This window comes from Bos taurus, chromosome 19 (genome assembly GCF_002263795.3).
Source record: "Bos taurus isolate L1 Dominette 01449 registration number 42190680 breed Hereford chromosome 19, ARS-UCD2.0, whole genome shotgun sequence".
NCBI lineage: Eukaryota > Metazoa > Chordata > Mammalia > Artiodactyla > Bovidae > Bos > Bos taurus.
In genome coordinates, this window is record NC_037346.1 from 39,843,596 (window position 1) to 39,963,638 (window position 120,043).

General features: G+C 41.5%; 2 protein-coding genes, 1 non-coding gene and 1 pseudogene across 8 annotated transcripts; 3 read left to right on the plus strand and 1 right to left on the minus strand.

The window, feature by feature from the left end:
* Positions 1-244: 244 nt before the first annotated feature.
* Positions 245-24,216, minus strand: MED1 (mediator complex subunit 1). 3 transcript variants are annotated; one of them, NM_001205876.1, is made up of 17 exons: positions 23,983-24,191; positions 21,834-21,940; positions 19,251-19,329; positions 18,036-18,090; positions 17,799-17,931; positions 17,067-17,095; positions 15,043-15,114; positions 14,485-14,559; positions 13,923-13,996; positions 13,243-13,332; positions 12,165-12,276; positions 11,516-11,640; positions 11,150-11,268; positions 10,136-10,337; positions 8,333-8,428; positions 8,103-8,208; positions 3,117-6,620 (listed from the first exon to the last, which is right to left on the minus strand). In NM_001205876.1, exons 1-17 carry the CDS (start codon positions 24,005-24,007, stop codon positions 3,392-3,394), a joined length of 4,728 nt encoding a protein of 1,575 aa, NP_001192805.1. In that variant the 5' UTR covers positions 24,008-24,191; the 3' UTR covers positions 3,117-3,391. The 3 variants fall into 3 exon arrangements, with proteins under 3 accessions (XP_059734041.1, XP_059734042.1, NP_001192805.1); XM_059878058.1 differs by lacking the exon at positions 21,834-21,940 and having other exon boundaries at positions 245-6,620; positions 23,983-24,216; XM_059878059.1 differs by lacking the exons at positions 17,799-17,931; positions 21,834-21,940; positions 23,983-24,191 and having other exon boundaries at positions 245-6,620; positions 19,251-19,270.
* A 144-nt stretch (positions 24,217-24,360) lies between these two features.
* On the plus strand, positions 24,361-24,434 carry MIR2342 (microRNA mir-2342). The gene has a single exon (NR_031283.1). It is a non-coding gene; the product is annotated as a microRNA mir-2342 (primary transcript).
* Positions 24,435-35,674: 11,240 nt separating this feature from the next.
* On the plus strand, positions 35,675-75,830 carry CDK12 (cyclin dependent kinase 12). Of its 4 annotated transcripts, none has more exons than XM_005220718.5 (14): positions 35,675-37,300; positions 41,929-42,813; positions 49,003-49,179; positions 50,080-50,219; positions 50,765-50,935; positions 54,058-54,247; positions 59,726-59,782; positions 60,160-60,261; positions 65,727-65,804; positions 66,788-66,904; positions 67,279-67,410; positions 68,783-68,994; positions 69,924-70,376; positions 74,244-75,828. In XM_005220718.5, exons 1-14 carry the CDS (start codon positions 36,255-36,257, stop codon positions 74,927-74,929), a joined length of 4,446 nt encoding a protein of 1,481 aa, XP_005220775.1. In that variant the 5' UTR covers positions 35,675-36,254; the 3' UTR covers positions 74,930-75,828. The 4 variants fall into 4 exon arrangements, with proteins under 4 accessions (XP_005220775.1, XP_005220774.1, XP_024835724.1 ...); XM_005220717.5 differs by having other exon boundaries at positions 41,932-42,813; positions 74,217-75,828; XM_024979956.2 differs by having other exon boundaries at positions 41,932-42,813.
* Positions 75,831-86,201: 10,371 nt separating this feature from the next.
* On the plus strand, positions 86,202-101,262 carry LOC132343067 (large ribosomal subunit protein eL19-like; annotated as a pseudogene).
* The last annotated feature ends 18,781 nt before the right edge of the window (positions 101,263-120,043 follow it).

Here is a 120,043-nt window from a genome sequence, read left to right on the forward strand (position 1 = left end):
CAAGAACTACTGATGAATTTGGTGACAGAGGCCTGCAAAAGATAGTAAAAGTGGCTTGAGCAAGATAAATCAGATGAAAACTTCCACAGGTTTTTCTCTAATTTCAATTATCCTTTCCAGTTAACCCATTATCAAGTACTACTCAGATTTTTTTACTTTGTTAAAATTTTTTTGATTGGATTTTTAAAAAGCTGAATAAACAAAAAGTATTCAAAAGTTAAAAATGTATTACACATACACATGGTGCTTTTTATCAAAGAAATTTATTTGCATGTAAATAAACACATTTTTGTAATGTTTTGGGGAAAAAAATCCCACAGATTTTTATCTACTTTCAAAAAAATGAAAAACCCCAAAGTATTTACAGAACGGCCATATGCACAGAAAATCAAATTTGAAAGTTTTTTTAGAAAAGACCCTCCCCAACTGCTCCTGATGTACATTTTTAAAACACAAAATTTACAGCTCAGTTTTTCTACAACTGAGCATGTTTCCCAACCTAGCTTCTGAGATGTTAGGTACTTCCTACCCCTCAAAAAAACTTAAGGGTAGAAATAAAGAGGGAGGGAGATTTAGGGATAAAAGGTTAAAAAAATGAGACTGCCAAGGGATTGTGAATGAGTTTCCTATACTGGAATCTGCTTTAAGTGACTCAACTGGATACTATGACTCACTGGCTCCCTGGAAGGCTTCTTTTCAGAATTCATGATAGTGCTGCCCTGTATTTTCAGACCTAGGCCTTAAGGAAAATCCTTCCAAGAGCCACCAACCTCAAGCCTAGTTTTGGCAATTATATCATTTCATTTCACGCCTCCCCCCATACTTTTTAAAATAAACTGATTTTTTGAACCTGGAATCTTCATGTACATCAGAGCAGGTTTTGACCAAGAACCCCTAACATGAAGCCAAAAGACAGAAGAGGAATCAGGTCAAACTAAGAATACATAAGACACCAGCAGCAGAAGATAGGTAGAAGTTGACTTCATGTCCTTGTCGTCTTTTGAAACAGAAGAATGAGTACACCTAGACAGGAGGGAGGTGTCCCAGGCTTGGTTTATTCTGCCTCTTCTCCTCCACCCTGTGGAGAAATGCAGTGCTCCCTGGTTCTCAGGCAGGGTGAAGCAGTTTAGCCCCGGCTCCCTGTTAAGCAAGTTCAGATGCTGGGTCAGTGTGTGGGGTGTGCCCATCGACAATTCAGGGGCTTATCCTTCATCCAGATCCTAACTCGGAATTCTTTGATCTGGGATGAAGACAGAAAGAGAGAAAAAGCTTCCCAGTTTACTCATTTTGGTATTTGTTGGCTCTACTTGGGGGAGCTGAGCCCCTGATATTATGCAGTACATTCCCCATACTTTCCCCACCCAAACTTAAAAACCATTTTAACTTTTTTTTTTTTTCCTGCAGAAACCAATGGGATAAGATTCAAAACTAGGTGAGAAACTTGTGAGAAATCCAACCTGGTTGTATGTCTGAGAGGCTGCTACTGTATCAGCATCACAAGATAAAGCACTCTGGTATCACCTTGCCCATGTCCTCCTTAGTGTCACCCAAGACATTTGACTCTGATACGGTAACCGATAACTTTTCTTGCTCCACTTTGCAATGTTTCGTTTCCTACTTCTTATTACCTTGGGACACAAAAGTGGCAGAGTTGTTGAGAGCTGATGACCAGAAAAGGGAGAACACTAAAGGAAATCAGAGACAGTCAGGAAAGAAAGCCAAAGCTGATTTTCCAACTCTATGCTAACTCCAACCTGCAGAAAGAGCTGAATATAGAAATCTTCTTCAGTATCTGATGAAGTCACTCCATTTATCACACACACACACACACACACACACACACAAATGAATCACCTGGCTTTTTTTTTTTTTTTTAATCCAGAAGAGTTGTGCTGGGGATCGTGCCCCATCCTGCTGATACAGATCCTGAATGGAATCATCAGGAATGGCACAGTGCAGGTGTCAAAATCAAAGTAAGGCCGCAGAATTTTGAGAGGACCCTCCAAATACTGAGAACTTGTGTTGCACTCAAATGGTCTCCTGGATTTCTATATGTATGAGAAGGGCTTCTTATTGATGTCCCCCAGAATCCAGACTCAGACCTGTTCTTCCAAAAAGGTCCAATTGTGTTGCTACATAGTAGCAAGGGTTTATCTTCATGCCCACCTAGCATTCCAGGCCCCCATTACTTCAAGTGAGCTTGAAAACGGTTTTAAGTGAACTATGGCTGCAAATTTTTTACTGTTTTATCTAAGGGAGCATACAGTGGAGTGATTAAAGTCTGGACTCCTTATCCTTGTGATGAAGGGAAACAAGGAGCCCAGTTCTCAGGAATGGCATCAGTTCTCCTACAAACAAAATGCTGGGATATGGACTTTTGGCACATTGTAGAAATAGGAGAACTATGAATTCTGTAATGGTTTTCATGCCACTGGGTCAGGGAGGCTATCCCACTTTTAAACTTTACTGAATCTGAAAACATGTTTACATCCCAAAAAGCCAGCCAAGCTTTCTTTAAAGGAAAAAACTATAAATCAATACCTCCACAGAAAGGTAACTCCTAATATTCCTATGATGTCTGAACCCTATGAAAAACCTCCTATAACAAAAACACCATTTTGGTTTTCAACTTGACTCCAAAGGTGGGCTCTGACTGATCTGCTTCAGCTTGATACTACATTACCAGCATAAGCCACAAGCTCCCTACCACCAAATAAGCCTCCTCCTTGCCTCCCATCATTTTGAACCCTGAACCTCATAGAATAGAAAAAAACACTGTATAAAAGCAAACAGATAAAGGGTTAAAATATTACAAATAAATAGCTAAAATCATCTTCCCTCCCCAATCACTCCTCTAAGAAACAGACACCAAACATTACTTAAGTGTCCAAAATGACCCAAGTCCTTCATTTGCCCCTGCCTCAAATGGACAACTACCCAAAGGTGAACAACCTTCATGCAAATGCATCAAGGAATGTATTGCTTTTTCATTTCTGCCCAGCCCTTCAAATACATGCACTAAAATGAGTTTAAAACATGGCCTAAAAATGGAAAAAGGGAGAAAAAATATATATGAATATTTCCCACAAAACTGTTTCCCACCCTTCCCTCTCCCTAAGCCCTTCCCACCCCCTCCCTTTCATAAGCAAATATTTTAAAACTTTTTTTTTTTTCTGGCAAAGGAACAAATGATTTGTGGTAACCAGAATCAAACCCTATGGTCTCTTTAGTAGGGTCCGGCTATGCCTTTCAAAATTCATCCCACTTGGTGTCAAAGCCATGCCATTTAAGATTCTTAAACACAAAATCAGACCTGTCTGACTCACTCCTTATGATGATTTGCCTATACACTTAGTTCTTCTCTGGCCATATTTTTGCTTTAAATAGGTTCCTAGTTGCCAATCAGGGCCACATCCATAAGATCGTCATCTTCCTCCCCAATCATAAAGTCAGGGCTGAGCCTTGAGGGCCTGTCTGTAGATAAGATTGTGTTACTTGTCATAGACAAGGACTGGTCTGAAGAGATGGGTGATTTAGACCAACTCTCTGGCTTGATGCTATGAGATTTTTTCTTGTCTCGGTCTTTGTCCCGGTCCCTATCTTTGTCCTTTACTTTCTTCTTTTCTTTTTTGTGCTTCTTATGCTTCTCTGTGCTGTATTCTGGAAGAGGTCGGATGCCATCATCTGAGCTAGGACTGTTCTGATAAGATTTCTCTGCTATGGAGGAGCCTGACTCACTTTCACTGTCCAGATTCTGGGGGGTATATGCTGGTGACTTACTATGGCTGGGAGAGCCACGCTCATGCTTTGGAGTGGAACCACTGATGAGTGGAGAGCCATAGTTTTTGGAAGAGGCCATCTGAGGCCTGAGCCCTTCTCCACCACCTTCCCCAGGTTTCTGCAAAGTCACTTTGGCTTTAATGCTGGGGGATCCCCCATCATGCTTGCTGATGATAATTTTTGCCACACCCGTGCTCCCCACATTTTTAGACTCTGAGGTCTTCTTAGATGAATCCACTGAGCCCCCCGAGGTGGAAACCTTTGATTTGTCTTTATCACTTTTCTCACGCTTGCCCTGGAACTCTCCTCCAGACATGTTATGTTTGGAGGACACAGGATGGCTAGAATTTGTGCTCACCCCCATTTGGCCGTCCATTGGGTCTTCACCCCCAGGGCCACTGGTGACAACCCCATGCTTCAGTTTATCTATGACAGCTGTTAAAGACGGCTTCTTATTTCTGCTGGGAGATTTCCCTTTGGAACTCCCATGCTGGTTCTGAGAGGATGACATGGAAGAGCCACTTGAGGAAAAGGAAGAGGAAGATGCTGTACAAGAGTTAGATGATGGGGGAGTTTTCTGAGACAATGAGCCTGAGGATCCTAACCCTGAAGATGACTTCATGCCGGTGCTTGAACTAGTTCCAGACATGTGAGAACCACCAGAACCTGAACTGATAGGGGACTTGGCTTTAGAGGATGGGGGAGTCCCAGGAACAGGCTTCATTGGAGAGGCAAGCTTATCAGAGCCTCCAGGTGGCCTCGAATGGGAAGGGGATATGTTTGGTTTACTTAAAGAAGGATTCATAAGTGATGATGGCTTCCCTTGAGGTTTCATCTTGGTGCTGCTGGAGCCACTGCTCAGTCCATGCTTGGTAATAGGAGAGGAGCCTGGCTTTCCCCCAGACTGGGATGAATTTTTGGATTGGCTAGATCCAGAAGACCCCTGGCTAGAATATATACTGCTACTTAACTTAGAACTTGATGAACCTTCTGATTTACTGCTTTTCATCTTGCCTGAGTTGGAAGCAGAAGATAAGGAAGAATGGCTATGGTGGCTTTTACTTCCTGAGGAAGACACAGAACCACTGCTGGTATACTGACTGTGAGAAGAGGGCTTGCCCACCATCACAGTTCCCTTAGGAATCTGAATAGTAATTTTGGGAATGGGTGGTGTGGCAACACCTGGGGGAGTCTGAGATCTTCCTGAACTGCCTGGAGATTTGGATCCACCTGTACTAGTAGGTGGGGTGAAAGGTCGGTTAGAACTGTGAGATGGAGACTTTCCCTCAGTGTCTGCCTTCTTCCGCTTTGGAGGCTTATCTTTGCTTTTGCCATCATTAGAAGGGGTTCGACTGCGCTTCCCTGGTTTGCTGTCTAATCCTGTCCCTGACAGACTACTATTACTGGCACCATTGCCTTCCTTTACTCTCTTTTGAGTCTTTTCTTTCCCTAAGTCCCCAGTGGTCAATAAAGGACTCTGGCTACCACTGTGATGCTCCATAAGATCTGTAGGACCCAAAGCCTTACCAGCCACTGCTATAATACTGAAATCAACCGTGTCAGCTTGGCTATTGCCTTTAAACTTAGTCTCCCCATTATCACCTCCAAGCATTGGCACCCCCAAAGTATTTAGTGCCTGAGATGCAAATCCTTTGAAATCATCATTATCTCCACTTTGGCTGCTTTCATCAAAATATTCTTCTCCAAAACCACTTTGGCTCTGGCTGTTCAACAAATCAGGATTGAAATCTACTCCATCAGGAAAAAAATGATTGGTAGGTGAGTCACTACTGGGGCTGCCAGCAGCATCTGCAATAAGGTCAGCTGGATCAGTGTATGGATTTTCATTATTATTGGCTTGAAAGACATCAGGGTCAAAGAGGGCACTCTGAGAATGCCCAGAGCTTGAAGAATCTCGAACAGGGGTGCCAATGGGTGGACAATCGTCACTAGTGCTGGGAAGCTTAGAAGCTTCTTCTGCAATGTCTGAAAGGATATCAGTTACATCTGGGCCAATGCTGTCTGAACTGGATAGTCGGACCATCCTTTGAATACTGGGTTGGGGGTGAGGTACTGGTTGCGGGTAAGTTGTTGGGGGAGTACTACACTGGCTTGGAGCTGGAGTGATGTGTGGCGTATCCAGCGTGTCAGCTGTCATGTTGACATCAAAGATAGGGTTTTGTGAGTCAACATCCATTGAAAATAGCTCCCTCTGAAAGTCATCTTCAGTCTGGTGCTTTGGTTTGTCAGGTGGTAATCTTGATGACTTCTTCTTCTTTGTCTTGTTGCTTCCCGAGCACATTTCCATCCGGGGTGAGCCGGAAGAGGAGTTCTGCCTTTCTAAAGGGCTGCTTCCATAAAGGGTTGAGAAATCCTGGGCAGGATTATCTTTAAGAAGGTTCATGAGCATCGGGTGGTTCTTGGTGTTGCCGGCCATCGAAGAGACAGGTGGCGGCGTGTGATGAGGAGGGGTCGGACTCGAGCCAATGGTAGACCCCCCGTTCCCTGTGATTTGCAACAAACTGGTAAGAATTGGGTTCTGAGATACCTTGCTGAAGTCCTCCCCATGGCCCACCGACTCATGCCGATCTTTGATGCTCATGCTCATATTAAACAAGGTGGTAATGGGACCCCCCGGAAAGGTGTTGGTTGGTGTAGTGGTACCACTCATTGGGTTGTTGCCTGTGGTCATGCCATACCCTGGGCTGCTAGCCGGGGGCAGGTTCTTTTTCACCATGTCTTCAACTGTCTCTGCAATGAGGGACAGTGCTGGAGTGTCGGCCTGAATGGTTTCAGCTTTCCTCCGAATAGCCCTCATCGTCACAGGAATCGACATACATCTGTAAAATAAGATGGAAAAAAACGAACAATGCATTAGCTGCTACTTAAACCAATTTTTCATTTGAGATAAAGGCTTTACTTTTGCCTTAAGTAAAGATGTGCAATAAATAGTTTTCAGGTAAGGCAGAGGACCTGTAAGGCAGGAGCAGTTCTGTAAAATGCCAGAGCTTTGGATATACCCATTCTAAAAAGAATCTGGAGGAAGACTTCCCTGATGGTCCAGTGGCTAAGACTCCATACTCCCAATGCAGGATGCCTGATTTTGATCCCTGGTAAGGAACTAGATCCCACATGCCACAAAAAAAGATTCGCATGCCACAACTAAGAGCTGGCACAGCCAAATAAATATTTTATATGAATGAATGAATAAAAAGAATCTGGAAGGAATTCCCTGGTAGTCTAATGGTTAGGACTCCAAGCTTTCACTGCTGAGGGCCCAGGTTCAATCCTTGGATGGGGAACTGATATCCTGCAAGCCACATAGAGGAGCCAAAAAAAAAAAAATCTGGACCAGGAGGCAATCATCAACCTCCTTTGACATGCCACCAAAAACAAACCAATCCTAAACAGATGTCCAAATAATTAGATACCATACTGAACTAAAATAAAACTGGTAATAATGACCTCAGTAAGAAAATGCCCTCCTTTGGGGACTTCACATGTGATTAATGGTGTAATTGTATATACAATTTATCTTAATTGATGAACCACTAGAAAAATCTCTTGACCCATCAAATTCTATACTTAAATAGCTTAAATCACCCCAAAGCTATCTGTGAAAAGTACTACCACTGGCAGGAAATCCTTTTTATTTTAAAGCAAAGCACTTTTTATGTTACAGATAAATTTATGTTTATAAACATGTTTGAAAACAATTTGCTCTACACTATGTCAACAACCTTTCTTAAAAGACCAGATAGTAATATATTGACTTTTTAAGATTATATGGTTTCTGTCCAGCTACTCTGCCATCTTAGCTCAAAAGCTACCATAAACAATATGTAAAGGAACAGACATGTGTTCATTTACAGGCATGTCTTATGTGTCAATAAAATTTATTTTTATTTACTAAACAGACCACTCGTACCTGCTCTAAAAAATCTTGAAATTACATATTAATGCTTCCAGGAAGCTGAATGGCTAAAGTATCTTCCCACATACTGCTGTTTGACATATTACATGTGTTTTTTACAAAAATGACACAGAGGAAAAGTGAAAAAAAGATCTACATTTTTTTCAGCTCTCTCCCTCATAAAAGAGCCCTAACACTGGGTCTGAAGTTACCTACTTTACTTCCTATTACTCTTATGAGATTTATAAAATCAAAAACTCATATTGCTTCTAGATCCAAAAGCAGAGAAGTGTGAATTCAAAGCAGTGACTAAATGCCTTCCTCCTAAATTTCTAATTCATTTATTACTGAAAACAGCATTCTTTATACACCTCTTAATGGTACTCTGATGAAAAAGGGCCAGTGCTACCTTTGAACAACTTTGGCAATGAAGTCATCTGTGCAGATGAGTGCATCTGACAGCCCCTTGTAGAGTTTACAGCTCACATGTGTTGAGTCCTGCACATCCATTACCACTGAAAAATAAAACATATAGGAGGTGTTTAGGATGGATTTGGCTTCAGTTTCTGACTTTTCAAGAAGAGATAAAAGGACCAAACTGCTACCCTGAGAGAGGTGCTAACCACCCACATAACTCACCACACACCAGGGAGTCATTCACAGGGTGCTGAAAAGACACGCTGAAACGAGACTCTGAGAGGGGACACACTTCAAATTGGAGAAGCCCTGGAGAATCTAAAAGGCAAAGAAAAGGATCATAAAATAATCAACTAGATAAAAAGACTTAAGATGTGTAAATAGTAATAATTATGAAATCCTTTCTCTCCCTCACTGGAAACTAAATCCCATATATTTTTTTAAAAACATGAAACCCACTGGCACTCACAGATGATTGAAGAAATCAGATTCCCAAGAATCTACCAGTTTATGTTATAAATACTCTAAAACAAAGTAAACTTCAGTTTTTTTAAATGAAGATATTTAATCCCTAAATTGATAAAGTCCTTGGCAGATATAAACATCCTGCCTTGAAAATCAATTCTGAAAATAAATGTGGCCAAGAGGAGTTTCTCATTCTATTTGATAAGCATCAGAATCACTGTCATAAACTCTGCTTTCTACTAGTATACAGCTGTTAGCTATACATTCCATAGTTTGGTAAACATGGACGTAGGGAATACAATCTAAAATGATATATTTATGCCAAATACACTTAACATATAACTATCATCGTTGGTTTCTAAGCCAAACATGCTGAAAGCCCAGAGACAAGAATTATATACTTTCTTGGGGAAAAGTATGTATCTCTGTAGGACTAACTTCATAACTATCTCACAAAAACTCATTTTTAAATGCTCTAAAGCTATGTGGATAATCTCCTAGGATTGAGATACATGAAACAGAAGGGTCATAAGGATACTTGCACATGTTCTGTGTCATTACTTCAACTTTCTAAAATTTTTCGTTTCTGGAACAATTCTTACTCCCATAAAATATATGTCCTGATTTACCTTCTGGGTTTCTTCTTGCCTACCATTTGAATGGCACAGTTCTATCACTGAAATGTTTACAACTAATGTAAAAAATTAACTATGATTAACTAGAGCAGCCAAAATTCATATCAAGATTTCTAAGAGCAAACTGTGTGAAAAACATCAGCATTCCAGAATCCTGGGAGAGAAAGAAAAGGGCACAGGTCTCATCTGTTTTTAAGCTATATGATAAAATTCTCCAAAGAAGGTGGAGAAAATATACTCAGGATTAAAACGTGAGAAGCACTGCCTAACAACCTAAAATTCAGGTGTCAAGAACTCTCTTCCTACAAAATCTCAAATTATACCTTATATATCTGCTGCAAGATTCAGGGCCCTAGGTACCCAATTACACCACTGCATGCAGAAAAACAGTAAGCCCATTGCAAAAAAACTCAGTAGTTTCCATATGCCAATATACAGATTGCTTCCATCAAAATTATCCACAGAGCTTAAACTAGATTCCCAACTCCTCCCACAGAAATTCTAATTAAGTTCATTTGGTATGGAAACCAAATATTTGTAGTTTTAGAAGCTCCACAGGTGATATGATGAGCCACCAAATTAGAGAACTACTAGAGTAATCAGTCGGAGAAAGCAATGGCACCCCACTCCAGTACTCTTGCTTGGAAAATCCCATGGGCAGAGGAGCCTGGTAGGCTGCAGTCCATGGGGTCACTAAAAGTCGAACACGACTCAGCAACTTCACTTTCACTTTTCACTTTCATGCATTGGAGAAGGAAATGGCAACCCACTCCAGTGTTCTTGCCTGGAGAATCCCAGGGACGGGGGAGCCTGGTGGGCCGCCGTCTATGGGGTCACACAGGGTCAGACACGACTGAAGTGACTTAGCAGTAGCAGAGTAATCAGTACCATTTACCGGTAAATACAGCAAAAGGAAAGGCAGTACCTTCCTTCAGAATAGTTCTTTTGACACAGCTTCCTATTAGGGTGTTATAGGCCACTTGGTGTCTGATCAGATTCAGGATAAGAGGAACCCGGCCAGGGTGCTGAAAGGTGATTTTGCTAACAAGGGTTCCCTGTAGACTTCTACCATCTGGAAGAGGAGCATCCTTGTTGAGGAAATAGCAGTGCTGTTGACCTGGAAGAGCCTGGGCAAAAAGAACAAAGGGAACAAATGCTATTTACTCAGCCACTGTACTCCAACCACAAACTATCCTGAAAAAAAAAAAACAAAAAACACCCTACTCCTCAAAAATCAGCAATTTCTTGCCACTCACTCACTTGGCTGAAAAGACCCCTTTTTTCTAAATGTTCTGCCAGTGGTTTCCTAACCTAGCTAACATAAAAATTACCTCAGAAATCTGTATAAAAGGGGTCCCTGAACAGTAAGTGCAAAATTTTTATTTTTTAATAACACCCTATGGGACGGGGGAGCCTGGTGGGCTGCCGTCTATGGGGTCACACAGGGTCAGACACAACCGAAGTGACTTAGCAGTAGCAGTATACAGTTATAATGGAGCCAGAATTGAGGAACTGTTACTTTAGACTATTGTCAAACATTCAAATAAATTCAAGTTCAGATGTGGTTTAAAAACCGTCCTTAATTCACTCATTCCAGTACTTTCTTCTCTGTAAGTACTCTGTAGATCAGAAGTTCACAGCACTTGAAAGGATTAAACAGCAAGAATTCTTAATACCTACTTATAAGCTTATAAAAGTTTAGAATACCATTAAGAGACTTTCATTTGAAATTTCAACAATTCAATGTACATTTTTCCTAACTTGGAAGTTATGTTCTTTTTCAGTACATTTCAAAGATATCTGTAATTTCCTGCCTGAGAAAACAGGACATGATCTGGTAAGCCAAAAGAATGTCTTCTGATTTCAGATATCCTATAAAAGGAAGATTCTGATCTTGGGTCCAACCATAATCTACAACAATCCATAACGCCTTACTTACAGCATAAAATCGCATGTTGTGATTCAAAGGTAAGGGGTCAGGATCCTTTGACAGTTCAAATTGAGTGATCAGTTCATAGAGGGGTACATAAGTTGGCTGAGTTTCAAACAATGGAATTCCTGGAAGAGCAAAGATCAATATAATCACAGTAAGATGAAAATGTTGACAGCTCAGTTTTCCCTTCATTCACCCATTTATTCAAGAAGTACTTACCAATAAGCACTGACTAGTTCAAAACACCATGATATCTATACCTATCACTAGTTTTTTGAGGTCAAGACTGAAAGAGGGCTAAGATAATGTGAATTTGAAGTTTGCTTTTACTTTTATAACAATTATTAGCTTCTGATGCTGCTTAAAACTCACCTGTGCAGTTCTGAATTTTCTGAACAAATGCTCTAGATACTGGAAGTGGCTGGGGAAATTTCAAGAAGAAACAAGCAGGAAGATCAACACTGTTGGCACTGGTAACTAAGGAGAAGGAGGGAGTCCTTCAAAAAAAAAAGTAGAGGATTGGGATTCTGAATTGATGTAAAAATGAAAAGTTCTCAACACTCAGACACGTTTGTATCATATAAACACATACAAAGACTATCAAACTTCACTCTTTGAACTTCCTTCCCCCAATTCCAAAATATCCTATTTGTTAACCCTAAAGTATCTTATCGAACATCTATCCTGAAACACGTTCTCTAGTTATTAATATTACTCCAACATAGCTCCAGATCAACATAAAGTCCCATAAGAAAATCCCATAGAGCAATCACTAAACCACTAAGCCAGTGGAAGTAGCACGGTTCTCTTCTTTCTCTCTCATGATAAAACTGTGTTCTATGAGCAGACTTCAAAGAGGAGCATGCAAATACCGAAAAGAGAAATCAAATGGATAAAACAAAAAGCCCACCCCTAGGAAGTCAAGTGTGGGAAGAGCCAAGTCAAAGTAATACTTGTTTCTTATTGGGCTTAAAGTTGAAAAAAAATGGACTTTGCTACCCTAGAATTATATTTCACTTACCATTTGTTGTCAACTGGATGTGATCCCATAATTAATGGTGCAATTGGGAGTTTATACATAGCAGATGTTCCTTCGATTGTCACTGATGCATTCATGCCCAAAGATCGAGGAACTGGGAAAAAGAAAAAAAATGGTATTCTCCAGAGTAACACAAATTATAAGGATCTTAACATTAAAAAAAAAACAAAAAGCTAGCTTCTGTGTAATTTGTCAGCCCTAATTATCAGATTCTATACCTATATAACTTAGAAATGCTACAAGTACCTTTCTAACAAACCAATAATTCTGTTAGTAAATAATACAAAATATAGGAAACAATGCAGTCTAAGGAAAAAAAATTTTAAAGACCGATTACCAATATTAACTTATTTTCTCCAACTTCAGAATGCATTTAAACAGAATTATGACTACAGACAGTCAATGATTGAAGTTAAAAAGGGGAGCAAAATGAGGTATTAGGCCATTTTTCATTAGGTTTTAGTCTATTAAAGTGCAAATACAGGAATTCCCTGGCAGTCCGTGGTTAGAACCCTGTGCCTTCACTCCCAAGGGCATGGGGTTCCATCTCCGGTCAAAGAACTAAGATCCAGCAAGCCATGTAGTGCACCCAAAAAAAGTGCAAATACAAAGTAAGATCCATTATTTTAGTTCTTTAGTAAGTTGGTTAACTTCTTTACCATTAAAGTAATGATTAAAGCAAATTTCAAGTCAGATCATTTATATTTTCTCATTCACTCATTTACTCATTCAAAAGGATCAATTAAGCCTTTATTATTATGTATGTATATCCTATGGACAAGGAGCCTGGCAGGCTACAGTCCATTGGGTCGCAAAAGAGCTGAGCATGACTGAGCAACTAGATGACAACAAACGTATATATACATATGTATATATGTATGAATGTGTATGTATGTATCAGAAGCAAACTCTGGTAGAAATGGAAAACTTTGATAGGGATGGCATATTTACTTGTGAGTAGCAAACCAGAAAGTACAGGCAGGTCTGGGCATTCAAATTTTTTAAAATATTTTTTAAACACTGAGCAAAACCTTTAGTTACTTTATAGTGAAAGTCTTACCATTATTCTCATGCAAAATGATAGGGGATGTTGTCTTATCATCCAGCAGGTCAGAAGGAGAGGCATAATACTTCAAGTTCATTAAATGACCTATGAAAAATAAAACATCACTACTTTATCAGGTAACTTACAAATAAAGAAAAATATTCCCTTCCTATAAACCTATATACAAGAAAATAGTTTAAAATATGAGAACTCATGATCCAAAGCAGCTTGTGAAATACGACAGAAGCGTAAGTATTATTTCTAGCAGCAACAATTTACTTCACAATTAAAAAATATGAAAACTAGGGGAGGGCAAGTATTGACACCTTAGAAACCACTAAAAAATACACAAATGAGAGGGGTAAATTTGGAGTCTGGGATTGGCAGAGACAAACTATTATACAACAGTGTCCTACTGTATAGCACAGGGAACTACGTTCAGTATCTTATAATAAACTATTATGAAAAAGAATAGGAAAAAGAATAAAAGTATATACAACTGAATCAGTTTACCATATACCAGAAACTAACACAACATTGAAAATCAACTACATTTCAATTAAACAAAAAGAAAACCATCACAAATGACTAGTAATTTTCACCTTCTGCTTATAAAACCAAGATGAAATTTTAAGTAGTAATCTTTCAACTAAAAATTAGGTTTTTTCCTAAACAAGCAAAATAGCATCACATACCCCCACTTCTTGGAGTGAGATAGCCAACACTTCCATGAAGAATCTTGTCCAAGGGACCAGCATTGGTTGCTTTCCTGCAAGACAAATGATCTATGTTTATTTACATTTAAGCCCTGAAGGTATTAGTATATAATGTCATAGTGAGTTCAGCCCTTACACATCTTTTAATTCTATCCTAATGACTCTATCTTGGGCATTTAACAATTATATTTCACCCTCAAGGTGAAGGGATAATTTCTAAGAATATACCAGTGTGTAATATGGTGAACAAAAATTACAACTATAATATTATTTATCAGAAGGGAGGCCAGGTTTCACAAGTCTTCTCATAAAACCTATGGAATACCAACCAACAACTTAGGGATACTGATATTCAGAAAATGGAATGCAATCATTTGGGAAGTGAAAGGATATGGACAAGATGTACAGTACAGGTAAAATACAGATGCATAGTAACATGCATCTATAATACATATTTTTTAAATAACAGAAGCCTAGTAACCTATAGACAAAAAACTTTAAGAACAAGGTCAAAGAGAATTGATACTTTAGCCAGTCTTACCAATACATAACTGCCATTTTAGATAGATCCTGTTCTAAGGATTGGAGAGCCAAGTACATTTTAGTCTTCAGTTTGCTGGAAAGTAAACAGAACAAGAATTAGTTAACGAATATACATATACACAAACACTGAAAGCCTAGAGAGCAAATCTACCTTGGAAGCAACTTAGATATCTATTTAAAAAAAAAAAATTAAAAAACAAAATCATTAGTGATCTACCAAAGCTAGTTTTTATCTCTACTTAAAAGACCAAGCAAGTAAGCAGAATCCCAATTAGGTTAAAAATATAAAACCAGTCCCATGACAATTTCTTTCAGCCTAGAAATCAATATGCTGAAGATACCTCAAGGATTATAATCTACCTTCTAGCACTATAATCATTAATGCAGATACTGTTTATTTAAAATACCTTTAAAGGACATTAATTAGCTGAGTTATAGACTGTCAGAATGAATAGAAATTACAAATGAGCTAGGGCAGAAGACTTGGCAAATTTCTAAGTACAAAATGATTTATAGATTTATACTAATTTTTCAAACAAAAGCAAAAAATACTTACTTGTCCCCTGGAAGGTTATAAAGATTAACAAGACCCTTAAGGTGCTTAGAAAATTCATCAAAATTTTTTTCCCTGTAAGATGTTCAGGGAAGAGGAGAGAGGGAAGAGAATAAAACATATAATTACTACTCAATCGTATCAGCAAAGTCCCAAAAATGAAGGCTATATAAAACTAATCTTAATAATTTGCTTTTATTTTTCCCCCCAGAGTTTTCTGGAATCAATCAAAAGTTGCAAAAGAAAATACAATGTTCTCCTTTCTCTGCTCCATTTTTTGGGAGAAGGTGCTAATAAACAGTATAAAAGATAGTCAAAAAGACCTGTTACCTCATATACTAATTTGTTCTTCAGTAATGAGACTTAGTTTAAATAAAGCACTTCTCCTCTTAATTTGTAACTGAGATGACTGGATGTCATGAGGAAAAAAATCTTTTAGAGAGAAAAAGGAAGTAAATAAATTAGGAAGATAGGACACTTTCATGTATACACTAAGAGCAGAGAAAGGAAATGAACAGTGGGAGAGAGATGGGAGACCTAAGTAAAGGCAGAATAGGTAGTGTGGAGGCAAACGATATATTTTGAAATGTTCCTATAACAATCCTCTAACAAGATTTACCCCAGGAAAAAGAAACTACTACCAGGAATCCTGGCATCCTAAAACCTAACATTCAGAGATGGATTCTTAGTCAAATAAGCTTTTATAGGCAGGAATCCAACACAACTCAACAATTCTAAGTCTCTATTCCTTTTTCAAACTTAAAAAAAAAAATGTCTGTTGAAAACTGTACTGCTCTGACAAATGTCAGATACTTGATCAGGCATTTATTGAATACTTACTGCCCAAAGTGCCATGAAGACACTAAAAAGAAACAAGAGCAACAGCAAAATATATTCCTTACCTTAAAATCATCATCTATACAGAGTGATTAAAAATACCTGGTAAAGACTAATATTCTTTCTAAAGTTCCCACTTCCAAACATGCTTACAAATTAACTTTAGAACACCATCAGTCCATAAACTGGTACAGTCTCTCCTATTCTACATTAGAACCAGAAATACTGGTTTCCTGGACTATTCTGATAATACATCTTTGCTAGACTTATTGAGTAAATGAAATCATAAAAGGTTATTTTTTTATGTTGCATTGCAATTTTTCAAAGCTCATTCAAATCTGGTGTATTTGGCTGTAAGGACATTAAAATGATCACTGGAAGGCTGAGTGTAAAACTTATTTCTCAATGTTAAACCCGTAAGATTCCTCCGTGTGATGTCTGATAACTGCACTATATTTAAAACATAAAATTGATGTAACAACTTTCTCAAATTCCCAGAGAGTTAATTCTGGGTTTAAATTTAAGCATGGAAATCTCCACTCAATTAAAGGAGAAAAGATAAGCCAATGACAAAAGACATCAATTACTAAAAGAGACTGTCTTCAAGCCTAGCACTTTACTATGATTTAGGACCCATAAACCTGAAATATAAAACAATTTTTCTCAAAGTGAAAAAAAGTTCTTTCCATAGTATAGACTCAATTTTCTCAAGCTTTCTCTAATTCAATAATTAGGTTCTATTTATTTTTGTTCCACAGAGAATTCCTAAGGTTAACTCAGCAGTTCTCAACCAGGAGTGATTTTGTCCTCCAGAGGACGTCTGACAATATCTGGAGATATTTTTGATTATCACAGATCAGGAGGTTATCATAGATCCTAACTAGTTGGGAGAAACCAGGGATGCTGTTTAACATTCAAGAATGAACTGGGCAACTCCCTAGAGCAAAGAATCTCCCAACCCAAAATGGCAATACTGTCAAGGTTGGGAAACCCTAGGATAGATGGAATAGAGTGTTAAAAAAAAAAAGCTAAGTCAATTCTGAAAGTGATCAAGTACAGACTCTGAAAAATCTTGACCCAAGAAAATAAAGTTGTTCCTTAGAAAAGTAAATTCTAACCATTCTCAAAATGTAACTATAAAGAACAGCACTGTCTGCCAATAAAAGGGAATGTAAATGTCAGCTGCTCACCTTAGCTGCTGTACAAGCTCTGGACAGCTCTGAAATTAAAGAAATTATGTTAAAACTCTAAGCTACTTTAAGATGCTTGAAGACATCAAAAGTTTTTTTCTTTTTTATTAATAACACATGCTTTTTAACAAAAACATTAAAACTATAGAAGGTCCTTATATTAAGATATCAAAGACATCTTCTTCCTACTTGGTAAACCATGGGGTTGGGTCATGAAATTAAAAATCAAATATATGAAATACTTTATAAAGGAATCAACTTTCAGTTGCTTGTTTAAAACATTAGGACCTCTCTTTAAAGCCATCCTTGGAATTCATATCCAACTGTCTGGTTATACACCTGTTACATTCGTCTCTATTACAGGGCTTTTCAGAGACATTAACTATATACAAGATTATCTGTCCTTCTTGATTATAAGTTCTTTGAGGATAGGAATTTAAATTGTTCATATCCCCAGCACCTATTGTTCAACTGCGGCTCATGTTTGTTGATATGAATTAGAAAAAGTTCCTCTGGTGTTTCTTCTTGTCAAAGCCTTTGGATGATGTCAGAGATGGACCCAGAGTATTCTAAATTCCACTCTACAGCTACTGATGTTGTAGCCCATCACATCATCTCTACAGTGGCTCGTGAAAAAACCTAAACCCAAGCTATTTCAAACCCCAACAATATCTTTAAAAATTAATGTCCCTAAGTAAACCCCACAGATTCCAGTGAAATATCAACACATACCACAGGATTCTCCCCATGGTGAGCCACTTTTACATCACAAAGCTGTCCTGCAGGATCTAACTGCACTTCCACATAGAACATATCTGACGTGATGTAACATTCAGTGCCACTGGCACTGAGATGAGAGCCCAGTCTAGCAGGAACAAATCAAAACAAAAATTAATAGAAGACACATAAATAAAGCCACCCAAAGTCAACACTAAGTTAAATATTTCTGCCTACAGATATACTACTTACCCATTCTGTCTTGCTATAGACTCCAAACGGTCAGTCATTGCTGGTAAAGATGTTACTACAAAAGGGTGAAAAACAGGAAATCACAAAGCATGCTCCAAATAACTTAAATAGTATTCTTCAAAGACAGAAACATCCTGAGGAGTGTATCTGTCCTTCCAAAGCCATAAACACATTCAATAGTCCAAATACTTGTAATCTGCACAAAGCTTATCTATAGTTCAAATGCTTATAATTTGCACAAAGCTCACTGATAAGGCTTAGCTGCAGCCTAAGCAATAAGGGTCAAAAAAAAAAGAGATCTATTTGAAAAAAACTGGACCTTTCTCCTTTCACTTTTTCTTTACTCATTTGGGACAGGTTATCTTTAAAGACGGAGAAGGCAATGGCACCCCACTCCAGTACTCTTGCCTGGAAAATCCTATGGATGGAGGAGCCTGGTAGGCTGCAGTCCATGGGGTCGCTAGGAGTCGGACAGGACTGAGCGACTTCACTTTCACTTTTCACTTTCATGCATTGGAGAAGGAAATGGCAACCCACTCCAGTGTTCTTGCCTGGAGAATCCCGGGGATAGGGGAGCCTGATGGGCTGCTGTCTATGGGGTCACACAGAGTCGGACACGACTGAAGTGACTTAGCATAGCATATATCTTTAAAAAAGACATACTTAGGGACTTGCTAGTCATCTAGTGGTAAAGCGGGTATGGATCCAATCCCAACTCATTTATGATAATCAGTGTAAAACCTGTTTGTCTGTTTTTACTCTCATTTTCCTTCAAAACCAGACAGAAGTAGTAATTATAAGCTTGAATAATCAAGCTCATGACTTAAATTTCATGTTTGCTTTCCTGAAAACATTTTTTTCTTTCCTCTTTTCGTTTTCTTATGAAAACATTCTTAATAAATACTGTAAAAGTCTTACAGTCAAAAAGTCCATCTTCTTATTGAGTTAATTAGGAGAGAACATGTGAAGGAAAAAAATTTCCCCCTCCTATATGCTATCTTAGTTATCCTTCATCAATTATTTTTTGAGTCTCTACCAGCCTTCAAAATAGAATAAAAAATAAATGTTTCAAAAGTTCAGGTAAAAGTTCATCTCAACTTCATAATGAAATCAAGAGTGAGACCTACCTATCTCAACTTACATTTCTAGTATAAAAGTCTTTCCTAAACTGGAGCGTTTTTAAGACGTTAGCATATTTCAACAATGTTTACAAACCTTTGAGAGCTTTCTGCAATGTCTCCAAACAGCTGACCAAATGTTGGTGCCCTCCAGAACTCATTACAACCCTCTTCTCCTATATTAAAACAGGAAAACATTTGAGGTAAAAATTAACCAAGCCAATAGTTTTTGGTAAACACATACATTATTCTAGAAATAATATTTCAGGAGTCTACAGATTATGAAGTAGTCTATATACTCTATATTTCTTATATATTCTAGATAATCTATAAATTTTTAATTGTTATTTTGTCCATCTGTCCAACAGAGGAAAGGTTAATCTACTGAATACATGGATACACCATATCCATATCCATGAAAGGAGAAAAGGGTATTTTCACATCTAGGACTTCTCTGGTGGTCCACTGGTTAAGATTTCATGCTTCCAAAGCAAGGGATGTGGGTTCAATCCCTGGCTGTGGGACTAAGATCCCACATGACACAGTGCAACCAAAAAAAAAAGTCTACAACAAAGGTATTTCCAGATCTAAAATAATTTTCAGGGAAAAATTAGAAGAATCAAAATGTAATAAATGCAATCAGCCTCCTGCAGAAGATGACTATATCCTAAGACTCACAATGGGGTGGCTCAAATTTGACAATTCCCAAACCTAATAAGGTGATATGCATGTAATCTAAGAAATACAACCAAACCTTAGTCAAACTACTGGGCCAGCTAAAAAGTTCATTTGGATTTTTCCATGTTACGGAAAAAACAGAATGAAATTTTTGGCCCACCCAACAGACTCACTCTAGGAAACAAGATACATAATCCAAAAATCCAAAGAGCAAAAATTTAGCATAATTTTTCTAAACCTATTCAAGGAAGCAGTTTCTCTCTGTACAACATTCTAGTCCCCAGAAGTATGAGCAGTTTTATGATACAAGGATAGGTTTTGAGGCTTTTCCACGCCCTAAATCCATCTTTCTTGGCTCTAATTCCATGCTCCCAAACATCTGCTTAATTAATAATCCAGATTCCTTTATACCTTAAATAGACAAGGACTGTGTCCATTGCTCTAGACAATGGATACCAGTATTTTGTTAACTGGAAAGACAAACCCTCATTAATAAACAGGCATTCTGACTTTCATGTTAATCTACTGAGATTTTGTTAATATGTCAGTTTTAAAAGGGCTTCCCCAGTGGATCAGCAGTAAAGAATCTGCCAGCAGTGCAGGAGCCACAGGAGACATGGGTTTAATCCCTAGGTTTAGAAGATCCCCTGGAGGAGGACATGGCAATCCACTCCAGTATTCTTGCCTGGAGAATCCTATGGACAGAGGAGCCTAGCAGGCTACAGTCCATAGGGTCGTAAAGAGTTGGACATGACTGAAGAGACTTAGCATGCACACACACAGTTGTTAAAATTCTTCAAAATCTTTTACATACCAATAAAAGTAGGTTTCTGAATCTGCAAAAGTGACAAATAGACAATGGAAGGTATGGTGACCAAACCAAGAACTGGTAACCCAAAAGAGGGTCTTAGTAGCCACCTGGAGTCCTCTAGCTCATGATGTTTCTCTAATGACAATATCATTTAGAGGTGGTATCTCAAACTAGAATATGGCTGCCTTCTAGTAAAAAAAATGACAACCTCTGAATACCCATACTGGAAAAATTGTCATTAAGACTTAAAAAAAAAACAACAACAACAAATCTTTTTTATGTATAAAATCCTGAGCCAGAAGATGTCTGTAGAACTTAGTTACAGAAATCTCTAAGCAACATGACATTTTGGTGTCCATTATCTCATTTGATCTTTACAGCAAAACTGTGTGAAAAAGCCAACTGGTATTGCTCATCTTACTCAAACTGGTGTCTCTACCTTCTAGATGAGGAAATTGAGGCTAGGAAAAAAACAAGTAATTTGTCCAAGGTTATACAGGTAGTAGTGGAGTCAAGATTAAAATAAAGGTTTTTTTGACAGCAAATTCAGTTCTCTTACTAGTGCTGTGCTATACACTCACCCCACTCCCTGTATTCCACTTAACTAAGGGCTCCCCATACTGGTGAATGCCTCAGGAAGGAGAAAGTACTGTAGAGAAAATCACAGAGTAAACAAGTGAAGTTAATTAAAAATGATTGCAAACTCTACTACCAGTATAGATACAATGAAAGTATTAACACATTAGAATCAAGGAGCTTGACAGGAAGTAAAAAGTAAATGTTTCTCTATATCAGGCTATCATGTGTATCTTTTTTTTTTGGCAGCGCTGTGGGACTTGTGGGATCTTAGTTCCTCAACCAGGGATTGAACCCAACGTTACAGTAACGAAAGCTGGGAATCCTAAACACTAGGTCACTAGGAAACTCATTATGCTTTATAAGTGTGTTTCTTACAACTTTTGCCTAAAATATCCCAGCTTACTATAACTCATGATTAACAAAATTCTACTAACATATCTTCTTCTTAGGTAGACTCTTAAAAGTTGAAAGCCATCATGTTCGTATGATGTTATGAGAAATAAAACTGAAGACACACCATAATAACTAGCTAGAAAAAGTCTACATAGGTAACTTAGCTTATCAAATAATTTTCTAAGCACAACACTTTATCCAGTTCACCATAATCCTCACCATGACTTGACGCACAAGCTTAATGGTTTCACTCCAAGGTCTATTTTGGTTAAATTTTGCATGGAGCCGTTCCAAGAGAGAACTCATCTTACTCAGCTTTTCCGACTCTAAGATATAAATCAGAAAACATCATTAGCAACTCTTCGTTCAAGACCTTCCACAGTTTTTCTTGCAAACAAAACTCCCATACTTCCTCCTGGTACGAACTCAGTTAAAATCTTTTCCAATATCATTTACTTCAAAATACACAAAGAATTCATTTCTAATAACAAGTAGACAGAAATTATGGGCCTAATCTAACAAACACTATAGAAGGGGACTGCTTTCTCTTCAGACTTAATGAGAAGCAAAAAAAGAACCACCTCCAGTCCTGAGGATCAAGACTACTGTTTAACAACAAAATAATTTCATGATATGCCTGAAATCCTTTGCATGACATATACAGAGCATACATTTGAACATGGTCTTACTATGGTTAGTTGGTTTTCAATGTGAAAATACAGACTTTCTTAATTTTTTCACATTATTTTAAGAGATCAATTTGTAAGTATTATCAAGAAAACAAGCTTCATTTGCCATTCAGCTATTTCCTGTTTGAATTCAAACTGTATGAACAAGGAACATGTCAAGTGACTAATGGATGAGTTTCAGGCAAAGGTAAGAGAAAGGTAGAAAAGAATGGATCCCAGATAGTGTTTGAAGGAAACTCCTACAACCTCCAACACTCCTGTAATTCTTTTAACTGCTTAACACGAGCAAGGACTGTGCTGGAGACCAGCAGTGCAAAAATACAATATGCCTGAGATGACATCTGTGAGGGGGTGTGGATAAGTTAATGTGAAAATAACCATCACACAAAGCAAAATGAGATATGCTCTTAAAAATAGACACATTACTATCAAAATTCAAAGGAGGAAAAGTGTGTAATTAGTTTAGGGATGTTACAGAAAAGATGTCTTGAAAGATGAATAGAATGTCAGCAATCAAAGTTGAAGTAGTGACATCTTCAAATAGAGATTCAACTCCTCCCTCCAAGGCCTTCATCTTCTGGAAAACTGTTCTTGGGGCTGTTTCATCCAGTTTATGATTCTGGAGAAATGTTTGGCAATTCCCACATTTAAGACATTCACTCAGGCACTATTTTACATCTCAGAGACACAGCAGTGAGCAAACTAGACAAAATTCCTGCCTCACTAAGATTCCACTTAACACTTGTCATTCTCTGCACCCTCTTTCCTTTCTCCTTCAAACACACCTCCCTTCTCTCCGTTGAGAAGGCCGATGATAAATATCTTTACAAAAATTTTTCAATGAAACTTTTTTTTTGAGCAACTATTATGTGCTTGGAGAAGGAAACGGCAACCCACTTCAATGTTCTTGCCTGGAGAATTCCATAGGCGAAGGAGCCTGGTGGGCTCCGTGGGGTCACAGAATCGGAAACGACTGAGTGACTAACACAACACAACATTACGTGCCCAGGACAATACAATGATGAGTAAAGCAAGATCCTGCTCTACTAAGCTCAGAGTACATTGGAGAAGACAAGAAAATAATCGTGTATCAATAGAACTATGTCCGAAATGCTAAGGGAGCATCTAAGCTGAAATGTGGAACTTTAGAGAATATAAAGTTACACAGAAAAGTGTTTTTCAGCAGTTCTTAGTTCAGATATTTAAAGACTGAAATTAAAAGCATTTTTAAAATATACACCACCACAAGATATGAACACTGTGACATTTTTGAAAACTACTGGCTTTTAATACCATAAGGACCTATCATTTCATTCACGCCAAAACATCTTACAGTACTTTGATATACAGCGTTCTATTACTGTTTTATATCATTATTCAGATTTCTCTTCTGAAGAAGCAAGTTTTACATTAACTTGCCCGGTCTCCCATCTCTTTAGGCTAAAAAATGCTCTGAGGCCCAAATGTTGCCCCTTGCCAAACAGGAAACCTTCACACTCAAGTTGGGAGCCCCCTTCTCGCCAAAGTCGAAGCTCTCCATCACCAAGGAAGGCAGTCAGACTCTAAAACTCAGACATATCCCGCCTCCTAGATCCTGAGCCCTCGGGAGAGTGGCCCCCGCGGAGGCATTGGCTCCCCCAGCTGTGTCCCGCCCCCTGATTTCCCCCTCAGTCACTCACCCTCGGTCTCCCCCTGAGCCTTCATCCTGACGGCGGGGAGGGCCTAAGTCCTACACAAGAGGATATGCCCTTCCCCACCAGTAATGGAGGAACCAAGTTGGTTCGGGCTCCCGGGACGCAGGGCACCTGCAGTCCCACTCTTCCAGGGAAGACTCAGTCTGAAGTCCCCGGCGGCAAGAAGAGAAGGGTGCTCGCGGCCGCCGCCATCTTCCCCAACGGAACTTCCAAAAGATCGCGAGATTAACCGTGATCCTGCGAGAGAGAGACAGAGAGAGAGGAAAGGGGCTGGGCACCAAATATCGCGAAAAATGATTTATACGTTGCTTCTCGCGAGATTATCCCCACCCTGCCTGCTCTCTGGTTTGTCTCCGACTTCTCGGAGCTAGGCGTGGAGCTTCTGTAGTGGTAGTGTTCCACACCTCTGCGGAAGTTGGCGCTTTCGATTTGGCTTTCAAGCAGTTTGCAAAGTAAAAGCCCCAGCTGTCTTTCCTGAAATACTAGCTTTTCGAAGAATATTGCTGTTAGGAATATTTTATTAAAACTTCCCCTTTATTGAGATACTAGACGTTGGGTCTTTGTAACACGACGTCCCAAGGTAGCCCAGTACACTTAATTTCCATTACCGAATTTCCTTTTTAATTTCAGAAATATTTTTGTTGAGCATTTTCAATATTTCTGAGGACGTGGAAGATTTTGAGTTAAGAAAAACTTGTTTGCAGCAGTCATCAGTTCAGGTGAGTCGCTCAGTCGTGTCCGACTCTTTAAGACCCCATGAACCGCAGTAGGCCAGGCTTCCCTGCCCATCACCAACTTCCAGAACTTGCTCAAACTCATGTCCATCCAGTTGGTGATGCCATCCAACCATCTCATCCTCTGTCCTCCCCTTCTCCTGCCCTCAACTCTTCCTAGCATCAGGGTCTTTTTCAGTGAGTGGAGTCTTCGCGTCAATCAGGTGGCCAAAATATTGGAGCTTCAGCTTCAGCATCAGCCCTTCCAATGAATATTCAGCAGTCATCAGATACTGCTAATTATGTTTAGGATCCCAAAGGTGTTCACAATGGATTGTATTTTTTTTTTTGTAGTCAGTAAAAGCAAGCAGGTTCGCTTACGCTCTACACTACAAATCACAAAGAATGTGTGGTCCTGTCTCTTGTATCAGTAACTTTTCACGAAGAGAAATCTGGATTAATGCCGAGAAGTTAGTAGTTCCTGCCCATTGGAACAAGAGCCAGGCTAAAATACAATTCTACTAGCACTGGGTGGAAGTTCTTAAAATAGTGAAGGTTACTCTTTTTTTTTTTTTTTCAAATACATCCTTGAGAGTAACTGCTGAAAAGTCGGATTTTACCTAATTTGCTGTAAGGATATTTAGCAGTGGATTTCCACTGGCTCTTTAGTCTCAGACTTTTCCCCATATTTCAAAAATGATATGCAAACATCCTCCAAAACAATTCCTGCTGGTAACTACAGTTCGGATGAACAGACAGATAAGAACAAATCTTTATTTGTCAAAGGCTTATTTTGACAAAGATATGCGTAACCATGCTCCTTGAAAGTAGAAATAAAATTTACTTCTTGTCTATTCCTCTTACCCTCATTCCTTTCAGTCACTACACAGAGAGTTTCTTGAGGCAGTAATTGCCCCTCATTTTGTAATCTCCACTACCTAGCATTGTACCTGGGCTTAGTAGGCAAATCTTTTACTGGTGCTAAAATTCCTCTCTAAATCTAGCCCTTCTCCCCTTGCCAAATCCCAACCACACTGACCTTCCACCTGCAGACAATTGCTTCACTCCTTCCTTTCCCAAGGTCCTTGAACAGGCCTTTTTAACTGCAGGAAGGCTTTCCTCTTCTCCATTCCCCCACATCTCACTGAGGCCCTCTTATATAGTTCTCAAAGTAAATGTCTCTTGTTCAGGACTAGAGATGCAAACTTTCTCTAAACCCTGACTTAATAAGGTCCTCTGTTTTACTATTTCAGTACTTGATTAAGTACATGATGATGTATTCAATGTCTGTCTTCCCTGCTAAACTATCAAATCTAGGAGGGCGGCTGCACCGGGTCTATTTCTTTCACTACTGTCTAGTCTAGTGATACTGCCTAGCCTAGTTCCTGACACATGTCAGAGACTCAGTGCATATGTAGAGACAAATTGATAGGGTTGTCAGATTTTTTAAAAACAGAACACTCAGTTAAATTTTAATTTTAAACAATTACATTTTTTAGTACAAAAGTATGTTCCAAATATTATAGAATATAAATCTAGCAATATTAACATTGAAGAAGTACAGAGAGAATTTATCCAACTGAGAATTTCCAAAGATAGTTTATATTTTAAATGCTGTGGGAATTCCCTGGTGGGCCAGTGGTTAAGAGTCCATGCTTTCACTGCCAAGGGCCCAGGTTTAATCCCTGGTTCAGGAACTAAGATCCCACAAACTGCCCAGTGCAGCCAAAAAATAAACTAAAATGCTGTTTAAACAAGCATCTGTGGAGTCCTAACACCTGTGTATTAGAAGCTGGTAATATACACTTGACAACACAGCCCTAGCCCTTGATGGGTTCACCTGATTTAGAGTTCTGAAAATATGAACAGTCACTGAAACTGTAGGCACTCAAAAATATTTTGTTAATTTACTCATGTCCAAAGCATGACTGTTGAATACACAGCTACAGTTTCTCATGCAAGCTCTTTATACAAATGAACAATAAATACTGTACTGGAGTAGCTAGGAATTGTTAAACCATATAAAACTTGAAAACAGAATAAACTTTACCAAATTTTAGTCACAAAATAGAATGAGAAGTTACTATTTCTCATTTGAAAATGCAGATGAAATGACATTGTCAAAAATTTGTATTCTAAAAGTAAAGATCCCTGGTGGCCCAGTGATTAAGAATTTGCCCATCAAGGCAGGAGACATGGGTTTGATCCCCCAGTGGGTGAGGGAACTAAGATCTCACATGCCGCAGGGCAACTCAGCCTGAGCACTGCAACAAAGATCACCCATGCTGCAACTAAGACCCGATACAGTCAAAAAAAAAAAAAAAACACAGATTTTTTTAAAAAGACATCAATTTTTATAAAACAAAAAGTCAAAATATAGGACAGCTGCTGCTGCTAAGTTGCTTCAGTCGTGTCCGACTCTGTGCAACGCCATAGATAGCAGCCCACCAGGCTCCGCCATCCCTGGGATTCTCCAGGCAAGAACCCTGGAGTGGGTTGCCATTTCCTTCTCCAATGCATGAAAGAGAAAAGTGAAACTGAAGTCACTCAGTCGTGTCCGACTCTTAGCGACCCCGTGGACTGCAGCCTACCAGGCTCCTCCACCCATGAATTTTCCAGGCAAGAGTACTGGAGTGGGGTGCCACTGCCGTCTCCGATATAGGACAGACATGTCATTAAATAAGAAAAGTAATTCCAGGTATACACACACCAAGAAGAGGACCATGGACAGATTTTAAATGAGTAAGCTTTGAGGGAGACTTCAAAGGCTCTTAAAACCAAAAGCTAAACTAACAAATTGGACTTGGGGTGAGGGGAAATTACTATAACTTTAGTTAAATATTTCCTCTTGTGTAGAGCCTAAAGAGAAGCTTTCTGACTTGCTTTGGGGGACTTACAGGGAAACTACAGTCATCACCTGACTGGCCACTTGGGCTTCCCAGAGTTACCCTGACTCCCTGCCCTGGGAGATCATGAAACAAACAAATCATGCAGCCCTGGAATTTCTGAGTTCAAAGTTTTCCTGTAGAGTGAAGCAATCCTTATACTACAAAGGCACGGTCCTCACCATTTGTTGGACCAATACCAGCAGTTTTTAGTATGTTTTGTATTTAAATATCTAGAGAGTCAAAATGGCTTAAAGGCTTAAAGGTCTAACACCATAAAACTCCTAGAATAGAACATAGGCAAAACATTCTCTGACATAAATTGTACCAATGTTTTCTTAGGTCGGTCTCCCAAGGCAATAGAAATAAAAACAAAAATTTTTTTTAAAGGGGACCTAATCAAACTTGCAAACTTCTGTACAACAAAGAAAACCATAAAATAAAAAGACAACCTATAGACTGGGAGGAGAGCATTTGAGAATGAGGAGACTGAGAAGGGCTTAATTTCTAAAATATATAAATGGCTCATACAACTCAATAACAAAAAGACAACCCAAGTAAAAATGGGCAGAAGACTAAAGAGACATTTCTCCAAAGAAAACACACAGATGGCCAACAGGCAGGCACAGAAAGATACGTTCAACATGGCTAATTATTAAAGAAATGTGCAAGTCAAAATTACAATGGTTTTGATTTGTAGTCAAAGCCATTTGACTAAACCTGATGGTTCAGCAGTTAAGAATCCACCTTGCAGTGCAAAGGTACACTAGTTCAATCCTTGGTCCAGGAAGATCCCACATGCTGTGGAGCAACTGAGCCCATGCACCACAACTACTGAGCCTGCTCTCTAGAGCCCAAGAGCCACAATGACTGAAACCCACATGCAGACTGCACAGAGCCTGTGCTCTGTAGCAAGAGAGCCGCTGCAATGAGAAGTCCTCACACTAAAACAAGAGTAGTCCCCACTCACCACAACTAAAGAAAGCCCACATGCAACAACAAAGACCCACCGCAGTCAAATAATAAGATAAATAATAAATAAATACATAAATCTTAAAAAACCCACCTACAATGAGGTGCCACCTCACACTGGTCAAAATGGGCATCATTAAAAAGGTGACAAATAAATCCTGTAGAGATGTGAAGAAAAGGGAATCCTCCTACTCTGTTGGTGGGAAAGTAAATTGGTGCAGAAGACAATAAGGAGGCTCCTCAAAAAACTAGAGTTGCCATATGATCCAGCAATCCCACTCCTGGACATGTATCTGGACATAGCAGCACTATTCACAGTAGCCAAAATATGGAAATAACCTAAATGTCCATTGACAGATGAATGGATAATAAGATGTGGTGTGTGTGTGTGTGTGTGTGTGTGTGTGTGTGTGTGTGTGTGATTTGGAATGATGGCATTTTATTTTCTTGGGCTCCAAAATCACTGTGGATGGTGACAACAGCTATGAAATTAAAAGACACTTGCTCCTTGGAAGAAAAGCTATGACAAACTTTTCTTGTTCAGTAGCTCAGTCATGTCTGACATTTGGTGACCCCATCAAGTGCAGGATGCCAGGCTTCCCAGTCCTTCAATATCTTCGTGAGCTTGCTCAAATTCATGTCCATTGATGATGCCAATTGGTGATGCCATCCAACCATCTAATCCCTCTGTCATCCCCTTCTCCTCCTGCCTTCAATCTTTCCCAGCATCAGGGTCTTTTCCAATGAGCTGGCTCTTTGCAGCAGGTAGCGAAAGTATTGGAGCTTCAGCTTCATCATCAGTCCTCCCAATGAATATTCAGGGTTGATTTCCTTTAGGATTGACTGATTTGATCTCCTTGTAGTCCAAGGAACTCTCAAGAGTCTTCTCCAAAACCACAGTTCAAAACCATCAATTCTTTGGTGCTCAGCCTTCTTTATGGTCCAGCTCTCACATCCATACATGACTACTGGAAAAATTATAGCTTTGACTATACAGACCTTCGTTGGCAAAGTAATATCTCTGTTTTGTAATATACTAAGTTGTCATAGCTTTTCTTCCAAGGAGTAAGTGTCTTTTTAATTTCATGGCTGCAGTCACCATCTGCAGTGATTTTGGAGCCCAAGAAAATAGTCTGTCACTGTTTCCATTGTTTCCCCATCTATTTGCCATGAAGCGATGGGACTGGATGCCATGATCTTAGTTTTTTAATGTTGAGTTTTAAGCCAACTTTTTCATTCTCCTCTTTCACCTTCATCAAGAGGCTCTTTAGTTCTTCTTCGCTTTCTGCTATAAGGGTGGTATCATCTGCATATCTGAGGTTATTGATATTTCTTTTGGAAATCTTGATTCCAGCTTGGGATTCATCCAGCCCAGCTTTTCACATGATGTACTCTGCATAGAAGTTAAATAAGCAGGGTGACAATATACAGCCTTGACGTATTCCTCTCCCGATTTGGAACCAGTCTGTTGTTCCATGTTCGGTTCTAATTGTTACTTCTTGACCTACATACAGATTTCTCCCTGGAGAAGGAAATGGCAACCCACTCCAGTATTGTTGTCTGAAAAATCCCATGGACAGAGGAGCCTGGCAGGCTATAGTCCATGGGGTCACAAAGAGTCGGACACAACTGAGCAACTACACCACCACCACCACAGATTTCTCAGGAGGCAGGTAAGTTGGTCTGGTATTCCCATCTCTTTCAGAATTTTCCACAGTTTGTTGTGATCCACACAGTCAAAGGTTTTAGCATGGTCAATGAAGCAGATGTTTTTCTGGAATTCTCTTGCTTTTTCCTGTGATCCATCAGATGTTGGCAAGTTGATCTCTGGTTCCTCTGCCTTTTCTGAATCCAGCTTATACATCTGGAAGATCTTGGTTCACACACTATTAAAGCCTAGCTTGGAGGATTTTGATCACGACCTTGCTAGCATGTGAAATGAGTGCAATTGTATGGTAGTTTGAACATTCTTTGGCATTGCCCTTCTTTGGAAATGGAACAAAAACTGATCTTTTCCAGTCCTGTGGCCATTGCTGAGTTTTCAAATCTGAGTTACAAACCTAGACAGTGTATAAAGAGCAAAGACATCAGTTTGCCGACAAAGGTCCGTATAGTCAAAGCTATGGTTTTTCCAGAAAGATTACAGATTACAGAAAGAGCTGTCCCTTCTCCTGTCATTTACTACTAGTGCAAATGTGCTCCAACTCCTTCTGAGTCTCAATTTCAGCCTATAGGAATTGCATATAATAATACTCATCCTGGTCACCTCATCAGGTTATTTATTTGTTTAATTGATATTTATTGACAGGTTTAAAAGACTTCTGTGGAAAATTGAAAAGTGCTGTAGAAATAGAAGGTATTATAAAAACTCAGTAACAGGCTTCATTTATTATTCATTCATTAGGGGTTTCTAGTCTGCTTCAACAGGAAATAGATAATTAAGAAAGGATTTGGGATTTCCTTGGTGTTCCAGTGGTTAAGAACCCACCTTACAATGCAGGGGGCAAGGGTTTGACCCTTGTCTGGGAACTAAAATCCCACATGCCATAGAGAAACTAAGGCCATTGTGGTGCAACTAGAGAGTCTGACCACCTCCACAAAAGATCCTGCATGATGCAATGAAGACCCCAAGTGCCGCAACTAAGACCCGAGGCAGCCAAATACATACATAAATAAAATATTTTAGGAAGTTTCTGTAAAGCAACTACATACCAATAAAATTAATTTAAAATAAAATGGAAGCAACTTAACATCCTTTCACAGAGGAATGGACTAAGATGTGGTACATATACAATAAAATATTACTCAGACATAAAAAGGAATGAAATAATGCCATTTGCAGAACCATGGATGGACCTAGAGATTGTCATACAGAGTGAAATAGTCAGAAAGAGAAAAGCAAATATTGTATAACATTGTTTATATGTGGATTCAAGAAAATTGGTACAGATGAATTTATTGGCAAAACAGAAATAGAGTCACAGATGTAGAGAACAGACTTACGATTACCAAGGGGGAAAGGGTGTGTGAGACAGACTGGGAGATTGGGATCAATATTCTGATAGACAGAATGCCTGAAGAACTATGGAGAGAGGTTTGTAATATTGTATAGGAGGTGTTGATCAAAACCACTTCCAAGAAGAAGAAATGCAAAAAGGCAAAATGGTTGTCTGATGAAGCCTTACAAATATATGAGAAAAGAAGAGAAGTGAAAGGCAAGGAAAAAAATAAAGATATACCCATCTGAATGCAGAGTTCCAAAGAATAGCAAGGAGAGAAAAGAAAGCCTTCCTAAGTGATCAATTCAAAGAAATAGAGGAAAACAATAGAATGGGAAAGACAGAGATCTTTTCAAGAAAATTAGAGATACCAAGGGAACATTTCATGCAAAGATGGGTACAATAAAAGACAGAAATGGTATGGACCTAACAGAAGCAGAAGATATCAAGAGGAAGTGGCAAGAATATACAGAAGAACGATACAAAAAAGATCTTCATGACCCAGATAACCAAGAAGGTGTGGTCACTCACCTAGAGCCAGACATCCTGGAGTGTGAAGTCAAGTGGGGCTAGGAAGCATCACTATGAACCAAGCTAGTAGAAGTGACGGAATTTCAGCTGAGCTATTTCAAATCCTAAAAGATGATGCTGTGAATGTGCTGCAGTCAATATGCCAACAAGTTTGGAAAATTCAGCAGTGGCCAAGGACTGGAAAATGTCAGTTTTCATCCCAAACAAAGGCAATGCCAAAGAATGTTCAAACTACCACAGAACTGCACTCATTTCACACACTAGCAAGTTAGTGTTCAAGTTAGGCTTCAGCAATATGTGCACCAAGAACTTCCAGATGTTCCAGTTGGATTTAGAAAAGGCAGAGGAACCAGAGATCAACTTGCCAACATCTGATGGATCACAGGAAAAAGCAAGAGAATTCCAGAAAAACATCTGCTTCATCGACTATGCTAAAGCCTTTGACTGTGTGGATCAAAACAAATTGTGGAAAATTCTGAAAGAGATGGGAATGCCAGACCAACTTACCTGCTCCTGAGAAACCAGTATGCAGGTCAAGAAGCAACAATTAGAACCGAACATGGAACAACAGACTGGTTCCAAATTGGGAAAGGAGTACATCAAGACTGTATATTGTAACCCTGCTTATTTAACTTCTACGCAGAGTACATCATGTGAAAAGCTGGGCTGGATGAATCCCAGGCTGGAATCAAGATTGCCAAAAGATATCAGTAACCTCAGATATGCAGATGACACCACCCTTATGACAGAAAGCAAAGAGGAAGTAAAGAGCCTCTTGATGAAGGTGAAAGGAGAATGAAAAAGCTTGCTTAAAACTCAACATTCAAAAAACTAAGATTATTGCATCTGGTCCCATCACTTCATGGCAAATAGATGGGGAAACAATGGAAACAGTGACAGACTTTATTTTCTTGGGCTCCAAAATCACTGCAGATGGTGACTGCAGCCATGAAATTAAAAAGACACTTGCTCCTTGGAAGAAAAGTTATGACCAACCTAGACAGCGTATTAAGAAGCAGAGACATCAGTTTGCCAACAAAGGTCCGTATAGTTAAAGCTATGGCTTTTCCAGTAGTCATGTATGGATGTGAGAGCTGGATCATGAAGAAGGCTGAGTGCCAAAGAATCGATGCTTTTGAGCTGTGGTGTTGGAGAAGACTCTTGAGAGTCCCTCGGACTACAAGCAGATGAAACCAGTCAATCCTAAAGGAAATCAATCCTGAATATTCATTGGAAGGACAGATGATGAAGCTGAAGCTTTGATACTTCGGCCACCTGATGTGAAGAGCAGACTAATTGGAAAAGACCCTGATGCTGGGAAAGACTGAAGGTAGGAGGAGAAGGGTACGACAGGATGAAATGGTTTGATGGAATCACTGACTTGATGGACATGAGTTTGAGCAAGCTCTGTGAGATGATGGACAGGGAAGCTTGTTTTTAATGATTTTTATTTGGAGGATAATTGCCTCCAAATAAAGTAAAGAGCCTCTTGATGAAGGTGAAAGGAGAATGAAAAAGCTTGCTTAAAACTCAACATTCAAAAAACTAAGATTATTGCATCTGGTCCCATCACTTCATGGCAAATAGATGGGGAAACAATGGAAACAGTGACAGACTTTATTTTCTTGGGTGAAAAATCACTCAGTCACGACTGAGTGACTGAACAACAATATATACACTGTGGTGGTAGTGGTTTAGTTGCTAAGTCATGTCTGACTCTTTGCCACCTTGTGAACTGTAGCCTACCAGGCTACTCTGTCCGTGGAATTCTTCAAGCAAGAACACTGGAGTGGGTTGCCATTTCCTTCTCCAATGCATGACAGTGAAAAGTGAAAGTGAAATCGCTCAGTCGTGTCTGACTCCTAGCGACCCCATGGACTGCAGCCTACCAGGCTCCTCCGTCCATGGGATTTGCCAGGCAAGAGTACTGGAGTGGGTTGCCGTTGCCTTCTCTGACCATATAGCACAGGGAACCCTATTGAGTGATCAGTGGTGGCTGGTAGCCTAAGTGGGAAGGAATCTAACAAAGTACATATATGTAAACGTGGACTTCCCAGTAGCTCAAACGGTAAAGAATCTGCCCGCAGTGCAGGAGACCAGGGTTCGATCCCTGGTTCAGAAAGATCCTCTGGAGAAGGGAATGGCAATCCACTCCATTATTCTTGCCTGGAGAATCCCCATGGACAGGGGAGCCTGGCAGGCTACAGTTACGGGGTCGCAAAGAGTCAGACATGACTGAGCAACTAACACACACACACACACACACATATATAAACGTATAACTTATTCACTTTGCTGTACAGCAGAAACTAACATAGCATTGTAAACCAACTATACTGTAATAAAAATTAATTTCAAAAAAATAAAGTTTCTACTGCTGGAATGATAAGCGGTGGGACAGGTTGGAAGGTGAGAGGGAGGTTCAAGATGGAGGAGACTATGTATGCCTATGGCTGACTCATATTGATGTATGGCAGAAACCAACACAATTCTGTAAGGCAATTATCCTCCAAATAAAAATCATTAAAAACAAAGGATTTACTTGACCAAAAAAAATAATAAAATTCAGCTCCATCACTCAAAAATAAAGTTTCTACTGCTGATATGATGGTGGATTAATTTGGATGATGAATTTTATTCTTCAAGGTTTTATTTGACACATCATCACAATTACTTCTGCCATCTCCACGTTTCCATTTTGTTGTGGGTGCATCCTAGGTCAAATACTTGATCTCATTTAAAAGAGTAAAAAAAAAAAAATCAGAGTAATTTTGCTGAACTCATGCCAATGTTTAATAAGGCTGACCAGTCACTTTGTCTAATTGACTCATGAAATTTCCTGCCATCTGCCATCATGTTAGACACTGGTGGAGACCTTCACATCCAGGCCCTTTTGCAGCAATGAGTAAGTCACCACACCTGCGTTCAAGTACTAAATTCTATACTCTCTTTATTTCCTTTCTTTTTTCTTGACAGTATTAATTTTACTTGCACAGATGATTAAAAAGTTCTTAGGTCTTCCTTTTTCTTTGGCCTAGATGCATGGCTTGTGGGATCCTAGTTTCCCCACCACTGATAGAACCGGGGGTCCTAGCAGTGAGAGCATCTGAGTCTGGTTTCCTTATCTTTAAAACAGGGATGAGGCAAATCGTGTTTTGCAGGGTACACACACACACACACACACACACAGGCAAATCGTGTTTTGCAGGGTGCACACACACACACACACACAGGCAAATCGTGTTTTGCAGGGTACACACACACACACACACACACACACACACACACACGAAAATTAGTTTGCGCCGAAGCGGAATATGTATTTGTTCAATGAGTTATCAATAAAGTTTCAAATTAAAAAATTCTCCCTGGTTCGTTTTAATAAAGTTTTGCTCAAATGGCGAGCCCGATTCTTATCGCGAGAATCTGGCGGAATGCTCCTCTGCTGGAGACCTGCTCTCGCGTTGTTTGAGCTAGCAGCGGCGAGAGGTGAAAGGGAAGCACGAAATACCGCGAGATTACTGAAGATTCTCGCGGTATTTCTTGGGATTACCCCCTCCCCCCCCGCCTTCCTCCTAGTGCCGTTTCGGTTTAACCTAGTGTGTGACTGTGAGTCTGTGTGAGGGGCCGAGTGTGTGAGGTACTTAGGTGAGGCGGAAGCTAGAAAAGGGGGTCCCTCAGGAGCGAGGGACAAAGGGGGCGTGAGGCACCTAGGCCGCGGGACCCCAGCGACAGGAAGCCGCCCCGAGCCGGGCTACCGGGTAGGGGAAGGGCCCGCGCAGTCCTCACAGGGCCCCAGAGCCAGAGTCGGCCACACAGCACCGGGCCGTCGGCTTCCTACTTCTTCGACCTCCCCGGCGTCTGGGCCTGAGGATTGGCTCGGCGTGGGGAGGAGGAGAAACAGATTCGGGCAGCTACTCGTTGTCTCGCAACTCCACTGCTGAGGAACTCTCATTTCTTCCCTGGCTCCTTCACCCCCACCTCATGTAGGAGGGTGCTGAGGAGACGGGAGGGAGGAGGAGCCTGGACTACCGTCCCTTCCCTCCCCACCCCCTTGTAGGGGCTCTTTGGTAGGCGTGGGGCTGGGGGGGAGGGTGGGGGTTACTTTTTGGAGTGCTGGGGAACTTTTTCCCCTTTTTGAGGCCAGGGGAAAGGGAATGCCCAATCCAGAGAGACATGGGGGCAAGAAGGACGGGAGTGGGGGAGCTTCTGGAACTTTGCAGCCGTCATCGGGAGGTGGCAGCTCCAACAGCAGAGAGCGTCACCGCTTGGGGTCGAAGCACAAGCGGCATAAGTCCAAGCACTCCAAAGACATGGGATTGGTGACACCCGAAGCAGCACCTTTGGGCACAGTTATCAAACCTTTGGTGGAATATGATGACATTAGCTCTGATTCCGATACCTTCTCTGATGACCTGGCTTTCAAAGTGGACCGGAGGGAAAATGATGAACGTCGCGGGACTGATCGCAGCGACCGCCTGCATAAACACCGTCACCACCAGCACCGACGTACTCGCGACTTATTAAAAACTAAACAGACAGAGAAAGAAAAAAACCTGGAAGCCTCCAGCAAGTCGGGCTCGACGAAGGACCGGATATCAGGAAGTTCAAAGCGTTCAAATGAGGAGAATGATGACCACGGGAAGGCTCAGATCTCGAAAAGCAGCAACAAGGAATCCAGGTCATCCAAACTCCATAAGGAGAAGACCCGGAAAGAGCGTGAGTTGAAGTCGGGACACAAAGACCGAAGTAAAAGTCATCGGAAGAGGGAAACACCCAAAAGTTACAAAACCGTGGACAGCCCTAAACGGAGATCCAGGAGTCCCCACCGGAAGTGGTCCGACAGTCCCAAGCAAGATGATAGCCCCTCCGGAGCTTCTTACGGCCAAGATTATGACCTTAGTCCCCCGAGATCTCACACCTCTAGCAATTACGACTCCTACAAGAAGAGTCCGGGAAGTACCTCTAGAAGGCAGTCAATCAGCCCGCCTTACAAGGAGCCTTCTGCCTACCAGTCCAGCACTCGGTCACCCAGTCCCTACAGTAGACGACAGAGGTCTGTGAGTCCCTATAGCCGGCGACGTTCTTCCAGCTATGAAAGGAGTGGCTCTTACAGTGGGAGATCACCCAGTCCCTACGGTCGAAGGCGGTCCAGCAGCCCTTTTCTGAGCAAGCGCTCTCTGAGCCGGAGTCCACTTCCCAGGTGAGCTATTTGTCTAACAGTCCGTTCTTTCCTACAGTGGCTTATGAGGAACTGGGGATTAGACCTGTTAACATTTTGTGGAAGCCCCCAGTGTTTGGCATTGTCTAGAACACTTTGCTGTTGGCTAGTCATAATGTAGGTGAGACTGCTCTTCCCCTTAACCCAGAATTGAAGAGGAGAGTTCACATGCCTAAAGCTGCTAAAGGTAGGTACTTCCAGTGCTGGGACCTTCAGCTGTAAGCTCCTATGTGAGAAAAAATCATAGGCTTCTGCTTACCAAATGCATGGAGTTGATACTGGTTCTCAGAGTTTATCCAGTTATTTCGGTTGCTTTGTCTTAACTTTTTGAAATTCACTTTGGAATTAGTGCTTTAGGCTTCATTGGACCTGATTGGAGATTTCATTTGTGTTATTTGAGGCTGTTTTCCTAGGTCATCTACCACTTGCGTTGTCCACTATGTCTCCAGACCTGTAAGTTTATTTCCTTATAGACAGTTTTTTTGATAACTTACAAAAGACTCCCATCTTTGATGTTTCTAGTGGGAATTAAACTGATTAGCTCTTCCCTTTTATGGTATAACCTGGCAGAAATTGGTTCCAAGGATACTTTGATTTTCTTTACAAGCATCACCACTATCTTGTGACCACAGCAGTTTTCAAAATCTTTCTTTTAAAAAATGCTAATAGTATCTTCACTGTGATATTTTTGGTGATAAAGACATGTTAGTTTGAAATTTAATTGTTGGAGTGAATTGTATACAGAAAACTGTTCTTGTTCCTAAGTGATGAGGTGTATGTACCTCCCTCTTTATAGTCTTACCATTTTCCACAAAAGGAGAACTTGAGCTTAGGAGTCACATCTGAGTGGAATCCTAATCTTGTTTTGTAACCTTTGGCATATAATTTAATTTCTCTGTGTGTGAAATAAGAGTAATAACTACCTAGTTCTAGAGTTGCGAGGTTTAATTAGTAAATATGAGTGCATGGCCAGGTACAGTGCCTGGTCAGTAAGTTTTATCAGTGAGTGAGAAAAATGTTGAAAACTAGTAGAGAAATTAGAAAAAAATCCATGCCATGTCTTTTATATGTCAATGTGAGTAATTTTTGCTGACCTAAAGCTATAATTTTTCATAAACTAGTTTGAATTCATCAAGTTAAAAGAGTTCCTAGCTGTCAGAGTATGAAGTTCCTTAGGCTTTCCCCCTCCATTTTATTATTGTAGTCAGGACTCAAATATGTACCACCTAGATTCTACAATTAATACTTGATATACATTTTATCATTTCTATCCATCTCTTCATCAAGCCATCTTCATTTGTTTTGATTCATCTCAAAGTAAGTTGCATATATCAGTATACTTCACTATAAACACTTTAGCATGTACACCATTAGCTAGAGTTGACTTTTTTTTTCTGGAGGAATGAGAAGTAAATTTATATACACTGAAGTAGATGTCTTAAGTGTACTATTTGTAAAATTGCTTAGCTTTTTTTAAGGATGCCTAAGAAATAGTCTCAGAATATTTGTTTTCTTGAGGGAGTAGTTTCATTAAGGCTGTTCTGAGAATTTTGATTGTTAGGGGGTTTGAGAATACAGAATTGCATTGAGGCTAAAACAAGTTTCAGTAAAAACAAGCTGCTTTTGCAATAATTCCTTTTGGGTTCAAATCTCAAGTTCTCTCTTCCTGTACTCAGTTGTAATTAGTGCAGTAATGGTAAAAATAAATCAAGAAAGAATTGAAAACACAACATGATCCTATAGGACACAAATATAAACACTAATAATCTTGGAGTCACATGCACATTTTTAGTTGGCTAGTAAAGAGCATTACATGTTTGTAGGTGTGTGATATGTGCATACGTACATATTTTTCCTCATTCAGTTTCTTAGGGTAGGGAACATATAGATCCCTTTTATGGTCTTCTCGTTTTTTTTTTGTTTTGCCTTGAGAGAAACAGGCAGAATTAAACAAGCAATATCATTTTTAAAGACTGAAAATGCTTTGAGAGAAACTTTGAAGATCTTTGCATCCACCAAATTAGTAGTGATTAATAGTAGCAATTTCATTTCAAATGGGTGGAATCTAACTTAATTCAGGGAAAAAATACATTTGTTATTGAAGACAGTTTTGTTCACTGTTTGAAGACAATTTACCTATTTGTTGTCCTCTTTTTACCCCCCTTTTTCCTTAAAGAGTGGATCTGGACCTCAACTTTAACATTATGTAACTTACAGCCATCCAAATGTCCTATTACAGTAAGCTTCTGTTCAGAAGTTGAAGGATTTGTAGCAGAGTTCTTTAGGAAGATTTAGTCATGCTGAAAGATTAAAGAAACAGTGGCTTGTAGGGCATGTTTCTGACATTACTTAGTGTTTTCCTGAGATAATGTTAGTTTCAACCCAGTCTGTAATTTAGAGAAAGCCTCTTGTTTTAGCCACTTTGTTTACAGAGGTATTAGTTTTCTTAAGAGTAACTGGGTATTTAGTAAATCCATTTAACTAGTTTCATTGTCTTGTATCCTCATGTTCATATAAATGTTGTTGTTTGATTCCAGTGATTATTTTATATTTTAATTAACTTTTGGAAGAAAATTTCCAAAAGGCATTATGGGTATAAGAAAATCATGACTAACATCATGTGAGTTGTTTCCCCTACCATGTATATGCTATTTGTTTTGAAACATTTTGAATCACATCAGTCTTACCAATGATCAGCCATAAAAGGGAGATATTGAAGATCTGAAATGGGAACAATTTGTTTTAGACTATTGGGCAAATTATGTTTTGTCCAGTCATACTTGACACATTGTGTGCCTGCTGAGTTCCTTCAGTTGTGTCGGACTCTTTGTGACCCCATGGATTTTAGCCTGCCAGGCTCCTCTGTCCATGGGGATTCTCCTGGCAAGAATACTGGAGTGGGTTGCCATGCCCTCCTCCAGAGGATCTTCCTGACCCAAGGGTCGAACCTGCATCTCTTATGTCTCCTGCATTGGCAGGCAAGTTCTTTACCACTAGCACTACCTGAGAAGGCCGGTAATACATTTGACTTTATTAAAAAGCAAAAAGAATTAAGAGGGGGTTGGATTTTAATTTAGAATAATCTGCCTTTTAGATTCCCAGATTTTACTTCCCAATCCTTTCTTAATAATGGAGAAAATAAGTTGAACATGCAATAATACCTTGCTTTATGAATTTCTAAAATGTTTATTGGAAATCATTTTATATTTGAAAGTACTAGAAGCCATCATAGTTTTAAGAACGTCTAATAAATTATTTTGGCAAGACAGTTTCTCCAGTTTACATAGTTTGTAAATCCTAAGTCTTGTATCTTGAGAGTTTGTTTAGTATAGGCACAACTTAATTATAAACTGGGGATTCAGGAACAAAATCTTTTCCTGGGATTTCTCAATTAGATAGCTCTCTAGTTTAAAATTTTAGGTTTTGGTGAAGTGTGCTAGTTACTACGTTTAGCATTAAGTATGACTTTTAAAAATCATGTTTTCACTTTATCAGATACTTAAACCAAAATTCTAAAAGTAATCGTGAATATGGATATTTTCTAACATGGGAAAAAATATCCATCCATCTTTCAGTTGAATAAGTAGTGGATAATTTTTAGATTATATGACTGAAATATGTTACCATGAAGGATTATTTCCTTCTAATCCATTTTTTAGAGTAAAGAACATTTTTAAATTTATAGAAAAATTCTGAAACTAGTACAAAGAATTCTTTCATATCCTCAAACTCAGTTTCCCCTATTATTATTATCTTATATTTGTTATAATTAATGAACCAATATTGATACATTATTACTATTATTATTATTATTTGATGGTACCATCCAGTCCCATCACTTCATGGCAAATAGAAGGGGAAAAAAATGGAAGCAGTGACAGATTTTATTTTCTTGGGCTTCAAAATCACTTCGGAAACGGTGACTGCAGCCGTGAAATTAAAAGACACTTGCTCCTTGGAAGGAAAGCTATGACAAACTTAGACAACATATTACAAAGCAAAGACATCACTTTGCCGACAAAGGTCTGTATAGTCGAAGGTATGGTTTTCCCATTAGTCATGTATGGATGTGAGAGTTGGACCATAAAGAAGGCTGAAAGCCAAAGAATTGATGCTTTCAAATTGTGGTGCTGGAGAAGACTCTTGAGAGTGGGTGCCATGGACTGCAAGGCAATTAAACCAGTCAATCCTAAAAGAAATCAACCCTGAATATTCATAGGAAGGACTGATGCTAAAGCTGAAACTCTAATACTTTGGCCACCTAATGCGAAGAGCCAGTCATTGGAAAAGGCTCTGATGCTGGGGAAGATTGAGGGCAGGAGGAGAAGAGGGTGGCAGAGGATGAGATGATTAGATAGCATCACTGATTCAATGAACATGAATTTGAGCAAACTTCTTGGAGATAGTGAAGGACAAGGAAGCCTGGTGTGCTGCAGTCCATGGGGTCGCAAAGAGTCAGACAGGACTGAGCAACTGAACAACAACAACAATCTATTTTTAAGACTGCTAAGTACTCAAACTGGGTTTTTTTAGTTACAGTTCTTCATAGTTTAATCTGTTTTCTTCCGTATTGCTGTAGTCTATTCATTTAATTTTTTTTCTTTTTCCAGTAGAAAATCAATGAAGTCTAGAAGTAGAAGTCCTGCATATTCAAGACACTCATCTTCTCATAGTAAAAAGAAGAGATCCGGGTCACGCAGTCGACATTCCAGTATCTCACCTGTCAGGCTTCCATTGAACTCCAGCTTGGGAGCTGAACTCAGTAGGAAAAAGAAGGAGAGAGCAGCAGCTGCAGCAGCAGCAAAAATGGATGGGAAGGAATCCAAGGGTTCACCTATATTTTTACCCAAAAAAGAGAACAGTTCAGTGGAGGCTAAGGATTCAGGCTTGGAGCCTAAAAAGTTACCCAGAGGTGTAAAATTGGAAAAATCTGCCCCAGATACTGAACTGGTGAATGTAACACATCTAAACACAGAGGTCAAAAATTCTTTAGATACAGGGAAAGTGAAGTTGGATGAGAACTCTGAGAAGCATCCTGTTCTTAAAGATACAAAAGTACAGGGAACAAAAGACTCTAAACCTGTAGCACTGAAAGAGGAGATTGTTACTCCAAAAGAGACAGAGACATCTGAAAAGGAGACCCTTCCTCCTCTTCCCACAGTTACTTCTCCACCTCCTTTACCAACTACTACCCCTCCACCACAGACACCCCCCTTGCCACCTTTGCCTCCACTGCCAGCTATTCCACAGCAGCCACCTCTGCCTCCTCCCCAGCCAACATTTAGTCAGGTTCTTTCTTCAAGTACTTCAACTTTGCCCCCCTCTGTTCATCCAAGGACATCTACTCTGTCCTCTCAGGCAAATTCTCAGCCCTCTGTACAGGTTTCTGTGAAGACTCAAGTATCTGTAACAGCTGCTATTCCACACCTAAAAACTTCAACGTTGCCTCCTCTGCCCCTCCCACCCTTATTACTGGGAGATGATGACATGGATAGGTAAGTACTGTAGTTAACTGGGAAATTTTAACCCTCTTGATCTAAGTGTAATGTAGTTTTTGTTCTCAAGGCTTTGTCAAAATTGTTCTGATGCGTGTCTGTTTAGAATGCTTTCATGAATAGGAAGTGCCTGTGATGTTAGGTTTTCAGTGGAAAAAGTCCTTATGTATGACATGATTAGGAAAAGATAATTATAATTTGAGGTCTAGTAATCCTTTTTCTCACGAGTATTTATCAATAATTTTGATTGAAAGTTTTAAAAATCATGTGTTTTTCTCCTTGAATTTTTATGTTGAAAATTTCAGTATTACATAGCTGCAGAAAAATTAACACCTGTATGCCCTTCAGCTAGATTGACCAGTTGTTAATTTTTTACCATATTTTTTTAAACTACAGATATTATGACTTTTTTGAATAGTTTAGCATGTCTCTTCTAACAAGAACACTTTCCTGTATAATCATAATACCTTTATCACCCTAAAAAACATTCATTTATTGAATAATATCAGTAGCATATCAATAATAATAATATTAAGATCCTAAGTAGTCCCAGAAATGTCTTTTGTATCGACTTTTTTCCATCTTGATGCTTTAAAAAAATTATCCTTAAGAAGCAAAAGAACAATATGTAGAGTCTTTGCTAATTAGAATATAAATTCACAGTGTGGTGATAAGAAGAGCTCTCATTTTAATAATCCTTTTGACTATTGAGACCTGAAATGATTTGAAACATGAGTCTGATTTCATGGAAGACATTAGGAAATATATTTGTTTAATTTCTTGGTGGACTTAGCTAGGCAAGTACAACCAAACAAACTTGAATCAGCAGTGACATATACCATGGCAGTCTTCGGGTTATTGTTTTTCTATGGAGATTCTGCCCTCTTGTTATAGAGAATATGAGTTTCACTTAATACAACAAGTTTTCGTTGTAAGCACAGAAATAAATATTATCAGTCGTGCATCCCAGACCAATTCCCAAGCTTCTGTTACTTTCCAGGTGACAGCAGTAGTTTAAATAGTGATACATTTCAGCCCTTTAGGTCTATAGTTTTTCAAACTACTCTCTGTGCTTTTTTAGAAGGTGCAAGTGCAATAAATGATGGGAAAAGAGACTATTTAAATGAATGGCTCCATTACTATATATAGTGGTAAATATTATTTTAAAGAAAAATTCCACATGCTCTTTCTAATATTAATAGGTATTAATGAATTCTGCCACATCCTGAGAACTACAAATGAGAAGAAAAGAACCTGAAATTTATGTAGGAAAATTTGTTTGAGGTACACAATATACTTACCATAGATACAAAATATATATTTTTGTAGTTTTGTTGAAAAAGAAGTCATCCAGAGGGAACCTAGGCCACTATCTTTCCATGAGAACCTTGTTTAAATATTAGTTTACATAGTGGCTAGAATCATATCAGTGTGGCTAGGAACCTTCCTTTTGAAATGTTTACTTGGCTAACCAAGTAGACATTGAACCTGTCTACCACGAGTCAGGGTAGAGTGCAGATTTGCAGATGTGGAACAATTTTGATAGAAGGCACGTAGAGATTTCTATCTTTCAGATTGTAAATGAAGGGTAAAGTAAGATCATTCAGTGCTTATTTGAGTATGTGTAGCTGTCTTTAAGAACACTCGCGAGAGAGAAGTGAGAAAAATTATTTTTGTTACATATTCTGATTCCAAAAGTGTAACTGTTTCATTTAATAGTCCTTATTAAAGGTAGAAAAATGGAAGTGAAGATTTCTTCCAATATCAATTTTATTTTTTCACTATGTACTAACTTAAAATTCAAGATGGCTTTTCTGTTTTTGTCTTCATTTACTTATTTGGTGCCATGAACCAGCTGCACCTTTCACATGAAAAACATTTGTTTATTTAAAAAAAGTTTTTTTTGGCTGTGTGGCATTTGGGACCATAGTTACTCAACCAGGGATCAAACTTGTGCCCCCTGTATAGGAAGCGCTGAATCTTAACCATTGAACTGCCAGGGAAGTCCTGAAAAAATAATTTTATGTAAGAAGACTTTTTAGGAAGAAATCTGAACATTGTGAATGGAACTTCTATTCCTCTGTACTTTATCTCATAGGAGGCTGCAGGAGCTTAAATGTTGAGAATGTGACTTATACATCTTTTTATCGCCTATAGTATTTTAAACATAAGACATAGAATGTAGTCATTAAATACTGATTATTTGAATAAGTAAAACTGCTGAAGGAACCAAGGCCAGGCTTGTGTGAAATGAAATTGGGCATGTAGTTAAGAAATTATTTGTCACATGGATGATATAAAGGTTGTATTAGAGGATTTGTCCTTTTGGGAAAAGAATTAATCTCTCTTTCAAACGTGTGTGTGTGTGTGTGTGTATAGTATGTATATTGAGCAGAAATATATAAACCCAGGTATGAAATAGAAGAGTGAATTTAATTAATGGTATTTGCAAAAACCTTTCTGATTCACAGTCTACAATTCTTATTTCTAGAAGCAAAGGCTTCCAAACATCCACTTTGATATAATGCATTCTTCACAGACATAGCTGGTCATGGGGATATGCTTCTTTAAGGAGATCATCCATATATGCAGCTAAATTGCTTCAGTTGTGTCCGACTCTGTGCGACGCTATGGACTGTAACTCCCCGCTCCCCCAGGCTCTGTCTGTGGCTCTGTCCATGGGATTCTCCAGGCAAGAATACTGGAGTGAGTTGCCATGCCCTCCTCCAGGGGATCTTCCTGACCCAGTGATCAAACCTGCATCTCTTATGTCTCTTGCATTGGCAGGCAGGTTCTTTACCACTGAGCCACCTGGGAAGTCCAATCATCTGTATACTCTTCTTTAAATTTTCAGTTAACCATATAGGGTTTTTAAAATGTTGTTTTCTTCTCTTGTTTTTTTTGGATAGCGTGGTTCATCTGGAGTTTTATCAGACTTGGGTAGAGTCTACAGGATTCTTAAAGGCTGTATTTTTAAAGTACTGAACTCTTGTATAAAAGACTATTAAACGTTCAGGTTTGAATTTAGGATTTTGCTAATAGAATGCTTGTTTTCTATTTTTATTCTATTAGAATGCTAATAGAAAGTTTTTAATATGTTCATTCAAATTTTAATAGACGTTTATAAAAATAAATCACTTTTTAAACAACCTTCTTTAAGAGGAATGAGATAAATGGCCACATTTAAAGTGCATGTTTAGTCACCCAGTCTCCTCTATCCATGGGATTTCCCAAGCAAGAATACTAGAGTGTGTTGCCATTTCTTCCTCCAGGGGATCTTCCCAACCCAGGGATCGAACCCATATCTCCTATGTCTGCTGCCTTGCCGGCAGATTCTTTATTCAGTGAGCTATCAGGGATGGGGATATTTAAAGTAGTTTGTTTTAAATTTTGAAAATTACAAAAATTAATTTTGGGGAATTCCTTGACTTTTCAGTGGTTAGGACTCCAAGCTTCCACTGCTGTGGGCCCAAGTTCCATCCCTGGTCATGGAATTGAGAACCTACAAGCTGTGTGACATGGCCCAAAATAAAGCTAATTTTCTTTTTTTGTAGTTCATATGTAAATTCATATTTTTTTTATTAACAGTAAAGACATCTCAGAGGCGTTTACGTTGTACCTACAGAATAAATTCCAGCATCATAAATTCCAAGAGACTATCCATATTCTAAAATTTGAGCACTCTGGGATTTGACAACTTTTTTTTTTTTTAATTATACACAGGCATTAATGCAACTTTGTCTCCATGAGTGAACCCATCTGCTGGTATAAATGGAGAAGCAGGAAATACTGATATTGATAGGGTCAGTCTGTTCTTTCTGGTACTGAATCTTCAAGTAATGACTTGCTGCTGCTGCTGCTAAGTCGCTTCAGTCGTGTCCGACTCTGTGTGACCCCAGAGACGACAGCCCACCAGGCTCCCCCGTCCCTGGGATTCTCTAGGCAAGAACACTGGAGTGGGTTGCCATTTCCTTCTCCAGTGCATGAAAGTGAAAAGTGAAAGTGAAGTCGCTCAGTCGTGTCCGATTCCTAGCGACCCCATGGACTGCAGCCTACCAGGCTCCTCTGTCCATGGGATTTTCCAGGCAAGAGTACTGGAGTGGGGTGCCATTGCCTTCTCCGACAATATTTCTTCCACTATGTTAGACCCTTTCTGTATCTACCATATGTTCTCAGAACTATATAGAGCTTTATTTTAGTGAGTACCCTACACTAAAGGCTAAAGACCATAATATTTCTAAGCATTGCAATTTTACCATTTTTATTTTATGCATTATTATTGCAAGGTTTTTGGTACATGTGGAATTTGTTGAAACAAAATTTAACCTCTGTTTAACTTGTGTGCTCTAAACTGGTAGTACATATCCCATCAAACACGCATTCTTTCTTGAAATAACAGACTGAAATACAATGTTTTAGAAGCAATGTACATTTTCACAATAGCAATATTTGAACTCATAAAGTAAATTTTGGAGAAAATAAGATGTAAATGTAAAATATAGACTGAACTTACGTGAAATGATGGTGAAAGAATTCAGTTAATTTAATTCTAGTGACACAGAAGCAAGCTAGACTTTATTTTTGAATCATGAATTGAATTTTATAAAAAGTATTTTGACATAGTAGTTGAAAAATTAGGAATTTTCTTTTCTGAATGTCTTAAAAATTGGGGAAATTTAAAAAATCTATATGACATCCTGACCCAAGAGTTTTCTCGTAACAGACTTTGTTTCAGGGTAGAAAAATCTTACTGCAAGTTGGTGTGTGTTCATCACTATCAGTAATTTAACAGAAAATTTCAGATGATCGTTTTGCTCTACCTTGACTACCCCAGTTCTGGTTAATATGGTACAAACTAGATTCTGTTATTTTGTATGATTTTTGAGATTAAAATGATGAAAAATAATAGGAAGTAGTAGCTTTTGAGATTGTGTTTCACACACTGAAGGTAGCAGTATGCTTTAAAAAGATACATTGCAAGGGATAGCTGTATTATCCTTAGATGTGTTTATGGTTCTATGTAAGTATTTATGAAAGTTTTCTCTTAATAACCACTTGCTGAAAAAGTAGAAGAGGTTCCTACTGTGGTTAGGATTCTCAGATGCTTTTTAATCTTCTGATACTGTGATGGAATACAAAAGACTATCATGGTTTTATCTCTAGACATGAATTAGTATGCTGCCTATTTTTCCTGAGGACATGCATAGCGCAAAATCCTTTTTTTACCCATAAGTAGAGGTGGTTAAAAAATTAGATCTGAAAATTGAATTTTCTAATCTATTCCAGAAAAGCCATCCCTTTTGTTCCCCCACGGACTATTATAATTTGCTGGAGAGGCTTTCTGCTGCCAGTACTTTGTTGTTGTTTAGTCATTGTTGTGTCTGACTCTTGTGACCCCATGAACTGTAGCCCATTAGGCTCCTTTTTCCAGGAGATTTCCCAGGCAAGAATACTGGCATGGGTTGCCATTTCCTTCTCCAGGGGATCTTCCCAACCCAGGGATTGAACCCGTGTCTTTGGCATTGGCAGGAAGGTTCTTTACCATTACCATTTGAGCCGCCAGTGCTTTAATGATTCTAAAATAGTCTCTTGGATTCGTTCTCTTTAGATTCTTAGTTTGAGAGTTATTTGTCCATTTTGGGTGGTTGAATATGATTGCCTTTTCTTCCCAACCAGTAGAATAAATCATTTATTTTGATCTCCAGCTTAGCTGTATTTCTTACAAAACACTCTAAAATACTCTTTGCTTTTTCCAAGTTTCTCTCCACATCTTTAGTAACATAGTAGTATTACACTGTTGGGCTTTCCATCATTATTGAAATCTTTAGAGGAGGTTTGCCATGGTGCTTTGCAAATTTAAGATTATAACTTCCTGTATTTTATTTCATCTCAATAAAAATCCAGATAGCCTCTTCAGGAGGACATTAAAGAGTTTATTAAAGTTTCTACAAATAATATCCAAGTTTTTTTTTTTTTTTTTTTTAATATACTATAGATTTCTTTTTGCAAAATCCAAGTCTCTTGAACTGTGACTAAACTCCATTTCTTTATGTTATATTACAGGGGCTTTTCCCTTAAAAGTAAAATCTTTGTAACCTTTTAATAACCAGACATTACAATCTTTGAGTTTTATTTGCACATTCTTTAAGTAATTGTGATCTTTTTCTTTTTTTCCTCTCTGTTGTTTAGTCCGAAAGAAACTCTACCTTCAAAACCTGTGAAGAAAGAGAAGGAACAAAGACCACGTCACCTACTCACAGACCTCCCTCTCCCTCCAGAGCTCCCTGGTGGGGATCCATCTCCCCCAGACTCTCCAGAACCAAAGGCAATCACACCACCTCAGCAACCATACAAAAAGAGACCAAAGTGAGTTTTTGGCAGGATCCATCCCTACCTTTGGACCACAACCTACACCATTAGGATCATAGAGGATTGGGCCTAGTGTAGATCTTGCTTTATTTTCACGGATAAAATTCTTTCATCTGCATCCCCAGATACTTTGTCATGTTTTTTAGAAAAGTAATAATTTCCCAAGTTCGAGTTTACCATGAACATTGATCCCATGGTATCTTTTGAGTTCATACTACTTAGAGTATTAAAGAAGAAAGAAATCGTTATATTCAGAGGATGTCAATCATGTACATATTAATGAGGAATTAATAGATGTGGGTTTTTTTTTCCCCTGAACTACATGAGTTGCCATGTCATAATGTAGTAGAATCTGGGTTTGATCTTCTGATTGTTAGCCGCCTTCTCTTAGTAAGAAAAACAGTTGCCGTTTATTGAGCATATATTATTGCCAAAGTTTTATATTTTACTTTTATAGTAACCCTATGATGTAGGGATTATTTTCCCATTCTATAGTTGAGGAAGCCAGTAAGAAGTTAGAAAGTAAGCAGCAATTCTATTATTTGATCTTATGTCTTCCTGAGGCCAAAAAAAGAAAAATCTCAGCCACTGTGAGAGACTGTTTACTATTTATTTTATATTATTTGATTCCTGCCTTTTTAATAAAGAAACTGATAAAAGACCCAGGAATCAGAGAAATCATCATAAAAGAATTCTGTTTTGTTCTTTTTGAATACACTTAGGGAATTCCTTGGCATGGTTAATACTCTGAGCTTCCACTGAAGGTCATGGGTTTGATCCCTGGTTGGGAAACAAGTTTCCACAAACTGTGTGATGCAGAAAAAAAACAAAACAAAACACTTAAATTTTTAGAGCAGCTTTTTTGTTTGTTTTATTTTTTTGTTTTGCCTTTTTTAGAATTTGTTGTCCGCGTTATGGAGAAAGAAGACAAACAGAAAGTGACTGGGGGAAACGCTGTGTGGACAAGTTTGACATTATTGGGATTATTGGAGAGGGAACTTATGGCCAGGTATATAAAGCCAAAGACAAAGACACAGGTAAATAATGCCAAAAAATTCTAGATGTCAGAAGGTTAAAAATTTAGCAGTACTGCTGCTTTAAGTGGATTTAGCAAAAGTAAACTTTGAGTTCTAATTTGGTCTCCAAAAGTTACAAAATAGACCAAAATTTTCCAAAAGCATAATATAATTATTACCCTCTAAAAACCTTCTATCTGGTTGTCCACTGAAAATGTTTTGGGGGATTTAAGAAAAGGTAAAAATAAAATTTGTAAGTTGCTCTTTGTTTGGTAAGGAGTTAGTCCTTGAAAATAAAATGAAGTAGTTGAATTTTTGGTATATTTTAATAATCCAAAATTTTTAGGCCTAATCGAATATTGAATTAAAATTTTAAAGTCATTTAAAAATCAAAGATAAGAAAGGGGACCTGGGGATTTAAAAAAAAAAAAAACAATATAAAATATCTTGCATGTAGCATTAAAGTAGGCATTAAGTTTATCAGAGCAAGAGCATATATTGGTTGATTCATGATGGTGACCAGAAAATGCTAATTATGATAAAACTGTTTGAATTTGCTGTAACAGGAGAGCTAGTGGCTCTGAAGAAGGTGAGACTGGACAATGAAAAAGAGGGCTTCCCAATCACAGCCATTCGTGAGATCAAAATCCTTCGTCAGCTGATCCACCGAAGTGTTGTTAACATGAAGGAAATTGTCACAGATAAACAGGATGCACTGGATTTCAAGAAGGACAAAGGTACTAGCAAAGAATCATGTTTCTGTATGGTAGATTGGTACATTTTATTTCCCTTCCTTGTTTGCATGTTTGTGTTTTTTAACAGGTTGTACTAAACAAATCCAGCTTCTTTAATTCATATCAAAATTAAGATGTTAACACATTGCTCTTATGCTGAACAGTGCGTATTTTATAAAATGTCCATCCATCCTCATCAGTGTACTCTTTGGAAATGATTGTTAATCATTACAGTTAAAGTGCTGTAACACCTAATAAGGCGAGCACATAAAAAAATGTAAGGTTCTCCTCCAAGCAACATTTTGAAGTGTTCTTTTTGTTTTTTTTTTTTTCCACAAATTATAATAATAGTAATGAAAGTTAAAACCCAGATTAAACAGTTATTCTCATTTTTTCATCCTTCTTTCATTTATGCTGTGCTTAGTCACTCATTCATATCCAACTCTTTGCCACCCCATGAACTGTAGCCCGCCAGGTTACTGTATCCATGGGGATTCTCCAGGCAAGAATACTGGAGTGAATTGCCATGCCCTCCTCCAGGGGATCTTCCCAATCCAGGGTTTAAACCCAGGTCTCCCACATTGCAGGCAGATTCTTTACCATCTGAAGCCACCAGGGAAGCCCAAGAATACTGGAGTGGGTCGCCTAGCCCTTCTCCAGGGGATCTTCCTGACCCAGAACCAGAACCAGAACCAGGATCTCTTGCATTACAGTTGGATTCATTACCGGCTGAGCTACTGGGAAGCCCTCCTTCATTTATATGCATCTTTTTTTTTTTAAACGTAGCTTTGCGCTCATACAGTTCAGAATCCAAAGCAGGTATTTCTAAAACAATTTTCTTCAGGTCACATTGTGGTTTTCCTGGATTTGTAACTTGTCTTTGGGGAATAAAATTGTTGTAGTCTATCTATGACATCCAGCCAACTTCTGTTAAAATAAATCTGAAGGTTTAGAAATGGGCAGCTGTAAAGAGATGGCATATGTGAATATAGCCTGGGATATTAAGAAAATATGATTGAAATACTTAAAATTAGGAGGGTATTGGTTAAAGTTAAGTTGGACTTCTTTACAGAGCCTCAGAGGTATTAGCATTAAGGGAGTAGTATCTCTTGAGTTTGGCAGAAGTAGTTTTAAAGAAAAGGAAATTCTGCTTAGATAAATTTATGAAAATTAGACTGGAATAGAATTAAGTATACTAGGTATATTTCTGGGTGTGTTTTTTAATCTTTTCTGATTATAAAAATAATACAGAGTAAAGATGCATAAAAAAATGTTAATTGGTTGCTTTTGGACAGGTGCTTGCTTTTATCCATATCATTCTGTACTGTATAAGTAATTTACTATATACTGTTCAAATTCTTTTTCTTAAAAAAAAATCATAAAATAATGGACTTCCTTGGGACTCCATGCTTTCACTGAAGTGGGCATAGATTCAATCCATGGTCAGGGAAACTAACATGCTGTGCGGAATGGCCAAATAATAAAAATTTTTTTTTAATCACAAAAAAATAATGAATGGATGTGATGCATACCTATTGTGGAAGAAATGAAAATGTAGATGAATAGGAAAAGGAGAATGGCAATCACTTCTCACCCACTCCCTTCCAGTATACTGCCATCCATAGACGATCACTATATAGTGTTAATATTTTGGCATATTTCTTTCTAGTACTTCATAGATATTGTATTTATTTTAACATAACTGAGATCAAGGTATATTTAGTGTTTTATAACTTGCCATAAGCTATTTCCTGTATCATTAACATGTTTTAATGACTGTGCATGAAGATAAATGAATCCAAATTTAATTTCACCAGTCCTTGTTGAGCAATTAGTTGTCAGTTTAAAAATATATTATAATAGCACTGCATTGAGGATCTTTGCATAAATCTTTGCATTTTGATTTATTTCTTAATATAGTTTCCTAGAAATAGAATTATTTGGTGAAAGGAATTTTCATATTTAATTGTAGATTGCATAATGATTTATGTCCCACCAGTGAGTCCCATCTCACTTAATCCTCCATAATGTTGAATTTATCTTTTTAAAAAACTGTCATCTGATAGGTGAAATATGAGTGATACCATTATTTTGGATTGGTATTTTTCCCTTAGACAAGACAAGACAAGTTTTTTCCCTTGTCTATGAATTTTACTTATTTTTCTCTTTCTTGAGTTGTCCCTTTGTATCCTTTATCCACTCTTTTGCAATTTTAGTGTTTTCTTTTTTTGTAGGAGGGCTTAACTAAAGCTAAAGTATTCCTTTAATCCAATGGTGGTTAACTTTTTGACAGTCATGGACCTTTTAAAATATCTCATGGATTCATTCTTCAAAAAAACATTAAAAAAAAAAAACATTTAAAATGTTATATGCTATTTCAGGGTCCTTGAAGCCTACCCTCTAGACTAAGAATCCATACCTTTATGTTATTGAGAGAAGAATTTTAGACTGGATAGATTATAGTATAACTAGGTCTAGTGTTTCTTATGTTACAGAATTTGCCTCTATCATGTACCATGCTGAAAGTGTACAGATAATGTGGATTTCAAATCTTTTACAATTCTCTTAGCCTTTTACCTTACTTTTAAATGTAGGATGTTGAATTGGATGATTCGTTTTTCTTTCAATTCTTAAATACTATAAATTTCATTAATAGTCTGCACCCCTGGCATATTATGTGAGTGCTGTTAGCACTTCTGTAAAGACTTCTACAAAAGTTGTCTCAGAGTGTGTAACAAATGGGCATGGTTGTATGTTACAAATAAAACTTTATTTACAGCAGTAGACAGAAGGGATTTGCCCCAAGCAGTCTGTAATTTGCCAACTGATTTAGATCATAAAAGACTAGTTATACAGCCTAATTGGGGGAGTTGTCCCCTTCAAGACGTAAGTAGTCCAAAAAGCACCAGACTGTGGGTCAGAAGATTAATTCAAATAGTAGTTCTGTTATTTATTATTAAAATGGGCAAGTTACTCCATTGCTGGAGTTTTAGTTTTTTCATATATAAAGTTAAACATCTTTTTCTAGAGAGCTAATGGTCAACTCCAAAATTATATAAAAATTAAGGCATCGTTATTTCAGCATCCTTTTTCTCTTTTCTAAATTTTTTCTTCATCCTGTGTAGGAGCCTTTTACCTTGTATTTGAATATATGGACCATGACTTAATGGGACTTCTGGAATCTGGTTTGGTGCACTTTTCTGAGGACCATATCAAGTCATTCATGAAACAGCTAATGGAAGGATTGGATTACTGTCACAAAAAGAATTTCCTGCATCGGGATATTAAGTGTTCTAACATTTTGCTGAACAACAGGTAACATAGTAACCATATGAGGTTAAGCATTTTCTCCCTCTCTTCTGACACCCTTAGTTTCAGCTAATTAATTAAAGAGTTATAGATAGACCCAATAATGCAGTGTTTGTGTTTATATACATCTGATGTCTGTACCTTAGGAACAACTTGTGATGGGATACTTTTATCAGCAGTCTCAGACTCAGTCTTGGTAAGAAGCTAAAGGAGATAGGATTGTAAAGGTATTTTTTATTTTATTTGTAAAGGTTTTTTTTAAATGCAAACATTTTAGAGAATCACTCATATCCTACAGGAATATTCAGAGAGCTTTTGCCATAGTAATACTTTTGTGGTCCTAGGCAAATTCCTACACACATTGAGTTAAGGAAATTCTCCTTTGTTTCATTGGGAGAAACCTGCTCTTATAGCTGCTTTTGAGACTTTCTTAGTTATCGAATTTCAGAGTAAACACAGATGTAGTTGGGGACTGACCATTCTGCCAACACTTCAGTTTAGTTCAGTTCAGTTGCTCAGTCGTGTCCGACTCTGCGACCCCATGAATTGCAGCATGCCAGGCCTCCCTGTCCATCACCAACTCCCGGAGTTCACCCAAACTCATGTCCATTGATGCCATCCAGCCATCTCATCCTCTGTCGTCCCCTTCTCCTCCACTGCCAGCACTTCTGGGTTTTAATAATATAGACAGACAGGAATTTGGTAAAGAACAGTGTTAATCCTTCAGAAGTTTTTATCATCTGCTTCTTTCCTCTTTGGCTATTTGCTTAAAGTGAATTGGTGATATCATTTGTTACTTACAGTAGCCTTGAGTAATAGCCCTACATATTGAGGAATAAAAAGCAAGTCTGGGACCGTTGAAATAAGGCCAGTGTTGGTTCTGTAGGTAATTAGGCTTTTTATAGCCATCTTTGTCTGATGCAAGGAGTTCCAACCAGTCCATCCTAAAGGAGATCAGTCCTGGGTGTTCATTGGAACGACTGATGTTGAAGCTGAAACTCCAATACTTTGGCCACCTGATGCAAAGAGCTGACTCATTTGAAAAGACCCTGATGCTGGGAAAGATTGAGGGCAGGAGGGGAAGGGGACGACAGAGGATGAGATGGTTGGATGGCATCACCGACTCAATGGACACGAGTTTGGGTAAACTCTGGGAGTTGGTGATGGACAGGGAGGCCTGGCGTGCTGCAGTTCATGGGGTCGCAAAGAGTCGGACACAACTGAATGACTGAACTGAACTGAACTTGTCTGATGCACCCTTTGTATTAAATATTTCTGTTCAGTTCTGTTTAACAAACATTATCTATTAATTGATGGGAATATAGAATGACTATGACATGTTTCCTATCTTTGTGGAGTTGGGTGACCAGCTCTTCAGGGTTGCCCAGGACTGTCCTGGTTTTAGCACCTAAAGTCCCATGTTGGATGGTTGGTCCCTGGAGAGTTGCATTTAGTAGGGAAGCTAAACAAATAAATTGCTTATTTCTGTAAACATTTATTAAACTCTCCCCCACCCCCAGATTTGGGAGCATCTGGGAAGATGTGATTTCAAGGAATGAATAGGCATTTACCAGAAAGAATGACAACAGAGGGTCACATTTCTAGGCAAAAGAGATTGAATTTACAAATTCACATTTGTAAATTCACATTTACAAATTCACAAAATATACAAAAGCACATAAATGTGAAAATAACATAGCATGTTTGAAAAACTGGAAAAGGAGTCAGTATTGCTAGGGCAAGAAGAGTGAAACACACAATGGCGAGATGAAGCTGGGCAGTTGCGAGGAGCTGATTTAAATTTTATTTGTAAGAGACAGCCATTAAGAGGTGCTGGCTAATTTTTTGTTTTCAAATTATATAATTAATACATTTCATTAATTGTCCAAATTACTATAGAATTATTATTTATACTTAAATACCTTTATGAGATAAAATGTGATATTAAAAGATTCCTTTCTGTCACTATATCTGTGACCCACCATAATTCTTATTAAAGCTGCACTTGGTTAAATCCATCTATATATACAGTAATAAGGCATCAAAAACTTTAATGATGATGGCTATCATCTTGCAGTTTTCTGGACTATACTTTCTTCTGTTCTTTTGCTCTTCTGTTGGGGGATGTGTCAGGCTAGGAAATAATTGCAGTCCTGTTTGGTGTCCATTCTGGTGGGTCTAGCCCCTCTCTGTCCCTAACTTCCCAAGTTCAGGAAGCTGGTGAGCTTCTAGACTAAAGTGAATTTTCTTTTCAGTTTTCTAAGCAGGCTACAGGAGTCTCATAGTCTAGTCTGATCCAACCAGCCTCTATTCTTGCTGATTTAGTGTCTACACAGAGACTTTTGAGTGAGATGGCGTAGAGAGGAGTCCTCAGCTGGATGAAGGAGGGAAAACAGTCGATAAGAGAGGGAGGAGGGCGGGGTTGGGCTTCGTGATATTTATCTTAATTACACAACTATAAATAAAACCAAATTATTTTAGATATAAGAGAGACCAATTAGTCTTCTGCTTTAGAAAAGTCACTGAATGGTCACTATATAGGGTATGGACTGGGGGCACACAGACTTACTAAAAATGTCATAAGAAATGGTCTGAACTTAAACTAACCAAGGCATTGCTAGTAGAGGATGGACAGCATGGACTTGGTAGATTAGTAGACTTGATGAGAGAGTAAATGGTGGGGAATCAATCAGTGTACTCACAGATTTCTCACTTGAGAAACTAGATGGGTGGCATAGTGGTCAATGTAGGGAATACAGGAAGAATAGGATGCATGAGGCAAAAGAGGAAACCCCATACTCGAATATATTCAGGGTACTATAATATATCCAGGGTAGTGATACCAAGTAAGGCATATGATCACATGTGAGTTTCAAACTAGCAGTGTAGATTCAGGAGTTACTAAGCATAGAAAAGATATGAGAAGATGAAACCTGAGAAACTGGTCAGATAGATCAGAAGAAAATAAGGAAATATCATGAATGCAAAATTAGCAGGTTTAAGGAATGCATGGCTATAGATGTCAGGTGATGTAAATAGGTTTTAAGACCCAAGAAGAGAATCTGAAAATAAAAAAGGTCAGTGGTGAAAGTGTGGGGTAAGTGGGTGGGTAGCATAATTAATGGGAAGGTGATTGTAGTTGTGACTTTGTTTGTTTTTATTAATTTTTTATTAAGGATGCAGAGCTTTGAGCATATTTAAATGCTAAGGAAAAAGAAAATAAAGAGGGGAAAGTTGACGATTCAGGAAAGAACCAAAGTAATTTAAAGGAATGAGGTTCTAGAGGAGATGACATCAAAGCCAGAAGTGGTAGTATGGATTATCCTTGAACAGGAAAAGAGATTGACACATTTTTTCTGTAATTGAAGGAAAAGGAGAAAGCAAGGTTAGAGGTGTAAATAAGTATAGGTAAAACAATGTTAAATAGCTCCCACCTAACAGATGACATCTGTTTCCAGTGAAGAAGGTTATCTACTGAGAGTAAGAGGGTACGGGGATGGATTAGGAAATAAACTAGGTTCTGGTGATACTTAGGTCTAGCCTTATTTTCCATAACCATATATCTATTACTATTTTTTTTTAATACATTTTATCATTTCCACCATCTTTTTAAAAATTTTATTTATTTAAATTTAATTAATTGCTAATTTTATTCATTTATTTAGCTGTACTGGGTCTTTGTTGCTCCACCTGGACTTTCTCTAGTTGCAGTGTACAGTGGCTACTGTCTAGCTGCGGAGTGCAGGCTTCTTCTCACTGTTGTGGCTTCTCTGGTTGCAGAGTTTGGGCTTAATAGTTGTGGTGCACAGGCTTAGTTGCTTTGCTGCAAATGGAATCATCCCAGAGCAAGTATTAAACCCGTGTTCCCTGCATTGGCAGGCTGATTCTTAAACCACTGGATCACCGAGAAAGTGCCTCTATTGCCATTTTAACTTTTAAGTTGTACCATAGTAGAACTTACCTTGAGTCTTGGGATCAAAGTAAGGATGCCAAGGAATTTGAGGAACCCTTTTTGTCTCAATATAGGACTCAAGACAGCTATTTCTTTCCTTTTGCTTTTCTCAGAAATTGCTTATAAATTGAACTTAAAATGTGATGAGGTATGGGACAAGTGGGTAAGGTGCCCATAATCTTTACTAAGAATGTTGAGTTGATTTAATGTAAAATTTTGTTGCTAGTAGTTACCTGGTTTTAATATTTTGTCCTATTGCTCAGATTTTGAGGAGCACCTCGTAGAATAGCCTTTTTTCCCCCTCTTCTATCTCATTTTTTCTGCTAGATCTGAGCTATCAAACCCCTGAGATATCCCCAGTCCTTTAAAAAAAGTCAACTGGCTTTTCATTGCCCAAGAGGTGACACAAACTGTACACAAAAATTGAGATAGGTATGATTAATCCAACAGTTAATTATGGTTTTTAAATAGTTTCCCAGCATTTTGTGTTGCATTTTATTAAAATATTACTTCATTCAATGTCAAAGGAAGGATATTTAGCAGAGTGAAACATGGATGTGGTCTCTTTAACATCAACATTATATAACAATTAACATTTTGCTGTATTTGCTCCCTTATTTTTCTGCCTTTATAACTGAAAAAACACAAAATATGGACTGTTAGAAAATAATATATAATAATTCTGTCAGAGTATTTAGAGTCAAACATACTGATGTAATTTACTTTAAAATAGTAACTTTAAACTAGTAAAGTAAATTACATCAGTATGTTTGACTCTAAATACTCTGACAGAATTATTATATATTATTTTCTAACTGTCCATATTTTGTGTTTTTTCAGTTATGTCAAAAATATCTTCTGTAGGGAGTTGCTGGAAGTCCAGTGGTTAGGCCTTGGCACTTTTACTGTTGTTGCCCAGATTCAGTCCCTGGTCAGGGAACTAAGATCCAGCAAGCCCCATGGCGTGGCCGGAATAAAAAAAACAGTCTTTTGTGGAGCTAATTTGTTCAAACCAGAATCAGTCAGGGATTATGAATTGGATTTAGTTGTTAGGCCTCTTAAATCTCCCTTAATCTAAAATAGCCCATTCAGTTTTTTCCCAACCATAAGTATTTAATCTAGCAGGTTCTAGTCACTTTTGTTTGCCAAGAAATAAAAGAAATATTTAGTTAAGGAATCATATCCAAAAACATAATAGTAGTCTAAAAAAAACTCCCTTAGGCTTTGTGGAGTGGTGTGGTCAAAGAAACTTAATCTGGGAGAGTTACCATTAAGAGCAGAACTAAAAGGTTAAAATTCATTTTTGTAATTCCTTTAATTCCTAAATTAGCACTTGACTTTTTTTTTTTGGTCTCATCTTGTTGCATATGGGATCTTAGTTCCCCGATCAGGAATTGAACCTGTGCCCCCTGAAGCAGAAACTCCCAAGTCTTAACCACTGGACTGTCAGGGAAGTCCCAGCACTTGACTTTTTAAGTGTAATTTGGGAGCTCCTGTTGTTACTTATGAAAATAATTATTTTTGTTTTACAGTGGGCAGATCAAACTAGCAGATTTTGGACTTGCTCGGCTCTATAATTCTGAAGAGAGGTGAGTCATTCATCAAAATTACATATGGGAAATAGGAAAAAGTCCTTTTTATTCTTGGATATGTTAGTATTCTGTAAATTGCAGTAACTGAAGAGTTCCATAATTTTCTAAATGTGTTACCACCTAGATTTTAGACACTTAATTCTTTCTGATTTCTTGAACCTGCTTTAGACTGAAATAAATCAACCCAAATTGGAATGGAAGTTATTTCTTCATCATCTTCCGTCAAGCTTACTTTTGAACTGTTAGGTTGCTATGGAGCTGTTTTGATGATCGCATCTCTAATTGACAGCTGTTTTAATTTGCATTTAATTATACAAGTATTTTTCATCGGAAACCATTGTAAATTTATGTCATGGTTGTATTTTACTTTTCAGCCGTCCTTATACAAACAAAGTTATTACTCTGTGGTACCGACCTCCAGAACTTCTGCTGGGAGAGGAGCGTTATACACCAGCGATAGATGTTTGGAGCTGTGGGTAAGATTCCTTTCATCTTTTTTTTGTTTGTAACTCACATACTGATGAACTTGTATCATGTTTTATCTCTCCATTTGTTTTTTTGCAGCTCTTCTTTAAGTTCAAAAGAATAGGGATCAACTTTTAGCCAGAGTTCAAAGAAATCTGTTAAATATTTCTTAATATCAGACACATAGTTTCAAATAAGATTCATAGATTGCAATTGATATCTCATCTTTTAATTATAGATTCCCCCTCCATCTCTCTTAGGTCCCCCCTCCTTATAATTTTTTTTTAGAAGAAATTGGTTTATTTGTCCTATAGAGTTTCTCACCATCTAGACTTTGCTGATTGCATCTTCATGGTGATTTTTTAAGCATAGTTCTCTATTTTTATTTCCTATAAATTGTAGGTGAATTCAGGTCTGATTCCCAATACCCACTGACCCTGAAACTATTTTACAGATGGTTTTGTGTACTTCTGACAGATCACATAGTCACTTGTATATCCTAGTTGGGGGTAGGAAGCGGTGGGAGCCTCTTGTCCAGAGTACAGGCAATAGCTGGGTGCATTATCTGTAGAAAATTTAAAAACAATTAAAAAAATCCATTACAAATTAGTCAACTTTTTATTATTCTCTTACACAGGCAGTTCTAAACAATGTCTAATAAAATATTCACCCCTATTGGAGTGGAGTTACATATACACACACCACTTTATGTAATAATATGTAATTGTCTTGTTTGGAAGTGTTGTTAGCTATTAGTGGTCTGTATCCATCAATTCATTTGGGTTTTTTTGTGGTATGATATTCTAATCATTTCATTCTTTCTTGGAATAAAGAAAGATTATCTATTTGGCTAACCTTGGGTACAAATGATATTGAAAAGGCTTAATTAGGAAGTTACCTGGCAGTCTGGTGGTTAAGACTCCACATTTTCACTGGTGAGAGCATGGGTTCAGCCCCTAGTTGGGGAGCTGAAATTCCACAAGCCACCTGGGTGGGGCCAAAAAAAAGTTTTTTAAAGGGTTTTATTAACGGGTTAAATCTTTCATTTTATTTACCAGTTTTCAAAATTATAAGGTGGCTTACTGTTATCCTCCAAAGATGACCAGAGAGAGGTTGTTTAGGGTTTGATTTTTAGTGTCATTATGAACTCATGGATTTAAACATATTTGACATGTTTTAATTCATTAGAGTTATCATCCTTATTCCTCTTCAAACTGTCCAGACTTCAGTCATTGGGAGTTTATTCAGGTTAATTCTTGGGACCTTTTGACTCAACCATAGTGGAATTGATAGCCTGTATTGTTTTCTGGTTCTAGTCTCATCTAGTTCATTTCCTGCCACAGACCTAGAATTGGCCATTTCTCTTAAGGTGTCCTTTTAGTAGAAAATTATATTTAGAGACCACAGTTTGTATGTTAGGGGCATAGACATATTATATGGGTCATGTTAGTTAATTGTTTCTTAAGCTGTATTATTTATACACACTGACCTTGACCTCCATACTTTAGGATTCTGACACATATACTTCACAGGGAGCATATCACTTTTTTCCATCCTTTCTCTCCTCTATTAATGTCATTCTTTCAAAGGAGAACTACAGGGCTTTTATTTCAAAATTAAAAAGGGTGATGGAGAAAGAGCTTAATTTCTGTAGTAGCCTACCCAACTCAAATGAAGCTTTAGTTAAATTTTACTGACTCAAGCTGGGTATGTTTGTGTTCTGGACTATTTGCTTTAACAGTATTAGCTTTTAAATTGTCACAGCTAGGCTCTAAAGTTAACGCCCCATTAAGATACACAGGGAAAGTTCATAGCTCTGTTGGTATTATTTCTGTGCAATCTACCACCTCAGTGCAGTAGCCAAGTGTTGATTACATAATGATGTCTTCCTCACTGAAGGACTAGAAACTGAAAACACAAAAGCACAGTTGAAAATTAAAATTGTAGAAAATTATGCTTTCTTTAAAAGCTCAGTGACTCATTGAATTGAGGTTTTGCTTGACTTTTGATGTGCACTTAATACTTTGGTGATTCGTGGTAGTCTCTCTGAAGATGTTTTTGTGGGATGTTCTTGGCAGAATTAATCGATGGAGCAGAGCAGTTTAGTGTGAAAATCAAGAGAGAAGCCACACAGACTAATATAACACATTGTACTTAGAGTCTGTAAACTCAGCAGGGTTGTTCTTTCTATGTTTTATTTTACCTGTTGTGATAACACTGTATTTGGAATTTGATTTGGCAGTTAATATTAGAAACAAATTTTGCTTACACTTTTCTTTCTGTGAATAAGGTTTGAGAGACTATTGGAAGTAAGAATTTGAGGTTAACAAATGCTAAAAGAAAGTTCCTGTTAACTTTAAAAGCTACGTTTGTTTGCTTTCTCAAATTTTGTCAAGCTAAAGAATTTCAAAGTTAAACTGTATTATAGTCGTCCCTCCGTGCCCACAGCAGGGTTGGTTCTAGGACCCCCTGCACGCAAAATCCTGGGGATGCTCAAGTGTGTTATATTAAATAGTGTAGTGTTTACAGAATGCTCCAGTGTGTTATATTAAATAGTGTAGTGTTTACATATAGCCTACACACACCCTCCCACATATCCTCCACTATATTTTCAATAATCTCTGATTACTTACAATACCTAAACACTGTAAATGTTCCAATAGTTGCCAGCGTGGCAGATTTAAGTTTTGATTTTTTGAAACTTTCTGGAATTTATTTTCTGAGTATTTTCAGTTCATGGTTGAATCTATGGATATGGTACCTACAAATATGGAGGGCTGACTGTAAACACTGGTTTTAGGAGTATCTGTAAATAAATCTCATTTCAGAACACAGGCCATAAAAGAGATTTGTTGTCCCTTTTTTTTCTTTCCTTACATTTTGAAAAAAATATTTCAGGTATAAAAAAGTATAGAGTATTGATGTAATTTTTTTCATGTTTTAAGTTTATTTTGAAATAATTAGAAAAGATACTAGGATAGTACAAAGAATGTTAGTATAGTCTTTATTCAGATTTACTAATTTTTTTAACCTTTCAATTGAGATTTATAATAAACTGCATATATTTAACATGTATAATTTGTTTTGACATTGGTGAAACCATCACCACAACCAAAGTAACGTGCTGCAGAATTATCCATGTGTTCCTTTGTAGTCCCTCTTTACTGTCCACATCATCCCATTCCCCACACCCACCTGCTCGCTCTTTAGATTGATTTATATTTCTAGAATTTTGTGGTAAATAGAATCATAATGTACATGTTCTTTTTCACATTGGCAGCTTTTACTCAACATAATTATTTTAAGATCACTTATGTTAGTTTTACTGATTTTTAACTTGCCACATTTCCTTCTTTAAATAATTTTATTTATTTATATTTGGCTGTGCTTGGTCTTGTTGCTGCATGGGCTTTTCTCTGGTTGTGACTAGTGGGGGGCTAGTCTCTAGTTGCAGTGCTCAGGCTTCTCACTGTGGTGGTTTCTCTTGTCGCAGGCAGAGCGTGGTCTCTAGATGCATGGGCTTCAGTAGTTGCGGCTCCCAGGCTCTAGAGCGCAGTGTCAGTGATTGTGGTGCAAGGGCTTAGTTGCTCTGTAGCATGTGGGGTCTTCCCAGATCAGAAATCAAACCTGTGTCTCCTGCGTTGATTGGCAGGCAGATTTTTTTGCCACTGAGCCACCAGGGAAGCCCTACATTTCTTTTATATTCATATATTTTATATCTATATATATACACATATATAAATGTGTTGTATGTATATATAATATATATATGTACTTATATATAATATAACATACAGTATATTCATAGAATAAAATATATTTATATGTGTGTGTATATATATACGTTGTATGTTATATGTACTTACATATAACATACAGTATATTCATAGAATAAAATGGATGTTTGTATATGTGTACTATATATATCTTTTTTCCAGAACCATTTGAAAGTAATTTTATATGGTAGTGGTGGTGGTGTAGTTGCTAAATCATGTCTAACTCTTGTGACCCCATGGACTGTAGCCCGCCAGGCTCCTCTGTCTGTGGGATTTCCCAGGGAAGAACACTGGAGTGGGTTGCCATTTCCTTCTCCAGTAGTTCCATATATTCACACACTAATTTTGTCAGTACGCTCATAATGTCCTGGCAACAATACCTCATGTAATAGAGGATCCAGTTTAGTAGCACATATTACATTTAGTTTTCATTCTTAATCTGGAACAGTTACTTGGCTTTTTTTCGGTTTTGATTTTGGCTGAAATTTTAAGTTTAGTTAATTTAAAATATTAGTTTCAGGTATACAACATAATACTTCAAAATTTTTGTAGATTATATTCCATTTCAAGTTACTGTAAAATATTGACTGTATTCCTGTCCTTGTAGCTTATTTATTTTATACATAATAATCCCCTACCTCTATATTGCTCTTTTCCAGTTCCTCCTTCCCACTGGTAATCATTAGTTTTTTCCCTATATCTGTGTTTGTTTTTGTTTTGTTACATTCTTTCATTCATTTTATTTTTTAGATTATACATATAAATGGTAATGTACTATATTTGTCTGACTTATTTCACTTAAGCATAATACCCTCTAGGTCCATCCATGTTGCAGATGGCAGAATTTCATTCTTTTATATTTCAGAAGTGTTCTTTTTAAGGTATTACATTTGTACTCACATGAACCCTGCTTGCCTTTTTCTGGGGATGTTACTTTGGTCACTTAGCTAAGGTGTTGTTTTTTTCAGTACTAAATAGTTACTAGTTTTCCTTTTATAATTAATAAATAATTTATGGAGAGATACTTGGAGACTGTGTAAATATGTCAATATAGTTTTGAAAGGCCTTTTCAAAATGGTGAAAGAATTTAAGCATAATATATTTGAAAGTCTTGTTGAAACTGATTCTGACTGATGACAATGAACTTTAGAAATATAATGTTAAGAGGGCTGTATATAGTGCCCATTCTGCAGGGCAGATGAAGAAAAAGGCTAATATTATTCTTACTGAAATTGCTCAGCATCTTTGTAAAATTGAAGTGAGTTTTTTGTGTTTAGCTATTTCCTTAAATTTACAGTGGAATTGGTAGAAAAGGACTCTTGACTCCTTTTTTCTTTATTTTTTTGCCACACTACGTGACATGTAGGATCTTAGTTCTCCCATCAGGGATTAAGCACATGCCCCCTGCATTGGACGCACAGAGTCTTAACCACTGGAGTACCAGGAAAGTCCCTTGACTTCTTGTTTCTGCTTATAGACTGTCCTTTATAGGTGGCAAAAATTTGATCTACCAGCAAATCTTAATCCTTAATGTTTTTTTTCACCATAAGAAGTATTTTCTTTTATGAAAGTTAGGCCCTTAGTTTTGGGCTTTTTTAGTATATTAGATGCAACCTGATACACTATAAAAGTTTATTGAAATACATTTTAAATAAGCTCCAGGGATTTCTCTTCTGACCTCTCAATTTTATTATTTCTAGATGCATTCTTGGGGAACTATTCACAAAGAAGCCTATTTTTCAAGCCAATCTGGAACTGGCTCAGCTAGAACTGATCAGGTACAGCTGTGTATGTGTTCTGAGTGCCCAAGGTTGATCAGTAATCTCATCCTCTAATTTCTAATACTTTTCATTCATTCTACTAAATGATTTTATGCTCCTTATGTCCAAGTAAGTTTCTCTTCAGTCAGGTTTACCATATATTTTGTCATGGGCTGTACATACTTATATATGTAAGTAAGTGTATTTCACTTACTTAATTTGCATAGTTTTTATTAGTTCTTCATGTAAAAGCATACTGTTTTCAGAATAGTTGTTTATTCTTATTTGGGTTAGATTAAGATCAACTTTATTCAGTAAACATTCATTGAGCCTATTCTCTAACAAATTCCTATCACTGTTAAACTTTAGGATTCAGAAATAGGTCCCTGCCTTCAAAGAACTCAGAGTTTAGTAAGTGATGCATTATGTAAACAGATAGTTATAAAAGAGAGCCTTTAATAGAGGGTTTGGGTAAGGTCTGGGATTGGGATGGAATTTGAATTTTTTTTTTTTGTTTTGTTTTGCAATAAGATTAAAGGGAAGAATATGACAAGCTAATATACACTTTTTTAAAAAGATGGTGTATAACCCATTATGTGTTATGCAGTAAACTCAGTTTTCCATCAGAATTCCAGTCTTAAGCTCTCTTCTGCTAGTTCAACAAGGACATTATAGGACCAGTTCAGCTCTTTGAAATTAGTGCTAACTGAACAAGAACAAAACTGGTAATGAAAATCTATGCGGGACATTAAGAACATGTTTTACAAAGCCAAATATGTGAATCATTTTGGACTATTGTGCCAGTATTTTCTCATTACTATTTTTTAGCCAACTCCTCTGTCCTTAAAGCAGTGAGGTGAGGTTTTACCTCTCTGCATGCCTTTTAGTTTAATAAGCCAAAAGCCCCCATACTTGAGGAGGTAATCATTTCTGCTTCTAGAATCGCTAAAATTTATAATGCTCACTCACTTCCTTGTTCTTGCTTTTTGCTTTGTTTTCAGTCGACTCTGTGGTAGCCCTTGTCCAGCTGTGTGGCCTGATGTTATCAAGCTGCCCTACTTCAATACAATGAAACCGAAGAAGCAATATAGAAGGCGCCTACGAGAAGAATTCTCTTTGTGAGTTTGACAAATATGTACATCTATTTGTTTATGTGTTTGGCTGTTGTTTGGACTTAGCTTTTTCTTGCCCTGGGGAATTAGTGCTATCCCAGTTTATTATGCCAACACACTGTAGGAAAACATTTTATTTTTGAGCATTATGAGTTTCATCATAGTCTTGCATTCAAGGCTTCATGTTTTCTACCTGTGGTACTATTGCATTTCTTGAATCCTGTGTGGAAGCAAATCTGCTTTCTTGTTTAGCCAGGTTCCAACTCCCTTCTCATGGTTTTTACATGGAGTTGGAAATTCAGAGACCTTTGGCATAAGGTTACAGGCTTAAGAACTGTGGAGTCATTGTGAACTTGTTCTTTTGCTCTTCCTTTCCACAGCATTCCTTCAGCAGCACTTGATTTACTGGACCACATGCTGACGTTAGATCCTAGCAAACGTTGTACAGCTGAACAGACTCTACAGAGTGATTTCCTTAAAGATGTTGAGCTCAGCAAAATGGATCCTCCAGAGTAAGTGCTGGTGGCCTTGTAGTGACTCTAAACCTGAGAAACTAAAAATAATAGGTTTTTTAAAAAAGAAGCTGCAGTGGCCAACCAAATAAAGAGGTTTTTAAACATTTCATCTTTTTTAATTCCTTATATCTGCAATGATCATGTTATCCCATACATGCAAGAACAGTCCTAATTTTATGTATTTATTTTTTAAAATATTTATTTGTTTGGCTGCACCAGGTCTTAGTTATGGCATGTGGGATCTTTAGTTGTGGCATGAGAACTCCTGGTTGTGGCATGTGAGATCTAGTTTTCTGACCAGGGATCAAACCAGTAGTTTGTCTATCTATCAGGCCATATGTCCTGAATTTTTATATAGAAAACATGGTCTCTGAATGTGTCTTTCTTCTATCAGAATCTTATTAATTTTCTCTATTATATGGGATCCTCAGAGGTTCTACACTCCCCATCTCACATTCTGATAGAAACCTTTGACTTTCGCTGACAGCATTATAACTTTCACGTCAGAGTTTATGGGCATTTCTTTCTTATAGGAACACTGTATCTTAAATGTATGAGATGTTAGTATATGAACAGGTAATAACTACAAATCTGATAATCCAAAGAAATGTCCTAATTCATTTATTATGTTTGAATTTTGATGCATTGAATGTGACTGAAGTATGTAAGCTTTTTAGCAAAAATTGGAAATTTTGGCTGTGGTAATCTGTGTTGTGGTAAGATTTAACTTACTGGAATTTATTGAGTATTGGAAAGTCCAGAAATGTATTAAACCTCACAAATGAAAATATTCAGTCATGGAAATTCAATGGGCAGAAAGAAAAAATGAACCAGTTTTTTGGTCATTAGAGACCAAGTAACACATAAATTGATTTTACACAGAGATCGTTTAATTACAATGTGCTCATGTGGTTCCAAGATTTAAATTACTACCTTGCCTGGGCTTTTTGTAAATATTAAGAAGGCAGTCACCTTTGGTCTGTTTATTCCCTATTAAAATTTGACCAAGAAAAAAAAAGTCTCCTTAATTTTTGTTATGCTAAGCACAAACAATTATAAAACTTAACCATTTGACTGGAATATGGACATTTTTATAGAGCAGGTGTGTGTGTCTCTGTTATTAGCAAGATCTTCATTTCTCACTGTAGAAAGAAATCCTTTGGGCATTTGGATCTTTAGTTCCTCAGACTACCATATGCCATGATTCTATTTACGCTGCTGCTGTTTACTAACTTTTCTGGTTATTTTTATATTTTCTTTATCCTTTCCATTTCCCCTTGCTCTTTGCCTTCCCATTTTAATCTCTTATTCCTCCATTCACTCAGTAGTGCACATTCCCACACACATTTCCCCTTTTGTCTTTTTCCAGCCTCCCCCACTGGCAGGATTGCCATGAATTATGGAGTAAGAAACGGCGACGGCAGCGACAAAGTGGTGTTTTGGTAGAAGAGCCACCTCCACCCAAAGCCTCTCGAAAAGAAACTATCTCAGGGACAAGTGCTGAGCCTGTAAAGAACAGCAGTCCAGCACCACCTCAGCCTGCTCCTGGCAAGGTGGAACCTGGGGCTGGGGATGCAATAGGTCAGTGCTGGGAAGGAGCCTTTGTGCTTTTATTAAGCACTTGGCAGATTTTGAAGGTCAAGTGTAAGGATTTGTGTCTGTGTGTGTGTTTTAATTTTTAGCCACTGAAGAATTAAAGAGTTGATATCCGCATTATGTAAGGGGAAAAGGAGATAAGCCCAGTTTTATACATGTGGTCTAGAAAACTTAAAATACATTATTTCCCTATCCTGAAAACTAATATCTCAATTCAGTGTGTGGCATAAATTAGTGAATTAGGTAAGCTGAATTTAAAGATTAGTTTACCCATGGCTTGCTAACCTATAATCAGAGCCCTGTCTGTGTTAGATTTGATAAGACCTTAGAATTTAATCATGTTAAATCATAGTCGCTAAATGTAGTTAGTTCTGTGGACTGTTATTTGATCTAAATATATCCAAAACTGTGTAATAGTGAATTTTTATAAACAACAAAGTAGCTCTCCTGTGGTACAACCGTTTTTTCTGAATTACAACTTCCTTCGCTCACTTTTCCTTCATTGTCTATTTAAAACAGTGGCTTTCAACACTGGCTGCACATTATAATCATCTAAAAAGCTTTAAACATAAACACCTCCAAACAATTGCCAGATTTCTAGGGATAGGACCTAAGGCTTCTGAATTTTAAATCTCTCCTGATATACAGTAAGGGCTGAAAATCACTGATCTTGAAGAATATAGATAAAGTCACTTTTACTCACAATACAGAGATATTTTAATTAGTCCCTGTATTTTTAAGTGAAAATATAAAGAATAACAAATGTGTCACAATTGGAGGCATGAAAAATGAGACATTCAAAACGAAACTTCATTCACTGGATATTGTAAGTTGCTGTTGTCAGTTGAAGACGGCAAAGGTCCTTGCCTTGCCTCACCTCATCCTCTTATATTGGTTCCACTGTCTCCCCACAGGCCTCGGTGATATCACACAGCAGTTGAATCAAAGTGAATTGGCAGTGTTACTGAACCTGCTGCAGAGCCAAACGGACCTGAGCATTCCTCAGATGGCGCAGCTGCTTAACATCCACTCCAACCCAGAGATGCAGCAGCAGCTGGAGGCCCTGAACCAGTCCATCAGTGCCCTAACGGCTGCCACTTCCCAACAGCAGGACTCAGAGCCCACAGCCCCAGAGGAATCTTTGAAGGAGATAGCCCCTGCCCCAGCGGTCCAACCTTCAGCAGAACAGACAACCCCTGAAGCTTCAAGCACACCAGCTGACATGCAGAATATGTTGGCAGTTCTTTTGAGTCAACTGATGAAAACCCAGGAGCCAGCAGGCAACCTGGAGGAAAACAACAGTGACAAGAACAGTGGGCCACAGGGGCCCCGAAGAACTCCCACAATGCCACAGGAGGAGGCAGCAGGTAAACAGACCGGTCATGAATCTCATTGAGCTCAGGTGCTGTTGATCCTCTTAAAAATCTCTAATGTTTTCTTTTTCACATCAGTGGCCTCAGTTTCAGTTTTTCTGTAACTTAGTCTACAGAAGAACATAGCACCAAGTGATGTATTTCTTGCCCAGCTTCTTTTATTTAAGTCTCAAAGCTTCTTAAAACACCTTTCGTATACTGATTGTTTTTCCATTTCCTAGGAAGTAGGTAAGTAAAGTCCCTATGTTCTCACACAAGAAAACCACAGCTGTAGCTAGTGATGCATCTTGAACCACTGTGTGTGTGGTGGTCAACTAGTACTAGCACTTGAAAATCTGCCTTCCAAGCAAACCATTATCAGATTGTACAAATAGCCACTTGTACTCTAGAACAGTGAATGCTAGGTACTGAGTTCCTGGAAACATACAGTCAAGAAAGCCCTAATAAAATATCATTGTTAATCTCCCAAAGAATGATTTGAGAAGATTTCTAAGCAGGTAATTAACACCGTACATTTCCTTTCCAAAAAATAGCATATAAAAATGATTTCTTTAAATCTCTTCCTGAAGGATAAGTGAATGGACCCCAGATTAGGAACTGAACATTATTATTTTTTAAAAATCGAAAAAAGGAAATATGTATACCTTGATCTTACATAAGCACAGCATGCAATTTATTAGAGGGAAAAGAACTTTAAATTTTCTAGTCAATTCTGATTCACAGTCTTTATTTCTAAAATCTTTACAATCTGTGTTTTCAACTCCTTGGAAATTTTTGCTGTCCATGAAGACCCCATGAATTGGGGAAATGAGAAGATGTACAAGGGCTGTTGGAGTACACTAACCTTCAATTTTTAGGGTGTTGCATTCACATTTCAGATCGGTTGGTGCAGAGTATATGCCTTATTTCCACTGGTACAGGATCAAATAAGTTATTGTATGTAAAGTTTTACAAAAAAGGTAACAAATAAATTACCCTCTTTACTTTGTGGATAAGGAAACTGCGATCTAGGGAATTTAAATAAGCCTATCTGTGGTCCCACTACTGGAACCATATTATTGGCAGAGGCAGAACTAGAATTACTGTACTTTCTTAATGAATGTGTTTCTTAACTCGCTTTGCTATTTTGTCATAACAATTCCAATAGTTTTTAAGAGACTCTGGGATGTTATTCAACAGAGAAAGCAAATCTAGAATTAAAGCAGGTCTCTTTGTCTCATCTCTTATACTCTCCTCCCTCGTACCACCACCCACCCCCCTCACCAACCAAAAAAAATTATAATCAATAACTGAAAGAAGTTATTCAAGTTAAATGGCATAGTGATTGAAAGAAATTCACCCAATAATTAAGTCAACAAGCTATCAGTCAAATGGTGAAAATGAACTAAAATTTAGGCCTGGCTCATGGCCAGAAATTACTGGATTTATTTTTCAGAGGAGAGTAAAAATGCCATCACTAATTATTTCAGTCACTTCTGGATTATCCAGTTGGTGACTCTCTGCCTCTATCTTGCTCCTGCTACCTCTCATGTGGCTGTTTTGCTGTTCATCAGCACTTCCACCAGAGGGCAGACTGAGTTAGCCAGAGAAAATGAAAATCTATCCCTTTGGCTACTGTTTAGCTATTCTGTGGAGAAGGAAATGGTAACCCACTCCAGTATTCTTGCCTGGAAAATCCCACGGACGGAGAAGCCTGGTAGGCTACAGTCCATGGGGTCACAAAGAGTCAGACACAACTGAGCGACTTCACTTCACTTAGCTATTCTGTACTTGTTGAGAAATGGTTATGGTTGAATCTAACTAGTAAAATGAAATTTTCAGTTATTTGTATATTTCATTGATCCCTCTCACCACTGGTACAGACTGTTAAGGGTTGGCAATATTGTTAACACTTTAAATCTTATAACTATGTTTTTTTTTAATGTGATCTTTATTTTTAATTCTTAAGATGTTTTATTAGCCTTTAATAGTTCTTTACAACCAGTCTGCCTTTGCTATTTTGAAATAGTTTTCGTCCTCTCATAAATGTGAAAGAATGTGAGCTCAAGAATTAGTTCTATTGAAATACAACTAAACTATTTGTATAAAAGGCAAAGTTTAAATATGAAATGTAGTATAGATGGAAGAAAATAAGTTTAGCTTTGTCCATTTTTGCAGTTAGGCATTTTTAAAGTTGTTTGCCCTTTAGTATTAAAAAAAAAACAACAAAAAAAAAACTGGTGTTCCATTTCATGTATAGACCAAAAATACTTTTTAAAATAACTGGTACTGTGATGTTCTTATGTAGTGAGATGTGTAGTGTTGATAGTGAAAAACTCTGAAATCTATAGATATTTGTAGTCCAGTTAGCTTTCCTGTTTTTGGATGTCTACTTTTCAAGTTGTGAGTTTTCTATAGCTAATTTTTCATCCTTTAATTTAGCTTTCTCTACCATCTAGTCAGCCAGCCAGTCTGTTAACAAAAAATTGAGTGGGTACTGTATATAGGATGATCAACTTGTCCTTGTACTGTCCTGGTTTTAAAACCAAAAGTTTTAAACCTGGGAACCTCCTTCAGTCTCAGGCAATCGGGACTCTTGGTCACCCTAATTGTATTTACGTATAGCACCTGCCCACTAAGGGTATGCTTACTTTACTGATTGTTTTTGCAAAATATAATTGTGGTATATATGCTACCAAAATACCTAATTGTTATAATTATAAAAACTACTTTTGGCTTGCCTGAGTAATGACTTTATATCACTGTCTCATAATAAAGAATTGATTATATGGACATTTAAAACTATGCTTCATTAGGGAACAGAAAAATCAGTCATTTGAAAGATATCCCAAAACAGTCTTTTCTTCAGCAAGGTGACTCCCAACTCTCTAAAGGCATGGTTCTGACTACTTGGTTTTGTGTGTCCTCAAACTCACACCATTTTACATTTCTAGTCTCTTGCCTTGGCAGGAGTTCATTATCAGACAATGATTGCCATGGTTAGGCAAATTAATCCAGTTGTGGGTAACAAAATGTCTAGGGAGTGGTTCTAATAAGACCTTTGGAAAGACAGAGTATAGTATTAGTTCAATACATTTCTAAATACTCTTCTCACTGTCTCCAAGATAAACAAATGTTTATCAACAGCCCATTCTGCATGACATTGCTGTAGTGACTTTTTATAATTACTGTAACATAGGAAGCTGAATGACAGTACGGTGGTTTTCTTCAGACTGTGATTATGGGGAGAAGGAGCTCAAACTGGGAGAAGCAAGTGTATGTGTATACATGATGGTAATGAAAGGTTTTTACTAATTTCATCTCACCTGTATATTCTTCTAGCTTTATTTTACGTGTTAACCTGATATCATCAAACATTCTGTAAAATGTGTTAGCTAAGTCCATACAAAGTTTCCTGTTGTACAGCAAGATTATGTCCTAGATATGTGACCACAGCATATGTATTGTTCCCTCTCATCTTCCTTCTTTCTACTTTATTTTCATTAATGTTTTGATCCAACAGCAAAAAGGGGTGGGGAGGCTACCAACAGCCTACATATTAGAACAGTTCCTTAAGGAAGGAAATGGAGGAGATCTCAGACAAAAATCAGGACAATCATTTGAAATACATGATTTTAACACCAGCTGTTAGATCCAGAATGCAACTGTTTTACTTTTAATCACTTGATTTTATTTATAAATTGCGATTTCCTGATCCCAAGGTTTTTTGCTTTATATATATTTGGTTACTTATATTGATATTTGTTTATGTTGGGCAGTGTGTGTGTGTGTGTTTGTGTTTATAATCACATGTGATTTTTAAGATGGTGTTTAAAAGAAGTAACCCTTCCACAGCATGTCCTCCTCACATTCTTCCACCAGAGAAGAGGCCCCCTGAGCCCCCCGGACCTCCACCGCCGCCACCTCCACCCCCTCTGGTTGAAGGCGATCTTTCCAGCGCCCCGCAGGAGTTGAACCCAGCCGTGACAGCCGCCTTGCTGCAACTTTTATCCCAGCCTGAAGCAGAGCCTCCTGGCCACCTGCCACATGAGCACCAGGCCTTGAGATCAATGGATTACTCCACCCGACCCCATCCTAACAGGACTTACGGAAACACTGACGGGCCTGAAACAGGGTTCAGTGCCACTGACACTGATGAACGCAACTCTGGTCCAGCCTTGACAGAATCTTTGGCCCAGACCCTGGTGAAGAACAGGACCTTCTCGGGCTCTGTGAGCCACCTTGGGGAGTCCAGCAGTTACCAGGGCACAGGGTCAGTGCAGTTCCCAGGGGACCAGGACCTCCGTTTTGCCAGGGTCCCCTTAGCATTACACTCAGTGGTCGGGCAACCATTCCTGAAGGCTGAGGGAAGCAGCAACTCTGTGGTACATGCAGAGACCAAATTGCAAAACTATGGGGAGCTGGGGCCAGGAACCACTGGGACCAGCAGCTCAGGAGCAAGCCTTAACTGGGGGGCCTCAGCTCAGTCTTCTGCTTATGGCAAAGTGTATCGGGGGCCTACAAGAGTCCCTCCAAGAGGGGGAAGAGGGAGAGGAGTTCCTTACTAACCTAGAGACTTCAGAGTCCTGAAAGATTCCTTCCCTATCCATTCTTCCATCCAGTCCTCTGAACCTTTAATGAAATAATTTGCCAGAGCGAGGTAATCATCTGCATTTGGCTATTGCAAAGCTATCTGTTGTATTCCTTGCTCACTTGCTCCTAGCAAGCGACTTATAAAATAGTGATATTGGCACCAGTTCCTCCTGGATGGGATATAGTCAGAATATTTACTTCAACTCTACCTAGTAAATATAAGTAGAGAATATGGAGAGGGTCATTAAATTGAAAAGTAAATGTTTAATTAGTTCATTTCCTGCACTTCTTGAGCAGAAGAAGGAAACAGTTTCAATTTTGAGATGGCTCAGGAGAGGTTCTTAAAGTTTGGCTTTTTTTTTAATGGTTTCTTTTGAATTTAGGTTTTTTGGTTTCTTTCGTTTTTGGTTTGTTTTTTTTTTTAAGAGAATAGTGTTCACAGAATTTGAGCTGCTCTTAGGCTTTTGCTTTAAGGGAAACAGAGTGACTGGCTGGTTTAAATAAATGTTTCCTTCCTCTCCACCATCTCACATTTTTGCTTTCAAGTGAACTCTTTTTTTACCCATTGAGCATCTTGAACATACCTTTTTTCCAAATAAATTGCTCATTCTTAAAGTTTGCTCCACTTTGAGAAGACATGCCCCCCCCCTCCCTGCACGTGAAGCAGGTTGTAGAAAGTGGCATTCTTGGGCAAGTAGGAAGACTTTATCCCATCTCTTTACCTTTTTTATCCCATCTTTATAGACTCTCTCTCTCTCTCTCTGTCTCTCTCTTTTTGAGGCATTTGTTTGGAAAAAAAATTAATTGTTGAGATGCCCAAGAACCTGGGATAATTCTTTACTTTTTGAAATAAAGGAAAGGAAATTCAAACTCCTATATTGTTCTCTGTAAATCTTCAATTCTGAAAATTTTTTTTTTTAACCATGTTCTGATGGTGAAGTTGATTTGTAGATGCAAACAGCCTAGGACATTGCTGCTGAGGTAGGGTTAGAGATGATCCCTCCATACCTGGAGGGTTAGTAACATCAGTTAGCATACTGTTTACACATATTTTTTTATGTAAAAAAAAACCTTTGAAACAGAGCATTGTAATATTGTCAAAGAGGAAAAAAAATACATCCTGAAAATACATGGAAATGTAACTTAGTTTAGGGTGAATATTTTTCTGAAGATATATCACTACCTGAGACCTTTTTAAAAAAAAGTAATTTTGAAAGAGTATCCCATAAGAAAGAACAGTATTGACATACACACATATCAGCATGAATATCCTGCCAATTCTTTTAAAGATTTTCCTCCAGAGAGATTTGGTTTTGGTAAAAGGGGTTAAATTATGACTTCGTGGCAAGAATTTTGCTTTATTATCAGAAAATGAAAGAGGGGAAGACTTTCAGGATGGGATAACCTGGGAGGTTTCTCATTCTGGCTTCCAGTTCTGTGTGAGTACCAGCATATAATGTGTTTTTAAAACATACACATTTATAGAAATTACCTGCACAGACCTAGATGCTTGTGAAATGTAGGTTAGCCCCCCTTTACAAAGAAAAGGCAAAATGTGTTTCAGTATCTTGGAGAATAGTTTACAGAACTCTTAAGTAAAGTTTTATGTTTCAATGCCAAGTTCATATATTAAAAAATAAACACTACTTGTGAGAGAGAGACGCGTTAATAAAAAAAAAATGTAAAGAAATTAAAGAAGAATCCTCTTCTGATACTTACATAAAGACTATCTTCCCCTGTTATTGAAATAGGCAGATACCTGGTGTGTGTATTTCTTTATTATCCTCTGGGTTTTGGTCTGGCCTTGCCCTCAGGGCCAATCATTGATTAAAAAGAGAAACTTCTAGCCATTTTGGCATTGATGGCTTTTTATACCGGTGAGTCCAGTTAGATTTGCTAGGCTCACTGACACGCTGTTGGTAAATTGCATTAAAGTTCATCTGAACCTTTTGTCTGTTGACTTCTTAGTCCTCAGACATGGGCCTTTGTATTTTAGAATATTTGAATTAAAGACATTGGGCCCAACTCTCCCATTTTTGACTAGAGAACTTAAGCCTGGATCCTTTCAAAAGTATCCAGTGAGAAAAATTGGTTTTCCATCAAATATGAATAAAATCTCTATATATTTTAATTGTATTTTGGTTATCAGCAGTCATCAATAATGTTTTTCCCTCCCCAACTCTTAATTTTAATTATGCCAAATATTCTAAATAATGTACTTAAGTCTCCATTCCCCTATCCCTTCTATTAGGGAACGGGGTGAGTGTGTGTGTGTGTGGTGTGTGTTTGTGTGTGTGTATGATCCCATTTCAACCTCCATCCCCAATTTGGGAGTCTAACCTTTCAATAGAAAAGATCTGGCAATTTTGACTATTTCTAAAGGCAAAGGGACAAAGAAACTCAAATATCCTGGAATATCTGTGTGGAGGAAGAAAAGGTATTTGGTAATTTTTCAGCTATGTTATCTATAAATGTGATGGAAGTAAAGTTTTGGTGGAATTTCTACTTGGGTATTAGAAAATTACAAACCAAATTAATTATATTCAGAAGTGGTTTTGGTTTTAATTATTGAACCATGGGAGATACTAAGTCCATTAAACACATTATTTTGAACAGATGAGAAATCTGATTCTGTTCACAAGTGAGAGGCAAAACTGGTTTGACCATGATCATTTTTGTGGTTTTGAAAACAAATTTGCTTGACCCGGTTTCTTTAGTTTCTTCTTCAACTGTCCATTGGAATGATAAGAATTTGAAGAAAACATCAAATCTATACGCTTAAAAGCAGGGCAGTTAGCACAAACTTGTAAGTAGGACTTCTTTTAGCTTATGCCATAGACATCACCCAAACCACTTGTGTGTGTGTGTGTGCGTGTGTGTGTGTGCGTGTGTGTAATATGCATATATAGTTACAGTACTAAAATGGTTACCAGCAGGTTTTGAGAGAGAATGCTGCATCAGAAAAGTGTCAGTTGAGACCTCATTCTCCCTGATTAGGTTACTGACACTATTCCTTTCTCTCTCTTTGTTTTGCCTCCCATTGGGTTTACTTTGTTTATGTACAGATATTTTGTAATATATTAAATTTTTTCTTTCAGTTTATAAAAATGGAAAGTGGAGATTGGAAAATTAAATATTTCCTGTTACTATACCACTTTTGCTCCATTGCATTTACTTCTTAATTTGTACCCTTTGAGCAGATCTAATTATATATATAAAGGGCATTTTTCCTCCATTTTATGCTAGGGGTGCTGTGTCTCAGAATCTCTGTAGACTCATAGACTACCAGAAAAAGAAGTTCTTAGGGTTTGAAGAGGTGCTTCAAAACATTATACTGGGAACTAGAAAATAAGAATTGGGGGAAACCATAAGATGTGATTTTCTAAAGTAGAAAACCATTGTACAAAAGTAATGATGGTGCCAGGCCGTCAAAAGAGTTGAGCTTCATGTACCCTGACTCCTTCTGAAAGGAGAGGTAAGTGGGTTTGAGCTCAACCGTCATCAAAAGAAGTTGGTATGAGGCTGTTTAGGCCAAAAAATAATCTCTTCAATCAGAGACCCTCATCCCCACACCAGTTCCTGTGTTACCATGAGTAAGGTCAGCATGGGGATGGATTAGTGTTCCCAGCTCTGTTGAGATTTCCTGATACATTGCCAATCCAGGAAGTAAGTCAAAATTGTTGATAGGGGTAAAATTCCTGTTATTTCCAAAACTTTTCCTGTCTCCAACTGAGGAGAAAATTGCTTTCCCTTCTCTTTCATGGTTTAAGACACACAAGACCAAACTCTCCCTTGTAATGTCTGTTGCAGTCCTGCTAGTTAGGACATAAGTAGACAGGACAGGAAAAGTATCAGGAGACAAGAAGAGGGGACATAGGTATCAGGAAGTTGTGTGTGGAATAAGCAATCATACAAGATTAAGGAGTACAGCAGAACAAGGAAATTAGGAAGAAATCTAATTCAAAAACTGGTGATGAGGATTGCCAGTGTATTTTTGAATCCCCACAGTTTTAAGTATGATGTTCCCTTGCCTGTGGGCTGTCATATCTTTACCCAAGGAGAATGGAGAGCTCAAGATTGTTCCAGTTCCTGGAGTCTTGTGTTTCTTGTTAGTCTCCAGAGAAAAGGAATTCATTTTCAGTCTTTTTATACTGCAAGTTCATGACTAGGAGTGTGAACTTCAACCTAATAGAGAATATTATTTCCGCTTCATAGCAATGACAGTCTTCAAATCTTGGCCTGAAAGCTGAGGACCTATCTAAGCTGGACTTTTTTCTCCATCACACTCAAGGCTGTTTCTAAGTAGGAACCATACTGTTCAGTACCTAAATTTCTTAGGCACTATCTGTTCCAAGATAGGCATCCTTAACTGTGTGGTATGGTTAATGCCTCAAGTAAGTTAACAGTTCTTTGTGCTGAACTGGGATTTTCATTATTATTAAAGATTGCCCCATAGCTTGACTTTTTTTTTTTTTTTTTTTTAAGGTTTTGAATTACTTCTCTGTTCACAACTTAGTCATCCTGAAGGGCTAGGGGAAATGGATGTGGGGAGTTCCTCAAGCAAGTAAATAGTCAAACATTCCAAAGGAGAAATGAACTGCTAAGTCTCCTGGTTGTCCTGAGAGGAAGAGCATTCCTGGACACTTTGGTTAATTTTTCTGTCCAGGTGTGGCATTTCTAGTGTTCCTATATAGCCTTAGTAGTACTCAAGTGAGAGTTTACTCCAAGCCAGTTGGGGGAGGTTTGACACCTAAAGGAATCACTGGTGGTACTCCGCCACACCTCTCACCATGTGCAGCTAGCTCTCCATCTCCTGTCCGTCCACTTCATTTCCTATCTTTCTTTTCTCCACTCACTTCCCAATTCTCATGCTTTAGTCCTGCCAGAGATATTGATTGCTTAATCCTGCAAGGAATTTAGAATTACTGCTGCTTTGTAGTTTTGAAGGGTAGTGAGAAGCAATTCAGGAGACAAACTTAATGGCGTGAAAGGTGAAAGAAAAAGCAAAATAACTTTCTTATTGCTAAGAGCTATGAAAGGAGCTTTTAATTATTGCAGTACTTTATGTTGTGGAGTACAAGAGATTCTTTAACTGGTCAACCTTCACTTCATTCTCTTCCCTTATATGCTGAAACTTGCTTTTGCTAATAGCTCAGTTGCAGATGGTGTCTCTAGGAAGTAAAGCTTGGTGAGAAGAGAGCGAGCACGTGAGGGTTGCTCTGATGCCCTGATGATTAATCAGTAGGTTGCCAAAACACTTGACCGCTGGATTGCTCTCATATCTCTGTCTCAAGAATTAGTAGTCCAAGGCTGAAAGAAAGAGGTTGATACACAGTTAGTCTTTAATACTTTCTAGGTGGGTAGTTCTTAATAAAGCTGTATGCAGCCCTCAGCCACATCATAGTTCTCATTCATCATAGAATGAGAAGGTATAACCATGAAATCAACTCTTTTAGACATAAGTTCCTTCGGACCTGAAAATAGTTAGATATGGGGATGTTGTGCTCTGGTATGGTTGTAACTTGAAGATCATGTTGATAGTTCGAAAAGAGTGAAGGACATTTTATCCAAGTCCAAAATCACCCCTGAGGGAGGCAGCGTGGAGAGACCTTTAGAAGGCTACAGTGTAGCAGAGCAAAGTGAAGAGCTGAGCTAAATGTCTTGTCTTTTAGGAGCCTTTCTGATGGATTGTCTCAGGAAGAGGATCCCTCTTGTGTTTGATGAGGGACACCCTTGGTTAGGGTCAGCTTGTGGACGGATAACCCTCTCCACCAAGGCTTATGCAATTTTGAATGCTTTTGGCACTGGAGAAAAGAGGCTGAATTCAGAGAGCTAGAGAAAACTTAGGAGCCTGATCCCTTTTATAAATTCAGGAGCTTCTAGGTTTGGCCTTGAATTAGTATTTGCAATTTCTGTTAGGGAACCAAAGTTCTCTTATAAAATGAAGCAATATGAGAAGGAAATGGAAATAAAGGAAAGAAGGGAGAACTGGAGAAGTCTGGTAGTGGGGCTGCAGAAAGAAACAGTGTATAATTGCTTTTAAAGAAGAGATAAGATAGAGTGGTAGGCAAAATTGTGGTTGGGGTAGTGAAAGGGAATAATTGCATTAAAGATTCACAGTTTATTTCAAGGAGGCCCCATTAAAGAGTAAAGCGTCCCCTTGATTACAGTAGTGTTACCTTTATGGTTGGAGGATCGGCCTGAAACCCTTAAACTGAGGGATGCTGTGCAGACAGTTTCACTCGGGAAACTAGATTACATTAAGCAAATAATTTATATATAGGACATTTTGCTTAGCACTGCTATCTACGTAGTTCAAGAGAGTATTCCAGGATTAAGGAGGAAATGATATGGATATACCAAGCTAAAAATTATTTGTATTTTTGGAGTACTAACATTCCCCTGCAGGTGGTTTTATATGTTTTAGGTCAACCTGGAAACTATAATGTTATTCCTCTCCCCTTCATTTTAGATACAAGTAAGGATGATGCATAGAAGAGCAAACAAACCAGAATATATGAATCTGAGTCAGAGAATGCTAGAGCTACAAAAGGGCATTAATTTGTCTAGTTTAGTGCCATCGTTAGGCAGTGAAAAAACAGACCCAGAAAGGTTGAGAAAGTGTTGGGAGTAAGAAGGGAGAAAATGGTGACTAACATTGTCTGGAACCTACTATATGTTGGGTATCCCAGTACCTTTGCTTTTATTATCTAGACTATTAAGCACCTTGAGGCTAAAGAATGGAAAGGATAAAAGGCAAGTCCTTATTGTTCTGAGCAATATGTAGGAGATAAAAGGAGGTGGCAGGTCACTTTTTCCTGTCAAATCACACAGGACAGGGGAGCCTGGTGTGCTGTAGTCCACGGAGTTGCAGAGTCAGATACGACTTAGCGACACACAACAACAAAATCACACAGGGCTAAACCAGAGGAAGTGGTGTCAGTATTTGGAAGTGAAGTTACTCTCAGGAAGTACTTCCTAAGTAGTTGAGAGCGACTCATGAATGACTTCTCTATTCCAAGGGACCTTCTGAAAATGTGATGGTCAGAGACCAGCTACAGGCAAGGCTGGTAGGAAACAACCTTACTGTTGCCTCTGGGATTGATTTGCATTCTAGAAAATCAGGTCATGACCTGAGAATATAGGATTAATCTTAGGGAACAAAATGGGACTTCTCATCCTAAGGGGGCTTCAAAGAAAGCAGTATATATACTATGCATTAAGAAGATAAAATCCTATGGTTACTGTACTTTTTTTTTTTTTCCAATATTTTTGTTTTGTTTTGCAACACACTTTGAAGTCATGAAACAATTTGTAATTTTGAAAAGACTCAGTACCAAGCTCAGTGTTGGTAACGGCACATGGCAGCCTGAGAGTTGACATTGTACAAAAACAAGTTTGTATTTGATGTAGTTGTTTGATATGATATTCCAAGAGTTATACCTTGAGGGTTGCTTCTATGGGGAGCAGTAATATCATTAGCTGGATCATGTCCTGAGTACAGGGCAACTTCTGGGGAAGATTATGGGAGGGTCCCATCTTTGGAAGCTTCTGGATCTAGTGAGAGATGACTCTTAAAGTTGAGTGGGAAGTGGAGAGATTGGTGTTTATAAGTGAACATACTGATGCATGTTATAAAATAAAACAGTAACCTAGTACAGAGGGAAGCAAAGCAAAGAAATAATGGGAAAAACCAGAGTTAACCAGAAAAGATTCTTTGAAGGTAGTGAAGATAGAGGACATGAAACAGAAGGGAGGAAGGTGATTGGAGAGAGAAAACTTATAGAAAGTTTCTTTGTGTTTTATGCAGAGGGCTGTGAATGGAGTAGTCAGGATAATAAAGGAAAAAATATTAGGAAATGAAGGAACAGTCTTGGTGGCCTGAATGAGGAATTTGATTTGGTAAGCAGCAACAGAATAGAGCATGATGAGATGAACACAATGTTCAGGACTTTTGCAGCTATACTAGGTCATGGAAGCAGAAAAACTTGCTAGGATATTACTGTTCTTGTCCAGATGTAAGGCCCTAAGAGCTGCAACTAGAGTAAAACAAGGGGAAGGAGAAGAGAGGGGTCAGTAGAATTAGCAAGGCTTGATGATAGTTTGGATGTGAGGGGAGAAATACAAGATAGGGTAAGGATGATAACCTCAGGACATATTTATACTGTTCATGGTGATGAGATTTTGGAAGGAGGTAGCTGCTTTGTTTTTAAGAAGTAGAAAATGTTTATTAACCAAATAATTGATGGGATATGTCTGTGTTCAGTATTGCAGAGTTTAGTAGGAGGGATAGCCCCTGGAAAATAGTTGAGTGTGTGCTATGTGCCCAGATGGTCACCTGCACTCTGTCTTTTTCAGATTGGAGAACCAGGTGAAAGAGAGTTGATTCCTGGGGTGTACCCTCAGACTTCAGAAATGCTATCCCACTCTGGATCTGGGAAAGAAAATACAGTTTTTTTGCCAGTTTCTTCCCCGTTAATGCTTTGAAAGTGGGATATGACTAGCCTGTGGCAGCATGTGCCTGTGGATGCACAATTCTCTGGCTTGATTCTTGGAAGGCCTTTTTCTCTCCCTCCCTAGGGGTCATTTGTATCTCTGGTTCCTTCTCCCAGAGCCATAAAGTGGGAGCCCCCATTTATTAATTGGGTTGGGACTGGGGAGGGGGTCGGCGGGGGACTCTTTAGTGCAGCAGGCGGGGGTCTTCCCGAATGAGCCCATTAGCCAGCCCCAATGGCAGCTGAAACGGGGCTGCAGCCAAGTCCTCTCGGTTTCAAAAACCCTCCATCGCCTGCAGCAGATCAGAACAAGGCCTGCGGGAGCCCTTAGCTTCTGATTGCAGCTGTGAGGAAGGACAAAACAATTTATAGGAAGCCAAGTAGCTCCTGCCTCACTGTCTCTTCCTTTCTGACTTTGGGGAGGGGAAAGACCTGGATGCGGTGTCCCCTCCCACGATAGCTTCTCAGACAGCACATATAGGCCTAAAGTAAGAGAGAACAGGCTGAGTGTATGTGTACTGACAACATCTACACCTATGCTCTGGAAGTATTTACACATGTCCGTGCTTTCTTCCATCCACACACAGTTGTATTGGCTTAAGCAGTCACTGGTTATACAGAGTTCCCTAGGGCAAGGCCAAATGTGTGCTCAGACTCTTAAACAGTCTTAAGTTGTGTGTTGGGGGCAAGGGGGGGTGTCATGCTTTTTTGTGCCCCATACCCGCCTTGTCTCATCTGCTTTGTCAAGATTCAGGGTTAGAATTAGATTACCTTTTTAACATCATTTCTTCATAATGAAAGGAGTTTGGCCTCCTACTGGAACTCACTTGTTCGTCCCTTAATTTAAGCCAGCTTGAGAAGGCAGGCATCTACAGAGGAGCTTCTCTATGCTGTAGCCCTGAGAGAAAAGTATGAAGGGCAGGAATACTTCACTTCCTGATGGAAGGACAGTATGTCTTCTTCCTCATAGAATCATAGATGACCAGCGCTAGAAAGGAAACTAGAGACCATCTAATTCAACTTCCCAATTTATGGAGAAAGAAACTGAGGCTTAGGGAAAGGAAATGCCTTGTCCACAGTCTCACAGTGAGTTAGCAGCCGCCAGCCAAGACTAGAAGCCAAGAGTCTAGGATCTTAACCTATTGAGTATATAGAGCCTCCAATTTTAAGAGCATCAGTTCCTGACAGTCCTGTGCTTCCTCAAGAAAGAAAGTAAGGCTGTGAGATTTGGGGGGCAGGTCAGGAGGGGAAGGACAGATAGAGGGGGAAAGTTAGGTTAAAAACTTAGTAGAAAAACTGAGAAGCTTTATATGTTTTTACCTCAAAGACCCAATGACATGCAAATTGTACGACTAATTTTTATTTAGAGTCAAGAACTCTGGCTCGTTGGGAAGCAAGTGGCAAGTCATAACCAAAGATCCTGATGCCTCAGATTTACCCCAAATTCAGGGAGCTTGTTCCCAGCCATCATCCAGGGGTTGGATAGTAGGAAAAGATCCTCAGAGATTTTGTGAGGAATTTACCCTAAATTTCAACTCAGGCTCCTTTGCATTATAATACAGCTATATTGAAAATAATCAGAAGGAAAAGAGAAAGAAAACATCTCAGTTGCTGGGAAACTAAGGGGAGCTGCTGAATGAGAGAAGGGATTATGGAACTCAGTAAAATAAGATACTCTGAGATTACAGGCAAATTGGGGGCGAGGTGAACTCTACTCCTCTCCCTTATTTTTTTAGTTTTGGATTGTTGGTTTTCTTCTTTGGTGGAGCGGAAAGAAGGTGGTGTGCTCCACAGTGACCTGAGTCCTGAATAGTGTGCTCAGCGGGCTGACAGACATGGCAGTTTCTAAAGTCATCTCACTCTGGTGCTGAGACTCCCTTCCCCTCTTTGGGCCTCTCCCAGATGTCCCTTCCAATGCTTATTTTCTGGGCATATGAGTCTGGGAGCCCCTGAGCCGGGAGGGGAATGCTAATGAGTTCCTAAACTGGAAGCAAAATCTTGGGAGAAAGGCAGCTTAGAGATAGATCTAGGTCTAGGTTATAGGTATAGGTCAGAGAGGCAGGGGGTTTGCAAAATGAGTTTTGATTGCTGATGACAAATAGATCCCAGTACATATCTTTACATTTTCTCCATCACACCGTGGTTCATAGCACAGGAGAAATGTGAAGTTGGTCCCCATGCAGATTCATCCCTACATAGGGAATATACAAACCTACCTGCCCAAACTGTGTCAAATCTGCTGTCCCACAAACCTCCTTTCTGTCTCATAGAAAGTCCTGAGCCTTTCTTCAAGAAGATGTTTTGGACAAGAGAGCCTTCAGAACAATCTGATTATCTAATCTAAAATTAGTTATCCTCTTTTGAGTCACTTTCTTGCATTAACTTTGCATTCACATCGAACCTTCATTGCCCTTTATAATTCTGGGTTTCAGAGCTTCCTTTTATGTTGAATTCCCAATTTTTCTCTCAAGTAAAGGAAGCATAGTTTTTACTTTACTAGACTGGGAGCTACTTGCCTGGAGTTAGGAATCTTAGAAAACTTAAAACTGGCTTTGATCGTGTACTTCAGGTTCATCTGAATCTTTCTCAGCTCTGTGAAGTAGAAGAGTGGTGATCATCATCATCATTTTACCTACTACGGCCGTGCTCCTTGAGTGAAAGAGCATATACCCTTTTTGGTGTCTGGTCCCTTATTTCATGTCTAATGTTACATGTCATTTTCTTTTACAGGTGACAGCAGCAGGAGGAGGAATGGCCCCTGAGGAATTTGGTAATGTCCATTAGTTACCTGACATCCGGAGCCCTGGCAAATTCACTCTCTTTCACAGAGTTTCAAGCCAGGTAGGGATCTTAAGCTAATCAGAGGCCACTGGGCTGCTTTTATAAGGGATTAACACTTATACACACACACATACAGTCTCAGGGAAGTTCTTAGTCCCAAAGATCTCCAGGGGAGTTACCTTAGCTTTTTTAAAAAATTATTATCCATTATGGTTTATTATAGGATATTAAATATAGTTCCCTGTACTATGCAATAGGATCTTGTTTAATCCTTCTGTATTTAACAATTTGTATCTGCTAGTCCCAAACTCTTAATCTCTCTCTCTCCCTTCCCCTTGGGCAATGACAAGTCTGTACTCTATATCTTTAGATTCCACGTGTAAGTGATATAGTGTTTGACTTCTTCTTTCTGACTTACTTCGCTTAGTGTGATAATCTCTAGGTCTATCCATGTTGCTGCAAGTGGCATTGTTTTATTCTTTTTATGGGTGAGTAGTATTCCATTGTATATATGTCCCACATCCTCTTTATCCACTCATATATTGATAGACATTTAGGTTGTTTCTGTGTGTTGGCTATTGTAAATACTATGAACTTATAGGGGTGTATGCATCTTTTCAGATTATAGTTTTGTCTCGATATATGCCCAAGAATGGGACTGCTGGATCAAATGGAAACTCTGGTTTTAGTTTTTAAAGGAACCTCCATACTGTTTTCCATCTTGGCGGCACCAATTTACATTTCTACCAACAGTGTCGGGAGGGTTCCCTTTTCTCTACACCCTCCAGAGTTTGTTATTTGTAGACTTTTTAATGATGGTCATTCTGACCAGTGTGAGGTGGTACCTCATTGTAGGTTTTTTTTAATTAATTGATTTTTTTTTTTGGCTGCCCTGGATCTTTGTTGTGGCTCACAGGCTTCCTCTAGTTGTGGCGAGCGGGAGTTTCTCTTAGTTGCAGTACACAGACTTCCCATTTCAGTGGCTTCTCTGGTTGCAGAGCACAGGCTCTAGAGCATGAAGACTTAAGTAGCTGTGACACATTAATTAATTGCCCCATGGTATATGAAATCTTCCCAGACCAGGGATCGAACCCATGACCCCTGCATTGGCAGGCAGATTCTTAACTACTGGACCACCAGGAAAGTCTCTCATTGTAGTTTTGATTTGCATTTCTCTAATAATTAGTGATGTTGAACATCTTTTCATGTATCGATAGAGACGTGTCAGTAGACCATCTATATGTCTTCTTTGGAGAAATGGTTATTTAGGTCTTCTGCCCATTTTTAGACTGAGTTGTTTTTTTTGTCACTGAGTTGTATGAGCTGTTTGTATATTTTGGAAATTAAGCCTTTGTTGGTCACATCATTTGCAAATATTTTCTCCCAGTCTGTAGGATGTCTTTTTGTTTATAGTTTCCTTTGTTGTGCAAAAGGTTATAAGTTTGATTAGGTCCCATTTGTTAATTTTTGCTTTTATTTCTATTGCCTTAGGAGAGCTTTAAATTTTTTTTTGACTCTGCTATGGTGTCCTACCTTCTTTTTAAAATAAAATTTTATTTATGTATTGCTGTGCTGGGCCTTTGTTGCTGTGCATCAGACTTCTCTAGATGGGGGTCTCCTCTCTGGTTGGGAGCACAGGCTCTAGGGCGCAGGTTCAGCAGTTGTGGCGCACAGGCTTAGTTGCCCATGGTATGTGGAATCCTCCCAGACCAAGGTTCAGACTCACGTGCCCTGCACTGGCAGGCAGATTCTCAACCACTGGACCACCAGGGAAGGCCAGTGTCCTACCTTCTGATTAGCAGTTCCTCCCTCCTGGCTAGAATGGGCAACGCCCTTTATTGACATTAGTGGTCACTTCATCCCTGTTCTTATCTCTTGGTCAGCTATTACTCAATAATGTGATGCTAATATCGGTTACTCTCAGCCTCTCTACAGCACCTGCCTCACTCACCCACTACGTCATTCACACATAGCCCTGCCTTCTTTTTCCCCAAGAAGCTATTTTCTCTGTCTTCTGAGGATAGGACATTGATGTCCCTTTTTTACTACTTCTCATCTTTCTCCACATCCTTCCCAGGTTTGATGGGAGATCCCCCCGTCCACACACTGTGCAGGACACCGGAAGTAGAGGTCTGCCAGCCTGCTTATTCCCGTCCTCAGTGCCCAGAACTGAGCAGGTCACCAACCTACAGTGCCTACCCCTACCCTTCTTCCGGCGAGGTAGGTGCTCTCCTCTCCCTACCCTCCAACCCCAAACAGGATCATATTTCTCTCTGGGAATATTTCTGTCTATTGTTAAATATCTCCAAACAAATCAGGAAGGCCATGTTTACTCAGCTCTCTGGCTTGGTGACTTCCAGCCCTAATTTTTAGAGCGACGTTCCTAATGTTAGATACCGTCCTCTTTTCTGTAATTCAAAACCATTTCTCCCATTTAGTGGGTGAGGGAAGAAAGGAGCAGTAAATGGATAGTGTTAGGGTCTAATGACACGCAGCCCTTCTCAGGGTTGGAAGCCTGAAGTCCCAGATGTGCATTCTACCCTATGGCCTGGAACCTTGGGGAATAACTTGAATCTTTTGAGGGAAAGGTTTTTATCTTGTGTCCATTCCTGAGGACAAGGATCTCAGACTCTTAAGAGTCTGTCCCTGTTCATTCCAAGACACATCCAGGGAGTAGCAAATGGATCACTGTAGGGCAGAACCCATCAGTAGGTAAACTCAGTCTCCGGCTTAGGAGGCAGCTCTTGTCTGGCACCTGTAGGGAGTTGGCAGGGGTTCCAGAGCCTCTCCTGCCGTTGTAGTTATCAGCTTACCCTTTTGACCTTAGATCTCCTCTGTCAACAATCGCTCTTTACGCGTGCAATCCAGACAGTGTAAGCAGTAGGCCTGAGCAAATGCCAGCTCTGGGTAAGGTGCCCCCTCCCCTGGTAGGCACATACCTTGAATTGGAGGTGAGGCAGTTAGGGTGGGATGGATGGAGAGTTAGGTGTTAGAAAGTAGGAAATGTCTCCGCAAGTATTGGGTACCTGGAGTACCGTGCCTGCTGCTAAATCGCTTCAGTCGTGTCCAACTCTGCGACCCCAGAGATGGCAGCCCACCAGGCTCCCCCGTCCCTGGGATTCTCCAGGCAAGAACACTGGAGTGGGTTGCCATTTCCTTCTCCAATGCATGAAAGTGAAAAGTGAAAGTGAAGTCGCTCAGTTGTGTCCAACTCTTAGCGACCCCATGGACTGCAGCCCACCAGGCTTCTCCGTCCATGGGATTTTCCAGGCAAGAGTACTGGAGTGGGGTGCCATTGCCTTCTCCGTGACTACCCCTCTGTCAATCTGGATGTCTGATCCCTCGAAGCTTCTGGGCCACTTGGGCTGCTACAGCCTTGGTTTTGCCACACGAGGGTGCTGCTGACCAATTAAAACTCCTGCCCCTTAGCGGACAGCATTTGGGTGAAGGGAGAGGCGGGGCACCACACTCTTTCCCTGAGACAGGGGTGAAAAACATCCTCAGAGAGCCTGAGTCCAGAAGCCCAAGGAGCCAGAAGAATAGTTAATTGTTCTTGCACTTGATCTTCCTTAAAAAATGGCCTGAGACCCTGAATGCTCTTCCCTAGTGGACTGACATGTCAATAGATTCCCAGTCAAACCTGGGAAGCCTCCTAGTTTTAGGCACCAAACACCTTGTACAGGTGTTTCTTTCTTTAGGGGTGTAACAGGCTCCACCTGTCCTCAGCCTCTAGACAGTCACTTTCCAGCCCAGAGTTTGGAGGTATCTGGGTTTTCAGAGAGAGAAAAAAAAAAAATCTCTTATGATAATTGTTTCAAAAGAAGTAGCTCTTAAAGAGTTAACTCTCTTAAGAGGAAGGGAGAGGACTGAGAAGACTGAGAGAATAGCAAAGTTCAGCCTTCTATGCCCCCATCACTTCTCCCAGCACAAACCTGCAGGGCTCAGATGATCTGAAAGATATTTACAGCCTGAGTGTCTAAAGGACACCCAGGACACTCTGGGACTCTGTGCCAAAAAAGGTGCCAGAAAGCAGGATGGGATGGGAACTGCTTTGGCCCCTAAGCCTCATAGTGCTCCCATATGTGTATTGGCTCCACTAAGGATCCAAGGGCCATGGAGCCCTTGTGGGAATAAAGTCTCCCACATTTGGTCCTCAGTCTCCAGGAAGCCCTTCTAGGCTGAACAGGCTAAGGTATATGACAGAGGTTCTCCTCCTCCCTCCTACCCCCATGCCCGAGGGTCCCTCCCCAGGAGGACAGCTTGATTAAACAGTCGGTGCTGCTGGAATTGCTGCACAGCTGGCGCTCCCCCCAGCACCCCGAGCAGAGCAGCAGCGCAGATTAAAATCTCCAATTAGCGTTAAAGTGAAGTGAGGAGGTACTGAGACTGCCAGGGAGGCCAGGCGGGGGCCCTCAGTTGGCAGATACCCCCAGTACTGCCTGGATTCTGAGTACCACTTTTAGTTACTCCTTTTTTCATAGCTCCTCACCCAGCAGCTCTCAGTGCCTATTAACTTTGCCTTGCTTGGGGCCAGAAGGCTTTAGAGGGGTGGAAGACGGGACAGATGCCTTACAAAATGCTGGGGACACCATAAATGTGAAGGAGAAAAGATGCCCTACTCACAGCCTGCCAGATTGAGGTGACTTTGTACTACTTCTGCTGCTTTTTGCACAGAGAAAGAACAAATAGGTCCCTCCAGAGCCTCTTACTTATAAGGTGCTGCCCACGCAAATGTCCATGCCGGTATATTTTATCCTATTTGACTCATCTGCTCCCACCCAAATCATGGCTCCTTCCTTCCTCCATTTTTTTCTCAGCTTTCCTGGGGGCAGGGGTAGGGGAGCCATGCCATGCCCTGCCACCTGGGTCCCACCATGCTTCTCATTATCTTCTTTGCAGTTTGGGGAAGAGCAGGAGTATACCAAGAATAGAAGCTTCAGCCTCTTGCAACCCCTAAACATCACACCCTGTCTTAAGGGCCCTCTACCATTTACACGTCTACCTTTCACTCACCAAACCCAGAAGGAGGGCAGTACAGCTAGCCACCACCTTTGACTTCCCTCTGCCCCTTTAAGGGAAATGGAAGTGGGTACTCAGCTGACTGAACCTACTCACACCTCCAGAAATTAGACACCAGGGCACAGTGCCACCCTCCCAGGCTGGCACATGCTACCCTGGCAGAGGTTCAAATAGCTTTCCCCCATACCCCCACCTCTATGTCTTCCTCTTCCCTCTCCCTCTTTCTTCCTCTCTCTCTCTTTTTTTTTTCTCAGCTCAAAGCACAGCTGAGCCTTAAAAGGGGGGTGGGGGGGACCAAGCTGGGGCAGGGGGGTGGAGAGCTCCAATAGCACGTTTTCACCTGCCATTTAATTGGATGTATTTTTAATTAATGGGACCTCAGGGACCAACATGAGACAATCTGAGCTCTGAATAGGGACAGGGGAGAGATTGGGTAGGGGAGGAGGATTGGGCCACTGGGTGCGGTTACCGGGAACCCAGGCCCATCAATCACTGGCCACTTTGCGTTCTGGCATGGAGAATAGCGAGGTGGAGGAGGAGGAGAGGCACTGGGATTTCCCCCCAACTGCCAGGACCTTCAAAAAGGATAGAACCTCACCAGTTGACTCAGTTCTGAGCCCCCAAATTGCAGCCAGAAATATTAGGTAAGGCTGTTTCCTTGTTCCCCAGTTTTGTGCAACTGAGCTTGTCCCAGTGAGTGCTGTAAAATTGTGAAAGGAAGGTGAGGACAGAGCTTTGAGGTCCTTGAAGGGTGAGGATAAGAGCTAGGGACCAACGAACCAGAGACTCCGGTGAGATGGAGGAGAGGGGCAGGGTTCAGAGATATTTCTGTGTGTTTAGACATAAAATAGGTGCCATGGAGATTACATGCAAATGAGGGCTGATGCCTTGGGGTGAATCATAGACCTGTACTGTTGTAAGGAAGAGAACTTGGAGCTCATCTTTTCAAACCATTCGTTTTACAGATGTGAAAACGGAGACCCAGAGAAGGGAAACAGTTGAATCTTGTCCTGGAGTTACTTTTGTTCCTGGATTTGGGGAATTCCTGGGAACACCAGAAAATGTAGGTAGGTAGGGTATTGGGAGGAAAGTCAAGGGGAAAGGTTTGGCAGAGTATTATTTTCCATTTCTTGGAGTCTCCTGTCTCTGACCTCTGAGTTTTGAAAGCAACTTAAGGGAGTAAGGTGGGTGCATTACTGAGGGAACATTTCCCTCATACAGTCTGTTCCAGAGGGCATCTCCATTCCCTTGCTTTCATGTAGACAGATCCTCCAGAACTACCCAATCCCATGAGATTTTACTGTATTCTAAAAGGCACGGGGAAGGAAATACATCAGCTTCCCCAGTTCCTTAACCAAGGTATAAATTCCCCAATGGCAACTAAATATTGAGCTTTTTCTGAGATCTTATCACAAATTTTTCTGCTGCAGTGAAAACTACTAGAGAAAATTATGCCCCAAAATGTAGCAAGGTGTGGTCTTATCCTATGTCTAGGCCAAGAAGAGAGATAGAATTAAAACTCAAGGCTCTGAAAGCTGAGTCGGAAATGCCTCTGTATTTGTGCAGCACCATGGCCCAAAGCTCTTAGTGAAGCCCCGTCTGATTCTATAAGGTATTGATGAACACTTGAGAGAGGGGCATGTTTCCAGCTGTCCCCACCCCCACCTCCTTCACTGTTCAGATGCTAGAGTTAAGAAAGACTTATGGAGAGAAGTGACTTGCCCACCAAGTTGCCAAAGATGGCATTTCCTAGTGTCTCCTTCCTTCCTCAAAAAAGTCAACATTAAAAAAAAATTCAACATTGTTTGTTCTGTGCTTCATGAGACTAAGTTGAGGTCTGGACAAGGATGGGCAGAGAGCTTGGAAAGCTGTGTGAGCTTTAGAAACTTTGTCACACTCTCCAAGCCCCCAATAGTTATGCCCTACTCCCAGAAATACGTTCTCATCTCAGTACACTCACCATTTAATATCCCCAAAGTCCCTAGGAAAGACCCAGATGTGCCTTTCTAAGTGCCCCCAGGCTCATTTTGCCCTTTTCTTAGACCCTCAGGGCCATCTCCTTGGCTGTCTTGATTCTCTGCCCTTTCTACTACCAACAAGATGAGAAGGCCCCCTTGCATTTCCCCTGCTTCCAAGGACCTGCAGGAAGAGGTGTGGCGGAGGTCAGGGAGAAGCTAGAAAGAAGGAAGATAGGGGGAGTTTGGAAACTGAGGCCTGTAGTCCCACTTTTGGGCGGGGGGTTGCTACCTAACTCAAAGTAGGCTATTCATACTGAGTGTTGTTGAGGGGATTTATTAGATGGCTCTTGTTTAGAGAAACAGAGCAACGGAAGAGCATTCGGTGGAGAGAGACAAGAGGCGTCAGGCTTTCTGAAGGCCCTCTTTCTCACCCCTTGTCTACCCCTACTCCAGGATTAGAGGTATGCTGGAGGAGCTAAAAGGCCCTTAAACCATTCAATTATTGATAGATTCTTCATGTTTCTCTCAGGAAAAAGACTTCCCTCCCCTCAATCTCCACTAGCTCTGCCTCACACTCTCAAGATTTAACCAAAGGTATGACATCTGCAGCCTTGGAATCAGAGCCTGGAGCCTGCTCTGGAATCCAGAAGTAACCCTGAGCTTTTGCAGGGAAAGAGGGATAGACTTGAAGTAAGTGAAGGCAGAGGTAGCAGTACCCAGTATCCCCTGCGCTCTAGAGAAGAGGGGTTGCTGAGGGACTCTGTGTTGGCCCAGGTTTAACTTTTACTCTGATGGGGCTCCTTTCCTCCTTCTCCCTCAGTGTGTCCCACTGGTTGGTAAGAGAGCTGGATGTCTGAACCTCCCACCTTGACACCTCGAAGGTTATCATTGCAGACCATTCTCTAAGTCCCAAAGCCATGGAGGAGGTGAAGGAAGACATTTCAGAGATGTCAGTGCCATGATGTCCATCAATACCTGGAGAGAGAAGCCAAGGAGAAGAGACAGTGACCAGAGAGGGAGCCAGGAGGAGATGCCTGCTCCTGAAAAAGCCTTCTTACCCCATCCTGTCTCACGCATCCTCTCACATGCTGACAAGGCTCTGTGCCCAGGTTGTGCTGGGTTTCCTGGCTGGTGATCCTGCTCTGCCGTACAGGCAGCTGGCTCTCTGCTACAGCACAGAGCACATGCTGGGGTCTCTCACACTTCTTTCTAACTCTTCTCAGTGTGTCTGTGGTGCAGATTCCTAGGGATGAAGAAGGGGACTGTGGCCCTGGAAGTAGGAAGATGGTGGGCTCTTGGGTCCTGTAGGTGCCTGTCTGCCTGGCTGGAGTGGCTGTAGGAAGGGAGAAGGCTGCTGGCAGCTCATCTGAGCTCAAGGTTCTGGTGACTCATAACAATAGAGGGTGGCTCATGATAACGACAGAGGAGAAGGCATCTGGGCCTGTTAGAGCTCCCTTTTGCCCCATTTCTCCCCAACTCTGTGCTCTGTGGATAGAGGTCTCTCATCTGGATTGTGGGGCAAGGAGAGACCCCAGCTAAGAAGAGAGGGAAATGGGAGAGAAGATGGCAGGGAATGCTGAGCATTCCCAGGGAGAGGCTTCTCAGTGAGGAAAGGATAGGAGAGGCTAGTTATTCTTACTCTACTGTGTCCATGGGCTACACACAGGGTAATGTGCTGGGCAGCTCAGCACTCCTGGGCAGACACAGCTACTGCTCCCTGCCGTCTCTTGCCTGCCACAGCTCTGGGCACCCAGCTGACACCCAGAAAATTTTTTTTAAGTAGGGGGGCAGTATTTTAAGACCAGAACCTGGAAGGATTACCACTTGGTCTTATACTTTCTTTGCTGGAAACAGAAACTGTGGTCTTCAAAGGTGCCGATTTTCTCTTCCCTTACAGGCCAAGTAGGCGACGTGCATCTTCTCCAGACTTTCTGAATCAGGGGGATGATAAAATACTATGTTTAAGGTCACACCAGCAGCACAGGGCCAGAAAAAGGACCAGGAGAACTAGCCATGCCCCTGACCACAGTCTCAGGGGCCTCCCTGTTTCAGCAAAAGGAAATAAGGATCTTGGATACCAGTATATCTAGACAGTTAATAAATATCCTCTTCCTAACCTCAGAGAAGATATATCTAGACAGTTAATAAATATCCTCTTCCTAACCTCAGAGAAGAATGGGAGGAGAGTTCTCTGAGAGAACCTAAGTTTTCATTTGCCTATTTCTATTCTTTTCACTGATGGCAGCTCTGCTGTCCAGCAGGGATGAGGGGCCCCTCTGCTGGGATGCTCCTGGGGATCCAGAGACAGTTTTGGCTGGACAAAGGGACAGGCCAGCTGCTCTTTGTGTAGGGAGATGTGACCAGTTCCACCCCCCCAGCTCTTCCTGGCAGCATCAGGAACCCAGGGACCCCTGCTGGAACACCCATAATAAAGCTCAACCCTGAACTGAACGGACGTATCACCTGGCTCTGCTGTAAAAGTGGTGCTGTGAGGGGGAGGCTCGGGGCACCAGGCGGGGTGCAGGCTGGTGTGGGGAGTTCAGCTTCAGGAGATACAAGGATCACTCCACAATACCACCTCTTAAACCTTCTCCTCAACCCTCCTTTAACTTCCACCTCCATTTAGCTGACTCCACTTCTGGCTACCTCATGCCCTCCAATCTGAGAAGACATGGTAAGTAGTTGTCTGTTCGCTACACTTTTTTCTCTCTCACTCTCCTCTGCTCCTCCCAACTCCCAGCCGAGAGTTACCCCATTTGACCTCTTCCCATCGGTGAAAGCCCTCTGGTTCTGAACCCAGAATCCCCAGCCTCTGAAACCCTCCTTCTTTTGAGAATGCCACTCTGGCTCTGAGACTGACTCACCAGTCCTCATCCTCCACATAAGTATAGCGAGGCCAAGACAAGTATGCCCACTGGCACCAAGGGCCCTGACCTGAAGCAAAGGGCAGCTCTAGGGGTACAGCAGAACTTGGCCCTGAATGTGTATATGCCTGTGCATTGGGCACACTGGTTTATTAGTGTTATTTCAGCATTGTGATGCAGAGAGAGTAAGTGTAACAGCTGCTCCTTGCTTGCAGTGTTTATTGTTACCTAGAGACAACCTCCTGGCTTTTTCCCAGCTCCCCCCCCCACCCAGCTTACCCCCCTCCCTGCCAACAGTCCTCCCCTCCCCACACTGATGGGAAATTTATGGCTTGCCCATACCATCTCTTTAACCCTCTCCTGTCCATAAGAGAGGTGGGCCAAGGGAAGCCAAAGTGAGCAGTGGGCGTGCCTAGGTCCCAGCAGGGTAGAATAGTTCATGGAGGAGGGAAGGAAAGACAGAGGGACGGAAGACACCTCTTCCCAATCTGTGTCTGGACTCAGGCCCCAGTTTCCTTCCTGACTGTCATGTTGAGAGAAAAGTCTTAGGATCCCAGGCTTCTCACAAGATTATTCTCTTTCCTGGGTATCTCTAAGCGCCCCCCTCCCCAGTGGACTGGCTGCTCCTGAGCAAGTACAGCAAGGTAGTATTGAGACAGGAGGAATAAATGCAGAATGGCAGAATCCCCCCGGGCCCCTCCTTTCTACGAGATGTCATATTGAGACAAACAAGAGGCTCTGGCATGAACGATGCTGGCTGGACCTCCACAGATGATTAGATGTCAAACATGAAGCTGGCTGCTGAGCCTGGTGGGGAAAACAGCCCACCTTACCTTCACCCTGAGCCCAGCATTAAGGTCCTGAGAGAGTCCCAGGCCACCCTTCAAGCTGATCTTGTTCTAGTTTGCTAATCCATTTTCTCCTGCTCATTGTTTGGTTTGATACATTGGGGAAGATCCAAGAGACCAAGGGAACTGAGGCCTCAGCAGTCCTGGGGAAAGAGAAACTCCTCTATCCCCTCTGGTCCCAGGACCTTTCATGGAGGGGCATCATGTCATATATTCACCATCCCCACTGGAAACAAGAGAGGTAACGGGATAGGATTTGAGCAGAAACGATAGAGGTTAGATATATGGAAAAACTTACTCATGGAATATAAGACTTCAGAATGGATCTACTTCTCTTTAGAGACTTTTCTTTTGCTTTGGATGGTTTTAAGTCTGTGTTTACCCAAGGGGCATTGGAAGAACAGGGGTAATTTTCTGGGGCTCCTCCAGACATGTACCTCAGTGCAGTTTCCTCCTCAGTTCTAAACCTAGCGTGTGTGGTTAGATTGCAAATTTATGGGCTGACAGCCTTGAGTTCCAATGCCAGTGCTCCTGTTTACTAGCTGTGCTACTTGGTAAATCCCTTAACCTCTTTTAGGCCTGGTTTCCTTGTCTGTGAAATGCAGATAACCTTTTAAGATGGTGAAGAGAATTTAGTGAAATAATATGTGTAAAGTACCTCGGGAAGTGCCTGATACCGAGTAGGTGCTCAGTCACTGGTGGTTGATACAGTAGAGTCTACTACTTTTTCAGAGTCATCAGGGCTGACATTTCTTCAAAGACTCTTATGAATCCCCTGGAATTATAGCCACATGTGAGTTTGTGCAAATGCTGGGGGTAATGTCCATAGTTTTATTGATGATTTGAAACAGGGTGGCAGTCTCCTGGAAAGGAAGTAGCCCCAGTCCTTTGAGTCACACTCCAGAAGAAGTCAGTTTCCCCATACCCATGACTTCAGCTAGGAGTTCCTCAGGTAGTGTCCTGCCTGGAAGTACAACTTCATCTAGAATGGAGCTGGGAGAGACAGCCAGTAAGATAACACAGAGAAATGGAAATCCCTGGTGGTCCAGTGGTTAGGACCCCGTGCTTCCACTGCAGGGGGCATGTGTGTTCCAGCCCTCGTCAGGGAACTAAGATCCTACATGCTGTGCAGCACAGCCAAAATAAAAGGATAGCAGCACGGAGCACTTGCCAAGCACTTTACAGTTTGTAAGTGCGTTTACCTATATTAGCTGTTTTAAATACCCAGAACATCTCAGTAAAATGAAGAACTACTGGCATTGTTCTTGGTGTATTATATTTTTAAGTATGTTTAAAGTCTGTAGACTATTTCATCACCTAGATATGTCATGATTTATAAAGCTCATCCACTATTTTAATCATTTAGATATGTTTACTGTTACAGATAATACCATGATGAACATCCTACCACATAAAACTTTGTGTTTTTTTTTTTTCATGTTTTATTGAGGTAGAATTGATATATAACATTTTATTAGTTTCAGGTTACAACATAATGGTTCAATATTTGTATATATTGCAAAATTATCACACAGTGAGTCTAGTTAACATCCATCACCATAATACTTACAGAATTCTTTTTTTCTTGTGAAAAACTTCCTGTAATGTTTAAAGTAAATTCAAGGGAGTGGAATTACTGTTACATCAGATACAAATACCCCACTCCCCATAGTTATAATCATTTTATTGATGCAATGAGAATAATATTTTTTAATCTTCCTCTTTGGAATTCTGCAGTGGGAACACAAGGGCAGGCCCTTCTCTCTCCTATACCCAGCAGAAACATTAATAATCTATCATATCCTTTTTAAAAATTAAGGTAATTGCAGTTGTAAAAATAATACAGAGAGTTCCCTTATACATTTTGCCCACATTCACCCAGTAGTAACATTTTGTAAAACTGTAGCATAACATCACAGCCAGAATATTGCCATTATTTCAATCCACCAGTCTTAGTCATATTTCCCTGGTTTTACCTGTGTGTTAAGTTCTATGCAGTTTTATAACCTCTGTAAATTCTTAAATCTGCTACCACAGTTCCAGCACCACAAGGATTCTTCATGTTACCCTTTTAATGATCACGCCTCTACGTCACCCCCTTCTTAACCCTTGACAACCACCAATATATCCTCTACTTCTAAAATTTTGTCATTTGAAAATAGAATCATACACTGTGTAACTTTTGGGGATTGAATTTTTTTCATTCAGCTTAATCCTCTGGAGATCCATCCGAGTTTTTTAATGTATCAGTAGTTTATTTTATTTATTTCAAGATATGGATGTACCACAGATGTACCATGTTTAACCATTAATCTATTAAAGAATACTGAATACAACATTGTAAATCAGCTATACTCCAATAAAATTAAAAGTTTTTTGAAAAGGAATACTTTGTGCTCTGACTTTGTGCTCACTTAGCAACTAATGAAAAAGCCTATTCTTGGTGACCTGAGTGTTGTTTCATATTCACGATTATTAAGTTTCTTAACCCTTCAGTCATGGCACCCACTATTACTTCCATCTCATAGGGAAAATTGAGGCTCATAAATGATTTTCCCATGGTCACATGCTGTTAAATGGCAAAGAAGACCTTGGGACTCAAGACAATAGGGCTCTTTCTACTACAGCAGGCTTTCTCAGACCTTGACTAAGGTTGCTGGGAAGACGATGTGGAAAAGAGAGATGTCAGAGGCAGGAAGAGCACTGATGCAGCCTGGGTCAGTTCAGGTCTTCACTGCTAACTTTGCTTCATAGGTTACAAGAGCGGTGTCATGAAGGTAAAGAATCTGCCTGCCAGTGTAGGAAATGCAAGAGATGCAGGTTCAGTCCCTGGGTTGGGAAGATTTCCTAAAGCAGCGAATGGCAACCCAACCCAGTATTCTTGTCTAGAAAATCCCATGGGTAGAGGAACCTGGCAGGCTACACTCCACAAATCGCAAAGACTGGGACACAAGTGAGCACGCCAAGTGCCCATATCCTGAAGCAGGGGGCAACATAGCCTGTGCATTTGAAATCATTTCCCCTTTGACACCTCAAGGCTGAAGTGGATGAAGCCCGTGAGCAGTCTTCCCACAGACCTGGGACCTGGAATGGGAAAGGGAAAACTCAGCCTTTGGGTATGTATCAGAGGACGAATAGCCAAGGCTGTCCTTGGAAATGTGAAGTTGAGTGTCTCTGATGACGTCTGAGGAAACTGAGTCCCATGACAAGTGAGCTTTCTATTCTGGGGTGACAGGTGGATGGCAGAAATAGCATTTTAATAGTAAGGGAGAAGTAGCATTTTAATTTTTTTTGTGGTGGGGAACTATAGGTCATTTACAAACCGCACATACACCTTGGGTGGGCTCAGTGTCTGGGACACGGTACGAGGCAAGCAGAGTGGAGTAAAAAAATGCCAGTTCACCATTTGCCTCTGCAGCTGCAACCAAAAGTATGCTCGGGCTTCAGAAGAGGCTTGCCTTCAGCATCCTCCGCTGTGACAAAAAGAAGGTCTGGTTAGGCCCCAATAAGACTAATGAAGTCACCGATGCCGCCTCACATCAGCAGCTCTAGAAGCTGATCAAAGGTGGGCTGATGATCTGGAAGACTATGATGGTCCATTCCCAGGCCCGATGCTGGAAAGACACCTTGACCCACTGGAACGGGATCCACATAGGCACAGGTAAGGCAAAGGGTACTGCCAGTGCTCCGATGAGAAGGTAACCTGGATGAGGAGGCTGAGAATTCTGTGCCGGCTTCTCAGAAGATACTGTGAGCCTAAGAAGACTGACCACTTCATGTATCACAGCCTATACCTTAAAGTGAAGGGTAATATGTTCAAAAACAAGCAGATTCTTGTGGAACATATCCGCAAGCTGAAGGCAGACTAGGCTTGCAAGAAGCTTCTGGCAGACCAGGCTGAGGCCCACAGGTTGAAGACCAAGGAAGCCCACAAGCACCATGAAGAGCGGTTCAAGGCCAAGAAGGAGGAAATCATAAGGACTCTGTCCAAGAAGGAAGAAACCAAGAAATAAAGTTCTCCCTCTCTTCTCTGTACATACTGGCCTTGGCAACTACAAGCATCACTCATTCAATTAAAAAAACAAGTCTTTATCTGCCTAAAATAAAAGCCAGTTCACACTTAGTCCTCCCTTTACCACTGCTGTTTCTTTCCAAATCATGGACAGCTAAGTCGGAAGGAGCTAGAGAAATCATTTGGTCTATCCCTAAGCCTCTGGGCACTGGCGGAAGCTGACAGGTGGAAACCTAGAGTCAGCCCAAACGTGATGAATGGCAGAGATGCCAGCTTGCAGGAGAGAAAGTTTGGCTTTCCTCCTGGGAGCTATGTCTGGCCAAAGGCTGCTTCCTCCCACCTCCTGCTAGGACTGGATTTTTTTTTTTACAGTTGCTGTTACCATTGCTCCCCTGGCCTATTCCAGTGGCTGTGGTGGACTTGTAACAACTTTCCCTGTCTACTTACAGCTCAGGAACCAAACTGAGAGTACATAGCATTCTTCTCCATCTCCCTTGGCCCATCAGAAATGGCAAATCTTCTTCCAACGCACCCTCCGTCCTTATCCAGCAATTTCAGCCATGGGGGATAAACACTGAGGGCTTCAGAATTTATAAGGAGTACTTTGCATTCTTGAAATTATCAGAGATATCCGTTCTAAACCTTTTTTGGGGGTGGAATTTGGTGTTTTTTTTTTTTTTTTAATTTGTTTGTTTTTGTCTTTTTGCCCCGCACTGAGGCTTACAGGAACTTAGTTCCCCCACCAGGGATTGAACCTGGGCCGTTGGCTGTGAAAGCGCAGAGTCCTAACCACTGGACAGTCAGGAAATTCCCTGGGTAGAAGTTCTTAGACAAAAGGAGACCACTTTTACTGGCTCTTATTCCCAGTGAGATTCCTGACTGTCAGAGGCCTGAAATGTGGAGACAGCTACCTGCCCTTCAAGCCAAGATGGCACCTAACCAGGAAACCCCAAGACCTCTGCTTCTTCCCTTCCTTTGGCTGCCCCTCCACTCCAGGTACCCTCCTCTCCTGCCACCACTCCCTTTCCATTCCTCTTTTCTCTCTCTCAGCAAGTTTTTTATGTGATTACAGGCACTGCATGGTAATTAGTGCTAAACTCATTTGCACAACTACAGTTAATTGGCTACAACAATTAATTAATGTGTTGGAAATTTGGCACTGGAAAAAAAAAGTTTGTCATCAAAAAAAACGGCAAAAATTTTAGAGTGAGATACCCATAAAAATCGAGCGCAGGCTTCAAAAGCCCAGCTGGGCCTCAAACTTAAGGCTGGCCCCAGATGCCTTCCGACTCTCAACTTCAATACATTTTCCTCTTTCCTCTTTCATTTTTTCCCTCTTCCTTTCTCTATTTCTCTTCTTGCTCTTTTTTTTTTTTTTTTTTTACAACTTAAGCAAACTCATTTCCCTGATAAAATATAGCATGACTAATGGCTAGAGCATGTAAAAATCATTGGGAAAATGTCCTTGGAAGACGAATGCATTTTCAGCAGAATAATTAACTTAATTAACAAATTCACATGCATATTCATCAGGCTATTAATGTCTTCTCGGCTCAGCTTGATGAACATTGCGGTAATAACCATCTCATTTACATACTGCATTCTACTGCGATCCAAAACAGAGACAACATACAGGCGTACACACACGCACACACACACACACACACGCTTGCACCACTACACACAACATGCCTAGGCCGCTTTGACTTCCAGGTTGGCTGGCGGGAAGAGAGAGAGAGAGGTGTGGGAAGCCCGACTAGGTGGTATGATTTGTAGAGGGTCATGAGTGAGGTGGGCCAAGGACGCCCACGTGTGAATGAGAGAACTTTAATATTCTCTTCCTCTGCCTCTTTTTCCTTATTTCCTTTTCTCTGTGTCATTTTCTTCCTTCTTCTCCACTGCACCCCGCCCCCCCCCCCAACCATGTCTCTCGAGGGAAAAACTTGGTATCCGTGCCAACTCCCCCCCACCTTCCTTTCCTCCCTCTCTCTCCTCCTTCCCCTCTCCCAACTGCTGCCAGCCGGCATCAGCGCCGAATTGCCATCTCCTTGAGCTCTCTGTGGAGCAATCTCAGAGAGCAGTAAGGTGTGACGCGGGGCTCTGCCGGCTTCGCAGCACCGCCTGCGGAAAGAGCGCAGGATGGCGGAGGAAGATTAAGAGAAATCGCGAGCAGGGCTCGGCTGCCATTGGTGTGTGCAAACGCCGAGGAGGAAGGGAGAGGGAGCGCGAGGAGGGGGGGGGCGGGTAGGAAGGGAGGGGGGAAACCAGCAGCTGTCGGCCTAATTCTTCTAACACTCTGCTTGTGGTCATATTAGAAAAACAGATTATGCCCCTCGGTGCCACTCACTTATACTTGACATACGTTAATGTTCTGTATCTCCATTCTCCCGGCTTGACGACAGTGGACTTCAGGTCTAGGAGAATGGGGGCCTGGGGGGCCAAGGGGCAAAAAAAAAAAAGACCCTGCCTCTTCTTTCTTCCTGACCTCCAACCCCAGTCTGTACTTGCCCTTTAGAAAGGAAAGCTGGGCCCAGAATTTGCATCGGATGCCACCATTTGGCCCTGCTTTTTTCAGCCCCTTCGGGGGTGCAGAGGTCAGAGGACACCTGGAGGTCCTTTCTCCTAAAAGTCACTCCCCCTTTAGAGTCCTAATAAGTCACTTAATAAACCAAGTGTGACCAGCTTTGTGGCATCCCCAGCCATAACGTTCCTATGTGCCCTCCCCTCTCAAATCAGAAGCTGGGGGTCAGAGAAAGGGGTGTATGAGAGGTGCTGCTCCGTGAGGGGGTCATAGAGAAGGCATAAGCAAAGTAAGGCCAGGATTGTTTCTGGGTTGCTGTGGAAACCAGGTTCCCTCCTCCTGGCAGGAAGGGAGGAGTGCCTGAGGCCTTCCTCCTTCCACCAATCCTGAAGGCTATACAGGCGGAGTTTGCTAAGGCCTGGGGACTAGGGCTGGTCTTGGAGGACAGACCCACGGTTGCCCAGAAACCCTGCCTGCCAGGCTATAGCCCTTCAACCCCACCTTCCCTACCCTTTCACCCCAATATTCCGTCAGAGGAGGCTTTTTCCTCTAGGTGCCTTTTTCCTCTAGGTGCCTTGTCCTCTATGGAGACCTGTTGCTTAGCAACCACTGGTGCCTTCTTCCTAATAACTCACAGGGACTGAGAGATATAATATCTGTCTCTATATTCAGTTTCCCTCCCTTGTCTATTTATATTTAATAGCTGAAGCCCTGTCTTGGGTTCCCTTGGCATCTGTTTTAGAAGGAATAAGCTGCAGCCTTATAAAGTTACACCTGAGGAAGAACTTCCAAACAAGGAAGAGTAGGAGAATAGAGGGGAGTAGGTAGTAAAGCTGTGAAATCATATTAAGTATAGAGAGAGGAAAAAATACAGTATTTAGGACTTGGAATGTGGGGAAGGGGTGTCCAAAGGGACTCCTAAGGGTCCACTCAGGACCTGGAATGGATGTTTCCTGACCTGGCACACCCTGCCCTGCCCCTCTACCCTCACCATATCCAGTCTAGAGCACTCTCGTGTTTCCATATATGGCAGGGTCATCCCTCTGGGGATGTCCGGTTTTCTAATGTCTGGATTTTGGTGTCCAAGGGGAGGGTGCCATGTGGGTGTGTGTTCATTGAGACCTGGGTTTTTCAGGGAAGATCTTCTGAGCTCTCCACTAGAAAACCTGGCAGACTTGTCCTGCCAGGGGAAACAGTACAATAATGGACAAAAATGAAGAGCACAGAAGGCCCAAGAGTAGCCTAGAGGCTGCGTGTAGCGTCAGGAAACCTGCGTGTAGGTCCCCTCTCCTTATTGTCCTGTGATTCAAGTGATTCACTTCATCTTTTAAACTCATTGTTGCTTTATGTGTAAATCAAAAATAACATTTACCTCCCTGGACTTTAGCAGGATCAGTTAAAGTCGTAATGTGAAAAGAAACACCTTGGAAGCTATCAAATTTAACCAAAATATTATTTTAAAGTTTGGCAAAGGTCTGACTGCTGGGAAGAGGGAAGCATCAAGAGTCCAGCCTGGCCCTGGGCTTAGGAACACCTTTAGTTTGTTGGCCAGAAAAGTGTGATTCTTTGCCCTCTCCTCGATGGGGTAGGGAGCTTTAAATCAAAATCAAAGCTATCTAAGGAGAGTAGCACATGGTGTCCTTACCCCCACATCCATTCCCAACCTCTGACCTCTAGTTCTTCTTGTCAGTGCCCCACTGTGACCCTCCACCCTTATCCCCAGTCAGCATTTCCCCTGCCATTGTGCTCGCTTACAGGCTGTACAATTTCACCCTCTATACCCCCCTTCTCGGCACCTCCTCCAACCCGAGCCTTCTGTGGGAGACAGATGGGGTGTCTGCAATGGAAAAGGCTCTGGGCTCTACGCCGCCTTGGGTGGGCAGCCCCCCTCCTCATCTCCCCACTACTCCCTCTCCCTACCTAAGACACTCAGATTCACCCCGGGCAGCTTTGAGAGCTGCTGAGGATTCCAACTCTCTTCTCAGCCTCAGCCCCAGAAGCACAGGGCCAGAATGCCATCTTTCTCAGAGACCCAGACCCTAGCCCCTCTTCATGGAAGACCAGGGCAAAGGAAGAAGAGTTGGGGGATGGGAGAGCTCTATGTAAGGCGGCTAATGTGGAAAGGCAGGGAGAGACCCAGAGTCCTTCACTGAGGACTGGATGGCCGGGGTTTGGGGCCTGAGTTGACAGAGGAGGCTAAGCCTAGGCAGTTCCTTTGTTCCAGAAGTCGGGGGTCCCTAGAGGGAGGCTCAGCTTAGGGAGGGGGGAAAGGGAGCTAATATTACAGAGCGCCAACTGTGAGCCAGGCACCATGCCAGTGCCTTTCCATACCTGTACTCACAGCTAGCAGGTGAAGAGTCAGGGCAAATAGGTGTCTTGCGAGCTCACAGCGTCTCTCGGCACAGTTGACCACCTCCTCCTCTGAGTCTGTGATGTCAGTGCCAATTATCCTACCACTCTGGCTGCTCTTTCTCTGTCTCCTTTGCAAGCTCATCCTCAACTCCTCAGACGCAGCCAAGTCCCCCGATTATATACTTTCATGTACTATATATCCTTCTTTCATTGCATTTAGCACAGTTATTTCATACTTATTGGTGCAGTCATTTGAATAATGATCCTATTTCCATCTCCAGATGGAAAGTTCTACAAGGACAGTGACTATCTGTGTCCGTGTTCACCAGTGGCTCCCAGTGCCCAGCACAGTGCTTAGCATAAAGCAGCTCTTTAGTAAATATTTGTTGAATGAATGGAAAAAAAAAAAGGACAAAAAGCTTTCTGGCCTAAACTCAGCTTCCTAGCTACTCCCCCACCCAGAGCTGACTCTTCTGCAATGGGTAGAACAGGCAACGAGGTGCCTGGGAGGCCAGGTACCTCATTCTCCCTGGAAAAAGCTATCAGGACAGGCCAAGTCCTGGACATGGGGCCCTTGCCCTGCCGGAAACTGGCCCTGCTTATATGCTCTCCAGCTTCTCTAGACATTGAAAGAATTCAGTCCTAACAATGTCTCTGCATATTGGGGCCAGAAGTCACTCATGACGGAAGGGAGGAGTTCCACCAGGGAAGGGTGCTCTGCATAAAACCCCTCTTTTCTGCCTTAGCTGAGACTGTCAGACCATCAGCTCCCACCCCTCTGTCTTCTTCCTCTGGGCTTCAGGGAAGCGGATGGTTTGACCAAGTGGCAGGGATAAATGGTAAGAGCAGGACAGTCTGCTTGTTCTTGCAATGTCGGGGGTCAGGGCGGAGCTAGTGACGAGCCTCAGCCAGGTGATTGGAACAGAGGAGCACAGGATCCAGCAGCCTCAAGTCCTCTGGAGTTGAACTCCCTAGACCCTGGGAAGCAGGAGTGGCCAGTCCAGGGCTTTATCTGACCTCTGGGCTGCCCCTGCCATCTGACCTCAAATAATATTCCTGAGTCTGCAGAAAGTTAGAGTTACCAAGCCCAGCAACCCTTTGCTCTCCCAGGCCACTCCTCATTCTAGCCAATCACCTAGCCCAGAGCATCTCTCCCACCCAACTCAGGACCAATACCCAGTCCCCATGGCAGCCTCTCACCCAGCCCCCTTATCCTGACCTGCCCCTCAGCACCAGGCACCCGGGGTCATAGATCTGGAAGCCATTCTAGGCAGTGCTGCTCTCTGACCCTACCTGTTCTCTGGGCTCCTAATGAAGTAGGACAACTCAGGCTATGGGCCAAGTCCTTGTGTCCTCATCAAAAGCAACATCTGTCCCCTCCAAGAAGATAATCCTGTGGAGGGGGGCGGGGGCGGTGAGACAGGCACAGGGTAGGAACCCCCATCCTGCCTGGGCCCTCACCCCAGATTCCACCGCAGGCACAGATTGAGAATGAGGGCCAACACAGCTGCAGAGGCCTACACTCACGCTTACCCTGCCCGGGCCTTCATGCCTCTGAGCCTCTGAACGCAAGAGCCCCTCCTTGACTCACCCAGCTACCTGGGCTGCTGCTGCTGCCAAGCCAGCCTTCTTTTATTCATGCGTTGTTTTATTGCTGGCAAATGCTGCTGCTTGCCGCTGTTGGAGGCGTTCCTGCCAAATCCATCCCAACATCTTGGCCTGGCATCAGGGCGGCATGCTAATGTGGAAATTTAAAGAGCCGCTCAGCTTTAAATCGGAATTTTAAATGAGCAGCAGTGCTCCAGAGGGACCCAGGCAAAATCGAACAGTATCTGATCCACCCTTCCTACCCCCACTCCCATAGCATGACCTCACTTCCTCCCACCTCTCCCCTTCACCTGGACTCTAGATGAGGGAGTGTCACTGGACACACTAGTGGAAGAAGGAATCGGTATGAGGTGGAGTCATCTAGGCCAGTAAGGAGCTGGAAACTTCCCTCCCCCCGACCAGGACTGGGAAGGGATTCACTACTTGCTGTCATGGGCAAATGGAAGCAGAGAACCTCTACACAAGGGAACAGGGCTCGGGACGGTGAGACTGACATTCCTACCTCATATCCCATTTTACCCAAAACCCAGAAGTGAAGCCCTAGAGCAGAGCAGAGAGAAGGTGGCATCCCGTGAAGACACTCCCATGCCACATACCCTTGTGCACCCTGGGATATGTGCACACAGCTGGGCATGCAGGTCGGAACGCTTCCTGAGTCTCCCTGTGGCACCTACACACACACCTTGTATGTCACCTAGCACCTCCACACGTACCTTGTACATTATGCATCTGAGGAGAAAAATTATTCACACGTGCAAGGAGTCCTTCTTCCCATATCCAGTCCATTATTCTAACCAGGGCAAGCTGGCTTTTGCAAGTTGCTAGCCAGAGCTGTGGCTCAGGTTTTTCCAAGAATCCCAATGCACTAACATTCCCCTGGCAGCTACCTTGAGTCTGCTGTAGTGCTGACACTGGTGACACAGCCCCACAGCAACTCTGCCAGGACAGGGGTGGGGGCACCTGAGCCCATCCGCTGTATCTGTCATGGCTGCAACGTGGCGCCTGCTCTGGTGACCACCGGGTGACAGACTCGGAGATCGCACCTCTCTCAGAGATCTGAGAGAGGTTCTAGGCATAACCTTGGTTTCAGAGGGAAGAGGGGACAGATGGGAAGTGAGGGGGACAGAATCTGTGCCTCTCTGTGGCTCCCTTTCCTGCTGACCTGTCTCCCCCCATTATCAGAAAGCCTTTATGAGTGCCTACCCTCAGGGAGACAGTGCTTAGTTCACACAGTGCCTCATGATATTCTGCACTGGGTTGATGACAGCCCCAGAATCTGGATGTGCTGTCTCCACTGGAGGATCCACAGTAACTCACACGGTAACCTCAACCTTATCCACGTTAGGCCGCCAGGCCAAGGGATGCTCCCTGACCTTCTCCAAGATCCCCCTCCCTCAAAGACGGAGCCAGCTCCTCTGTGGACTGGTGTGGCTGCCAGCCAAGAGGCTTGGGGCAGGCCTGGGGCATGCAGCTGGCACCTGCCCACCAGATCCCCAAGGAGCACCTTCTTCCTCACTCCACAGCTCCAGTTAGATGGCCCCTGGGCTACAGGGAGTCAGAGCTCACCACTCCCCATTCTCAGAGAAAAACTCGAGCTGAAAAAACCCATCACCTCCCTTTCTACTGCAACATGCTCCAAGATCCTCCACCCAGGCCGAAGATACTAAAGACGTACCAGGTCCTGCCTTTTTCCAGGCAGGACCAAGCACTTAATACAGGAGGACTTGAGGGCCTGGACTGGAATTATGGGAGAAATTACCAAGGTTCAAGAGATGGTTGAGGATGAAGAACTCAATGGGAGTGAGATGGGACAGGGGGACATGAAGCGAAGGGGCTGAGTGAATCTGCATCTCTCATCTAATTAGCAACATGTAAATAACATGCAAATAACCCCCTCTTTGTTTAGAGACCAAAGAGTCTGCTTTTTCGGAAGTGGCTATAGAGGGACCACCAGAAAGGGTCTCTGAGATCCTCAGACATGGGACACCCAGCTCAACAGAGGCCAGAGTGGGACTTCCCTGGTGGTCCAGTGGTTCGGACTCTGCTCTTCTACTACAGGGGGAATGGGTTCAATCCCTGTTTGGGGAAGTAGGATCCTGCATGCCATTAGGAGAGAGAGAGGCCAGAGTGTGGCCATCTTGTTCTAGATTATTCCCTGGATAGACTCTCTCTTTGGGCTTCAGTTTCCTTACATATGAAATGGCAGGGCTGGACTCTAAGGCTTCTGTCCACCTCCAACAGTCTGGGGTCCTCTGATTGCTGCCCGGTGCCAGTCCAGGGCAGAGGGGCTGATTCCATTCAGGGGTAGAAGCTACTTGGCTCTCTTGCCCCTGCCGCCCATCTCAGCAATTCTGTCATGCCACCCCCACATCCTCACACACCAGCCACTCCATGCGCGGGCAGTCTCCTGACGGCAATATTTTCTCTCACTCCATGCCTTTCCCCACCCCGCTTCCTCTGTCTGTATGCCTTCCTGCTTTAGCCCTTCACCTGGGTAACTTCTCCGGCTGCAACAGGCTTGCCTACCTGACTCTTCCACCCTCTGGGCATCCCTATGCACTGTGTACTTCTCCCATTTCCTGCTAGACTGTGACTCCTAGAGGGCAGGTACTGGGTTTTGTTCAAGAAGGAATCTCCAATGCAAGTGTATTGGTTTCCCCAGACTGCTGTAACAAATTCCCACAACCTTGGTGACTTATAAGAGAAATGCATTCGCTTACATTTCTGGAGGCCAGTGGTTCAACACCAGTTCCACTGGGCCAAAATCAAGGTGGGAGCTGGACTGAGCTCTCTCTGTAGGCTGTCAGGGAGATTCTGTTCTTTCAGCTTCCAGAGGCTGCTGGCCTTCCTTTGGTTGTGGGTGCATCACTCCAATTTCTGCCTCTGTCTCACATCGTCTTCTGTTCTTCTCTGTGTGTGTCATCTCCCCTGCCTCTCTCTTATAATGACACTGTGGCATTAGTGCCCACCCACATGATCCAGGATACTCTATTTCAAGATTCTTAGCCTAATCACAGTTGCAAAAGACCCTTTTTCCAGATAAGGTAAGGTTCACAGTCACAGGTTTGAGGGATTAGGAGTGGACATATCTTTAGACTACCAAAATAAGCAAAGATGGCTTTAAATGTGCCATTTGATGAGCACTTGCCATGTGCCAGACACCAGATAGACATTTTTCTCACTGCATTTAAGTCTCATGGTGAAGGTACTGTGACAGGTAGATAATAATGCGTCTACTCCACAGATAAGGAAACTGTATAAGGCTCAGAGAGAGGGAGTCCTCTGGCCAAACTCACATAGCTGATGACGGGACAGAACAGGATCTAAAACCAGACAGCCTTGGACTTCTTCCCTGGTGGCCCAGTGGTTAAGAATCAGCCTGCCAGTGCAGGGGACGTAAGTTCGATCCCTGGTGTTGCCGCCGCACCACAACTACTGAGCCTGCGCTCTAGACCCCACGTGGCATAACTACTGAAGCGTGTGCATCTGGAGCCCATGCTCCGCAACAAGAGAAGCCACCACAGTGAGCAGCCCGGGCACCACAACCAGAGAAAGTCCACATGCAGCAACAAAAACCCAGCACAGCCAAAAAGAAAATAAATTATTAATAGTTAATAATAATTTTTAAAAAACAGATGAGCTTGGCTCCAAAGACAGCATGATTTTTGCCTCACCAACAGCTTCAGAGCCTACCTCCGGCCTGGCACAAACTTCTTACCTGAATGGATGTGCAGAAAGAGAAAGATAGGTGGGCAAGAGACAGGAAGATGAAGCCCAGCCTTCCTAATGATATTGCCTCAGGTTTTCTTTTGCCAAAGATCCTTTACCTCCTCTTTAATCCTCCCCCATCACCCTTGACCCCTTGTTTCAGAAGCCTGGAATCTCCCCCAGTTTGTAGCCCCCTGCCAACTACTGCTGCCCAGAGGGGTGGCACAATGCCTGGACTTCAGGCAGGAGATATCAAATCACAGAACCAGAGGGACATCTGGAGGTCACTGCTTCTAGCCCTCTGCCCACACACGGTCTACCCATGAGGATAGGGCGGTCAGGGTAGTGGGAAGCAGAAGGGAGAAGTAGCCAGCTGTTATTTCAGATACCCATTCTCCTCGCTTCTTACACAACTTGTGTGGGGAAGTCCTCACTCAAGTCTAACTTTCTAGACATCATGATGTAAAGAAAACTGGCCAGGGTAAGATGTCCTGTAAATCAGTCCTGCTGCTTGTCCAAAACATAAAATGAGATTTTTACTAAGTCCCTTCACCTCTCTGAGCCTCTAATTCTTCATCTTTAAAATGGGATCGATAAGGATAATCATACTATCTCACAGAGCTGGTAGGGGTGGGTAATAACAGGAAAGCACTAACCCATAGCTTGGAGCAAGGCAGGTGCTGTGAGAATATATTGTAACAGCCCCTCAGCCCTCCAGCGAAGCCCTTCATCCTGGGTAACACAAGGCTTTGCTCGCCTCAGCCAGTCTGGTCTGCCTTGCGCGCTAGACTGTGAACTCCTCTTGGCAGAACCTCGTTCAATTTTTAATCACTGCCCATTCCCCTCCCCAGTGTCTAGCCCGAGCTTGGGCGCATAGGCTCGATTTAAATTTAACAAACAAACGAGTGAGGGTATGAGTCGGACCCCCAAATTCCGAGAGGCACAGAGCTTGACTGCCATCAGCAAGGGCACGACCCTTTCCCCTGGGATCCAGAAGGCGGAGGCGGCGGAGGCTGCGGCGGCGGCAGCAGCGAGGAAAGAGGCGCTGCAGCTTTAAGATTTCTCTTGGGCGTCCCGGTTGCCAAGGCGCGGTTGCCAGGGGCCTGCGCAGGGCTGCGTCCGGCCTCCGCGCGCCGACTCCCGGCTTTCGTCTTCTTCGCCGCCACCGCCGCCGCTGCCGCCGCCGCCGCCGCCGGGCCGCGCAGGACTCGGCTCCTCCGAACCGTCTGGCGGACTTGGCACCGGCCCCGGCTCTTCAGTGCCCCCGCGGTGCGTGGCAGGCTGCGGCTTCATTATCCTGATTGATTCCTCCTGCTCTCCGACACCGTGGGGGCCCCGGCCAAGGAAGGGGGGCCGAGGCGGCATCTGCGGGCCCCTTCCCCGGCCTTTGCCCCCAGACGCTCCTCGGGCTGCCGGTTCCTCGGTGCTCTGCTGCGACAGGCCAGGCAGGGCGGGGAGGGAGAGCCGGCCGGCCTTTACTCCCTGGTGCGCGGGGAGGGCGAGGAGCGGAGCTGAGTCCGGCTCTGTACTCCCGCCCAAGGATCCAAGATGCCCTCTTTGGGCAACGAACAACGCCGAGCCGGCCTCCCGGCCTACTCTCAGCAAAGGTTTTGCCCCTTCCCCAGGAGGGTACAGATGGTTTGGGTGGGGAGGGAGCACAGTGATGGACGGGGAAATTCGGTAGAACAAACCTTGGCAAAATGGCAAAGGTGACATCTTCGAGGAGCACTGATCCATGGGCCAAGACGGGGTGGCCCATGCCTTATCAGGTATTTCCCTGGGTGCCTTACGTACTGTTCTTAGGGGAAGTGGGAACAGGGTCTGCACAAACCACACCCGACACTCAAGGATCTGAGCTCAAAGGAAGGCCAGGGGCCTCTAGAGAACCTGTTTGCAATCTAGCAGGGGGTGGTCTGGCTGTGAAATCTTCGCCCCCAGGAAACCAAGTGCTGAGGTGAGGCCTCAGTGGAAAGAGCATCTGGGGGCCAGACTTGAGACTAGAGAGTCTTCTTCGTTCAGCTACTTGGTTTGTGACTTGAGCAAGTCGCTTTACCTTTCTTAGCCTTTGTTTATTCATCTGTCCAGTGGGGTTAAGACTTCCCTGACAGTAGTCGATGGCTGAATGGGATAATATGTTGATGGCCAGACCGTACTTAAATTCTCTGGCAAGAAAGAGAAAAGGAGATGAAGGAGTGGTTTCCCATCCCTGCTGCTGTGTTGGGTGGATACCTGCTCTCTCCTTGAAGGAGGTAAGTTTCCCTTGAACCCGTGTCTCTTACATCCCCTGCATTGGCAGGCAGGTTCTTTACCACTAGCACCACCTCATATGCTTAAATCCCTTTTTAATTGCAAGAATACCTGGAACATGCCAACCAGAGCTACTTCCTTGTCAGGGTAGAGGGGCAAAACTTCTCTCCACCTCACTGGCATGGCATGGACTCTCTGAGTGGGGCCTCTTTTCTGCAAACCATGACAGTCTCCCTCTAGTGCCTGGGCCCTGTCCTATCCAAGGGCCCAAACTGGAATATCTCTTACGCAAGAACTTGTACTCCAACCTTTAGCTTTCCTCAGCCCTAGGAAAGAGGAGGCTGGTGAAGGATTGGAGGCCAGTTTTTCCAGACCTGTGGCAGTCTCGTTTGTGAACCTGACCTGAGCCACTCTAGCAAGGCAGTGTCTATCTCTGGGGGTGTTTCCTTATCGGTGAGTCCATTAATTTATTCTTCCAGTTCATATGTCTTGGGTGACCACACTGCGGCACCCAGCAGGTGGGAGTGTGGGAGTAACACAGACTGGGTGGGAAGAGCTCTATTCTGAAGCCACTGATCTGGGGGGAAGACAGACAGACACACACGTCAGCCTCTCCAGTACAAAGGTAATTACTTCAAGTTTATAGAACAGTCCACAGTGTCATGATGCTTCCCCCATCCTTCCCAAACACAGCAGATTCTTGCCCTGGACTCTTCAGCCAAAGGCTGTTTGCTTTCCTTCAAAGGAAAAGTCAGATCCTGAAATTTGAGCCTGGTGCTTTTATTTATTTTGTTTTATTGGAATAATCCTATTTCTATAACAATCATGTATTACTTTCATATTCAAGGTAAAAACACAGTCAAAAACATTCCCAGTTTGGGGGGAAAAAAAGATGTCAGGGAGGATTTGTTTCCCCTCTGGTGACCAGAGGCAGGTCAGCACATGTATCAAGGCATGCCAGGCTGCCCAGGGCCTTGATCAGTGTGGCCCTGTGGGCTGCTGCCTCAGTCTACCTACTGACTGGCTGCCCACCTGCCCCTGGCTGGCCTGCTCCATCCTCGGCGCTTATAGGCCTGGGCTTCACTTTCTATTAATACAAACCACGTGGGACCCTTGCTGTGGTGTTCTCGTCGTTGTCTCTAGGCAGAAGAGGGAGCCACAGCCGCCTAGTGGCTGCCAGGGAGGCTGGCAGGAAGGGGCATCTCCACCAGGCGTCTCCTGGGAAACAGCAAGTTCCCCAGAGAAGGGACATTTGGAAATAAAATTTTCCCTTTGTGTGTTTATGTGCGTTGGGGTGGGAGAGGGAGTTAAGGAACCCGCCCCCCAGCCTCCTCTGCCCTCCACTCTTCAGGGAAAGCCTCCCTCAGCCCCTGTCCTCACTAACTCCCAAAGCCCCAACCCACTCCCCAGAAACAGTGTAGGTTCTGCTGGACAAGTGACCCAGAAAATGTCCCTTCAGACTCGTGATGTGGGTGGGGAAGAGCGGTGGGCTGAGAGCCAGAGGCCCGCATCCTCAGCTGCCCGCCTCACCCTGTGGCCCTGGCCAGTTGCACCCCCTTTCTGAGTCCTGGGTTCCTCCTCTGTAGAATGAGGGCACTGGATGAGATTTCCGGTCCTTCTTGGTCCCTACCTTGGAGCTCCTCCACAGAGCCCAAGAACACATGCGGGCATTCTAGGCCATTCTTTCCTGTCTTTGGAGCAGGTACCTGACAGGAGCTAATGAGTCCTTGTGTGACCTTCACTGTCACGGCATCCTGTGCCCTTAATCTGCACATTTATTTATTCTGGTATTTGTGGGTGTGTAACAGGAGCGAAGTCTACACTGAGAGGGTCCAGCAACAGCCCAGATTCCACAAGAGAGGCATCTCAGCCCCCCAGGCTGTCCTGCACCAGGGAGCATCAGCATGCTGTGCTCCTTCCATGCTTACCCCTTGACATGGAGGGGCCTGGAAGCTTCTCTTCCCACAGTGCCCCAAGTCAGCCAAAGGGAGAAGCCATGTACCCCTTGGGGAACAGAGGTGGTGGCATGTCCTGCCCCCCTCCCCTCTCTCACACCCACCTGGCTCCCTTTGCCTTCCCTTGCTCTTGAGGGACCAAGCCCTGCTCCTGACCCAATCTACCCCCGCCCCAATAAATATGGGGTGTCCAGATCAGGGACATCCTTGGAGGAGCCCTTGGGAGTCCACAGGCAGAGATTAGAGATGCCTGAGCAGAAGCAAGTAGCTCTCTCCCAGCTGAGGAGCACCCCTCCTCCTGGTCTCACTTCCCAGAGAGCCCCTTCCTCAAGAGACCTTACCTTCCTGGCAGGGAGGGGATGGCTAAGAGAGCTTTCCGTGCAAGCCTCAACCCGGGCAACTTTTGGAGGAGACAAAGGAGCTCGGGAAGGAAGAGGGCTGGGAGTCCTGCAGAGACCTGGGGGCCCATTTGGGTGTCCTTTTAGGAGGAGATACTGGCCCTCATGACCTGACCTGACATCGTGTCTTCCCAGCCCCGTGTCTGCCTGAGGGAGGGGCCAGGGAGTTGCCAGTGGGAGAGAAGGATGGGGCTGGGGATGGGGAAGGGAGGAGGGGAAGCAGAAGTGAACTGAATTCTGACTATCAGCTTTATTGGGAACCTACTGTGTGCCAGGCGATGGGCTCTGTCCCTGTTTTACCTGGATTGTCTCATCCAGTCCCCACCCAAGCCCTGTGCCAGTGTTATTATCCTGCTCTGACAGAGAAGGAAACTGAGACTCAGCGGCATTATGTAACTTGCCCAAGGTCACACAGCTCATCAGCAGTGAAGCCAGGATCCTAGCCCAGGTCTGTCGGCCTCCAGTGGGTTCTCCCTGCTGCCAGAACGTCCTCCTCCTGGAAAAGCAGGTCTGGGGTTGGGGTTTTCAGTCACAGCTTATCAGGATCCCCAGAGGCAAATCTATTGTCATCTGCCTCCTCCTCCTCACCCATCTGCCAGGCAAGTCGCAGGTGAGCCCCCTGCCACGGCCCCTGCCCCAGCCCCAGGTGCTTGCTCAGCTCTGCCTGGCTCCCTGCCTCTCCCTGGTGCCCCCAAGGTGGCTCTGAGGTCACCCCACACCCCAGTGCTTTCCATTCTGTGTTTCCAGATCTCAGGACACACAGGAAAATGCAGGCAGATAGAGGAGGTCACTTGAAGGTTAGAAGCTGGGGTTCTAGTCTTGGGCAAAAGATTGGGGGCCTGCTTATCTCCTTTGATTCAAATGAACCCTTTCCCCAACTCCCACCCTTCACCCCCAGAGACAGCCAGAGCTTTGCTTAGTTAATGAAATACAAAGGAAGGAATCGGGGGTGGGGGTGGCTGGAGAGCACTGGAAAGCGAGGGAGAGAGGAAAAGTTGGGTCTTTTCCAAAGAGTTAATGTTCCACAGTATGATCGATTAGGTGTCAGATGTAATTTCAAACCAATACAAGATGAATGGCATAATTTTCCCTCTCTCATTTTAGACAGAATTAAGAATCCATTAGCTAACACAAATTTTTGGCAAGTTTAATAGGAGCTCAAATCTACATTCGGAGGAAACGCTCCCCAAAGCCTATTTCAAGCTTTTGCTCCTGAGGCCCGTGGCCTCCCACGTCCTCCGACCCTCACAGACCCTCTGTTGTCTGTCCCCATGAGCAGTCCCCCTCTCCCTTCTCCCCGTCCCCACTACGGGCCCTCCCCAGCCCAGCCCACGATTAACTGGCCTGACCCCTCTCACAAAGGCTGGGCCTGCCCACCATTGTCTTCCGGTGGCAGTGGGTTGCGGGGAAGGGGTGGAGGGGCTGGCAGTGGGCCCAGGTTGTCGAATTGGCCCCAGGCTCCAGACAGACCCTAGGGAGAGAGGTGAATTGGGGCTTTGGGGCCTTTTGACTCAGCTACTCCTCAGTTTCACCCCTAGAAAAGTTCTTGTTTTTATCCTAGACAAAGCATTATCCCATTCCTAACGGGGATTCCAACCTATTCTTCCTCAAGATCTCTCACATTTACTTATGTTGACCCACACCGTAAACCCGAGAGATGGGAAGAATAGCTATCACCCCATTTTAGAGATGAGGAAATTAAGGCTCAGAGGTGGGAGAAGGAGGGGTTGACTGGAGTCAGCTGGGTACAAGAGTAGATCTTGACTCTGCTGCTTTCTCACTTACTTGGGCCCCAAGGCATTTACCTCCTGGTCTCAATTTCCTCAACTGTAAAATGGGAAGAATATTAGTACCCAGCTCAGAATTACCCTAAGGGACAAACGAGAAAGTTCTTGATGAAGGAGAACCTTCGTGACTGTCCATCCAAGTGGAGGTGCCAAATGTCTGCTCTGTACCAGCCTATGATTCATTTCTTCCCTTTATCCTGTGAGCTCACAGTCTAGTGAGGGAGACCCACATGTAGACCAGGCTTTGCCCCGAAAAGCAAGAGAGGCTAGAATGATAATTATGACAACTTACCCCTACTGGGCACTTACTCTTTGGCACATGTGGAAGCAAATTCTTTATACATAGTAACTCCTTTGCTCCTCTCATCACCCCACTTTTCAGATCAGGAAACTGAGGCCCAGACAGGTGAAGTAAGTTGCCTGAGGTCTCCCAGCTGAGAAGTGACAGAACTAGAATTCCAACCCCAGGCAACCTGGTCCTGGAGTATGTGATTCTAAACCTGATGCTGAGCAGAGGTCAGGCCTCAGATGGGGAAGCACCAGAATATGACTCAGCCTGCTCAGCGGCCTGAATAGCCTTCGCAGAGGGCAGTAGGCTTGAATGAGGTCTTATCTGATGAGTAGGAGTTTACCAGGAAGGTGAGAAGAGAAAGAGCATTCAAGACAGCATGAACATCATGGACAAAGGCGCTGAAAGAAGCCTCAGCCTGGGGGATGGTAGCGCAATTGCCAACCAAAACGTGGGGTTCGTGGGGAGGATGGGGAGAAGCAAGGTTGGACAGGCAGACCAGCTGCTTCATCATGACAATCCTGCTCTATAAACCGGAAGTCTTTCCTATTGTCTAACTGGTTTAGACAGCCTTGTGTACCATTCTTAGGAGTTACGACTTTTTCATATTGCTATAATAGGTCGAGTTAGCATCGTCCGTGAGTCAAACACTTTATACCTATTGCCTTGTTTCTTCATTCAAGCCGGTCCTGCTATTTTATGTTTAAGATGAGTAGACTGAGGCTCAGGGTTATTAAAAATAACTTGCCCAAGAGACACAGCTAGAAAACAACAGAGCTGAGCAGCAAACCTAGTTCTGGACTTCCCTGGTGATCTAGCAGTTAGGGCTCCACGCTTCCCATACAGGAGATGTGGGTTTGATCCCTGGTCAGAGAGGTAAGATCCCACCTGCTGCAGGGCAACTGAGCCTGCACACTGTAGCTAGAGAAAGCCTGCATGCCACAAGGAAGACCTAGCCTAGCCAAAAACAAACAAATAACAACCCCCATCCCCCAGGTCTGGCCCCAGAGATCACGCTCTTAATCCACTATGCTTCCTGAGTGCTGGTAGGCAGTGGGGAACTTGAGAGGAATTTTCAGAAGGGATTGATGGGTTTGGATTGAGTTTTAGAAAAAGGATTCTGGCAGGGTGTAGAGACTGGATTGGAACAGAGTGAGACTAGAGGCAGAGAAGCCAGTAAGGAAATTGTTGCTCTGGTCTAAATGGACAATGAGGTTGGGAAAGGGAAGGCCTTCCCTCATTGATGAGGAGAAGACAAGGGCCTCTTGGAGCCTAAGTAATAATATTTATAATAATTAAGTGCCTACTCTGTGCCAGGAACTTCCCATGAGCCATCTCCAACTCATATAATGCTGTGGCTGTGGAGCAAATACTGTTAGTCCCATTTTACAGATGAGAAAGCTGAGGCTCAGGGAGGTTGACCAACTTCTCTGGACAATACAGCTATGATCTGGAAGAGCTAGGACTGGCCTGAAGCCCTAGCCTTTCGCCCCACCTCATTCCCAGAAGGTGGTTGGGCCACATGTCAGAAGTCATCTCTTCCCTTTTGACGTGTCTTACTGTTCCCTGGGATACATAGGGAGTTGGCCCTCTGTTTTATCTCAGCAAGTGGCCTGGAGCTGAGGGATGTGGAAAAGGGGATGAGGAGGAGTAGAAAAGAGATACTGGAGAGGGATGAGCCCTGGCGCTCTGAGGGGAGAGCTGGCAGCCATTCTTACCTGTGACTGGCCATTCAGGAAGATGTACAAGAAGGTGTACTGGAAGATGACTGCATTTAATTCTCTTAGGCCTTAAGTGGGAAAGAGGCTTCATGCCTTTACTTCATTTCCTAACTTTTGGGAAGTCCTTCCTGCTGTCTCACTCCCATCTCTCCTAATGGGGTCACTGTTGTTGTTCAGTCACTCAGTCGTGTCTGAGTCTTTGCGACCCCATGGACTGCAGCACACCAGGCTTCTCTGTCCTTCACTCTCTCCCAGAGTGTGCTCATGTCCACTGAGTCAATGATGCCATCCAACCATCTCATCCTCTGTCACCCCCTTCTCCTCCTGCCGTCAGTCTTTCCCAGCAGCAGGGTTGTTTCCAATGAGTCAGAGTAGAGTGAGCCTCTTGAATAACCCGTTGCCAGTTTCAGAGAAGAGGCCCTGCACCCAGCCATGAGGACATACCTCATCATCTCCTCTTGGGGTGGGAGTCAGGGGATGGAGGGGGGTTCTACCTATGTACCTTCATGTCACTGCATCCCCAGAG

What these genes read in the sequence shown, in the direction of transcription:
- MED1 (NM_001205876.1), bottom strand. Translation starts at nt 24,007, where the DNA reads ATGAAGGCTCAGGGGGAGACCGAGG. An exon ending in TCTCACTCCAAGAAGTGGGG is followed by an intron (nt 13,333 to 13,922) that starts GTATGTGATGCT and finishes TATTTTTCATAG; the next exon opens with GTCATTTAATGAACTTGAAG. An exon ending in ACAACATGCGATTTTATGCT is followed by an intron (nt 10,338 to 11,149) that starts GTAAGTAAGGCG and finishes CTTTTTGCCCAG; the next exon opens with GCTCTTCCAGGTCAACAGCA.
- CDK12 (NM_001205701.1), top strand. Translation starts at nt 36,255, where the DNA reads ATGCCCAATCCAGAGAGACATGGGGGCAAGAAGGACGGGAGTGGGGGA. An exon ending in AGCCGGAGTCCACTTCCCAG is followed by an intron (nt 37,301 to 41,928) that starts GTGAGCTATTTG and finishes TTCTTTTTCCAG; the next exon opens with TAGAAAATCAATGAAGTCTA. An exon ending in AGCCAAAGACAAAGACACAG is followed by an intron (nt 50,220 to 50,764) that starts GTAAATAATGCC and finishes TTGCTGTAACAG; the next exon opens with GAGAGCTAGTGGCTCTGAAG.